This window comes from Hemiscyllium ocellatum, chromosome 16 (genome assembly GCF_020745735.1).
Source record: "Hemiscyllium ocellatum isolate sHemOce1 chromosome 16, sHemOce1.pat.X.cur, whole genome shotgun sequence".
NCBI classification, from domain to species: Eukaryota; Metazoa; Chordata; class Chondrichthyes; order Orectolobiformes; family Hemiscylliidae; genus Hemiscyllium; species Hemiscyllium ocellatum.
The window spans coordinates 71,826,362-71,970,540 of record NC_083416.1 but is presented as its reverse complement, the minus strand read 5'-3'; the positions used below and the strand labels follow the sequence as shown (position 1 = coordinate 71,970,540).

Below are 144,179 nucleotides of genomic sequence, written 5' to 3'. Positions count from 1 at the left end.
GAGGTGTACAGGGACTGGATGTCCATAGTGAAAATAAGGCGTTGGGGACCGGGGAAGCGAAAATCCTGGAGGAGGTGGAGGGCGTGGGTGGTGTCCCGAACGTAGGTGGGGAGTTCTTGGACTAAAGGGGACAGGACCGTGTCGAGGTATTGGGAGATGAGTTCGGTGGGGCAGGAGCAGGCTGAGACAATGGGTCGGCCGGGGCAGGCAGGTTTGTGGATTTTGGGCAGGAGGTAGAAACGGGCGGTGCGTTTTCCAGTTCAGTCAGTCGAAGGAGGGTGTCAGTGGAAGGGTCGAAGGAGGGTGTCAGTGGAAGGGTCGAAGGAGGGTGTCAGTGGAAGGGTCGAAGGAGGGTGTCAGTGGAAGGGTCGAAGGAGGGTGTCAGTATTCCATGTTACAACAGTGTTCCCTTTCAAAAGAAACACCGCATTGCTCTGAACCATTTTTGTACATTTGGATATCACGAATTATACAAATGCATGTCTTTAAATGCAGTCACTAATTTGAGACAGATTTGAGGTACTCTGTTTTTCACATGTGCTATCATTCTTGATGCTGTGGACCAGTGGTGCTGGAGAGCTGCAGTAGTGTTGCTGCAGACAAGTGAGTTGTTTAAATGTTGTGGTGGGTGATGAAGTAATGATGACAACTGCTGCCCTCGGAAAAGCTGCTTAAAAAAACTCTCAATCTATCTGTGACTCAGTTTAATTCGGGTCTTCCATTGTGTGCATTTCCAGCTACGTTGTAACATTGAGGGCAACAAACAGGATAAATATCCATTCATACTGAGGCGTGCTCACAGAAAACAGAGTGGGAGGTTAAATTCACGTTTTTATTTTCATGAATTTGTTGCTGTTTTTCTCTCTTTACAGCTTCATTGGTACACAGACACTTATTCTTTAGTAAAAGCTCCACAAATTTGATGACATGTCAGGATGTCTCAGTAAAAGACAGAGGCAGTGCTGATAGAGAAAATAGTTTAGATTAATTCCCCATCAGTAGGAGGTTTGCAAGGTAAAAAAAAGTTGAAAAGTAAATATTGCAGGATTTACATTTCAAAAACTCATACAGAATGGAACAGGAGGAGAGGTAATTCTGATAATAAAGATATAAAGATATAATTAAGGAGGACATTCCTGGCAAAGAATTTTTTTTTCTGAAAATCAGGAAGTCAAGTCAGCTTGAATGGAGATTAGGAATTGCAAGGACCATTTAGTGCTGTTGAGAGTATTTCTCAGCCCAGAACATTAGTATTACTGTCCTTTGCTGCTCATTGAATGAGAGCTGGTAGACAGTAACTGTTTCTTCAGTGAATACGTGATTAGTAAGTTTAGTTGTGCCATAATGGAGGGCATATTCAGGTCCATATTAGTGACAGCATTTAGTCTGTGCATCACCAATCTGGACAACTGGTAAATATAGTGATGGTATCCAGCATTTGATCAAGATGACTTTCTGAGTCTCTTCTCCATACCAATACTTCCCATGGGATTTAGGCTTTATGGAGGTTCACCTGAATAGGGACACAGTTTGGTCAGTTCTCCAGGGATCATGTGGTTGACAGCTGATGTTGTCTCAGTTGCCATCTCCTGCTAAGTCATCCCTGCTTCATCCTCACACTGGATGCAGTCCCCTGGTTTCATATCACATGGTCACCCCAGGATTCCTCATTACTGTCTGATGCTTTTTCACTGTGAGCCGTCATCCAAACACACTTCAGAATCTGCAGTACCATCAAATGAGCTGTCTGCCCCACATTAATCACCAGAAGTTTGGCAATAAGTAACTCCTGTTGTCATGCAACTATTGACAGACCAGCATAAGTTTGGCCACCTGGGTCCAGCTATTTGATGACACCATGAACTTCAGGATCAGAGGCTGAATGGGTTTGAGAAACATATCAGCAATCTTGATGTGCTGAATGGCTTAATTCTGCTCCTATGTCTGCCAGTCTTATGGTCTATCTTCTACCTAAGAGAGTGTGAAACATTTAACTTAATGCTCTTTAGATTCAAGACTATGTTTTGCTTAGGAGATTGTTTTCTCAAGTTGTACCTTTGAAACGTAAGTATATCCGAAACTGGAAACATTTTCCTGATACATTCTCTTTCAACTTCTCTTACCTGGATCAATCATCTCCTGAGCTTTGTTGCTGCAATGGATCAAGAACATCAGAGTTGAACATTACAGCTGTGATTCAATTATCCAAACCTTCCAATGATCCAGTCCCTGGGATTTAGGATCGTGTCAGCATTAGTTGGACAAAGGGAGGAGGAGTTCAGCTCTGCCATTACCTTGCAGAGGAACTGGAGCTCCCAAAAATTGACCCACGTACTTCTTAGTTCAACAATTCTGATAGTATCAGAGTGTCAGTGGTGGAAAGAATGGATAATTGTGCATATTGTGCTAATCATGCTGTGGTTAGATTGTCTCCTGACATTTGTGCTGTGTGAATGTCACTTGCTACTTGTCAGACTTGTCTGATTATTGTCTAGATCCTGTTGTATTTGAACAATGACTCCTTCTCTATCTGAGGATTTGCGAATAGTGCTGAGCTTTGTGAAATCATCGGCGGATATGCCCACTTCTGACCTTCTGATGGAGGGAGGGCCAATGGTGAAGCAGCTAAAGATGTTTGGCCCTAGCATACTACCCTGAAGATCTCCTACAGAAGATGTCCTGGAGCTGGATGACTGACCTTCAGCAACCACCATCACCTTTTTTGTTCCAGGTATGACTCCAACCAGCAGAGAGTTTGCACATGATTCCCATTGATTCCAGCTTTGCTAGGGCACCTTGATACCATACTCGGTGAAATGCAGCCTTGATGTCAAGGGTTGTCGCTCTCACCTCATCTCTGGAATTCAATTCATTTGTATATGTTTGAAACAAGGCTGTAATGAGATCATGAGCTTAGTGGCCCTGGCAGAACCTAAGCTGGGTGTCACTGAGCAGGTTATTGCTGAGCAGGTGCTACTTGATAGCACTGTTAATGACATCCTCCATCATTTTTCTGATGATCAAGAACAGATTGATGTGGTAGAAATTGGCTGAATTTCATTTGTTCTGCTTTTTGTGTCCATGATATATCTGGGCAATTTTCCACCTTATCAGGATAATGCCAGTGTTGTCATTATAATAGAATAGCTTGGCTAAGGTTCTGCAAGTTCTGGAGCATAAGTCTTTAGTTCAATTACTGGAATGTTTTCAGGGCATAGCCATTGTATTATCCATTGCCTCCAACCATGTCTTGATGTCAGTTCATGGAATGAATTGCATTGGCTGAAGACTGGAATCTCTGATGCTGAAGACCACTGGGGGAAGCGGAAATGGAACATCCTTTGGTGAAGATTGCTACAAATGCTTCAACTCTATGTTTTGCACTGATGTGTTGAGCTCTTCCATCATTGAGGATGGGTATTTGTGAAGTCTCCTGGTCCAGTGAGTTGCTTAATTGTCCCCCACCATTTACAACTGAATGTGACAGGACTGCAAAACTCAGATCATAGAGTAATAGAGTCATAGAGACATATAGAATGGAGACAGACCCTTCAGTCCACTCGTCCACGCTGACTAGATATCCCAATCTAATCTAGTCCCATTTGCCAGTACTTGGCCCATATCCCTCTAAACCTTCCTGTTCATATAACCATCCAGATGCCTTTTAAATGCTTCCAATTAAACCTGTTGGACTATAACCTGGTGTTGTGTGATTTGTAACTTTTAAATGCTGCAATTGTACCAGCCTCCACCACTTCCTCTGGCAGCTTATTCCATACATGCACCACACTCTGCCTGAAAATGTTGCCCCTTAGATCCCTTTAATGTCTTTCCCTCTCACCCTAAACCTATGCCCTCTAGTTCAGGATTCTCCAACACAAGGAAAAAGGCTTTGTCTATTTATCCTATCCTTGCCCCTCATGATTTTATAAACCTCTATGAGGTCACCCCTCAGCCTTCGACACTCCAGGGAAAACAGTACCAGCCTATTCAGCCTCTCCCTATAGCTCAAATTCTCCAACCCTGGCAACACCCTTGTAAATCTTTTCTGAACCCTTTCAAGATTCACAGCATCCTTCCGATAGGAAGGAGACCAGAATAGCATGCAATATTCTAAAAGTGGCCTAACCAATGTCCTGTTCAGCTACAACATGACCTCCCAACTCCTATGCTCAATGCTCTGACCTATAAAGGAAAGCATATCAAATGTCTTCTTCACTATCCTATCTACCTGCAACTCTATTTTCAAGGAGCTATGAACCTGCACTCCAAGGTCTCTTTGTTCAGCAACACTCCCTTGAACCTTACCATTAAGTGGAAAGTCCTGCTAAGATTTGCTTTCCCAAAATGCAGCACCTCGCATATATCTAAATTAAACTCCATCTGCTACTCCTCAGCCCATTGGCCCATCTGACCAAGATCCCATTGTAATCTAAGGTAACCTTTTTTGCTGTCCATACACCTCCAATTTTGGTGCCATCTGCAAACTTACTAACTCTACCTCTTATGCTCACCTCAAAATCATTTATATAAATGATGAAAAGTAGTGGACCCAGCACCGATCCTCGTGGCACTCCACTGGTCACGGGCCTCCAGTCTGAAAAACAACCCTCCACCACCACTCTCTGTCTTCTACCTTCGAGCCAGTTCTGAATCCAAGTGGCTAGTTTTCCCTGTATTCCATGCGATATAACCTTGCTAACCCATCTCCTATGGGGAACCTTATTAAATGCCTTACTAAAGTCCATATAGATCAAGTCCACCTCTCTGCCCTCATCAATCCTGTTTGTTACTTCTTCAAAAAACTCAATCAAGTTTGTGAAACATGATTTCCCACGCACAAAGCCATGTTGACTATTCCTAATCAGTTCTTGCCTTTCCAATTATGTGTAAATCCTGTCCTTCAGGATTCTCTCCAACAACTTAGCCACCACTGATGTCAGGCTCACTCATCTATAGTTCCCTGGCTTGTCCTTACCACCTTTCTTAAATAATGGTACCAGGTTAGCTAACCTCCAGTCTTCCGGCACCTCACCTGTGACTATTGATGATACAAGTATCAGAGCAAGGGGCCCAGCACTCACTTCCCTACCTTCCCACGGAGTTCTAAGGTACACCTGATCAGGACCTGAGGATTTATCCATTTTTATGTGTTCCAAGACATCCATGTAATATGGACATTTTGCAAGATGTCACCATCTATTTTCCCACATTCTATATCTCCATGTACTTCTCCACAGCAAACACTAATGCAAAATGCTCATTTAGTATCTCCCCCATCTCCTGCAGGCTCCACACAAAGGCCACCTTACTGATCTTTGAGGTGCCCTATTCTCTCCCTAGTTACCCTTTTGTCCTTAATGTATTGGTTAAAAACCCTTTGGATTCTCCTTAACTCTATTTGCCAAAGCTATCTCATATTCCCTTTTTGCCTTCCTGATTTCCCACTGAGGTATACTCCTAATGTCTTTATACTCTTCTAAGAATTCTCTCAATCCCTGTCTGTACCTGAAATAGGATTGTGCTTTTTCTTAACCAAAACATCCATTTCTCTTGTCATCCAGCAATCCCTTTGCCTACCAGCCTTTCCTTTCATCCTAACAAAAATGTAATGTCTCTGGACTCTTGTTATCTCATTTCTGAAGGCTTCCTATTTTCCAGCCATCCCTTTACCTGCGAACATCTGCCCCCCAATCAGCTTTTGAAAATTCTTGCCTAATACGATCAAAATTAGCCTTCCTCTAATTTAGAATCTCAACTGTCAGATCTGGTCTATCCTTTTCCATCACTATTGTAAAAATAATAGAATTATGATCGCACCCCCACTAACACCTTGGTCACCTGCCCTCCCTTACTTCCAAGAATAATCTCTAGTAGGTGCATCCATATACTGACACAGTAAGTTTTCTTGTACACTCTTAAAAAATTCCTCTCCATCTAAACCCTTAACACTATAACCATCCAGTATTCTTACAGATAACTGAGATCTCCTTACAAATTTGTTTTCTCAATTTCCCGCTGACTATTGGGGGGTCTATAATGCAATCCCAATAAGGTGATCATCACTTTCTTATTTCTCAGTTCCACTCAAATAAGTTCCCTGGAAATATTTCTGGGAATCTCCTCCCTCAGTACAGATATTATGCTATCCCTTATAAAAAATGCCACTCCCCATCCTCTCTTGCTTCCCTTTCCATCCTTCCAATAGCATTTGAATCCTGGAACATTCAGCTGCCAGTTCTGTCTATCCCTGAGCCATGTTTCTGTAATTGCTATGTTGGCTTAGATATGGAATCGCATAGCTCTGTCTATTACTAGCTGCTAATGTGATTTGACATTACCTATTTTGCAGCTTCATTGAGTTGACACCTAATTTTTAGCTATGCCTGTTGCTGCTTCCGGCATGCTCTCCTGCACTGTCCATTGAACCAGGGTTGACCCCCGGCTTGAAGGTAAAGGCCGAGTGGGGAGTGTGCTGGGACAATAGGTTGTAGGTTAAGCTCAAGTACAATTCTGTTGCTGTTCATGGCCCACAGTGCCTCATGGATGTCCACTATTAAGCTACTAGTTCTGTTCAAAGTCTGTCCCATTGAGTGCGATAGGGAGTATTCCTCATGCCAGTGTGACGACGGTGTTCCTTTAAGAAGGTTATGTTGTCCTTGGTTTTTGTTTCAGAGCGGTCACAAAGACACAGGCTCTGGGTGTCTAGTTCGGATGGGTTTGAGGGCCAATTTGATTATAAGTAACAGATACTGCCTCAGGCAAAAGGCTTTTAATTTTAAAAGAATTTGTAAAATGAAAGGGGAGTGGCCCATTCTCCCAGCTCAGCTTGCCTCTGGGTTGGTTTGTTTTGGTTTTAGCAGCCTGGTTATTCAGAACAAGTAGTCAGTTTTTTTGAGGCTGCTGGTCAAAGAGACAGCTTCATGGAAGAAGGTGTTCCCTGCTGAATCTCTCTGCCATTTCTCCTGTAAGACCCTGAGTTTGATTTTACCTTTTTTTCCAAGGGGATGTTGGAAGTATTTGGAACAGCATCATTAACTTAGGGTAATCTATTGGGTTTTTGGATAGGTTACGTTATTCTGTATTCTGTTCTCTTTTTATTGTGTTTCATTGGGTACCCTGTAAATAGGGAGAAAGTGAGGACTGCAGATGCTGGAGATCAGAGCTGAAAATGTATTGCTGGAAAAGCACAGCAGGTCAGGCAGCATATAAGGAGCAGGAGAATCAATGTTTCGAGCATGAGCCCTTCTTCAGGACATGAGCCCTTTCGGGCATGAGCCCTTTCCTGAGGAAGGGCTCATGCCCAAAACATTGATTCTCCTGCTCCTTGGATGCTGCCTGACCCACTGCGTGTTTCTACCCTGTAAATAAATTCTGTTTTGTTTAAAACCGAGGGGTTTTGAGCAGCTGCATCATTCCTGGAATATCTACTCTACACCTGCACAAACCAACTGGAAAAGTTGGGCTACCTTCTTGAAATGTTTTGAGGGGGGGTCTGGCCTGGGCCATAACATTGGAACAACAGTTTTACTCTCCATTACTGCTCATGGAATGAGAGCTGGTGGACAGTAACTGTTCCCTCAGCATGTGATCAGCAGGTTTAGTTGTATCATGATGGATGGCATGTTTAGGTCATTTTGTTTGTGCATCACCAACCTGAGTTACTGGGAAATGTTGTGATTGTATCCATACTGATACTTCTCATATGGGATCCAGGCTTTGTGGCTGAATACCTGAATAAGAAAACAGTTTGGACAGGGCTCCAGGGATCATGTGATAGGGAGCAATGTGCTCACTTGATGGGCTACAATATTATACATCAACTGGAATGTGCAGATACCAGAATTCATTGCTGATTAGAGAAAGTGCAGTTTTTATTTTTTTTTAACAACAGCAGCAGTAACACACTGGCTGTGTAGCCAGCCAGCACAGAGTCAGTCCCCTAAACTGAAGAGATTCTAAATCTCCTGGTTATATTTTTTCTTCACAAAAACAATAAAGAAAACCAAAAATCCAAAGGTCTACTTTAAACAAGAGCAAAGAAAAAGCAAACTCTCTTCCTGAGTAGGAAACCAAAGGACAAATTTTAAAATGAAAATCAGGGATCAGCTGGTGCTGCATAAGCCACAACCTCGAGGTAAATCATCTCTGGACCATCCCCACACTCTGGTTTCCTGATATATGATCACTCCAGGATTCCTCATTGCTGCCTGACACCACTTCAGGATCTGCAGTACCATCAAGTGAGTTGTCTGCCCCACATTAGTCACTAGAATTTTGCTCTTAAGTAACTCCTGTCTGTGAACTGTTTTCCATGGGTTGCCATCCAGCTATTGGCAGAACAACATAGGCTTGGCCACCTGAGCCCAGCTACTTGGTGGATCCATAACCTTCAGGACCCTAACAAAATGGGGTTGAGAAACATATCAGCCATGATTGAATGGCAGAGCAGTCTAGTAAAGCTAAATGACCTAATCCTGTTCCTATATCTTATGGTCTTATGGTCTGTCTTCCAGCTAAGAGCCTGTGAACATTTAAATTAAATGCTCTTGGGATTCAAGACAACTTTTTACTGAGGTGATTGTTTTCTCAAATCATGCCTTTGAAAGTTACATTCTTCAGAACCTGACTACATTGTTCCTGATTTGTTCTTTCTCAACATGTCTTCACTGGACCAATCATTTCCTGAGCCTTGTTCCTGCAGTGGATCAGGAACATCAGAGTTGAACATTACAACGGTGATTCAAATATTCAAAGCTTCCAATTATCTAGTCCCTAGGATTTGGGATCATGTCAGCATTAGTGGGACAGAGAGAGGGAGAGTACAGTTTTTCCCTTATGCTTCAGAGGAACTGGAACTCCTGAAAATCAATCCAGGCAAATCATAGGTTAACAAGCTTTTCATTTTCTCTATTGCTTTTGTGAAAAAAAAAACAGGAAATTTAGAATCTCTTCAGTTTAGGGGACTGATTCAGTGCTGGCTGGCCACACAGCCAGTGTGTTACTGCTGCTGTTCAAAACAAAACTGCAATTTCTCTGATCAACTGTGAACTCTGCTATCTGCACGTTCCAGTTGATGTATAATATTGTAGCCCATCAAGTGAGCACTTTGCTCCCCATCACAAAATATGAAGTTCCCATTTACAAGCTGCCATGTTTTTTTTACTTTGAGCCAATTTTCTGTCTCAGCTCATGTATGTGATGCCAGAACCTGAGCTGCAAAGGAACAGGAAACCAGCCTGCTCTGCATTTTGACAAGAGGAACGTCAATGACTTTGTCAGGTTTGACAGCCTCAGTTTCTGCGTTCAGAGCTTTGAGTTGCTCTCCAAACATCTCTTCCCCCACCCTCGTCCCCAGCCACAAAATGTTATTGCTATCCTAATTATTTTTAAACATATACTTCTAATGTGGTTTGAAAAACTGATTGAATTGGTCCAAACATTTACTCTTATAAGTCAGTGTCGCTATTCATCTTGCTCCTCTTTTGACACCACCAAGACCCTATCTCTCTGGTTTCACAAAACTCAAAGCAGGTGATTTCTTACAAATGAATGAATGCTGTCTCCTTGGTTAAGCATCTTAATTTTTCCTGCTTGTTGCCAGGTTAATATAATTTTCTTGTCTTTATCAGGATTTGGTTTCCCTGGTTTACCAAATGATCTTCTGGTTCTGTTTGAGGTCTTCATTGTCATTCAGTTTTCTGTAAGTCAATCAGTTCTTTGTCTAATCTATGATAATAAACTTAACTGAAAATATTTTAAGGCAAAATAAGCAATAAAAGTTACAAAATGCATTGCATGAGAACAGGAGAATCACTATGGAGAAATTTAATTGACAGTCCTTAGTGTGAGATTGACAAGGGGCATAGACAGGGTAGACAAGAACAAACGTTTACCCTCGATGGAGGGATCAATGAACTAAGGCCTTAGATCTAAAGTCAGGGCAAGAGGATGAGAGGAGATGTAAGGAAAAATGTTTTCCCTCAGAGGGAGGTGAGAATGTGGAATTCATTAACTGTAAGGGTGGTGGAGGTAGAAACCTTCATATCATTGAAGAAATATTAAGATGTAAACTTGTGATGACAAGACAAATAAGGCTGCAGGCCATGTACTGACTCCACAACAAAAATGCAGTGGTCAGTCTGGCCAATGTTCTTATGGACAGATGCATTTGCAGCCAACAGATTGGAAATGATGAGATCAAAAATGTTTGTTTTCCCTTCTGTTTGTTCCCTCACCACCTGCCACAGGCCCAGTCTAGCAGCTATGTTCTTTAGCCCAATCAATATTCCTGCTGCCATCTAATTTTGGTCCCACTCCAGAGAACATGTTGATCCCTTGCTACCCTTAATGTTTGCTCCAGGTGTTGTTTAACGTGGAGGAGTACTGATTACTCAACTAAGGAGGGCAGTCCATGGTAACCAGAGGGACGTCTCCATACCTCTGGGACAAGAGATACTCAGAAATGGTGATGGTGTTGTCTGGGACATTGTCATACTCACAGAATTGTATCTTACAGACAATGTCAGGCTGCTGCTTGACTAGTCTGTGAGACTGTCTCCTGATTTTGTCACTAGCCCCCAAATGTTAGTAAGTGAGTCTTTTCAGGGTCAACAGGGCTGTTTCTGTCATTTCCTTTTCTGGGACCTAGCTTGATGCCAGGTGGTCCAGCTTCATTTCTTTATTGAGATTTGGCAGCTTTTGATACTAATGAGTGGCTTGTTGGACCTTTTCAGGGGCAGTTGAGAGTCAATCACATTGCTGAGGGTGTGGAGTCAAATGTTGGTCAGACCAGGTAAGGCTGACAGATTTCCTTCGCAGAAGGACATAAGTAAGCTAGATATCTTTTTTCCTGACAATGATCAATGCTTGCTTTGTTCAACAGTTCATTCTTAACTTCAGATAATTTTCCTTGAATTCAACTTCAAATTCCTTCATCTGCCTTGGCAGGATTCAAGCCCAGGTCCCCAGAGCATTAGCTAAGTTTCTGGATTAATAGTCTAGTGGTAACATCATAAGCCATTGCATCCCACTGTGCAGTTTTATATTGCCACATTGAGATATCAAAATCTCTTATCCCAGCACAATGTGTGAGAAATTTCCCAATATTTCTGCACTTATAAATCAGCAACAAAAACAGGAATCGCTGGAAAAGCTTAGCAGGCCTGGCAGCATCCATGCAGAGAAATCAGAGTTAAAGTTTTAGGTCAAGTGACCCTTCCTCAGAAAGGAACAGCCTTATAAACCTGCCTTTGCCCATGGTGATCAGCAACAAGCCCCAAACACTGCCTTTCAAAAATAAAAGTTATGGCTGTGGTTTATTAAACATGGTAAAACTGAGCTAGTTATCTGCTACATAGGAAGCAGGACTTTGCAGGGTGCTGAAATGGAGCTGGACCACCTGGCATCAAGCTAGGCCCCAGAAAAGAGAATGGTAGGAACTGCTGTGTTGACCATGCCTAACAGGGGTGGGTCTGGGCGTGATGCCCTTTGGAGGTTCAGTGTTGACTCAATGGGCTGAATGGCCTGCTTCCTTACTTTAGGGATTCTATAGTGTTATTCACATGGTCATAGCAAGTTCACTTATGTAAAACCATTGCAATTGTGTCCAACATTTTAAAAATCTCCAAAAAGATAACGGCTTGTGTTCTAGCATTGGATCGATATGGTATAGTTTTAATTCCACATTGAAAAAATCACTGGTTATACATAGTCTCGTTGACATTAGTCAAAATGTTCAACTTTAGGCATTGGCACAGTTGTAGCCATCTCACAATAGCATCAGAAGATTGTGAAACCCTTTTCAGAGACTTGATCTAGAACTTAGGTGGCTATATCAGTGCCTTTGAGAGTGTTTTCTTCAAAGGGGATGTTGATTTGCATGCTCAGCAAAAGGTCCAGTTTCATCTAAAACAAAGTAACTGAATACTCCCACAGCAAAAAAGTAAAAGGATGCTGCATTCTGGCTGGAACAGGTTTATTTTTATGTCTTCTTTCTGTAGCTGGAATGAGGTCAGCCAGGTGGATCTCACAGAATATTTACCTGCAGTCTTTAGCAGGTAGAATAAAGGAGAACCCTAAAGCTTTCTATACGTATGTGAGGAATAAAAGGATGACTAGGATCAGAATAGGGCAGGTCGAAGACAGAAGTGTGAAGTTTTGTGTATACCCTGCAGAGCTCAGAGAGGTGCTAAACGAATATTTCTCATCAGTTTTCACTCAGGAAGAGGAGAATATTGCAGAGGAGAAGAATGAGAAAGGTTCAAGGTTAGTAAGGAAGAGGTGTTATGAATTCTAGAAGGAGTGAAAATAGACAAGTCCCTGGTCTGGATGGGATTTATCTGAGGATTCTCTGGGAAGTTAGGGAGGAGGTGTTGGAGCCTTTGGATTGGTCTTTGAGTCGTCATTGTCTACAGCTTTAGTACCACAAGACTGGAGGATTGAAATGTTGTACCTTGTTCAAGAAGGGCAGTAGAGATGACCCAAGTAGTTATAGACCAGCGAGCCTTACACCTGTTGGAGGAAAAGTTTTGCAAAGGATTATAAGAGGTAGGATTTATAATCATCTACCAAACATTAGTTTGACTGCAGATAGTCAACATGGTTTCATCAAGGGCAGGTCATGTCTCACAAACCACATTGAGTTTTTTGAGAAGGTGACCAAGCTTCAGACTGTGGAAACAAAATGTTCCCAACCTAGCATAACTAAAACAGTTGGTGATGAACTGAAACCTCTCTGGATCCAGTGATACAAGATCACCGTAGAGGACACCGTATTATTATGAAGAGCAGGATTGATTATCCTGAACAAAGGCCATCACCAGATACTGACTGAACTCCACCAGGGTCATTCAGAGGTTTTCAAAATGTAGATGTTGGTGATAAGTTATGTCTGGGGCCAGGATTGGATGCTTACATAGAGTGTTGGTGGGGTTAGCTCAGAGCACTGAAAAGGACAAAAGGACAAGCAACTCTCCCATATTCATGGGAGTGGCTGGGTAAACCCACTTTTGATTACATGTCGACTTTGCAAATACTTTCATGAACTCAATATTCTTAATCATTGTGGATGCCTACTCAAAGTGGTTGGATGTGCCTGGAGTTCATCTGTGACACACGGGGATAACGAATGAAAAACTTCAAGCATCTTTTGCAAAACACCGACTCTGTGACGTGTTGGTCACAGATGATGGGCCATCACTTACCAACAAAGACTTTGAGTATTTCCTAAAGCCAAATGGCATTCGGCATGTCAGGGTAGCTCCATGTCATCTACCACTCAATGGTCTGATAGAAAGTGAAATCCAAACTTTGAAGGCAGGCTTAAAGGAACACTCCACAACTTCACTTGAGTCAAACTGTCCAAGTTCCTGTTTGATATTGGACCAAATCCTCATGCAACTGCAAGGGGCAGCGAAGATTGGTGTTGAAACTATGGGAATGAGTAAGAGGCATGGCTGACGTGAGGTCAAGTCCCCTGACGCACAAAATTCTTATTGAGGAGGCGGTCCTGAACAAGCACTTGGACCACATGAAAACTGCAACCTCGCAAACAAGTAAAGAGCAAAACAGACTCAGCCCATCAGATCATTTGGCAAGGCTGTCAGAACATCTGGATAATCCTTGCTACCCAGGAGCCAATTCTAGAGCTGATGTTGGGGAAAACGAGCAGAGAGAATGGGCATAGCAGGCATCAGAATCGGCATTAGAAAGGGTGATGAACACTGTGGAATTTGGGAGCTCTATAGAATGTAGGATAAAGCTAACGTTGCCATCGTCCCAGAGGACTGCTCTCTTATAAGAGAGCAAAAGCTGGTGGTGAGTTTGACCTAAAGGTCACCATGCGTCAGGCAAGGGGTGAGCTTGAGAAGGCAGGACCTTCATGGTAATCTCGGCTGATACTTCAATTGAACCCATGCTGTTAGCTTTTCTCTGCATAGTAAACCAGCTGTCAACCAAGTGAGCGAACCAAGTGTTGCAACAGTTCAATGAATTGTGGTCTCACACCTGTGTGAATTGTAGTCTGCGGTCATGGAGAAGCTTGACATTAAAGGGATGAAATCCTGTCCTGCTTGGTGGGCAATGCCATGGAGGTCTGAGTGTCACACGTGTGTAGCCAATGGCCCCTCAGACCCTAGAGAACTTCTTGTTGGCTGCAAATTAAATGCATCTTCCAACAGGCTGTGTTGGGTCCATGGTGGCTGTGACCTCAGAAATATACTTACTGTCTGGTGATTGTGAAGTGCCAGATTTGTCCCCAGTTGGGGTTTGAAAGGAGCCAGTGTGAGGAAATCTAGTGGAACTATGAACTATTTGCATTTCGTCCTCAATTTGACTGACTTCAGATCTCCCTTCAGGAAGTGGGCAATAGCTCTCCCTGAGTGAAAGTGGGGACTGCAGAAGCTGGAGATTAGTCAAGAGTGTGGTGCTGGAAAAGCACAGCAGGTCAGGCAATATCTGAGGAACAGGAGAATCGACATTTCAGTCAAAAGCCCTTCATCAGGAATCAGGATGGCTCTCCCTAGTCAAACAGAATCTGTAGCTGGAACACAGTTTGTGAACTCCTGCCTCAGAGATAGATCAGATAGCCACCAACCTCCGTATACAGCGTATCATCCGCCGTCATTTCCGCCACCTCCAAACGGACCCCACCACAAGGGATATATTTCCCTCCCCTCCCCTATCAACGTTCCGCAAAGACCACTCCCTTCGTGACTCCCTCGTCAGGTCCACACACCCCACCAACCCAACCTCCACTCCCGGCACCTTGCCCTGCAACCGCAGGAAATGCAAAACTTGCGCCCACACCTCCTCCCTTACTTCTCTCCAAGGCCCCAAGGGATCCTTCCATATCCGCCACAAATTCACCTGCACCTCCACACACATCATCTATTGTATCTGCTGCACCCGATGTGGCCTCCTGTATATTGGGGAGACGGGCCACCTACTTGCAGAATGCTTCAGGGAACACCTCTGGGATGCCTGGACCAACCAACCCAACCACCCCGTGGCTCAACACTTTAACTCTCCCTCCCACTCCACCAAGGACATGCAGATCCTTGGACTCCTCCAGCGCCAGAACATAACAACACGACGGTTAGAGGAAGAGCGCCTCATCTTCCGCCTGGGAACCCTCCAACCACAAGGGATGAACTCAGATTTCTCCAGTTTCCTCATTTCCCCTCCCCCCACCTTGTCTCAGTCGATTCCCTCGAACTCAGCACCGCCCTCCTAACCTGCAATTTTCTTCCTGACCTCTCCGCCCCCACCCCACTCCGGCCTATCACCCTCACCTTGACCTCCTTCCACCTATCGCATCTCCATCGCCCCTCCCCCAAGCCCCTCCTCCCTACCTTTTATCTTAGCCTGCTGGACACACTTTCCTCATTCCTGAAGAAGGGCTTTAGCCCAAAACGTCGAATTTCCTGTTCCTTGGATGCTGCCTGACCTGCTGTGCTTTAACCAGCAACACATTTTCAGCTCAGAGATCAGATAGCCTGCCCAGTATTTTGACCCTGCAATTCCTGGTTCTAAACCCTTGTTAACAGGGAAAACATTATCTCTCTGTCTAATCTGCTCAGCGTTTTCAGAGCTTAATATGTTTCAATGGGATTCTGTCTCATTACCCTCTAGTGAATACAAGCTCGGTTGTACCAATTTCTCTTCAAATGGCAAACCTGCTGTACAAGAAAACAGTCTGTGAACCTTTACTGCAATCCTCTATGACAGTATGTCCTTTATACGATAAGGAGATTCAGCCTGCATTTAAAGAGGTGGGAACAGTTGCAATGGGATATTCCTGCTCCTGTACTCAAATTCTCTTGCACCAAAGGCCAACATACCATCCGTCTTCTCAAAAGCTTGTTGCAAGATTTAAGGGGGCCATGTAATGGATCAATGCTTTACTCAATTAAATTCTCCCACTTTGGCCTTCAAAAAGCTCCAGGCAGGCCTGGAAAATTCCACCCATGGTCATCATTATTGAGGCTCGATTTAGTTTCACCACTTCGTTATCTGAATGGAAACTCCATGAACTGCTGGTGTGGGATTTGAACTCGCGTGAACACAAAACATTAGCCTGCAGGTCAGAATTACTAACTCAGTGACACCACCATAATGTCACCATCGACTCTCAGCTCTGAGAAGCTAATGGCAACATCCAAAAGGCTGGATTCATTATGAACATCACTTCACATTGTCTATCAAATTGAGTTTGTCAGTTGTTACATTGGTTCCAATTTACTGGAAATTGGTCAGAAAAATCAATATTCTTTTGAATATCATTTATGGAGACTCCTGGAAACCAATTTATCAGCTTCTCCAAAAGTCCTTGTGAGGAATAATACATTCTCATGGAATTCAAGCCAATGAAAGTTGATAAGGGGCATCACAATTTAACATTAAAACCAAACTTTTGCTCAGAGGATTGTTTTATAAATGTGTGCCTTTCAGATTTATGTACTTCAAAATCTGGTTATATTATCCCTGATTTCCTCTTTCCCACCTTCTATTCTCAGGATCTATCAGCTCCTAAGCCTTGCTCCTGAAGTGGATCAGGGACATCACAGTTTAACATTGCAGCGGTGGTTGAAGCGTCCAAACCTGCTAATGATGCTATCCCTGGGATTTGGGATAATGCCAACATTAGTGGGACCGAGGCGAACAGGAGTCCAACTGTATCCTTATTTTACAGAGAAGCGGGAATGTCCAAATATTCATTTTGTGTTTTAACAACCATTCTATCAAAAACTGACATTTCTGTGTATTGTGTCTGAGAAATGTCCCACTGAATAGAAAATAATAGATCTCAAAAGTAAATCCTGCTTTATTCTATATGAAATACTTTGAACTTTGTTAACTCCCCATTTTGAACTACCATATGTTCTCTATTTTGAGCCATTTTTTGTATTTCAGCTAGAATTAACCCAGCTCAATAATGACAGAACCATGAGCTGCAAAAGAAGAGGAAACTAGCCTTTGCTGTAGTTTCACAAGAGAAATGTCAACAATTGTGTCAGTACAGAGAGCCTCTGTTCATTGGTGTTTCTGCGCTGGGAGCTTTACTGCTTAGTCTTGATGTTTTTCAATAGAATTGTTGTCCCCATAAGATAAGCAAACCTTACTGGAATCATAATTCTTTATAAAGTAGTAATTTACATGTGGTTTGAGTGACTGATTAAATTGGCCAAAGATCTTGTGCTTTCTAAACTTTTACTCTTCCGAGTTTCTGGTTAGACTGAACAAGGGCATCTCGTGCCCTCATAATTTTCGAACGACACAAGGTAGGGCATCTCTGACAAACAAATGTTTGCCTTCTGTGGTTTTACAGACTTTACTCATTTCTGCTTATTGCTGGTTTGATGTAATTTTTTTTGTTGTTTTTATTGATTTTGGCATCTTTGTGTTGCCAAGTAGCATTCTGGCTCTATAGCAGATTTCAGTTCACCCTCAAACATGTAACTCTTGTCCAGTCAGTTGTGTGACAAACCCATGATGTCTGTTTTTTTTCCATAAACATGTTAGAATAAGTTGAGAGATAAAAACTCACGTAATACTTTGAAGGAGAAGACAGATTTGTGATGGAAAACAGTCCAATGTGTGAGCTTGGTGAACTTTCCTTACTTCTCCTCAACTCCTCCAATGTACATGAAACAGTGGAAAGTAAAGATTGTAGTTGTCATAAGTATTTGTGTGAAATTTGTTTCCTTCTGTGTTGGCTTGGAAATAACAGCAATGACACTTAGCAGCTTGATATTGTCACACTGAGTTATCAAAGATCCTCTATTCAAGCACAATGTGTGAGATAGTCCGATATTTCTGCACTTTGAAAATCTCTTCAGAGTTGGAGCAACATATCAGAAACACTTCTAAAGTTTGATTTTGAACATATACGATCAGAAGGACTGTATAGTCATTTGGATTTTTAAAAGTTTGGGAAACAATAAATTTACCCATATGTCTAACTGCTGCTTGGTTTGGTCACCCAATTAACATGGAGCAATAGATGAATATTTACTGTTGCAGTTTTAGATGAAACACTATTTTTGGCGTGTGAAGACTACTAAAGGATGTAACTGCTTTTAACCAAAACTGTGATATTGTGATGACCATCTCCTGCATCATGTTAGTCCCATAATTGAAGCCAGGGATCACAGATCTTTTACACTGGGCAATGTTAAAAAGATGTTGAAAAATAAATATTATAGCTTGTGCTCCCTATTTTGTGTGATATGTAATATGTGTAATTTCACGCCAAAAGTCAATAGTTAACATATAACATTCTGACAAGATGGTCAAAATAGAAGCTATGTCCAAAGCATTAACCTGAGCCTTTTGCTTTTGAGCCCAGCGATATTACCACAACACCCTGCCTTCCACTTGGATGATAGAGACTGTTTGATCACAGGGAAACCGCTATCGTGCAATAACGAAGCCAGTGGGAAGGCTGTCACTTTATCAGATGCAGCTCTGGATGCAGGAGTTGTAAAGTCAGTGAGGAATCATCTTGCCAGGAATTGTCAGAAAGCTCATCCAAATGTACAGTGAGAGCTGGCAGCAGGCTGTCAGGTGCAGGGAGTCTGGGTAGAATCAGGAAAAAGTTCAATGACCTGACACAAGTGCTTCTCACGCTGAATGTCTCCCCCACATGAGCTTCACCCAAATCACACATCAATCCCATAGTAGCAGCAGCTGTTCATCTCTGACAGGTAGATGGTCAATGGGTGAATCAAATATTTTGTGGAGTGATCTTTTCCAACTTCACTTTTTTTGGCGATTCTTTTCATGGCCAGTTATGATACTTACCTCATTTCTTGCCGAATCAATTTGTTTATTTTCAGTTGGAAAGTTTGTGAGGCTGGGGGTAAGAGACAGATTACACACATTCCTTCAGGAAAAGTCAGAGTCGATGGTTACTGAAGTTTATTGTACAATTTATATTTCTAAATTAAAATGATGAGCTGAGAAAAGGATGCTAATTTGAAGAGTGCAGGCATGAGGGACCGAATGGCCTGCATCTGCACTGTGATAGTTCTATGATCATTCAGCAAGCTCTTTTCCCACAGTTTGTTGCCTTCACTCTCTGAAGGATTAAACAAATTGAAGAAATATATGTGAGTTTCATATCAGAGGTTTCCTGATCTGTGTCAAACTCAGTGTATACCTGTATATTTCTTACAGGGGAAGGAAATGGATCTGAAATGAGTCTAAATTTCTTCCACCCCACGATGCTGACTGGTTTGATACTCAAGCTCTTTATTCTTTTACTTTCACCTGTTTTCACAGAAGTAAGTGGCATATTTCCACTGGGAACATTCATATTCTTTTACTCTATTATTGTATTTCATTAATTTACATGTCTACTAATCTGAAGGAAAGTAAAAACTCAATCCTTCAATCCAGGTTTGGAAGATCACTTCACAAGTCCTGATAATTTGTGACAGATAAGAGAGAGAGCTGGATTAAATGATTATTTCTGTCCCCTCTCCTGTCCATAACACAATTGTTGTTTATGTTGGCTTTACTATTTCCCTTCCATTTTGTAAGATGGAAACAGGTGTCTCTCAAAACCTAATTTTGGAAACTAAATTAAAAATAGCTTACAGCAGATTGTTGAGTGTTTAAACAAAGTGGGATTTATTGATGCATTCAAATTCCAGGGGAATGTTTTGTGACACACAACACACACTCTTTATCCAAGAAAGGGTGGAATGTGGAAGGAATGAAGTTACCGATCATAAAATACTGAAAATAAAATCCAATATAGCAAAATTGCTTTGTAAATGTTAGCAAGGGTCTTTCAGTAGGCTTTGTCCAGGTAGGAACTCAGAGACAATCAAATTGCTGATGATGTTGTGGTAAGCTGAGAATTAAAACAGGGAAACACAAGTTTATTTTCTGACATCAGACTGCTGTGTGATATTGAGATCAGGAGCAGGCAGCTGTCAGAGCCTGGAGATACTCATGCTGAAGAACAGGAGTTGAATCTGTTTGGCTAAAGTTGATTTGAACAATATAGTAGCTCCAGTTTCAGAATTCTTTGTTTTATCCATTCAGCTGATAAGCTGTATTGTATCCTGGTCAAAACCTGTTATATTCTGGGATGGATAACTGTCAAGTCATTTGGAACAATTCAGTCAAGAATGATTGATGTTAATTGTCCCACTCTGTGTGGTCAAACTGCAGACCTTAGATACTAACTGATGTTTGTATTCAGCTTAGTTCTCTCTGTCACATGCTAGTTCTACTATTTAGCATCGAAGGCAACCTGTGATTATCTTTACCAGATTAGTACCTCACTTTGCAATATTTATGTTACTGCTCGTGGGCCAGGACATTTAGAGATTGTGACTGAATACAAACCTAGTTCATTTCTGCAAAATCCTAAAAGAATTCATGCATGTGCAGACTTGAGTTGCTCGATGTGTTCAAATCAATCCCATCCAGCACAGCAGTCTTGCACAATAATAAATATCCTTTTGTGAGGGCTCGTTGCAGTCTACCTGTATCTGGGCTAAACCATCCAAATTCAAATCCCAACTCCTCCAGAGATGAGTCATTAAATGTGCATTTATCAAAATATCAAAAACTTTCTTCATTTTGAAGGCAACCACATTGTTACAAAAGACAGATTATCATGTGAATGGCAAGAAATTAGGAAAGAATGGTATGCAATGAAACTTTGGTGTCCTTCTATAACAGTCACTGAATTTAAGCATTGGGGAGCAGCAAACGAGGAAGAAGTCAAGAGCTATGCTGACTTTAATAGTGAAAGGATTCACATACAGGAGCAGGGATGTCTTGCTGAGACCACACCTGGAGTATTGTGTGCAGTTTTTGTCTCCTCATCTAAGGAAGGATGTTCTGGCTATGAAAAGATTGCAACAAAGGTTTAGCAGGCTGATTCCTGGTGCTGATGTATGATTTTAAGGTCAGACGTGGGAAATTTAAAATAGACCGATGAGGAATTTTTTTTTATACAGTGGGTGTTTGATGTGAAATGAACTTCCTGAGGAAGTAGTGGATATAGGTACAGTTACAACAATTAAAAGACATTTGGATAGATACATGAATAGGAAAGATTTCAAGGGATATGGGCCAGGTGCAGGCAGGTAGGACTAGCTTAGTTTGGATTATGTTCAGCATGGACTGGTTGGACCGAAGGATCTGTTTCAGTGCTGTATGACTTGATGAATCTACAAGAGAGACTGGGTCAGTTAAGACTTTGTTCACTGGAGTTCAGAAGAGTAATGGGGGATCTCATAGAAACATATAAAATTCCAAGAGGACAAAACAGGGTAAACAAGGGAAGGATACTTCCAAAGACCAGGGAGCCCAGAACAGTCACAGTTGAAGGATACAGGAAAGGCATTTATGACTGAGATGAGGAGAAACTTCTTCACGAGTGAGTGGTGAGTCTGTGGAATTCTCTTACACTGGAAGCAGTTGAGCCATAGCATCAGGTGTTTACAAAATGGAATTAGACATAGTCCTTAAGCTTACAGGATCCAAGGTTATGGGAAGAAGGTGGGAACAAGGAGTTGGATTGTCAGCTGAGATTTTATGGAATGGCAAGGCAGAATAAAAAGGCTGAATGGCCAACTCCTGCTCCTCTTTCCTATGTTTCTATCTGTCTTTAATAAGAAGGTGTGATTTTATCTTTGTAAGGGCTGTTTGCATATTCCTCCTGGCCATTTTGTAATCGACAACTGTAACTGTTGCAGGGAGATTGGTGAGGACAATGTGAAATATGTTTTTCCCTTTGTCACTTCCCTCATCACTGCCCCGGGCACAGTTTAGTAGCGTTCCCTTTTCAGATTTGGCCAGCTCAGTCAGGAATAATACAGCTGAGACATTAGTTGTGGTGGAGAGTGAATTTCCCCACCCTGAGTATGTTCGATGAGAAAGGGAGGATTGCAGATGATGGAGAGTCAGTGTTGAAAAGTGTGACACTGGGAAAGCATAGCAGGTCAGGCATCTTCCGAGGAGCAGGAGAATCAACGTTTTGGGTGTAATCCTTTCATCAGGAATGCTGGGATTTGGGGGAAGTAGGGGCGGGGAAGAGGCTGAGAAATATATAGGAGGTGGTGGTGGGGCTGGAGGGAAGGTAGCTGGGAGGAAAGGTGATTGTGATAGGCCGGAGTAGAGGGTGGAGCAGATAGGTGGGATGGAAGATCAACAGGTAGGACAGTTCAAGATTTGAAGGGTTGGATCTGAAATAAGGTGGGGGAAGGGAATGAGTAAAATGGTGAAATCGACATTGATTTGAGGGTCCCACGGCGGAAGATGAGGTGTTCTTCCTCCAGGCGTCGGGTCGCTAGGATTTGCCAGTGGAGGAGGCCCAGGACTTGCATGTTCTTGGTGGAGTTGGAGAGGAAGTTGAAGTGGTTGGCCACAGAGCTGTGGAATTGTTTGGTGCACGTGTCTCAGAGATGTTCTCTGAAACGTTCCGCAAGTTGGCGTCGTGTCTCCCTAGTGTAGGGGAAAGCACATCGAGAGAAATGGACACAGTAGATGACATGTGTGGAAGTACAGATAAGTCTCTGTCAGATGTGGAGAATCTTTTGAGGCCTTGAATGGAGGTGAGGAGGGAGGCGTGGGTGCAGGTTTTGCACCTCTTGCGGTGGCAAGAGAAGGTGCCGGGAGTGGAAGGTGGGTTGGTGGTGGGGGGCATGGACCTAAAGAGAGGGTCGCAGAGGTAATGGTCTCTATGGAATGCTGATAAGGATGGGTAGGGGAATATATCTCTGGTGGTGTGGTCTTTCCATAGGTGGTGGAAATGGTGGAGGATGATGTGCTGTACCCGGAGGTTGGTGGAGCAGATGGTGAGAGCCTTCTGGATTCTGTTGCAATTGGAGGGGTGAGGTTCAAGGGTGGAAGTGGGGGAAGTGGAGGAAATTTGCTGGAGATCATTGTTGATCATGTAGGAGGGAGAAGTGTAGTCTGGGAGATGTTTTGGAGTTGAATTGCTCCTCCTGGGAATAGGTACAGTGGAAGCAGAGGAATTGGGAATAAGGAGTAATGTTCTTACAGGATTAGGGGTGGGAAAAGGTGTAGTCCAAGTAACTGTGGGAGTTAATGGATTTGAAATGGATGGCCGCTTTGATTCGGTCGCTGGAAATGGAGACAGAGAGCTCCAGGAAGGGGAGGGAAGTGTCTGAGATGGTCTAGGTGAATTTGACATCAAGGTGGAAGCTGGTAGTGAAGTTGATGAGCTGTTCAACCTTCTGTAACATTGCCTGAGGTAGCAACGTTACAGTAATCAATGTACCGGAGGAAAAGTTGGAGAATAGTGCCAGTGTATTGTTCCACGTACCTGACAAAGCAGCACACACAGCCGGGGCCCATGGCTTTCTCTTTGGTCTGAAGGAACTGAGCGGATTTGAAGGAGAAGTTGTTGAAGGTGAGGACCAGTTCAGCCAATTGCATGAGTATGTCGGTGGAGGGGTACAGTTTGGGTAAGCGGGAGAGGAAGAAATGGAGGGTTTGGAGGCCTTTGACATGGTGATGGATGTGTACAGGGACTGGATATCCATGGTGAAGATGGGGCATTGGCAGGCAGGGAAACAAAAGCCATAGAGGAGCAGGAGGGTGTGGGTGGTATCCTGAATATATGTGGGGAGTTCCTGCACCAAAGGGGACAGGACACTGTCAAGATATGAGGAGATAAATTCGGTGGGTCAAGAGCAGGTGGAGACAATGTGTCAATCGGGTTTGTGTCGATTTTGTGAATTTTGGGTAAGGGGTAGGAATGGGGCAGTCAGCTTTGTCTGCTGTCTTGTCATCATTATTGAGTCCTCCCCGAGCTGAGCAGGGTTGTGGGATGAGAGGTGGTAGTCAGTCGGAGTTTCATTACCCATGCTGACCTGATGCCATGTGAGTTCATGAGGGCAAGAGTCACTGTTCTAGGCTTCCAGGACAACTCCCTCTTGATAGTGTATTACTGTAGCACCATCTCTCATGAGACTATCAAAATGGCAGGATTGTGGTGGTGTCTGGAATATTGTCTGTAAGATATGTTTCAGTGAGAATGACAATGTCAGACTCAACATATTGCAACTGAAATGGGAGGAGTACAGGGTCTTTCTTTCATCTCACTCTCCACAGGTCACTGTGTAAGTTTAAAATATTTTATCCAAGTCTCAATAAGTGACACCTTTTCCATAACAGATGTCAAGCTACATAGTCTTGGGTTTCCTGCTTTCTGTCTCCATTGCTTCTTGAGAAGTGAGGATATATTTCTTTCATTCCAGTCTCATGGAAACTTTCCTGAATTGAGGGAACTTTGGGAAATTAACACCAGTGCACTAATGACCTCATTAGTAACCTCTTTTAAAAGCTGCGAATGAAGTCCATCTGGATCCAAAACCTGTCAACCTACACATCCACCAGTTTGTTCAATACCCCTTCAGTTGTCATTGTAATAGTTCACAACTCCTCTTTCCTTTCTACTTCCTGATTGACAGCTATTATTAGAATGTTTTTTGTATCTCTAAATTTAGAAAAGAAGTAAAATAATTGATCATTTAACCTGCCATTTCCTTATTATCAACTATTAACTCTCCATTCTGACTCTCTCAAAGACCAACAGTCACTTTACTTTAACTTTCCTTTAAATATTGCTAGAATCTCTTGATATCCATTATTCAATACCGAGCTAACTTCCTCTCGTACTCTAATGTTTTCCTCCTCGTTAACCTCTTTGTCATTTTCTGTTGTTGTTTATATTCTAACCTGCCACTCACCTTTGCTTTTTCCTTCAGTTAAATACTTTCCCATACATATTTAATGAAGCACAGATGATGGGTCCCTTACTGAGAACTTTTCTTTATCACGACATTATCATTATTCTGAGTGTTCTGAAATACCCTGATATAATCAAAAAAGTTAAAATTCTAAATTGGAGCAAAGCCAATTTTGATGTTACTCAACAGGAACTTTCAAATATTATTTGCGTTAGGCTATTTGCAAGTAAAAGGATGGTTGGGAAGTTGGAGGCTTTTAAAAATGATATAACAAGAGTTCAGAGATGTTCCTGTTAGTGTGAAGGGCAAGGCTGTTCGGTTTAGGAAATGTTGGATGACTAGAGAAATTGAGGTTTTGATCAATAGAAAGAAGGAGGCTAATATCAGGTATAGACAGCTGGGATCGAGTGAAAGCATAGAGGAGTATAAGCAAAGCAGGAGTACAAGTAAGAGGAAAATCAGGAGGGAAAAAAAAAGACATGACATTACTTTGGGAAATAGAATAAAGGAGAATTCAAAGATATTCTATCACTATATTAAGGGCAAAAAATGAACTGGGGAGAGAATAGGGCCCTATAAAGATTAACATTGCCATGTACGTGTGGAATCACAGAAGATCAGGGATGTACTAAACAAACTCTTTGCCTTAATATTTACTTTTGAGAAAGACATGGAAGCTAGGGAACTTGGAGATATAAATAGTGAAAAGAGTTCAGATTAGAGAAGAGGAAGTGCTGGAGATTTTAACATGCATAAAGATAGGGAAATTCATGGAATCTGATCAAGTATTTCCCAGAACTTTGTGGGAAATGAGGAAAGAGATTGCTATGTCACTTGCTGAGTTATGTGTATCATTGACAGCCATGCGTGAGATGCCAGAAGACTGGAGATTGGCTAACGTGGTGCCATTATTTAAGAAATGTAGTAATGGAAAGCCAAGGAACTACAGAATGGTAAACCTTATGTCATGGTGTGTATTTTGTTGGAGGGGATTCTGAGGGATTAGATGTACATATAGTTGGAAATGTCTGGACTGATTAGAAATAGTCATTATGGCTTTGCCCGTAGGAAATTGTATCTCACTAACGTGACTGAGGTTTTTGGAGAGGTGACAAAGAAAATTGATGAAGACAGAACAGGAGACATTGTCCATCTGGACTTCAGACACACACTCTCGTCACACTCTGAGATCCACACTCAGTGCCAAGTGCTGCGATATGCACACTCCTGAACTCTCTCTCCAACAGTACTGCCTCATGCTATTTCAGAGCTGCCCTGCCTCTGAGTTCCACATCATTCTCCAGTGTTTGAACAAGAAATATTTCCTGTTCTTTTCAGGCATTAGGGAATGTAAACTGGAACAACTCAGAGATACTCACAACCTTATGGAAACTTCTTCCCCTCCCTTTCTTTCTGAATCCATCCTTTCTTTTAACCCTACCTCGTGTTTCTGAAGAGTCATCAGATTCAAAACATGAACCCTACTTTCTCCTCACTGACTTTCCCAGATCTGCTCATTTTTCCCAGTTATTTCTCATTTTTAAATCAAATATTACTGTACTACTTTTTCCACCAATGTTGAACTTTGTTTAGCCATTGCTCATGTCTTTACATGTAAAGGAAACATTCCTGGGGCTTTCCCATGTAACTGCTGTATTCTTGTCACGCTTGACCTTTCTGTGACTATTGGAGAAGCTACAACTTTTACTCCTGCCTAATCATTCCCTTGGAGTAAGTCAACTCTGTCCACGAATAAACTATGGTCAACCCCACCAGTTACTCTTCCAGACATTAGGTCATATTCAAGCTGCACTTTTTACAAAGGATTACATATACACTCCCTGCTGATAGCAATCATTAAAACTTTGGCACATTTTATTGACCTTCTGAAAATACAATCCAGAACACATCATCATCCTTCAAAGTCAAGTCCACAAAGAAACTAAGTGTGAAGTGCCCTAATAACACATGATATTTGATATTTAACCATTACACATAATGCTTTGCAAATTAGGATTTAAAAATGTACAACATGTCAATGTTAAAAGTTTAGTAAACTTATAAAGAATGGAAATGATTTATGTTGTTAAAATCTCAGCAAATGGTTTCTTTGGACAAGTCAAATTCTTGAATGAATTCTGGCTTGATAGATTGTACATTTGTTTAGTTAATGTGATGTTTCATCATTGAAACACATTCATACCTGTCTGCAAATTTTCATCAGCAACAGACCAGTATTAAAAATAAATTAAAATGTGAGATATCAAACTGTGGAGGGCAGTTAAATAGATTCTCAAACACAAAGCAAAAATACTTCCAATCTGTTTTTGAAGACAATTTGTTGCAGAATGAAATTCATCAGATCAACTCTTTCAGTTTTGACTGATCTGACTCTTTTAGTGTCTTTGCTAAGACTGTGGAGACAATTTACTGAGCCAGTTCCAAATCTGCTGACATGAGCTTCTCACAAATCTGAGAGCCTAATATTTTTCAGTTTGACTACCTTGCAGTGCTGCTCCTTCATCATGTAGCTGTGGAGCAAGATCCAAAGACACAGAATTTATAGCAGAAGATTACAGTGTCATGCAACTCAAATGATACACTGAGCAAACCTAGATTGCTGTTAACTCTTTCATCTTTTAGATTGGGTATCAGGATTCGCATCATTAATGCATAAATCCCAGAAGTTTTTTAAGTCACATTCTCGAGAAAACTTAAGGTTTTATAAAAAAGGTGACATCTTAGCTCAGACAATGCATTAAAGGTGTCAGTTAGAATCTGTCTGTATCCCAGTCTTGAATCAGATTGTTTCTGTTTCCAAAGGCAGTACATCCATGTAAGATTTTATAAATTCCACTTTGGAAATCAAACCAGTCTGACTCAAGGTTGGGATACAGACAGACTCTAACCTTACATTTTTAATGCACTGCCTAAGCTGAGGTGTCACCCTTTTTTATAAAACCTTACGTTATCCTGAGAATGTGACTTTAAAAAACTTTAGGGATTTACATATCAATGAACCAAAACCTACAATCAATTCTAAAAGAGTTAACAGCAATCTAGGTTTGTTCAGTATATCATTTCAGTTGCATGACACTGAAATTTTTTGCTATAAATTCTGTGTTTTAGGGTCCTGCTCCACAGCTATCTGATAAAGGTGCAGTGCTCCAACAGCTAATTCTTCCAAATAAACCCTTTGGACCTGGTGTGTGATTTTTTAACTAAATAATTGAAGTGAACGGTTTCCTGAATTGGTTTGATATTCTTCTGAGTTGTTTTTGAACTCAATCCTGTTCTTTCCTGAACTTAGTTTTTGTCAAATAAGTCTTGTTCAATCTAATTTGTTCCAGTTCGATGGCATTCAATGTAGAATACTGTCTATCATAAACCCAACAGTATTATCCATTTACTCCACAGAGTCACCTCTTTCTGAAAAAAAAATAGATTTAGGTCATTAATCCTTCAGGATTCTCTGATCTTGATTATTATTTTAGGGGAAAAAAAATCATCTGACCCCTTCAAAAAACATTCTGAATGAGTAGGGGACTAAATAATGGAGAAGATCTGAGATCATTATAATCGATTTGTTCAGACATGTTGTAACACACCTCAGAGCAGGTGGGACTTGAACCCAGACCTTGCCCCTTGCCTCAACCTCTCATCAACAGAGCCTTTGGTCCCAGGCTCCCACTATTGATGAGCTTGAGGTATCAGAGGCAGGCCTATATTTTTCCTGAGTTTGTCAAAGTCCCATCTCCAATGCAATCATTCTTCCCTTGAAAGTGACTCCCCATTCCATCCAGCACTTTATTTTGCAGTTGTTCTTCAAATATTTGTAAATGATGATTTGAATGTGTCCAGTAAATGATCATAGTGAACCTCTGACTTAAGATGTGACTGAGGTCACCAGTGGCAAACAGAAATATCTGAATGCATTGACACTGATTGTCAACAATCACAAAAAAAGACTTGGTTCTGAAGATTATTCATTGGGAGTGAGTTTCAGATTGGGTTTGTCTTTGTTGCATTCTCGAACTGGGGAGAGTGCACTCAGGAAATGCTTATTCTCCTCCCAACTCAGTAATGCTATTACAGGGAAAACAAACCTGGGACAATAGACAATAGACAATAAGTGCAGGAGAAGGCCATTCTGTCCTTCAAGCCTGCACCACCATTCAATATGATCATGGCTGATCATCCTCAATCATTATCCTGTTCCTGCCTTATCTCCATAACCTTTGAATCCACTATCCTTGAGAGCTCTATCCAACTCTTTCTTAAATGAACACAGAGACTGGACCTCCACTGGCCTCTAGGGCAGAGCATTCCACACAGCCACCATTCTCTGGGTGAAGAAGTTTCTCCTCATCTCTGTCCTAAATGGGCTACCCCGTATTTTTAAGCTGTGTCCTTTGGTTTGGCACTCACCCATCAGCGGAAACATGTTTCCTGCCTCCAGAGGGTCCAATCCTTTAATAATCTTCTATGTCTCAATCAGATCCCCTCTCAGTCTTCTAAACTCAAGTGTATACAAGCCCAGTCGCTCCAGTCTTTCAGTGTAATGTAGTCCCGCCATTCCAGAATTGACCTCGTGAACCTACCCTGCACTCCTTCAATAGCAGAATGTCTTTCCTCAAATTTGGAGACCAGAACTGCACACAATACTCCAGGGTGTGGTATCACCAGAGCCCTGTACAGCTGCAGAAGAACCTCTTTGCTTCTGTACTCCATCCTTCTTGTTATGAAGGCCAGCATGCTATTAGCCTTCTTCACTACCTGCTGTATCTGCATGCTTACCTTCATTGACTGGTGTACAAGAACACCCAGATTTCTTTATATTAACCCTTTACCTAAATTGATTTCATTTAGGTAGTAATCTGCCTTCCTGTTCTTGCCACTGAAGTGGATAACCATATAGTTATCCACATTAAACTGCATCTGCCATGCATCTGACCACTCACCCAACCTGTCCAGGTCACCCTGGAATCTCCTAACATCCTCCTCACATTTTACCCTGCCACCCAGCTTAGTATCATCAGCAAATTTGCTAATGTTAGTAATAATACCATCTTTTATATCATTAATATATATTGTAAAAAGCTGCGGTCCCAGCACTGATCCCTATAGTACCCCACTGGTCACTGCCTGCCATTCCGAAATGGAGCCGTTTATCACTACTCTTTGTTTCCTGTCAGTCAACCAACTTTCAATCCAAATTAGTACTTTGCCCCCAATACCATGCGCCCTAAATTTGCTCACTAACCTCCTATTTGGGACTTTATCAAAAGCTTTTGTAAGTAGGTTGTAGGTGTTGTAGGTGCATCTGGTACAAGTTTCTCTCCCACTCAAATAAATTAATGATATTAATAGTGACATAATTAGATGAAAGCATTGTGATTTGATATTAAAATGCTACCATTCTTCCTCTTTCTAACAGGAAACTCGATTTATCAGTATTTCGAGGATGGGCAAGGTAACATTTCATTAAAAGGACCAGACAATCCTGGAGAGGGTCTTGTTGTCTGGGAATGGGAACCATACTCCGGGAATGAGAAACAGGAGCTGATTATTTTTCAGAAAACAAGGACGAGATCATGGAATGCAGAATGGAGTGAATACTCTCAAAACAATAACTTGCACTGGTCGCTGGACTATGATCATCATTCCCTTGATCTGAGGCTTAGAAAGCCTGTTGACCTTGCAGGATTGTACACCCTGTTTCAGACACAGCCGAATAAAGTCATCCTGAAAACATACAACGTTTTTGGGATCAAAGGTGAGTGAAATATTATTTGGAAAGATTCAGTAAACTGATTTTCTGTAAATACTTGAACATGATAATGAGATTGCATGTGCTTTTGTAGAGTACATGCAGAGAATACAGCCCTCTCTGAAACACCAAGGGGATACATTCTGTTCATTATTCCTTTTGAAGTTGTCAAAATGAGCAAAGCTATATTGACAATTTCACCAGAAACAGCTACTGGAGCAATCTATATAACAGTGAGTCTGTACATGAGTCACACTCTCTGTAGTAAGTACTGAATTTAAAAAAAAAGCTGATTACTTCTGTTAATTTTCACTGTGGCATTGTTGTATAGGTTTCTGTTCTGTGATCTGCACATCCACATGATGATGTGGCATTCCTTTATTGCCATTTCCCCTATCAGTGTTAGAATTATTGCAAAATGAGGAACTCTTTCATTGCTCCCATTCCACCCTATTCCCCTCCTTGCTCCAGCTGTCTTCGTTGCTTTCAGTCCTGCCATAATCCTGAAACCTATCTTCTCCAGCTCCTGTTCCCACCAATGACTAAATGTTAAATTAATTTAGGAGATGGGTGAACATTTCTTGCCCCATCCTGGTTGCCCTTGGGAAGGCGGTAGTGAACTGCCTTCTTAAGCCATTGTAGTCAATGTGATACAGGTGATATGATTCAGCACTGATCGACTTTTATCTTGGCTGGTGGATTACCTTACTGACCACCTTCCCTTCCGTCATATGATTGAATGAAGTTTCTTCATTTGAAGATTCAATTATAAAGAAGGCAGCTACAATTTCAGTGTCACAAGCTGATGGGAAGAGTGCGCTAGCAGTCAAGTTAGAAGTCAACATCATGATCATCATAATTGTGAAAGATGACCAAGTTAATCATGAGGATAGTTCCCATTGGTCCGTGACCATTTCCCTACTTTTATTCATACATGAAATGTGTGTGTCACTGGCAGTTATTGTTCAACCCTTATTACCTAGAGGGCTGTTAGAAGTCAACCATATTGCTTTGGGTCTGGAGTCACACATAGGTCAGACCAGATAAGAATGTCAGGATTCCGTCCACAAAGGGCATGAATGAACAAGATGGGTTTCCCTGATAATCAATAGCAGTTTCACAATCATCATTAGAGCTTTAATTCAAGATGTTTTTGAATTCAAATGTTACTATCTGCCATGGCAGGATTCAAACCTGGATCCCCAGAACATTATTTGGGTCTCTGGATTAATCATCCAGCAATAACCCCACAAGGCCATCTCCTTCAATCTTATCTAAAAAACAGAGGAATTCACACCAGGTTTCCTTAATGAAAAAGGAAACAAAATCATATTTACTTTAACAAACATACAATGGCAAGAAGACATCGATAATTACGAAGATGCAAATGAAAAATCTGCTCAATTTAAATCCAAACAAGTTAGGTTCAGAGAATAAACAAGACAAAGATTGTAAAAGAATATCACGGATGATATTCACCAGTAAAAAGACACAAGCTTTGTGGATCAATGCTTAAACCACAAAGTGAAGATGAGGTGACTTTCTCACATTCTAATTTGGATTTTTCAGGATGGTATCCTGCTGTTGTGAACTTTGGTAATGTTTAATTCAGCAACCATTCAGTTGGATTCAAGTCTAGGCTTGCATTCCCAGCTCTTTCTTGGAGATAGTTAGGATTACAGATCCTGGATAGTCACAGTCGATAAAGTGTGGAGCTGAAAAAAGGTCCTGATGAAGGGTCCTGAATTGAATCATCGACTCTCCTGCTCCTCAGATTCTGCTATACCTGCTGTGCTTTTTCTAGCTTCACACCTGAACAGCTTTCTCTGCCTCTCTGAGTACTTGAATGATGTTTGTGTTTCACTCTCAGAGGGAGAGCAAAAGAATGGACTCGCTCACTTACATTTTTTTGGAAGGTCTAAGAATCAACAAATGTCTGTTCTGTCAGTTCAGTGAGAAACTGTCATATGAAACAAATCTAAAAGAGGTTGCTGTGCAGTTTCCTTACAGTACCCAAAAGGGCCTGGGACAGAATCTTATTTTTGTTTGGCTCAGTGGCAATTTTATCGATTTGTGTGGAGGTTTTCTCACTTTCAGACTGAGTGTGATCTTTCGCTGTATCTTACTCAACTCATCAAAATCAGTACCTCATCCACACCACAAGGCACCCCACCCCCACCGATTCTAATCCACACCAATCACCTGCCCTTACTGAATGAACTCACCACACATCAGATATCTGCCCAATGCCTGCATACATCACCTCTATGCCGCATTTGAAATGCCACTGTGCAGCCAGATGGGTTTTGGCATTCTGAATCTGCCCTGCCCGTCAAAGGACAGTTATTGCCACATCGCTAGTGAAGGGGAAAATGGTGCCACGGTTCTCTGACGGGAGTATAGAGTTCCAGAAGATGGGAATGTCCAGAGGAGGCATGTCCTTTTCCTGGCGAACCTGCTGAGGAGATTGTGGTATCAGAGCCTGGCAGCATGGTCAAGGTTGTTACCCAGAACTGTGCTGTATCCACAGACAAGAATGGCCAGCAGTGCCACAAGAAGGTCAATGACCCTCTCTGTTCAGCCAATGTAAGTGCCACCATCTTCTCTCTGCTCCTCATCCTTAAACTCTGCTCCTGCCCCCACTTCCGACCACGGCCCATACTCTGTCACTCTCATTATTGCATGCAACCTCCCTAATCCCATTACACAGTCGATGGCATCCCCTTTACAAGTGTTATTCACTCCCTCTCACCCTTATTCCTTTACACTCACTGGTCAAGGCTGGATGTCTGACTGTCCCAAAGGAGGCAGGTTGACTGGGTCAGTACTTTATTAGCGTGATCCATTCCGAGATTGTCCGTGATCCCTGGCCTTTCAGGGAATGAGAGACTCTCCAAGCCCAGTTTAACAGTGGTGCACTGATCCTGCACAAGGAAGGGAGGAACCTCAAGTATGCAACCACCCTCTCTCAAAATTTGCAAACTCCTCACTTACGTAATGAGCTGATATTTACATAACTGTGTGAGGAAAACCCCTGATCTACCCCAAGCTGAAATAATATTCACTTCTGTGCATGGCTCCAAACTTGGTCTCCAGATGAGAATATTACATTCAGTATGTCCTTACGTTAACTGTTGTTACATTGAAGTGAATTGGACCTTCTCTCCCAGATCAATGATCTAACACTGCCTCATTCAGGTCAGACTTCACACACCAGGACCAGTGATCAGAGACCTATCCCAGAGTTTCACATGGCTCACAGGATTGAGGCAGAGAGTGTTTGGAAATTGGGAGCTAATGGATGGTACTGTATACAAGGGCCCTTTTGAAGATCTGATTGTTAGTGATCATTTGTCAAGTGGGACTGCATGTGAGGGAGAGCAGTATTAGAACAAGCATTTCCTGAAGAGCCACTCGTCATGGAGGCAAATACTAGGAACTATGCTCAGGAACGCTTTGGGAGGCCACTGATTGAAGTTGCCTCTGGGGCTGTGATGACCCTGATGTGGACCATCATGCAGGTACGCAGCACCTGTGTATACTTGTGTATTTAGCACAGAATAGAATGGGAGCCTTCTCAATGTCTGATGATGTGATGCTACCTTTCAATCACAACCTCATCCTTCACTATCAATGTAGTCTCGATAACCCCAACTACCATCCAAAGGAAACATACCCTGACCTGACATCCTCTAACAAATTCATGGCTAAAGTTTATTACCTCTGCTTTCTCTCTCACTGCTGGAGCAGGCCTCAGGTTGTTTATCTCATTTTCCTGATAAGATTCTCTGTGTGTAATTTACTCTTACTTGTTTGTGCAGAAAGGATCAAGTGCTCAGGAAGGGCACATTAACAAGTCAGTTAGATCCTCGTCATTGGATTGTATCTGGCACTGATTACATTAATCATTCCTGATGTGTTTTCCATAGTTGAATCAAATGCCCAGGACCCTTCCCCCAGGGTGGGCAGCGATGTTACCCTCAGCTGTACCATCTCCAAACTCTCAGATACAGTCTGTCTCCAATGGAAACGGAGAGATTTATCTCAGCAGAGAGACAGAAAAACCGATCAGATACGAGAGAATAACATAGTCTATCTGATGGTTAAACACGTTACTGTGGAGGATAAGAAGCTGTATGTGTGTGAAGTACAGGAAAATGGTTGCATGGTTCTCAAAGTGAATCAAGACTTTTATGTTTCCGAAAGTAAGTGCTGTTTCCTCATTGTGAATATTAAAGGATTACTGTTATAAAACCGTTACATGTAATGTGAACACGTGAAGCTGTACCTTCAACTGAGAACTCCAAGAACCCAAACTTGCAGCAAACACCCAACTACATGTCTCACTGATTCATCATATTGTATTTCTGTCTTTCTTCAAAACACATTTTCTGTTTATACTTTATATTATAGACTTAATTAATGAAAATCAAATGTTTTGGTTTCTGAACTAGCTCACTTTTTTTCACAATTTCAGTGTGGATAAGGTGATAGGGAATAGGAAACATAAACATGTTCCTTGCTCCTGTCACTATCTGTGTAAAGCTGGTCAAATGCCGGCATATTCAGTCATCTCTATTTCTTCTCCATTTCACAAAAATTTAGATCAAGGTGAAGTTGCACAATCCTACTCACTCATTGGAAAGAGATGGCTGGCAACTGTTTAACCTGAGGGTCACTATACTTTAAATATAGGGTTGAATTCAGAAGATGGAGACTTTGTGATAACTTCAGCCAATGCAGGAATTGTACCTGTTTTGTTTGCATCCTTGTGCAAGGTATATCAACTGGTTAGCCAGCTGAGCTAACCAGCCTCCATTATAAATGCTTACTGTCTATTCCAAAATACTACATGGAGCATTTATCCTCTTTTTCACCCAAAACCCCACCCTCAGCTTCTGCCATATCCCTCTGTCCACCTTCCCTACTCTATATACACATCATTGGTCTCATGGTCATCACTGCACTTGTAATTCATGATTTTATTTGAATTCAAATTTCACCATTTACCATAGTGGGAATTTAAACTGGTTCATTATTTAAGTGTCAGGACTGATAGTCTAGTGATATTACCACTCAGTCATCATCTGCCCACATTTGCCCTCTTAACCCTCGTCTCTTGTCACTCCTTCTCCTTCAGTTATCCAGCCAGAATGCCAAAATGTGCACTCGTTGTGATAATTGTCTTACAAGAATGGAGTAATTAATTGATATATTTGCCTCCATTACTGCATTGAGTCCTCTTTATCTGTGACAGCATGAGCTTGCAATCAGGACACACTGTGAAGGCATGAGTCCATACGATCTTGTTGGAATGTGATAGTTGAATCCTGTTGTTGAGCTGGCAATGTAACAGCTGAGGATAGATGAACATGGCTGTACATGCACTGGGCTCCTGACTGATCGCGTCCTATTCCATTGGAAGAAAAATGCGCACAGTAATTCTGTCCCTCCAAAACAAAATGCCCTCCTACTTTGGATGTAGCTGTTTTGAACTTGATAGAGAATTGAGAAGTTCATTTGAAGAACACATGGGGAGATTGAGATAGTTCTATGGGTTAATTGAGTACCTCCTGTTTCCACTCACCCGAATTCCTCAATTCGCTTCCCTCCTCACTATGTGTCCCTGTAATCCTTCATTCCTCTCCGCTTTATTTTGGAACCCATCATTGTCACAGCAGATATCCACAAACTGGCTAGAACCCCTCTCTGTCAATGTGTTACGAACCCCCTGCTGTGACTTGACCTTCTCCTGATCAAGTCAAACTGCTCCCTGATCTCAAAGGCCCACATGGTTTCAAATTACAACTTGCAAATCCCAGCCTATAGTACTCTCCCAGTGACCATTTCCTCCATGTCATCCTACACCCCCAGACATGAGCTGTCTTCAGTCTAGACAATGCTCTGGACATAACCTTCCCAAACCTAGACTGACTGCAAACCATGAAACTATGGATGGGCTGGTGGACAGCCCCTTGTCAAAGTCAAAATACACAGGGGTTTCAAATTGCCCAAGAGTGATTATCTTAAGGGATTTTTCACCAATCAGAGGAATGGAGGGAAATGGCAAAGTGCTATTTATCCAATCACACATGAGTTTTCTCCCTTCTTTAGTGAGGAAGATGCCAATGGAGCCTTTTCTGCTGAGCCAAGAGCTGACAGCTGAGATCCTGGGGTTGCAGGTTGAGGGGGTGAGAGATGGAATGTGTGGACAGTGGGGATTTCCATGATATGACTTGAGGCAGAATAGGGGTTGAGCCTTTCATTGAGGCTGGAAGGGGCTTTTTCCAGATCCTGGAATTCTATCTGCTCAATCTGGGATGAGGGAAAATGTCAGAGGATGACGAAAGTCAAGCACGTCAATCAGACGACAGGATTGGGTGTGTAGGCTGAGGAGAGCAGGTTTGTGGTAATAGGCAGAGGTGAGTAGGGTTGTGAGAGTCCAGCAGTGAGAGGGCATGGTTAGGAGCATCAAGCAGTTGAGGGGAGGGGTGGAGTGTAGCCAAAGGAGGGTAAGTGTGTAGAAGGGGCTTGGGGTTGCAACGTGCGGTTGTGCTTTGGATGAAATGCCAATAAATATCCGCAGGTGAGAAGGTCAACCCACCGCCCGTGGAGCGAGAACTTCATCACTGAAATCTAACTCAATGGCGAGAATCTGGTCATTTTACCTGCTGCTCAACTAATTCCACCCTATCTGATATTCCTCTCACCATTTCTGAGACTAGAATATCCCATTGCCCTTTTCAATAATCTCAAATTGCAGTTAAATTGCAGCGATCACTAGCAGCAGGATTACATGTTGTTGCTCAGTGTCAGGATATTGGGAATTAGATGTCTCAGAACAAAGAACAAAGAACTATACAGCACAGGGACAGGCTCTTTGATGTACCAAGACTACACTGAAAACTGTCTTTTTAAGTTAAAAGCCTTTTGTCTTCACTGACTCCGAATAATTCTGTTCTTTTCCTGTTAATTTATCCATCAGGATGCCTTTATGTCATCAAAAGGAATCATATTAAAATGAATAAAAGAGTTCATGATTTTCAACAAGTCTATCTTTTCTTCATATTGATCTCAACTAAATGTTTAAATGGTTCATTGTTTTGAAAAACAGTGATGACACAATGTTTTGATTATCAACATGCAAATAATTTAATGCAACAATAATCTATTGGTATTTTGCTTTTTCCCTTTCCATGTTGAAGCATAAAGTTCCAGCATGTGATTCTCTGTCTCTCTCATAGATTTATTTAAACAGAGATACACTCTTTATCGCTCAGGCACAGATCGCAGTGAACTCAACCTGATTTGTTATTCTTATTATTATTATTATGATACTGCTGTTTGGAGCTGGAGGTCAAATGCTCAACGTGAGGAGAAAATCATAACATTTGCTTCAAGATCTCAATCCCTCAATATAACCAGAATTCACTTTGGGAATCGACTAGTCCCCACAACGACAAGGTTTGATGGCAAAAATTTCAATGTGAGCATTGTCCCAGTCCTGTTTGAAGATGCAGGAGTTTACACATGTTCAATGCAATCAAATACGATGGTGACCATTACATTAATCACAGTTAAAGGTAGGGGACAGAATGTTGATGATGTTTTCAATGATCAAGCAATTGTTTAAACTATTTTCTTGTTTACACAGTCACAGTGGAACCTTTTGATGTAGAGACTCTGGGAAGACTCCGTTACCCTGATCTGCTCTGTCTCTGATGTCACTGAATCAATGAGACTTGTTTGGATCAATAGCAATGGTAATATTGTTGAAGAAAAGGCATTTACTGTGAGGAATAAAGAAGATAAATCATTGAGACTGATTGTTGGGAAAGGTGACAGAGGCAGTGGGAAGTGGACACGTATTTTGTTTCATCAAAACATGCCTCAGGTTTCAGTCCCGTACTATATGAAACTCCATGGTAAGTGACTCAGGGCTTGTTCTTAATAATTAGAATCCAAAGGAAATATTGTTCCCATTTATTGCTTTTAACGGCAGTAGTAACCCATCCTTTATATCTTGTGTATAAGCCTCTACAATGGTGCAGTTTGTCAGAAACATTTCCTGAGGTAACACCTCACTGTCTGGAAGACAAATTGTTTAATTAGTCATTTATTACATCAATGTGCATTTGGAAAGTGGATGAATATTTGTTGGAGAGTGTAAAATATTTGCAGCTTATGTTCCATCAAGTTTGGAGTGAAAGCTAATAATCTGCATGAGAAGGTAAATTTGTTAATGAAGATAATGTTTGAGCCAACTTACCTTTGTAAACCTTGAGAGCTTAACCTTCTCTTCAATTCACTGTGTCACAAAACCATGTGTAACAAAGCAGAGATATTTTAAAATAGACAGAGATGGCTCTGATTTTGGACAAAATAATCCAGGAATATTTTTAGTAGTTATTAAGCATCATAACAAAGGCTGTGGAAAGGATATCTGAAGACTAAGCCAATGTTTGAGCAGGAGAAGTTGCAGTGACTCAGCCTGACCTTAGAGTGGTCAGGATTGTTTGTTCTTTGGCAATGTGATGACACTTTCTTAAATATTTCCCTAAACATCTGGAGTGCGAGAAAGATCAATTTGATCTTTTCTCTAACCTGCTCACACAAATAGAATGAGACCTCTCAGAATAGATACCAACTTTTTAGTAGAAAACTGTTTAACAGAAGAAGATTAAAAAAAACATTGCTTTCAACCATCATGTTTTCTCCTTTTTCCAAAACATTTCAAAATCTTTACCTCTTTTCGATAACTCTCTCCTATTGCCTTGCCTTATTTCATTTCTCATGTTTTACTTGCTGTATTTTCCCAAATCGCCATCTCAACCCTTCACTGCTCTTTGATCCTTCTGCTTTCCTACCATTACCCTGACTTTATCATCTGGTTGGTGAGGTTTAGGGTTAGAGTTCCTTCTGTGTGTCCCTTGACAATATCTGGCAGTTTAATTGATACATTCGCATTGTCTCATTATGAAGAAAAACATAAAATGTCCCATCCTGCTCTCCCTTTGAACATCCTGCCTAATACATCACGTGCTCTATATCTCACTGATCTACTTCCTGTTCCGCTCACTGGTTCACTGTTGATCATATATGAGGTTTCTAAATTCTTGGAAAAGCAGAGTCTAATTAGAACAAGTCAACATGGATTTAGTAAAGAGAGGTCGTGTCTGACAAACCTGTTGGAATTCTTTGAAGAGGTGACAAGTAGGTTAGACCAGGGAGACCCAGTGGATGTGGTCTATCTAGACTTCCAAAAAGTCTTTGATAAGGTGCCACCCGGGAGGCTGCTGAGCAAGGTGAGGGCCCATGGTGTTCGAGGTGAGCTACTGGTATGGATTGAGGATTGGCTGTCTGACAGAAGGCAGAGAGTTGGGATAAAAGGTTCTTTTTCAGAATGGCAGCCGGTGACAAGCAGTGTTCCACAGGGTTCAGTATTGGGGCCACAGCTGTTCACATTATATATTAATGATCTGGATGAACCGACTGGGGGCATTCTAGCGAAGTTTGCCGATGATACGAAGTTAGGTGGACAGGCAGGTAGTACTGAGGAAGTGGGGAGGCTGCAGAAAGATCTAGACAGTTTGGGAGAGTGGTCCAAGAAATGGCTGATCGAATTCAACGTGAGCAAATGTGAGGTCTTGCACTTTGGAAAAAAGAATACAAGCATAGAATACTTTCTAAACGGTGAGGGAATTCATAAAGACAAAGTACAAAGGGATCTGGGAGTGCTAGTCGAGGATTCTCTAAAGGTAATCATGCAGGTTGAATCCGTGACTAAGAAAGCGAATGCAATATTGTCACTTATCTCAAGAGGGTTGGAATATAAAAGCACCGTTGTGCTACTGGGACTTTATAAAGCTCTGGTTAGGCCCCATTTGGAGTACTGTGTCAAGTTTTGGTCCCCACACCTCAGGAAGGACATACTGCCACTGGAACGTGTCCAGCGGAGATTCACACGGATGATCCCTGGAATAGTTGGTCTAACATACGAGGAATGGCTGAGGATCCTGGGATTGTATTCATTGGAGTTTAGGAGATTAAGGGAAGACTTAGTAGAAACTTACAAGATAATACATAGCTTGGAAAAGGTGGACGCGAGGACATTTTTTTCGTTAGGCAAGGAGACTAGGACCCGTGGACACAGCCTTAAAATTAGAGGGGGTTGATTTAGAACAGAAATGCGGAGACATTTCTTCAGCCAGAGAGTGGTGGGCCTGTGGAGTTCATTGCCGCAGAGTGCAGTGGAGGCCGGGACGCTAAATGTCTTCAAGGCAGAGATTGATAGATTCTTGATGTCTCGAGGAATTCAGGGCTACAGGGAGAATGCGGGTAAGTGGAGTTGAAATGCCAATCAGCCATGATTGAATGGCGGAGTGGACGCGATAGGCAGAATGGCCTTACTTCCACTCCTATGTCTTATGGGCTTATGGTCTTATATATAATCTCCAAGTGTCTCAGCTCCCACCACCATGAAACAGATCTCCCTCAACAGTGTCCATGCACTTGTGGAAATAAGTCTTGTCATCGCTGTGCTTATTGTAGATAATTGGATCATAACATGGTCTTCACAGAAGCCCGGCTAAGAGTAGAAAATGTATTTTATTTCCATTTGGCTACAGGGTCCTTTCCAAAACCATTCTTATTTTTATGTTATGGAAACATTTCAAAATTGTCACAACATTCAAGGCTATGGACCAAGTGTGGACAGTGGAACTAGTGTAGTTTTAGAGTTAGTTTCTGTTGGTGCAGACCCAATGGACCAAAGGTCCTCTTCTGCACGTTATTTATTCCCTGATTCTGAATCCTTTTTGACCCCAAATAAGGCCATTTCGTCCATTGAGTTGCAGATTCTATCACCACATCGTGGCTTGTTCTGTCTCCTATCTCCTCTGGTGCATTTTCTCAGTTGCATATCCCACTTTGTTCCGTCCCCTTCCCACTCCCCCATCATCCTCATTCTCTACTGCACACCAATCAAATTGTTCTCACTGCAATGTATTTACTGCTTTCCTCCCTCAAATTTGCACCAAATGATTCCTTATCCTTGGAGGATTTCAACTTCTGTCAGAACTCAGCAGGTTCTGGGATCACTTCATCCATTTTGCACTTTATCTGCCCCCTCCCATTTAAATTCTCCAGTTCGTAGTTCCCAACTACGTCTTGATATCATTTCATAAAACATCACTATTCCCATGAAACCGATCAGGAAAGGCCATCTCTGATCACCTGCCTCTATCAATCTCTAACTACATCATTTTTGTTTTCGATATTAAAAGTATATTTGTCTGAGTGCTGCTTGAGTAGGAAAACTATGAGCTGGGAATTTGATGAGTGGAATAATTATGGGAAAGGAGGAACTACAATTTAGTTAAGAAAGATATATTAACTGAGAAAAAAAATACTTCAGGACATGTGTCACAGCTGCAGCATGTGGGAGCTTCTGGATCCCATTCAATCCATTTGAAACCAGAACTATACAGTTTGTAGCTTGTGGAGTGTGGCCTGGTGTCAATGAGCTGGAATGTGCCTGCATTTAATGCCAATCTCTCATTGCCCTTGTTGTGAAATTGGGTGGAGTATTTGTGGATTAGGAGGTAAGAAGTTAGGATTTCGTGTTTGCAAAGTACTAGGGGTTAAAGCTTTGCATGCTCCTTTTAAAAGATCATGTGCTTTATCTGTGCTTAGAGACTTAAAATGGACACTTGTGAGCGGCAACTTGAAAGTTTGCAAGTACATAAAGAGCACCTGAATTGAAACATTTGTATCAAAAGACAGTTAGCAGGCCAAGCAGCAGTTTTTACCAAGCAACAGGCTTTTGAATTTGTCAGTCAGTTTGAACCAGATACTTAGATACCAAAAGCCTGTTAAATGTAAAGGTTTTGAGAACATTCTGCTTAATTTAAAACAGCAACATAGGAAAGATTTATCCCACAGAGCAATCTGTGAAAATTTGAGAGTCCAAGAACCATTTAAAGTACAAATAAAGAACAACTGTGTTTATAGCAGAAAATAATTAACTAACAGGTATTTACAACTCCTTCCTCTAACCTATATTTACCTTCCCCTTCTGCAATACTAGTCTGATAAAACTGCCCATTTAGGATTTAATAAACATTCAAGTTTTTAAAAACAGTTAGATGTTGAATCTTCTCTTCCTTGGTCTTCTGTTCCTCTTCTGAGGGTTTTCTGTTTCACAGGTCACTGATTGATAAAGGTACCTTTAAAAGAGTTATTCTCCAACAGTCTACAGATGTCATTGGCTTGGCAGTTCTCCTCTCAATTATTCTATTTTCCCAGGTCTTATACCCCCAAATCATTGTATTGTGTCATTTACGATAGTCAATATACATAATGCAAACTTAATTGGAGTTTGGTATTTTAGGGTGGTATAATTTAAACTGATTTGAATCTGTTTTGTTGTTTCGAGGCAACCAGCTACCCTAGCTTTCAAGCAAGTGTTACATTTTTATCTTATTCAGAACACTTGGTGCTGTTAGCTTTTAACTCTCTTAAAGGTACAGTACACCCACAGTTTCACAACAATACTACCAATCTTATTGCAAGAAATATTGATATGTCATCAAAGAATAAAAAGCAGAGGGCAGGGGCAAAGACCCCCACCACACCCACCCACCCCCCCACCCCCAGAGCTAGCTGCCATTCACCAAAGCTAATGGCTCTCAGCTCTTGAGAGAGATAACCGTCGGCACTCAAAGGTTCCTCTGTGACTTAGCCAAATAACAATGGTATCAAGCAAACAACTGGTTAATATTCCTGACAGAAAAATCGACAGAGAAGGCACTGAACATCCTGGAAGATTTATAACCTGGCTGTAATTTTGAGAGACGACATTTTGTTTTTTTCTATATATATAGGTGGGAGTTTTATTTATTGGAACCGCATACCATTAGAATCTTGCTTTGTTCAGGAATAGTTATTCGTTAGAAGGGATTTATTTGATTTGTTCATTGTTTAGTTAATCTGTTCAGTGTTAGAGTTAGATAAATAAAATGTTACTTGTTTATCTTAAAATGAGTGTCAGCAATTTATTTTATTTAATCACTAGAAGCTACTGAAAAGCAGGTAACACCATTTTTCACAGACCTTTTACAGATTATAGGGCAACTGTGCTCCTCTTTGGGTGTTTCAGTCTCAGTTTTACCTCTGCTTTATAACACCATTGAGAAGGTGGTGGGGAACTGCCCCATGATCCTCTGCTGTTCATTTGGTGTAGGAAATCCAAGTAATTACCTGCTCATAGTTGCTCCTAGTAAATGTCACCAAATACTGTCTAATGATGTTGAAATTGGCCTTCCCCCAATTTAGATGCTTAACTTCTGCATGATCCTTCTCCTTTTCCCTCATGAAATAATTGCACAGAGGCTGGTATCCTGTCATCAAGTCACCCTTTAGTTACTACAACGTAGTAAGTTCGGAGTCAGTCCTCAACTGAAGAGATTCTAATCACCTGGTTTTCTTAGTCAGCCAAAGCTTTCCTGACTGGGGTTGGTCCAATCAAGAACCTTATAGAGAATAAGGTTGCACTTCTCCCCCCACCCAAGTCCAGGGATGTCGGCCTGGTCTTTGACTTGGAGCTTGTCTTGCAATACTTTCACCCCAGGTCCAGTCCCTCTGCCTCAAATCCAGACACAGGTAGCATATATCAGACCAAAGCCCATCTTTTGTATCCAGAACTTCTTGGGAGTGTCTCTTCCTCTTGTTCCAACTGAAATGGTATTGAGGCTGCATCCATTTCAGTCTCTGAGGTTTCCTCAGCACTAGGCAGAGGGGGATAACCTGCTGTTTCTCACAGGCCTTCGAGCTGGTCTGAGGGGCCAGGTATGTTTTGCTCCTGCCCTGTTTGTGAGGTAACAGCTTTGAGGTGATCCACGTCTTTGTTGAGGTCTGTATTAACCTACCCAAACTTTGTAAGGCTTGGGAACTGATCTTGTGTTAACCTCGTCTCATGCCCATACAGGGCCATTTCCATCATTCCAGCACCAAACTTCCTTCCCTGAATTAAATTGTCTCTCTTGGGTAGAGGAGGCATTTGGCTGGCATTAGCATTCCTATTGCTGCTTCATCCTCTTGCTGCTACCCAGGTCTGGAAATATCACATTTAACTTGTTGCATAATCTCCTCCCCATCAGCAACTCTGCTGGAGCTATCCTTGTTGTTGCATGAGGGTAGTCCTATAATTGAACAGGAACCAGGACAGTTTGGTACCTATTGACACTGTAGGCTGCTTCTTCAATACTGGCTTCAATGTTTGGATTGCTGTTTCTGCTGGGCCATTGAATGATGGATGGTGTGGAGCTCTCCTTATGCGCCAAATCCCATCAGACTATAGGAAATATTGGAATTACCTGTTGCTGAATGATGTCGCCTTGCTCCAGAATTCCGAGTATCACGAAAGATGCCACAGTTCTTCAGTCATCCCTGAGTTTGTTGAACGAACATTATGCACATCCAACTGCTTTGAAGGGTATCCACAATGACAAGGAACATTGAGCCCATGAAAGGACCATCGTCGTCAACATGAAACTGAGTCCAGGGTTTACCTGGCCGTTCTCACAATTGTGAAGGTGCTGCTACTTGCAATTTTTGTTCATGTTTGCATTTTGGCACTGCCCCACCACAGCAACTAAGTCAGCATCCAAATCTGGCCACCAGACATAGTTTCTTGCTAGCAACTTCATTTTGGAAATCCATGGATCACCCTCGTAGAGTTTGGACAGTATGTGGCAGCGAACTTTATTTAGGACAATCACTCTTGCATCCCACAGTAATATGCCATCCTCTACCGTCCAGAAACATTTCAAACCTGGTTGAGATGGTATTTCTCTTCCCCCATTACCACCAGCTGTTTCAGTTTTGCTCAGACAGAGTCTTTTTATGTCCTCAGTCAGATAGTGTCCACAGTGACTGGAAGGATGTCCAGAAAGTTTAAAACCAAAATGGATTCTTTCAGAGGATGCGCAACAGGTGGAGTATCTGTCAGTGTGAGGCAGCCTCAAACCATCCGCAGCAGCTAATTGGCTTCCTGGACAGTGTTCTAACATGTATTTATACATGCTGAGAATAAAGGCCCAATGCTGAACTCTACCGGAAGTTATTGGGAGCATGTCCTTCAGTAGCTCTAGCACAAGTTTGTGATCTCTTACAATGACAATTTCCTGTTCATAAAGGTACTGGTGAACCTTTCTCACAGCAAAGGCTTTAGCAAAAGATTCGTCCTCTCTCTGGGCATACTTGCATTCAGCATGAGCCAAACTCCAGGAAGCACGTGCTATTGGGCATTCCTCTCTGTTTGGCTACTGGTGAGCCAGCATTATCCTGATATCCCTCAGGAAGGCATCGCATGTCAGCACCACCAGTTGCTTCAGTTCATGGTTTGCCAACACCCAAGGTGATGATAGCTGCTTTTTCACTTCCCTAAAGGCTGCTTCATGGCCTCACAACCATTTCTAAGGCTGACCCTTTTTCAATAGTAGCTGTAAAGGTGCCAAGATGGAGGTCAGGTTTCGTATGAATTTTCCATAATAATTCTTTAACCCAAGGAAAGACCTAAGCTCCAGTACAGACAAGGGAGCCAGGCCTCCTTTGATCATCCTCACTTTCTCTTCCAACGGCTAAAACTTGCTTTTATCGACTCTGTACATCAGGTAGGACACTTGGGGTGCCTGGAACATATGTTTTTCCCATCCAAGGTATACACCACCTGGGAGAAATGTTTAACGAATATGTCCAAGTTCTCCAAGTGCTCTTTGTTGGTTCTTCCCTGTTATTAATACATCATTCAGATAAATAGCAACCTAGGGCAACCCTTGTAAAATGTTCTCCATGGTGCATTGGAAAAGGGCATGGGCTGATGACACCTCAAATGGCAGGCTTGCATATTGATATAAACCCTTGTGGGTATTAATTTTAGCATACCTCACTCCTGGGACTTCTCATCCAGTGGCAATTTCAGATTGGGGTGGCTCAAGTCCAGCTTCGTAAACGATAGCCCCCATCCCCATCAAATTTGCAAGCAAGTCCTCTATGTGAGGGACCACATATTTACCCAGCTGCAAAAAGCTGTTTACTATTTGCAAAAAATCCCCCACAACAGAAAACAAAGTCATCAGGCTTCACAATCAGTGTGACTGACGCTGCCTATTCTGCAAACTGCACTGGTTTGGTGATTCTTTCACTCTCCAGCCTCCTGATTTCTACCTCTACTTTTGACCGCAAGGCACAAGGCACTGGGCAGGCCCTGCAAAATCTTGGACTTGCATCCTGCTCAACAGGTAAAGTAGCTTGGTCTCTGATAATTCTAATCACTTCTTGAAAAATTCCTGGGTATTTACTTGGACTTCACTTGAGGTAGCCATTTTCCGATTGAAAAGTAATGAGCCAATCAAAGTGAATCTTTCTCAAACAATTCCAACCCAATAAGCTCAGCCCCAACCCTTTAACTACCATCAGGGGTAACTGCACCACTTGCTTCTCACAGGAGAGTGGAACTGACATCGTACACTGGGAAACTGTTGCATATTCAGGGTATGTTCTCAGTCTGGGTGAAGCTTAAAAGTTGGAGTCCCGAACGAATGTTATGAAATACAGATTCTGCAATCACAGATACAGCTGCACCAGAATCAACCTCTATGGGATATGGGTGACCATTTAACAAAACATTAATTTTAATTGCAAAATAAAAAAAACAAAAGAAGTGCAGATGCACGAAAGAGATTCTAATCTCCATTTTTTTTCTTTTTTCTTAATACAATGCATTTCTGCCATACAGCAGTAGTGCTAATTTCCCCAGCATCCATCTTGTTTGTGTGTAGCTGCAAGACACAGTGAAAATCTCCAGGTCATTTTTTTCCCCCTGAACTGAGGAGATTCTAATCTCCTGACGTTTTTTTGTACATTGACTATGGCCAACCAGCTCTTCGTTACATATATTTTTAAAACTCCTACACAACTCTTGGGAAATAGGGCAGGACAGGTGACAGAGGTGACAGTGGGGAGTACACTTTGGGTCCAGTGCCCATAGTCTGCACCTTTCGGCCACCTCCAGGATAGCCGCCCGGTACCTGCCTGGGGTTCCCCGGTTCTAGTTTTTAAAATTATTTTATTAAACGTTGCAAAACAGTTTAGAAAAAAACAGTTTACATTCACAGCTGTATACAGCAGCAATTTTACAAGGGAGAGGAGCAGCAAAGTTTGGCCTCAAACCCGACCGTTCAACAAGTTGACAGGGAGATGAGGATAAACCTCAAATCCGAGTTTTAAGCATGACAAGACAGCAACAATGACATTTGTACATAAAAAGACAATCAAATTACACAAAAAAAACAAGCTAGCCAGCTTGCCAGCTGGCCCCCGCCCCTCCCACCTTACAGCCACTCGAAGGCAGCCCACTCCTACGCATCTTCTGGCTCTCAGTCCACCTAATGGCCCTTCCAGTTCTCGGTCCGCACTGACACAGCTTTCGACCACCTCTAGGACAGCCAGCCCCGGTACCCGCCCAGGGTGACAGCGGTCATGACGGCCTACCCACCTTCCGGCTTCACTAACCGCCCTCTGCACCTTTTGGCCACCTCTAGGACAACCTGCCCCTGTACCTGCCTGGGGTTCCCCTGGTTCCATGTTTTTTAAAATTTTATTAAACAATTAGAAAAGAGTTGACAGAAAAACAGTTAACATTTACAGCTGTTTACAACAGCAATTTTACAAGGGAGAGGAACAGCAAAGCTAGGCCTCAAACCCGACCGTTCAACAAGTTTACAGAGAGATGAGGACAACCTCAAATCCCAGTTTCACATATGAAAAGACAACAACAATGACATTTATGCATAAGACAATCCTGTTACATAAAAAAGTGCAGACAATACAGACCCAGCAAGCCCCCACTCCTCCCACCTTCCGACCACTCTAAGGCAGCCCGCCCCTACGCACCTTCTGGCTCTAGGTCCACTCCATGCCCCTTCCAGTTCTTGGTCCACCCTGACACAGCTTTCGACAACCTCTAGGACAGCCAGCCCCGATACTTGACCGGGGTGACAGCGGTCAGGATGGCCTACCCACCTTCCGGCTTCACTAACCACCCTCAGCACCTTTCAGCCACCTCGAGGGCAGCCTGCCCTGGTACCTGCCTGGGGTACCCCTGGTTCCATTGGTCAGCCAAACCTTTCCTGATTGGCCCAGGTTAACAACCCCATTCAAGTACCTCGTAGTCAAAGACGTCCACTTGGTTCCAATTGCTACGCAACATGACCTTAAAACTTACAGAGTTACGGTCAACATTCACAAAATGCTTGCTCACTGATGCTTCAATCACTTGACTGTCTTTATTCCCCAAGATTAGATCTCCAACCATTCCATCTCTTATGGGATATCTATGAGATGACAGAAAAACCTGTTTGGCTCAAGGGCAATTAGAGATAAACAACAAGTGCTGTCCTTTCCAGTGACATCCATATCACACAAAACAAAATTAAATACAGCTTGAACACAAAGACTTTGCTCTGTGAACTACAAAGTCTCTTACTCTGGTGTGTTAGTGCTGTGTCATATCTGAATCATAAATGAGAACTTACTGAAAAAAAATTTCTGTAGGCTTCATAATTACACAAGTAGACATAGAAATGTATTAGCTCATTTTCTCAATTTTCATCTTTCCTTACAGGAAACCTCAATGAAGCATTTTTTCTCCATCAGGAAGGGTACTTTTTATTGAAAGGACCAGATCATCCTGGAAATAGCTCCATTATCTGGGAATGGAGACCACATTCAGGACACCAAATTATAAAACAATTGGGAACTTTTCACAGAGAAGGTCAGCATTGGGCTGTAAAATGGAGTGATGATTACAATGATACACCAGACATTTCTCAGAGAATGCATGAGCACTGCGGTAGCCTCAATCTGTTAATCAGAAATCTTAGCTTTGAACTTGGTGGATTGTTTACCTGAACTCAAAAAGAGCCCATTAAGAAGATCCTGAAACAGATTGAGCTATTTATGATCAAAGGTAAGTAAGAAGGAATGGAAAGAGTTGAATAAAATGATTTTCTGTCAATCCACGGAGTCATAGTACAAATAGGAATTGGAAACTCAATCTTCCTACTGTAGTGGTGGGAATCTTAGATGAGACTGGGTCAATTATCTTATTAAAGTGAAGTTGCTGGAGTTTAAGGTCTTTGAACGGGAAGAATGTATTTATGTGCTATACAGTATATAAACTTAGACTTAGCACTCTTGCATCTCATTTTTGTGATCTTTACTCCACAGTCATAAAATGATCTCTTAAACTAATAATGCTCAACTGTATAGACTTTGCATCCACTGTTATAAAAGAAGAGCTTGTTGGAATCCAAATCCATTTAAGATAACAGATTATTTACATTCTCTCAGCTGCATAGAGTTAGGGTAAGATATAAATTGTTGCATCTCTCTCCAGAGTCTGCTCATCAACATGTGATTTTTTTTAAATCACTCATGATGTAGTTTATTGTTCCCATATTCAATCTTAGATTTTCCTCTATAATCACAGGGCAATCACACTCTAAATTTGCAAACTGTCCAAGTTAATCTCAAAGATTCCAAGGAGAGTGAGATGGTGTCAGCAGTTAGGGAATGGAGTTTGGTACAGTGATCAAAAATGAAATGGTTTCATACCGGGTGGCACAGTGGCTCGGTGTTTAGCACTGCTGCCTCACAGTGCCAGGGACCTGAGTTTGATTCCAGCCTCAGGTAACTGTCTAAATGGAGTTTGTACATTTTTCCCATGTCTGCCTGGGTTTCCTTCTGCAATCCAAAGACGTGGTGATCATGCTAAATTGCCCATAATGTTAGGTGCCTTAGTTAGGGGTCACTATAGGGTAGAGGAATGGGTCTGGGTGGGTAAATGTTCAGAGAGTTGGTGTGGACATGTTGGGAGAAATGGTCTATTTCCATACATTAAGGAATCTAATCTATGCTTCTCAATATTTAACCACCTAAACTAGAATAACTAACTCAATTAAAAAAAGAGATGATAGAAACACGATCTGGTCATTAAATTAAGTGGATGGATTGAGGATAATTAATTCTGATTCTTATCATAAGCTTTTGTTCTCAATCTTTTCTCCATTTTCATTTAATTGAAGATAAAGTTGCCACGGAGAGAGGTAGAGCTGCAGGTATCAGTACGGTGTTCAATGTGAACGCCGATGATGATGATGACTTTGGCCTTTTGATTATGTAACTGGAACAAATTGCATCTTATCGAAGAGTAGAGGTAATATCAACATTATGACAACACAGAAGCAAATGTGAGCAAAGGTGGACATACTGATCTGAGTGTCATGAATAGACATGTGGAATTCTGGACTTACTCTGATGTGAATCAGAGTAAGTCCAGAATTACCATAAGTAGATGGTCAATAGTCACTGATATAAAACCATTCCCCACAAAATAGAGTGAGCACTTTAACACTGTCAGATTCTCATGCAGAATATGATCTTTGTCTCTGTTCTGATTATTGATATCATAAAATGGTGAATTTAAGAACTCATGCCACCTGTCAGGAGAATTTGCTAGAATCATTTCAATTTATATCAGGTCATAAAACAAAAATAAAAACCATCAATCAAATAAAATTAAGGGCAATGCAATTGAAATTGATTGAAAGAGTAGGACTTCCATCTCCAATGTCTTGATTTCAGGTGAGGACAGGACAATGGCCTCACTAATGCCTGTTTGGCAAATGGTTCAATAACCTTCCCCAGAAAAGCCATCTTGAGTTTCTAACAAGCACCATAGAGAACATGCAAAACTTTCAGAATCTCAACTAATTTCAAGCCATGTCTTTGGGTAATATTGCCAAGAAACTGCAGGTAGAAAAGGAATAGGGGGATGCGAAGGGAAATCAACTGTGAACAACAATTGGGAAATGTGAATGATCAGCATGAAACATGATTATCAGCATCTGACTCTATGTGTAGAAAAATACAAATTTGAATGCAGCTTTCTGAGATGTATAAACTTCATGTCTCTGTTTTACAGTTGAGATTGATTCACAGTGGCCTGTAATGGGAAGTGACATCACCCTCAGCTGCACCACCTCCAGACTCTCAGACACTGTCAATCTTCAGTGGAAACAGAGAAACTCTTCTCAGGAAAACAGGAGGATCAACACAGATGAGATCCAACTGAATAACACAGTCTATCTCATCATTAGACATGCTGGAACCGAAAATCAGAATTTATATACATGGGAAGTACAGGAAAATAACTCCATTATTCTCAATGGAAGCACAAACATTGACGTGAAACAGAGTAAGTCCAGAATTACCATAAGTAGATGGTCAATAGTCACTGAGATAAAACCATTCCCCACAAAATAAAATGAGTACTGTCAGATTCTCATGCAGAATATGATCTTTGTCTCTGTTCTGATTATTGATATCATAAAATGGTGAATTTATGAACTCATGTCACCTGTCAGGAGAATTTGCTAGAATCATTTCAATTTATATCAGTTCATAAAACAAAAATAAAAACCATCAATCAAATAAAATTAAAGCCAATGGAATTGAAAGTACAAACTGATTGAAAGCGCTGACACTGAACAAGATTTGGGTCTTTTCTGGGATATTCTTTCAATGGAACCAATGACTTTGAAAAGTTCTCAGTGTGTCTTACACTCAGAGATGTTCATTTACTGTACCTGAGTGAAGGAAGGCATAGCCAAGGGATATAAGGAGAAGACCCTTTGTGATTTAAATTGGTTATTTGTTTCTCTTGACTCTTATTCCCCTGTCACCTTGCTGCTAATGCTGATAATAAATGGTAAAAGTGAGGGAGTGTATTTCTGGCAGTCACTGAGCATCCTGCTGCACTTGACTCTCCTGAAGATCCAATGATGCCCCATCAGAAGACCTGACTATCAGTTGGCCCACACTCCCAACTCAATCTGACAGGTATCACCCGGATCCACATCAACACCTCTCTGTTTTATCTTGCTTATCCATAGCACCCACAACTGTCCATGGAGACAGCCAGACGCATGTATGTTGGAGCCAGTGTAGTACTGGTTATATTGAAGCACTCCACCTGCTCTGAACGACCCCTCCAGATTTAACCAAGCATTCAAAACTGGGAACGCCTATTGTCTGCGGTGCAATGACTCTGGTGGAAGGGTGTGTTACCTTATATGTACACTTGGCCCCGGGAATATGTCATCATTATCTCTGAGCAGCCATCCTTGAAAAGCATTTATCCCCGACAGTGAGGCAGGAATGTGAGAGCTATGAAGAGTGTAGACATAATGGATATAGGTTTTCAGGACACCTCTGCAGCTTTGTTAGTAGTCGTAACAATGATCCCAGATGAATTGGACCCTGACCAAGTGTAAACCTTTCCTGAGAATGAATTCAGCTGCATTATGAAATGGTGTTCTCACTAGCCTAGTAATGTTCTCCCAGATGACAAAAGGGAAGAAGATGGTACTTGGCCTCATTGAATTTCCACCCCTGTGTTTCTCAGTGACTGTAACAATCTAACACGTTGTCTTCTGTTTCTCTCTGTTGCAGATTTACGTGATAAAAAATACACACTTTATCGGTCAGTCACTGATCGCAGTGAACTCGAGCTGATTTGTGAAGTCGATTCTACGATAATAAAAACTAAATGGACCTGGTCTTCATCTTTAAAAGATGAAGATCAAGAAATTGCTTTCACTTACAAATCAAAGCCTGTCAACATGAACAGGACCTACTTTGGGAGTCGATTGGTCCCTCCAGTGAGCAGTTTCACTGACAGGTTTTTCAGTGTGCGGATTGTGCCTGTTCTGTTTGAAGATGCAGGAGTTTACAGATGTTTTCAGGGATCAAATAATCATTTGACCATTAATCTGATCACAGTTAAAGGTAGGGGATAAAATGTTGATGATGCTTTCATTGATCGAGTCATTGTTTAAAATCTAAGCGATTTTCTTGCTTACACAGTCACAGCGGAACCCTCTGATGCAGAGACTGAGGGAGGCTCTGTTACCCTGACCTACTCTGTCTCTGATGTCACTGAATCCATGAGACTTGCTTGGATTGATAGCGGTGGTAAAATTGTTGCAGCAAAAACATTCAAGGAACAGAAGCAGGAAGAGGATAATTTACAGCTGATTACTCAGGAATTTGATAGAGACAGCAGCTACTGGGCATGTATTTTGTTTCATGAAAACGTACCCAAGGTTTTAATTCCTTACGATCTGAAGCTTTACAGTAAGTGTCTCAGATTTTATTTGAAATACATTTTTAGTTACTTCTTTTAAAATGAAAATGATTTCCTTTTCATCCTTTTTTATGTTTCACATTACTGAGGGTTCATAATTTAGTTTGCAAGCAGAAGTAATAGAGTGAAACTGAAAACGTTTATTTGTGCCCATTACATTTATATGATAACTGCTAAATATTGAATCCCCACTGTCAACTTTAATACATCTTGCTTTTAGTGGACTGGAACTCTGCAGACTTCATTGCATTCCATTAGGTTCTATGTATAATGATTGAAAAATATGACGTTATTCTGTCTCCACCCCTCAATCATATCAATTCCATACCTCTCCAACACTTCTGACATTGTTTACCTGCAGCAGAGTGGTATGTAATGGTTGTTCTCAAACTGTGAGATTGACAGCACATAATTCCACACGAGTACACCAGCCCACTAATACACACAGTCCAGGGGTTGCACTTGGTTTCTCGATGTGGCTTTCTGTACATTCCTGGAAGGGTGAAACATAGACCTGTCTACAGAATGGTGTGCCATCCACAAGGGATAACATTCTTCTGTGAGTGGTAATCAGCCACTTCTTATCTCTGGAGCAGAAGGGGTCACAGAGCAGTGTTTTGAACAGCTTTGGAAGGGAAAAAAAATCACTCTAACGTTTGAATTGATCAGTGATGTAAATTTGACATTACCAGACTGATGATATTGAGAACGGTTCAGAGTCAACCACTCACTTCCCGATCAGCAGGATTACAGATTATTATAAATATTGACCAAAAAGAAATTGTAAACTAGGCATCAGAGAAGAAATCTACTTTGACATGGACAGTAATATGATGGTGATTGATCTCCAGATTTCATGACAGATCTTTTGAATGTTTCATTTCATCGATTAAAATCTTGACCATGTCCAGGCGATGGGACCTGACTCAATTGAGCAGAAGTGTATCAGGACTCTGTCTGTCTGAGTAAATTGTGCAATTACTTCATTTATTACCTGATCGCGTGTTACAGTCGTGGATTGAGATATTGCACTACAATTTTAAATGTAACATGCCTGAGAAAAATGTTATTCCTGTCATGAAACATTCTCAACCATCAGAATGCAAGGCTGGATATGAATAATATCAACAACATTGCATTTCTCAGAATGCTTCTGGTTTGAAAATAGTTTCCAATTTCAGAGTTGTGGCTGTTTGACGCCTTGATGGCACAGTACAGCTGAGATCGAGAGCTCACCACCTGGGCAATCTCAGTGGTGAGTTTGGTTTCATCCACTGTGGCAAACATAACACTTTTACATCGAGTCAGTAAAAGTAAACAAATGATTCAATTACTTTCCACACTCCTTTTTTCATTCACACAAAGCTGATTAATTTCATTGAATTAATTTAATTTTATTTTCAACTTTGAATGAGATGGAGACTTTAACTGTTATCAACCACTTTCTTGTTCACAGTGAGCATGAGGCCAGTTCCAGTCATTTGGACCATCGCAGTTTCTGTTTACTTGATTACTAAACTGGTCTTTGTGGTTGGCCTTATCTTCCACATGAAGAAGATAAACAGAGTAAGAATTTTTTTAAAAATCCTGATTTAACTGTAAATTGTCGCTGAGAAAACTGGTGCCTTTGGACAGATATTAGTGGTCCAAACTGAATTGTAGTTTGTGATTAATAAATTGTTCATTAAACCCATTTAAAAGAATCATAATGAGTAGAGTGCAACAGATCAATTTATCAAAATTGGATGAAATTATAAGCCTTGATTTTTTTTCCGGACTTTCCTGTCAGAAACCCTTTTTATTCCCATTATCCCCAAGGAAGAAATCAGGAAAAGCAAATAGTTCCTTCCTTGTTTATCAATGAGTGGACATGCACAAACAAGGATGCTGTTCTTTGAACAGTTTTCATTGATTCTTACAAATACTCCTCTTGTAAATTATGTTGTTGAAAAATGTCAAAAAACAATATTTGAATAATTAAACCAAGAGCTGTAAAATTATAATGAACTGAAGATACCTCCTGAATATTTACTGTTTGCTCTGATTCTTGTTGCTGTAATTCTTGATGTTAGCGATCTGATGTCTCGAGAAGGCTTCAGTAAAGTTGGGATTCGGAAATCCACTTGTCGCAAAGTAAACCACAACCTCTGGGGCAGGTTTGGTTTCGCTGCTTCACTGATGTTCAAATCTCAGTCAGCTCCAAGAAAAAGACTGTTTGAGAGAAACCTATTTGATTTGTATTTGAGGAAGGGGTTTTTCAAGGCCATGAACACTTGGGTGAAATTAAGATTGTGCAAGTATCTTCCAACAATGCCAAGAACTGCAGTTTATAATTTCTGCCAGGTTAGTTCCTTCTATTTGCTGAAGCCTATCGGCTGGGTTTCACTGCTCACTGGCTGATCCTGTTCTGACAAGACCCAACCAAGGTTCACCAAGTTAGTACCTTGCGAGATGGGCTAGCCCAAATTGATGAGCTCCTGGGTGAACAGGAAGAACTGGCTCCACTTTGTTATTCACCCACTCCCTCAATTAATCACCACAATCTAATCTTACAAAGAATTCCCTCCATTGTGGAAACTTCTCTCCTTGATTGGATGAATTTATATTTTGACAATGAGCAGTTGATTTTGAGATTCTTGGCTTTGAAGGTTGATTGAAATTCCTTTGCCTTGGTTCTTTTTGGCAGTGGCTACCTGTCAGACCTCAGAGTGAGAGAGATCCTATTCACTGTCTTTCTCCTGTACAGTGTAGGGGGTCGGGCTTAATAGCCTGCCTCAGAATTGTCACCTTCAAAGCACTTGGTGCACACGTGAGGATGTCAGGTCACTAACACAAACAGAGTAGAGTTGAATCTCACTTCTAAACCCTGTTCCTGTGTATTAGTGAAATGGGGAAAATATGTTTCTCCTAGACTGCTGTCATTTTGTTTTAGTATCTCGCCTTCAGACTGAGACACTCTCAGGGAATTATGGTTTGGTTTGTAAATCTTTTATCAGAAACCAAAGTTGCTGGGGTTTTGGAGAATTAGAAGCTGTCTTTACTCTCTTTCGGTTACAGCTACGAGCTGGAGTTTCTCTCTGCTGTGAGACTAATCAAATTTTCTGAATTAGACATTTTGTCAAGGGGTGGATTTGTTGGATATTACTATATTGGAAGCATTAATTACAAATGTTTACAGTATCTATTATTCTGTTAAGTTTTCCAGTATAGTTAAGTTATTCCAAGTTCTTCTTTCATCTGTGTATTTTAACAATAGTGTTTCGACAAATTCTGTTTTGCGTAACATCGAGTAGTTTGACCAATCAAATTGCATCTGGAACAGCATCTGGAACACAGTAAGTTACATTGGATGTTAAAATTAGACAAAGTCAGGGTCTAGGTTACCTTCCAAATATTTTGAGGGGTGGGGTCTGATTTGATCCGGAACAACAGTCACGGAGTTTACATTTGCAGTCATTTTGTTGGCTGTATGTCCTTGCTTTCGATTTTAGAAAAGGCACGTCTTGTAACTTAACATTGTTATTTGTGAGCAAACCCAGTGAGAAGGTTCAAAGTTTTTTCTCTAATCCTTACAAAGCTAACTCCCCAGAAATAGGAAAAAAAATCAGTTTCAACTGTTGAAATGATCTTATCCACCATGAGTCAGCGGTACATGAGTCAAACTCTGTTTCCTTGTCCATTCGTAAAATTTCCTTTGTCCATCACTTCCTTATGAATGTTTACCCTTGAAGGATTAAATTTGAAGTAATTCTTTGCCTCTTGTTAGAAATCAAGCAGCAGGATTCTGGAGAAGGCAACAAGAAATACAGAAGCTGTTGGATTACAGATCCTGAACTCTAGCCCTGATTTGTGATCGCAGAATGAATGATGAGGCACAGACGTACCTGTGCTCAATGAGATCTTCACTCCAATAAAACAAAATTAATCGAACCTTCAAATCTTTCATGTTAGTTTTATTCGGGTTCTATCTTTGATGCTACTTTCATGTCGCTGGATTCATTTATGTTGTGACTTGTGTACATCTATTGTTCCAATCTCCGTATAACGTTACTTTCCAAGTGCTAACTTTCAAGGTGCCTGTGTCATATTGCATTGAATGGTAATTATGGTGGATGTTGGTCTGAATTCCTGATCTCTGCTCTTGGCTGTTTGGGTCACATCCTGCAGTGGCCGTTTTATACCTCGAGGGATGGATGGGTGTGGTGTAGGATTTGTGATTTATATCTGTTTCAATATCATTGATTGCTGTGTGTTGATTGGTTCATTCTGTTCCATCTTCATTTCTTTTGTGCATTAACTTGTTTCCTGGTTAACCAGAAATCTGCCTGATTCCGTACTTATGTTTCAGCCTTGTTAAAATAAATACGATTCCAGGCAAGGAACTGAATTCTCCAGTAATAACATCAGCTGGGATCATAATGCGGTGATTTAACACTACTGCCATGTGTAAAGTTAAAAAGCTGGCAGTATGGATTTGTAGCTGAGAGGGATGTCGGCCAGATTCTCTCTGCAGCTGAGTTGAATAGAATTGATCCGTTTTAACATCCACTTTGAGAATTTACAACAGAATTTTAATGCCCAATGATCAACTCAAATGAAGACACCATGTCTCCTGTGCATCTCCTGGAAACAATAATATAAAGCAACTGTGGAATCACAAGGGAACATTGTCTCCATGCTCCCCCTGTTGGAATTGTTTGGGATATGACCAATTGTGACTAAAAAAATCAATAAAATAATCATTAAAAAATCACCATAATGAAAAGACGGAAAATAATTTTGCAAATTAAAGTTATAATGACAACAGTTTTGGGGCGGATTTACTGAGATATCCTTCACAATCATTGACACTCTCAGAATGGATTGTTTGCAGATTGTACTGAGTGATGGTGATGAGAAGGTGAGGACAAGCACGTTAGGGGAATACCAGATGACTGCTGGACCCTCCGAAGCTCAAGGATGGGACAAAACTTAGGTGTGCCTGTAAAACAGATCCTTAAGTTATGAGGACAGATAGATAAACTTATGAAGAAGTCTCATGGCATTCTTTGTTGTATTTGCTGAGTTTAAGGGCTGGAAGCTCTGTTAGAACTGTCTAAACGATTGGTTATGCTGCAGGTAGAGTATTGTATATAGTTCTGGAAACCACATTGTGAAAGGTATGTGATGGGACTGAACAGGGTGCAAAGGAAATTTCCCAGGATGGAAAGAGAGATTAGACAGAATTGGAACCAAAAGAGCCACAGATGCTGTAAATCTGAAACATTAACAGAGATTGCTGGAAAATCTCAGCAGGTCTGTCAACATCTGTAGAAACAAATTAAAGTTAATGCTTTGGTTGAGTGATCCTTCCTCAGAACAGAATGGTGTTGTTTTCCTGAGAGCAGAGGACACTGAGAGGGGACATGATAGAGATGTTTAAAATTATGAGAGTCATAGACAGGAAGAAATGTTTCTCCTTGATGGAAGGGCCGATACCCGGGGTGCATAGGTTGTAAGCAAGGGGCTGGAGGTTTAGAGGAGATGTGAGGAAAAATGTTTTCATGTAGAGGAAGGTGGGGATCTGGAACTGCCTGTAAGGCTGGTAGAGGCAAAAAAATCCTCAGTACATTTAAGAAGCATTTATATGTGCACCTGCAATGCCAAGACATACAAGGCTATGGGCCAAGTGCTGGAAAATGGGATTAGAGTAGTCAGGTGGTTGTTTTTAATTGGTGCAGACTCGAAGGACTGAAGAGCCTTTTTCTGTGCTGTTGATCTCTCTGACTCCATTGTTTCAGAATGGAAGGCGTGAGTATTTCCTGTTGTCATTGGATCACAGAGCCCTCTGTCCTTGACCTTCCTCTTTGTTCCCACGCTGTTAGTACATGTCTAACCTGCTTGTAAGGAGCATTCTCAACAAGGACAATAAGTAAATTACTTCGATCCAGTTTATAATTTTTAATAGAGAATATTTTTTAAGACTTTGATACTTAAATTTCATGCTTATTTGTTTGGTCTGTGTACTGATATGTATGAAATTATCACTGATATGCTATATCGTGTCAAGGGTTTTTAAATCCCCCATCCTCGGGAAAGGCAGGTACCATTAATGATATCCATACCCCTCATGATTTTATAAATTGCTATAAGGTCCTTTCTCAATCTTCTATGCTTCAATCATGTCTGTGCTGATACATTGTGTATGTGTATATGTATTTATCATATGTGTTGAGATTCTGTTCCTGTGTACATGCGTTTGTGCATTTATCTGCAGTCTATCTATATTGTATCAGTGATTGATTCCTACTCTGAGATGGAGACTGTAATGCAGTCTGATGGAACAACAATTAGCATAATGCGTGGTCTGATTTGTGATTGTTCACCAATGCAGTGTCTTATTTTATAAGAGCAAAGATTTAATCATGAATGAGAATTCCAAAGTAGATACAAAAAGAGTTATCAGGTATACATTTATTGTTTGAAATATAAAATTTATGGACTGGGGTGTACAAAGTTAAAAATCACAAAACACCAGGTTTAATTGGAAGCACTAGCTTTCGCAGCACTGCTCAGCAGCGCTCCAAAAGCTAGTGTTTCCAAATAAACCTGTTGGACTATAACCTAAGGCTATATGTTGACAGTTTGAAATTGAATTTTTGAATTCAATGTTGAAGGAAAGCCTGAAGAATATAACAAACTTGTTATCACAGGAATGTAGGAACAGGAGTAGGCCATTCATCCCCTCGAGCCTGTTCTACCTTACAATGAGATCATGGTAAATCTGTGGCCTAACTCCATCTACTACCTCTGGCCCAGATTCCAACGTACCTTTTTGCATAATAAAAATTTAGCTATCTCAAATTTGAAATTAACAATTGATCTTCAGTTGCCGTTTATCAAGAGAGTTAGAAGCATCTCCACTTTTTGCACACAGAAGAGCTTCCTAAACTTTTTCTGAAACATTCTGGCTCTAATTTTCAGACAATGCCTGTTATTTCTCATATCCCCAACAAAATTGAAATTGTTTATATTTATCCACCCTGTCTTTTCCTGATAATATCAGTAAAGCATTTGATGAGATCACACCGTAACCTCCTAAATTCCAGAGATTACAGGCCTAATTTATATAATCCTACTCAGAATAACACCCCTGAAGTCCAGGTAGCATTCTTGTGAACAAATGCTGTGCACCTTCCAACATCAATGAACACTTCCTAATATCCGAAATATATTAACTTCTAGAGCGTTAATCTTTTTATCTAATAACCAGCGATGGAATGAGTCAATAGAACAAAGAAACGATTACAACATTGTAGGTGTGTTTAATCCTGAATAAATACAACGTAAAATAAGAGTACACCTCTCTATTAGTCATCATTTGTGGGGTTACATCATGGTTCAGAGGCTTGATCACAACATCATCGGTTGACAGTAGTTCTGAAGAAGAGTCACAATGGACATGAAACATAGATTGCTTCTCTCTCCACAGCTGCCACCAGACCAACTGAGGTTCTCCAGCATTTTCTTTGTGTCGGAACTTCACCTTCCGCAGTATTTTACTTTTAATTGACAGTTGATAGTTCTGTGCAATACTGGAGGAGTACTGCACAGGCAATGATATTGTCTTTTGTTTACAAATTAACATCTAGCCTCTCATCTTTCTACTTTTGCTATTTCAAAGAGGATTGTGGGAGCTCTTTCAATGTGCTGTTGAGAATTTATCCTTCAACCAATTTTAATAAAAATTATTGGACTAATTTTTTAGACATTGTTATTGGTGGGACATTGCTTGATGTGAATAGCCTGGTTTGTGTTCCATATTCCAACAGTGACAACTCTCAAAAGAAAAACAATGTTGCTCCAATCATTTTGGTGCATTTGGATATCATGAATCATGCAAATGCAAGTCTCTAAATGCTGTCACTAATTTGAGATGGATTTGAGATGCTCTGTTTTCCACATGTGCTGTCATTCTTGATGCTGTAGACTGGTGGCAGTGGGGAGCTGCAGTAGTGTTGGCGCTAATAGATGAATTGGTTGGATGTTGTGGTTGGTGAGGAAACAATGACGCTCGCTGTTTCCTTTGAAGAAGGACATTGAGAGGTCTTTAAAAAGTTTTTGTATAGATTTGTAGCTCGGGTTGTGGATGAAGTCGGTGACTCGTTCACCAAGCTGATGTGGTTTTCTGCACAGATTTTGTTGCCTTGCTCTGTGACAATATCCGTGCACCTTCGACACGGTGTTGCTGGCCTGTCACATCTTGCATTTTTATGTCCCTGGTTTTTGGTCCTTGCAATTATGTATCTGAGTGGTTTGTATATGAGTTCCAGTTCAATATGTTAATTGGTTGAGTTCTGGATAGAGTGTCAAAAATTCTCTCACGTGTCCCTGCTTAGCTTGTACTGGGATGGTTACATTGTCCCAGTTGAAATTGTGTCCGTAGTTGTCTGTATGGTTGGAAATGAGAGAGTGCAGGTAATGTCTGACAATGGTGAGCGGATGTTCATGCACTCATATGGACAGTTTGCTTCCTGTTTGTCCGATGTTGTGTTTCTCACAGTCCTTGCAGGGTATCTTAGAGTCATAGAGATGTACAGCAATGAAATAGACCCTTCAGTCCAACCTGTCCACGCCAACCAGATATCCCAACCCAATCTAGTCCCACCTGCCAGCACCCGAGCGTATCCCTCCATTATTCATCAACCCATCTAAATGCCTCTTAAATGTTGCAATTGTACCAGCCTCCGTCACATCCTCTGGCAGCTCATTCCGTACATGTGCCACCTTCTGCGTGATAAAGTTGCCACTTTGGTCTCTTTTATATCTTTCCCATCTCACCCTAAACCTCTGCCCTCTAGTACTGGGCTCCCGATCCCAGGGAAAAGACTTTGTCTCTTTATCCTATCCATGCCCCTCATAATCTTGTAAACCTCTATATGGTCAACCCTTAGCCTCCAACACTCCAGGGAAAACAATCCCAGCCTGTTCAGCCTCTCCCTATAGCTCAAATTCTCCAACCGTGGCAACAACCTTGTAAATCTTTTCTGAACCCTTTCAAGTTTCACAACATCTTTCCCATAGGAAGGAGATCAGAATAGCACGCAATATTCCAACAGTGGCCTAACCGATGTCCTGTACAGCTGAAACATGACCTCCCAACTCCTGCACTCAATACTCTGACCAATAAAGGAAAGCATACCAAATGCCTTCTTCAGTATCCTATCTACCTGTGACTCCACTTTCAAGGAACTATGAACCTGCACGCCAAGGTCTCTTTGTTCAACAACACTCCCTAGGACCTGACCATGAAGTGTATAAGATCTGCTAAGATTTGCTTTCTCAAAATGCAGTATCTCGCATTTATCTGAATTAAACTCCATCTACCACTTCTTAGCCCATTGGCCCATCTGGTCCAGATCCTGTTGTAATCTGAGGTAACCTTCTTCGCTGCCCACTACACCTCCAATTTTGGTGTCATCTGCAAACTTACTAATTGTACCTCTTATACTCACATCCAAATTATTTATGTAAGTGACAAATAGTAGAGGACCCAGCACCGATCCTTGTGGCACTCCACTGGTCACAGGCCTCCAGTCTGAAAAACAACCCTCCACCACCACCCTCTGTCTTCTACCTTTTGAAGATAAAGATCACCCTGTTGGATATGGGTGTTGAGTCTTTATGAGGGGCTGGTGAGTGGTGATTACTGGTTTGAAGGCCACCAAGATTCCTAGGGATGTATGGTCAGTATCGTGTCTGGTCATTTTCTTCTTTAGGTTTGTTGCATAAGTATCGCGGAATAGTGCGCTTGGGCTAGCCATTTCATTTAAATCCATTGAATAAGTTTCCTGTTGTTCCTTCTGGAGTTCTGGGTTTGCTGCAGTGTGTCCTCACTTGTTTACATAGTATTCTTATGCAGCGGTTGAATATCCACAAGGATTTGTGTCTCAGATGCTGCTGCTCCTTTAACAAGGTTATGTTGTCCTTGGGATTTTTTTTCAGAGTGGTCGTAAAGACACAGGCTCTGGGGTATCTAGTTGGGATGGGTTTGAGGGCCAATTTGATTATAGCTAACAGATACTGCCTCAGGATAAGGCGTTTCAGTTTTTTTAATCAATATTTTTATTGAAAAACGTGTTAAAATATTTTACAAAACATTTATATATCAAGAAAATAACCCATCAAAACAGAAAAAAACAGTATGAAGAACAATGCCATAACACAGTACCATTGTTAATAAACAACCCACTATTCTACCGAAACAAACTGATCTGCTTAACTAAAACCAAACTACAAATACACTGAATAAATACTAGCTTAAACTACATTCAAGTTACTTAAATTAAATAATATCTTACTACTTTATTCTATCTTACTCATCCCTGGGAGTAACCCCTACTGTATCCGTATTCTTTTCCTTCCAGTCTCCTCCTCCCAGGGCTCCACAAGCGCCCATAAAGATTCCCATGGCTATACCACAGCCCTGACCAATATTGCTGACAAATCAGTTTCAATATAATTTAAAAAGGACCACCACGTCCTATAAAACTGTTCCGTTTTGTGGTACACCATATTTGTGAGGTAATCTTGGGGGAAATGCTCCATCACCAGCTCACACTACTCCAGAAGACCTGGTGGGTTTTCTGACATCCTATTTAGTAGAATGTTCTTCCTTGCGCAATGGGCAAGGATATTACACAGTCTCTGAGGAGAAAGTGTGGTCTGCAGATGCTGGAGATCAGAGCTGAAGATGTGTTGCTGGAAAAGCGCAGCAGGTCAGGCAGCATCCATGTAACAGGAAATTCGACGTTTCGAAGGGATGAAGGGCTTATGCCCGAAACGTCGAATTTCCTGTTCCTTGGATGCTGCCTGACCGGCTGCGCTTTTCTAGCAACACATTTTCAGCTATTACACAGTCTCTTCTAATGTTCCCCCATCGAGGGTAAATTTGGTAGCCCCCAAAGAAGAATTACTGAATCCATGTTAATTTCAATCCCCAGAATGCCCTTTAACTTCCTTAAAATAGCACTCCAATATCTTTCGATCTTACAGTATGATCAAAAACAATGTAATTTTACACTTGGGACATTCTGGTGACACTCTACTCTAAAACATAGTTAGCCTCTGTGGTGCCATATGAGCCCTGAGTACGATCTTCAATTGCATAGCCTGTGCTCTGTTACATGCTGAAAATTTCCTGATATTCCCCCAGATACCTTCCCATATCTCTGGTGAAATGTCCTCTCCTAACTCTCAGTTCCACACCTTACAGAGTTCTTCCATATCCCCTAGAGCATGACCGTTCTGGAAATGATAGAAAGTACTGAGTGAAAGAGTACCCAGACACCGGAGTACACTTTTCTCCACATCTGATTTATAACATTGGGCCAGGAGTGTGGTCTTCCTCTGTATGTAGCCCCTCATGTGGAGTATCAGAAAAGGTCCTGATTAGATAATCAATATTTCTGACTTAACTGACTAAATGACATCAGGACCTCTCCCTTGAATAAATCTCCCAAACATTGAATTCAAATGTTCTCCCATGTCTTATAGCTGGAGTCCATTTCCCCAGGTTTAAATCCTTGGGCACCTACCAACGGGGTAAATGGCGAAGTCTTAAACCAATTGCCCTCCTCTTGCGTCATTATCCTTTCACTGAATTCTAGATAATTGGATTATTGAGTTGCTGGGTCACGGATTTCATCTTGTCCATAAATAATAAATTAATTAGAGGACATTTTGACTGTGAGGCTTCAATATCAAGCCATATCGATTCCGAATTCCCCCGGACCCAGTCACCAGCATATCTTAACAGAGCACTTATTTGTAATTTCTTAATGTCCAGAAGATCCATCCCTCCCTCAGCCTGCGAGAACTGTAATCTGGTGAATTTAATTAGGCCTCGCCTATGGCACCAAATGAAGGACTCTAGCCAACCATTAATCCTCCGTAATACTTGTCGAGATAACAGCAATGGGAGCATTCTCATGGGACATAGCAGTTGGGGAAGGACATTCACCTTAATCAGGGCTATATGGCCCAGCCATAAAAGTGGAAATCCCTCCCACCACTGCAAATCTTGTTTTACTCTCTTTAATAATTGGACAAGGTTCACTTATACAGCTGGTGGAAGGGAGGGGTAGTAAAATTTCCCAAATATAGGAAAACCTTTGGTGACCATCTAATGGGAATTGCTTTTTATCCTTCATGTTAGGTATCTCAACTAAGTCCCCCACCAGCATAGCTTCCAATTTGTGAAATTGATCCTATAACCTGAGAAACTACGATAGGAATTAATTCTTTGGATCATTCAGGGAACAGACTTCTCTGTTCCCTGAATGATCAGCCAACAATAAAAACAACTTCATTAGCATAATCTTATGTTCCCCACATTCCCACCTTTCATGCTATTATTTCAGAGTTCCTTCTGAAAGTTTTGGCTAACAGTTCAATCACCAAGGTAAATAGCAGCGGTGACAAAGGACATCCCTGTCGACTATCTCTTCTAATATTAAAATCATTTGACTTAACACCATTTGTAATAATTGCCCACCTTTGTTTCCTTATACAGTACTGCTATCCATCTGGCAAAGGGTCCCCCCCAAACTAAAACGTGTGATACGGTCATTCTATCCAATCAAAGGCTTTTTCTGCATCTGAGGATACCATCAACCCTGGAATCAAACTCTACTGACATACCTGTATTGTATTCAGTACTCTCCTAATATTGTTAAAGGAACTGCAGCCCTTAACAACACCTGCTTGGCTTTCTTTTATAATATGGGGCAAAACCTTCTCCAACCTCCCAGCCAAAACCTTCGATAAAATTTTGAAATCTACATTCAGTAGTGAGAGTGGTCTATATGAAGTATGTCTTTCAGGGTCCTTCCCTTTCTTTAAAATAAGGGCGATATTAGCTTTCCTCAGAGTGGACGGCAGGCAACCCTGTGTATAAGAATATTTGTACATCCCCAGAAGTGGTTCCACTAATATGTTTATGAGTTCCTTATAGAATTCAGTTGGGAATCCATCTGGCCCTGGTGCTTTGCCATTTTGGAGATGTCTTATCGCTTTTTGCACTTCCTGAACTGTTAGACCCACATTCAAAAGGGAAGGCTGCTCCTTACTCACATTGGGGTGGTCCATATTTTCAAAGAAGGACTGCATTCCCATTGTACAATGTTCGCTCCCCTCCAACCGATATAGCTTTTCGAAATATTCCCTAAACCTAGCATTGATCTTTTTCAATTCATGCGCAGTATTACCAGCCTTCTCCCTTACAGATAATAGATTGGGACACGTTTTTTTCCACCTAGTTAAATAACCAGGCTTATCTCCGAATCCAAACAGTCTTTGCTTGGCAAAGGAGACCTCTTTTTTAGCCACTTGTGTGTGTATTGAGTCGAGGGCAGCCCGGAGAGCTGTGACTTGCTGAAGGTTAACCAATGATGGCTGATTATAATATGTTTTCTCAGCTACCTTCAGCCAGGCCTCCAGCATCTCCTGCTGCTCCTCCCTCTGCCTTTCTTTAGTCGTCAATAATAAAATAATCAGACCTCGTAAATATGCCTTAGTGGTCTCCCAAAGTATTGAATCTGAATCAATATCCCAAAAGGTCCTAAATTCTCTTGTAATATATTCAATGGCTTTACTATCTGGTTACAAGAATGAATCCATGTGCCAGTGATGTGCATTTGCTCCACTACCCTTAGCTTTAAGATCTAAATATATTGGCGCATGATCCAAAACAGCTATCTTTCCTATTTTACATGCAAGTATTCTGTCCAGACCATCAGCTGGATAAAAAGTATATCAATTTGCACATGACATTTATGTGGGTTGGAACAGAACATGAGGGTGGAGGTATCCCCACACACCCACTCATCCCAACTCATCACATATGTCCACCAACTGTTTAGACTGTGTGGGCGTACCTGCCAGGCCCTTTTGAACCCTGTCAATCTCTGGATCTATAAAGCAATTAAAATCATCTCCAATAATCATACCGCAAACCCTCAGGTTCGGTATTTTAGTCATTGCATCAATTAGAAATTTAAGAGGGTATGCCGGGGGACAATATGCATTCAAAATACCGTATTCTTCTCCATATATTAGAGCTTTCAAAATAATAAACCTTCCCTGAAGACCCTTAATCTGCTCCATTTCCTGGAAGACTTTCAAAATAATAAACCTTCCCTGAAGACCCTTAATCTGCTCCATTTCCTGGAAGGGGAGATTCCTTTTTATCTGTACAGCTACCCCTCTACTTTTAGGACTGAAGGATGAAAACAACATCCTATCATAAACCCTCTGCTGCAGTTTCAGATGTTCCTTGTCAGTTAGGTGCGTCTCTTGCAGCCGGGAAAAATCCACCCATTCCTTCCTGAGGCTCGACAAGGCCTTCTTACTTTTAACAGGAGAATGACCATGTCCACTAACTATGACTCCCTTTTATATTCCAGGTGTGCCACCTGAACAAAATCACTAGCCATGGTCATCCAGGACAGCCTGTGATTTCCCAGGAGGAAGGAACTCATCTGAGGCATGATGAGTACAAAGATACTAACTCTATGAAATCTAGAAACTATTCCTCTGAAAGCAACTACAGCTAAGAAAAAACTACATTTAACTGAAACAAGTACCCTTGTCCTTGGGGTGGTTGAAAAGGTAGGATGGTGGGTGGGGGGGGTAAAGTCCACCCTGTCCAGGGGTCTGGCAGTGAGCCCAGCCCAGCAAACCACTCAGACTGCCACCATCTTGGATCTCCGGCTTTTATGTTTAAAAAAAAACACTTTTCCAATGAAAGGCAAGTGGCCCGTTCTCCCAGTTCCGCTTTTTGAAAGTTTTGGCTAACAGTTCAATCACCAAGGTAAATAGCAGCGGTGACAAAGGACATCCCTGTCGACTATCTCTTCTAATATTAAAATCATTTGACTTAACACCATTTGTAATAATTGCCCACCTTTGTTTCCTTATACAGTACTGCTATCCATCTGGCAAAGGGTCCCCCCAAACTAAAACGTGTGATACGGTCATTCTATCCAATCAAAGGCTTTTTCTGCATCTGAGGATACCATCAACCCTGGAATCAAACTCTACTGACATACCTGTATTGTATTCAGTACTCTCCTAATATTGTTAAAGGAACTGCAGCCCTTAACAACACCTGCTTGGCTTTCTTTTATAATATGGGGCAAAACCTTCTCCAACCTCCCAGCCAAAACCTTCGATAAAATTTTGAAATCTACATTCAGTAGTGAGAGTGGTCTATATGAAGTATGTCTTTCAGGGTCCTTCCCTTTCTTTAAAATAAGGGCGATATTAGCTTTCCTCAGAGTGGACGGCAGGCAACCCTGTGTATAAGAATATTTGTACATCCCCAGAAGTGGTTCCACTAATATGTTTATGAGTTCCTTATAGAATTCAGTTGGGAATCCATCTGGCCCTGGTGCTTTGCCATTTTGGAGATGTCTTATCGCTTTTTGCACTTCCTGAACTGTTAGACCCACATTCAAAAGGGAAGGCTGCTCCTTACTCACATTGGGGTGGTCCATATTTTCAAAGAAGGACTGCATTCCCATTGTACAATGTTCGCTCCCCTCCAACCGATATAGCTTTTCGAAATATTCCCTAAACCTAGCATTGATCTTTTTCAATTCATGCGCAGTATTACCAGCCTTCTCCCTTACAGATAATAGATTGGGACACGTTTTTTTCCACCTAGTTAAATAACCAGGCTTATCTCCGAATCCAAACAGTCTTTGCTTGGCAAAGGAGACCTCTTTTTTAGCCACTTGTGTGTGTATTGAGTCGAGGGCAGCCCGGAGAGCTGTGACTTGCTGAAGGTTAACCAATGATGGCTGATTATAATATGTTTTCTCAGCTACCTTCAGCCAGGCCTCCAGCATCTCCTGCTGCTCCTCCTCTGCCTTTCTTTAGTCGTCAATAATAAAATAATCAGACCTCGTAAATATGCCTTAGTGGTCTCCCAAAGTATTGAATCTGAATCAATATCCCAAAAGGTCCTAAATTCTCTTGTAATATATTCAATGGCTTTACTATCTGGTTACAAGAATGAATCCATGTGCCAGTGATGTGCATTTGCTCCACTACCCTTAGCTTTAAGATCTAAATATATTGGCGCATGATCCAAAACAGCTATCTTTCCTATTTTACATGCAAGTATTCTGTCCAGACCATCAGCTGGATAAAAAGTATATCAATTTGCACATGACATTTATGTGGGTTGGAACAGAACATGAGGGTGGAGGTATCCCCACACACCCACTCATCCCAACTCATCACATATGTCCACCAACTGTTTAGACTGTGTGGGCGTACCTGCCAGGCCCTTTTGAACCCTGTCAATCTCTGGATCTATAAAGCAATTAAAATCATCTCCAATAATCATACCGCAAACCCTCAGGTTCGGTATTTTAGTCATTGCATCAATTAGAAATTTAAGAGGGTATGCCGGGGGACAATATGCATTCAAAATACCGTATTCTTCTCCATATATTAGAGCTTTCAAAATAATAAACCTTCCCTGAAGACCCTTAATCTGCTCCATTTCCTGGAAGACTTTCAAAATAATAAACCTTCCCTGAAGACCCTTAATCTGCTCCATTTCCTGGAAGGGGAGATTCCTTTTTATCTGTACAGCTACCCCTCTACTTTTAGGACTGAAGGATGAAAACAACATCCTATCATAAACCCTCTGCTGCAGTTTCAGATGTTCCTTGTCAGTTAGGTGCGTCTCTTGCAGCCGGGAAAAATCCACCCATTCCTTCCTGAGGCTCGACAAGGCCTTCTTACTTTTAACAGGAGAATGACCATGTCCACTAACTATGACTCCCTTTTATATTCCAGGTGTGCCACCTGAACAAAATCACTAGCCATGGTCATCCAGGACAGCCTGTGATTTCCCAGGAGGAAGGAACTCATCTGAGGCATGATGAGTACAAAGATACTAACTCTATGAAATCTAGAAACTATTCCTCTGAAAGCAACTACAGCTAAGAAAAAACTACATTTAACTGAAACAAGTACCCTTGTCCTTGGGGTGGTTGAAAAGGTAGGATGGTGGGTGGGGGGGGTAAAGTCCACCCTGTCCAGGGGTCTGGCAGTGAGCCCAGCCCAGCAAACCACTCAGACTGCCACCATCTTGGATCTCCGGCTTTTATGTTTAAAAAAAAACACTTTTCCAATGAAAGGCAAGTGGCCCGTTCTCCCAGTTCCGCTTTCCTCTGGGTTGGTTTGTTTTGGCTTTAGCAGCCTGCCTGTTCAGAACAAGCAGTCAGTTTTTGGAAGCTGCTGGTCAAAGAAACAGCTCCATGGGAGAAGGTGTTCCCTGCTGAATCTCTCTGCCATCTCTCCTGTAAGACCCTGTGTTTGATTCTATCCTTTTTATGAAGCTGGTGGTTATTGGATAGTTGCAAGTATTTGGAACAACATTATTAAGTTGCGATAATCTGTTGGGATTTTGGGTAGGTTAAGTCATTCTGTATTCTGTTGTTTTGTGTTTCATTTGGTAATCTAAATAAATTCCGCTTTGTTTAAAACCCAAGGATTTTGACCAACTGCATCATTCCTGGAATATCCACTCTACACCTGCTCAAAACAACTAGAAAAGTTGGGCTACCTTCTTGAAATGTTTTGAGGGGGTCTGACCTGGACCATAACGTCGGAACAACAGCTTTACTCTCCATTACTGCTCATGGAATGAGAGCTGGTGGACAGTAACTGTTCCCTCAGCATGTGATCAGCAGGTTTAGTTATACCATGTTCAACATCTATGCATTGATTGTATTCAGTTTGTGTATCACCTATCTGGGTAATTGGTCAATATTGTGATAGTATCCAGCATTTCTTCAAGATGACTTTCTGAGACTCTTCTCCATACTGATACTTCCCATAGGATCAAAGCTTTGTGGCTGAATACCTGAATAAAGATATAGTCTGGAGAGGTCTCCAGGGATCATGTGGTTGGCAGCGAGTGCGGCCTCTGCCACAACCTCTACGTACGTTATCCCTCGGCTATCCCCACACCGGATGTATCCTCTGTTTCATGACACGTGGTCACTCCAGGATTCCTCATTGCTGTCTGACACCAGTTCACTGTGAGCCACTGTCCAAACACACTTCAGGATCTGCAGTACTACCAAGTGAGCTGTCTGTCCAACATTAGTCAACAGACTTTTAGCCTTAAGTAACTCCTGACTATAAACTGTTTCTATGGTTGTCATCCAGCCATTGGCAGAACATCATCGGCTTGACCACCTGAGCTGAGCTACATGGTGGATCCATAAGCTTCAGGATCTCAACAAAGTTGGATTGAAAAACATGACTGAATGGCAGAGCAGTCTTGATGAGCTAAGTGACCTAATTCTGCTCCTACATCTTATGGTCTTATGGTCTATCTGTGAACATTTAAAGTAAACACTCTTGGGATTCAAGAAAAACTTTTGCTGAGGAGATTATTTTCTCAAATCGTGCATTTGAAGGTTAAGTCCTTCAGAATCTGGCGACACTGTTCTTGATTTGTTCTCTCTCAACCTTCCTTATCTGGACCGATTATCTCCTGAGCCTTGTTCCTGCAGTGGATCAGGAGCAAAGGAGTTGAACATTACAGTGGGTGATTCAAATATTCAAAGCTTCCAAAAATCTAGTCCTTGAGACTTGGGATTACTTCAGCACCAGTGGGACAGGGACCAGGAAAAATGTTTTTTTCTCTTAAGGTGCAGAGGATCTGGAATTCTAAAACATCAACCCAGTCAATTCATAGGTTAACATGCTTTTCATTGTAAATATCTGCATTTCTCTGATCAACCATGAACTCTGCTATCGGTCACTTTGCGTTGATGTATAATATTGCAACCCATCAAGTGAGCACTATGGTCCCCATCACAAAATATGAAATCCCACTACAAACTGCGATGTGTTTTCTACTTTGAGCCAATTCTCTGTCCCAGCCCAAGTATATTTTACTCAGTGATGCCAGAACCTGGTCTGCAAAGGAACAGGAAACCCACCTAGCCTGTACTTTCACAAGACAAATGTCAATGACTTTGTCAAGATTGACAGTCTCAGTTTCTGGATTAGAGTGGTGCTGGAAAAGCACAGCAGGTCAGGCAGCATCCGAGGAGCAGGAAAATTGACATTTCGGGCAATAGAGTCAGGATGCTTACAGAGTGGAGAGGTAAATGAGAGGGGGGTGAGAATCGGGAGGAAGTGGCATAGAGTACAGTAGGTGAAGGGGGTGGGGATAAAGGTGATAGGTCAGAGAGGAGGATGGGGGAAAGTGGCAAAGAGTACAATGGGTGAATGGAGGTGGGATGATGGTGATAGATCAGAGAGAAGGGTGGAGAGGATAGATGGAAGGAAGATAAGCAGGTAGTACAGGTCAGGTAAAAACAATGACTGCAGATGCTGGAAACCAGATTCTGGATTAGTGGTGCTGGAAAAGCGCAGCGATTCAGGCAGCATCCAAGGAGCAGTAAAATCGACGCTTCGGGGAAATGTGGAAACAATTGAAGTCCACAGTGATGCCCTGGGGTTGAAGTGTTCTGAGGTGGAAGATGAGGCGTTCTTCCTCCAGGTGTTGGGTGGTGAGGGTGTGGTGGTGGAGGAGGCCCAGGACCTGCATATCCTCGGCTAAGTGGGAGGGGGAGTTGAAATGTTGGGCCACAGGGCGGTGTGGTTGATTAGTGCGGGTGTCCTGGAGATGTTCCCTGAAGCACTCTGCTTGGAGGCGTCCAGTCTCCCCAATGTAGAGGAGACTGCATCGGGAGCAATGGATGCAGTAAATTATATTGGTGGATGTGCAGATAAATCTTTGATGTATGTGGAAGGCTTCTTTGGGGCCTTGGATAGAAGTGAGTGAGGAGGTGTGAGCACAGGTTTTGCAATTTCTGCAGTGGTAGGGGAGGGTGCCAGGAAGGGAGGGTGGGTTGTTGGGGGTATGTGCGCTTTAGGGAACAACTCCGGGACACCCGCTCCAATCAACCCCACCACCCTGTGGCCCAACATTTCAACTCTCCCTCCCACTCTGCAGAGGACATGCAGGTCCTGGGTCTCCTTCACTGCCGCTCCCTCACTTCCCAACGCCTGGAGGAAGAACGCCTCATCTTCCGTCTCGGAACACTTCAACCCCGTGGCATCAATGTGGATTTCACCAGTTTCCTCATTTCCCCTTTCCCCACCTCACCCCAGCTCCAGCCTTCCAGCTCAGCACCGACCACATGACTTGTCCTACCTGCCTATCTTCTTTGAACAAAATAAAATCTAATTCTTTAAATACAAACTCAACCGATAAACTCATATGTGTGCACATGCAGGAGAGACAGAGTGAGTATATGCATGTGAGTGTGCATGTGTGTGGGTGTGAAAGAGTGTGTATATGCGTGTTTGTAATCTTGGTCAAGAATGTGTGTGAGTGTAATGTGATATAAGCTGGTGAGAGGGTGAGTGCGTGAGTGAGTGCTGCGGATGAATGTATGTACGTATGGTAGAGACCTTGTGTACGACAGTGGGTCTGTGTGAGTGTGTGAGGATGTAGGAGTGTGTGTGTATGTGTGTGAGTGTGTGTGTATGTATGTGAGCATCTGTGTGACTATGTGTGTGTTTGTGTGAGGATGTAGGAGTGTGTGTGAATATCTGTGAGTGTGAGTGTGTGTGTGTGTGTGAGTGTCTGTGTGTGTGTGTATGTGTGTGAATGTGTGAGAGTGTGTGTGTCGTGCAGTGGGGGTCACCTGTAGTGTTGAAAAATGTGTTGCTGGAAAAGCACAGCATGTCAGGCAGCATCCACGGAGCAGGAGAATCGACATTTCGGGCATAAGCCCTTCTTCAGGAATGCGCAAGGTGTGCCAAGCTAGTTAAGATAAAAGATACGGAGGAGGGACTTGGGAGAGGGGCGTTGGGAATGCGATAGGTGGAAGGAGGTTAAGGTGAGGGTGATAGGCTGGAAAGGAGGTGGGGACGGAGTGGTCGGGAAGAAGATTGTCGGTCAAAAAGGCGGTACTGAGACCGAGGGTTGGGACTGAGAAGTGGAAGGGGGTGTTGGGCGGTGGGGGGGAAGGAGGAGGGGAAGGGAAATGAGGAAGCTGGAGAAATCAGCATTCATGTTCCTCTGGGACACCCGCATCAACCAACCAAACCAACCACCCAGTGGCGGAACACTTTAACTCCCCCTCCCACTCCGCCAAGGACATGCAGGTCCTTGGCCTCCTCCGTCGCCAGACCATGGCAACACAACGCCTGGAGGAAGAGTGCCTCATCTTCCACCTCGGAACCCTCCAACCACAAGGGATGAATGCAGATTTCTCTAGCTTCCTCATTTCCCCTCCCCCCATCTTATCTCAGTCCCAACCCTCGGACTCAGCACCGCCTTCTTGTCCTAAAGTCAATTGGCATTTGGCATGTTAGAACAACTCTATATCATCCACCATCCAATGGTCAGATAGAAAGTGGAGCCCAAACTTTGAAGACAGGCTTAAAGAATCATTCTACAACTTCACTCAAGATCAAACTATCCAGGTTCCTGTTTGATATTCAACCACTCCTCATGCAGCTAGAAGGGTTGACAAAGTTTTGTGTTGAAAGCACGGGAAAGGACCTGCATGTGTAAGAGGCATGGCTGACACAAGGTCAGGTCCTTTGACGCACAAAGTCCTTGCAGAAAAGGTGACCCTGAATAAGTACTTGGACCACATGAAAACTGCAACGCCACAACGGGGAAGAAGCAAAATAGCCCTCAAATCATCCAGCAAGGTTGTCAGAACACATGGGTACATCTTGCTACCCTGGAGCCAATTCTCGAGATGACGTTGGGGAAGGGGAGCAGGGAGGATGGGCATAGCAGGCAAAGGGTAATGAACATTGTGGAATTTGGAAAAGTAATGTAAAGCTAATATTGCCGTAATCCCAGAGGACTGCTCTCTTATTAGAGGGAGACATCTGGTGGTGTGATTGACCTGAGGGTCACCATACCATTAGGCAAGAGGTGAGCTTGAGAAGGCAGGTAACCTTCATGGTAACCTTGGCTGGTACCTCAATTGAACCCATGCTGTTGGCTTCTCCCTGCATAGTAAACCAGCTGTCCAGCCAACTGAGCGAACCAAGTGTTGTAACGGCTTGATGGATCGTGGTCTCACACCTGTGGGAATTGTAGACTGTGGTCACAGAAAGACTTGACATTGAAGGCATGGGCTGGGCAATGCCATGGACATCTGCGTGTCACACATGTGCAGCCAATGACGTTTCAGATCCAAAACAGCCTCCTGATGGTTGCAAATTAAATGCTTCATCGTGCTGGCTGTGTTGGGTCCATGGTGGACTGGACACACTGAACTGCTTTGCTGGCAGTGACCTCAGAAATACACCGTCCGTCTGCTGATTGTGAGGTGCCATATGTGACCCCATTTGGGATTTGAAAGGAGCCAGTGTGAGGAAATTTAGTGGAACTATGAACTATGTGCATTTCATCCTCAATCTGACTGGCTTCAGATCTCCCTGCAGGAAGTGGCAGAGAGAGGCAATGGCTCTCCCTAGGCAAACGAGAGGACTGCAGATGCTGGAGATTGGAGTCGAGAGTGTGGTGCTGGAAAAGCACAGCCAGTCAGGCAGCATCCGAGGAGCCGGAGAATTGACATTTTGGCAAAAGTCCTTCATCAGGAATCAAGATGACTCTCCCTAGTCAAGCAGAATCTGTAGTTGGAACACAGTTTGTGAACTCCTGCCCAGCAGATTATTTGATAAGGCTGGGAAGCCTGGTTTTCCTCTTTATAAACAACATTAGAAATTATATCAATCATGCAATGTATATCAAAGCAATTTTCAGTGACTTGGCTTCCATTGCCTTACGTGATAATGTTTGCTGTGGTTTCATTGTGAAGGGATATCTCCTCATCTGAATCAGAATTGGCCTGCCCAGGATTTTGAGCCTGTGATTCCTCATTCTAAATCCTTGATAACAGGGAAAACATTATCCCAGCGCCCAATCTGCTCAGCCTTTTCAGAGGTTAATATGTTTCAATGGGATTCTTTCTTATTCCACTCCAGTGAATACAAGCTCAGTTGTAACAACCTCTCTTCAAATGACAAACCTGCTGTCCTAGAAAAAGTCTGGTGAACCTTTACTGCAATCCTCGATGGCAGTATATCCTTTATTAGATAAGGAGATCCAACCTGCACTTAAAGAAGTGGGAACAGCTGCAATTAGATATCCCTGCTCCTGTACTCAAATCCTCTTGCACCAAAGGCCAACATACCATCTGTCTTCCCAAAAGCTTGCTGCAAGATTTTAAGGAGACATGTAATGGATCAATGCTTTATCCTAGGCAGCTGGAATGAAGCAGTATACCCTGCCAGGTGGAGCCCTTGCTTATTTGTGAGCACATTTTTGACAATTTTAAGAGAACAAAATGACACCCACAAATATAATTCCAATGACCGAAGGAGTTAATGAATATTCACAACATATTAATGAATAAAAATCTGGTTCCTGCTGATTATTGATGGGAAACCTGACATCTTTGAAAAATTCTAAGCACTTAGATTGTCAAAGCTTTTTTGTAAACTGAAATGTTGCATTCCATCCAATTAGGTTCCCCCACCCTGGTCTTTGAAAAGCTCCAGGCCTGGAAAATTCCACCCATAGTCATCATTATTGAGACTTGATTTAGTTTTACCACTTCATTATCTTAATGGTAATTCCATGAACAGCTGGTGTGGGATTTGAACTCATGTGAACACAAACCATTAGCCTGCATGTCAGGAATACTAACTCAGTGACACCAGCATAGTGTCATCATTGACTCTCAGCTCTAAGATGACAATGGCAACATCCAAAAGGCTGGATTCATTGTGAACATCACTTCACATTGTCTATCAAATTGAGTTGGTCAGTTGTTACATTGTTTCCAATTACTGGAAATTGCTCAGAAAAATCGATATTCTTTTGAATATCATTTATGGAGACGCCTGGAAACCAACCAATCAGCTTCTCCAGAAGTCCTTGTGAGGAATAATACATTCTCATGGAATTCAAACCAATAAAAATTGATAAGGAGCATCACAGTTTAACATTAAAACCAAACTTTTGCTCAGAGGATTGTTTTGTAAATGTATGCCTTTCAGATTTATGTACTTCAAAATCTGGTTATATTATCCCTGATTTCCTCTCTCCCAACTTCTATTCTCAGGATCTATCAGCTCCTAAGCCTTGCTCCTGAAGTGGATCAGGGACATCACAGTTTAACATTGCAGCAGTGGTTGAAGCGTCCAAACCTGCTAATGATGCTATCCCTGGGATTTGGGATAATGCCAACATTAGTGGGACCGAGGCGAACAGGAGTCCAACTGTATCCTTATTTTACAGAGAAGCGGGAATGTCCAAATATTCATTTGTGCTTTGTCAATCATCCTGTCAAAAGACTGAAGTTTCTGTGAATTGTGCCTTAGAAATGTTCCACTTTATAGAAAATAACAGATCTCAAAAGTAAATCCTGCTTTATTCTATATGAAATGCTTTGGACTTTGTTAACTTCCCATTTTGAACTACCGTATGTTCTCTATTTTGAGCCTTTTTTTGTATTTCAGCTAGAATTAGCCAGCTCAGTAATGACAGAACACTGAGCTGCAAAGGAAGAGGAAACTAGCCTTTGCTGTGGTTTCACAAGAGAAACGTCAACAATTGTGTCAGTACGAAGAGCCTCTGTTCGTTGGTGTTTCTGTGCTGGGAGCTTTACTGCTTGGTCTCCAGATGTTTTTCAATAGAATTGTTGACCCCATAAGGTAAGGAAATCTGACTGAAATCATAATTCTTTACAAAGAAATAACTTAAATGTGATTTGAGTAACTGATAAAATTGGTCAAAGATCTTGTACTTCCTGAACATTTACTCTTCCAAGTCAATTTTTACAATACAGTTTCTGGTTAGACTGAACAAGGGCATCTCGTGCTTATCATTCCACCATCTTCAAATGACACAAGGTAGGACATCTCTGACAAACAAATGTTTGCCTTCTGCAGTTTTACAGACTTTACTCATTTATGCTTATTGCTGGGTTGATGTAAATTTTTTTTGGTTTTTAATTGGTTTTGGCATCTTTGTGTTGCCAAGTGGCATTCTGGCTCTATCGCTGACTTTAGTTCACCTTCATACATCTACCTCTTGTCCAGTCAGTTGTGTGACTAACCCATGATGTCTGGTTCTTTTCAATGAGCATCTTGGAATGAATTAAGAGATTAAAATCACAAAATACTATGTATGAGAAGACAGAATTAAAATGGACAACAGATAATCTTTTCTGTGAGCTTGGCAAACTTTCATTATTTTCCTCAACTCCTCCAACGTACATGAAACAGTGAAAAGTTCAGATTGTAGTTGTCTTTAGTATTTGTGTGAAATTTGTTTCCTTCTCTGTTGGCTTGGAAATAACAGCAATCGCACTTAGCAGCTTGATGTTGTCACACTGAGTTATCAAAGATCATTGATTCCAGCACAGTGTGTGAGATAGTCTGGTATTTCTACACTTTCAAAATCTCTTCTGAGCTGGAGCAACATATCAGAACCACCACTGTTCAAGTTTTATTTTTGAACACATATAATCAGAAGGACTGTATAGTCATTTGGATCCTCAGAAGTTTGGGAAACAGTAAATTGATCAGCATGTTTTACTACTGCTCGGTTTGGTCACCCAATTAACATGGAGCAATAGATGAATATTTGCTGTTGCAGTTTTAGATGAAACACTATTTTTGGCGTGTGAAGACTACGAAAGGATGTAACTGCTTTTAACCAAGACTGTGATATTGTGATAACCATCTCCTGCATCATGTTAGTCCCATAATTGAAGCCAGGGACCATTGAGAAACTGATGGTGATTTGGGGCAATGTTAAAAAGATGTCGCAAATTAAATAGTTTAGCTTGTGCTCTATATTTTGTGTGATATGTAATATGTGTAATTTCACGACAAAAGTCAATAGTTACACATAACATTCAGACAAGATGTTCAAAATAGAAGCTTCCCCCCAAAGCATTAATCTGGGTCTTTTGTTTAGGAGCCCAGCGATATTACCACAACACCCTGTCTTCCACTTGGATGATAGAGACTGTTTGATCACAGGGAAACCACTGTCGTGCAACAACAAAGCCAGTGGGAAGACTGTCACTTTATTGGATGCAGCTCTGGATGCAGGAGTTGTAAAAGCAGTGAGGAATCATCTTGCCAGGAATTGTCAGAAAGCTCATCCAAATGTACAGTGAGAGCTGGCAGCAGGCTGTCAGGTGCAGGGAGTCTGGGTAGAATCAGGAAAAAGTTCAATGACCTGACACAAGTGCTTCTCACGCTGAATGTCTGCCCCACATGAGCTTCACCCAAGTCACACATCAATCCCATAGTAGCAGCAGCTGTTCATCTCTGACAAGTAAATGAATCAATGGGTGAATCAAATATTTTGTGGAGTGATCTTTTCCAACTTCACTTTTTGGTGATTCTTTTCATGGTCAGTTGTGATATTTCTCTATTCTTGCCAATTCAATTTGTTTACTTTGAGTTGGAAAGTTTGTGAGGCTGGTGATAAGAGACAGATTACACACATCACTAGGATGAACAAATTTTTAATTTTTCAGGAAAAGGCAGAGTCCATGGGTAATGAAGTTGATTGCACAATTTATATTTCTAAATTAAAATGATGAGCTGAGAAAAGGATGCTTGTTTGAGGAGCCAGTGCAGACACGAGGGACCGAATGGCCTGCATCTGCACGCTGATAATTCTGTGATCATTCAGCAAGCTGTTTCTCCACAGTTTGGTGCCCTTCACTCTCTGAAGGATTAAACAAGTTGAAGGAATATATGTCAGTTTCATATCAGAGGTGTTCTGATCTGTGTTGAACTCAGTACCTACATGTGTATTTCTTCCAGGGGAAGGAAATGGATCTGAAGTGAGTCTAAATTTCTTCCACAGCACGATGCTGACTGGTTTGAGACTCAGTGTCTTTGTTCTTCTCCTGTCACCTGTGTTCACAGAAAGTAAGTGGTATGTTTTCATTAATTTACACGTTTACTGATCTGGAGGAAAGTAAAAACCCAATCCTTCAATCCAGGTTTGGAAGATCACTTGGCAGGTCCCTGTAATTTGTGACAGACAAGAAAGAGAACTAGATTAAATTATTATTTCTGTCCCGCTCTCCCGTCCATAACACGATTGTTTTTGATGTTGACTTTCCTTATTTCCTTTCCATTTTGCAAGAAGGAAACAGGTGTCTCAAAACCTAATTTTGAAAGCTTAATTAAAATAGCTTTCAGCAGATTGTTGAGTGTTTAAACAAAGTGTGGTTTATTGGTGTATTCAAAATCCAGGGGAATGTTTTGTGACACACACAACACACACCCTTTAACCAAGCAAGGTTGGAATGTGGAAGAAATGAATTACTGATTATAAAATACTGAAAATAAAATCCAATATAGCAAAACTGTTTTGTAAATGTTTGCATCCAGCAAGTCAATATCATATTGTGGGTCCTTCAGTCGGCTTTGCCAAGTTTAGAACTCAGAGACAACCAAATTGCTGATGATGTTGTGGTAAGCTGGGAATTGATTCACTTCACAGGGGGACACTGGCTTGTTTTCTGACATCAGACTGCTGTGTATATTGATGATTTGGAGATGCTGGTGTTGGACTGGGGTATACAAAGTTAAAAATCACACAACACCAGGTTATAGTCCAACAGGTTTAATTGGAAGCACACTAGCTTTCAGAGCGACGCTCCTTCATCAGGTGATTGTGGAGGGCTCGATCGTAACACAGAATTTATAGCAAAAATTTGCAGTGTGATGTAACTGAAATTATACGTTGAAAACTGGATTGTTAGAATGCAGTGATAGTTTCACTTCTTTATGTGTAAATCACAAAACCATTTTTTAAAAAGTTGCATTCTCAGATTAGCTGTTTACAACGTTGATAGTTAGACAACATGTTGAAGGTCTTAGCTCCCTTTGTTCTCTGTCTATGTCCTGATGTTTAGATTGATTCTAACCTAAAAAGTGAGATAACAGAGTTTTATATAGATTCATGTACATTCCTTCAGTTAAATATTTTCCCTAACATATTTAATGAAGCACAAATGATGTGTCCTCCACTTATAATTTTTCTTTATCATAACATTACCATTATTCTGAATTTTCTGAAACATTCTGAACTGATCAAAAAGTTAAAATTCTAAATTGGAGAAAAGCCAATTTTGATGTTACCAGACAGGAACTTTTAAATATTGATGTGGGTTGGGCTATTTGCAGGTAAAAGGATGGTTGGGAAGTGGGAGGCTTTAAAAATGATCCAATAAGAGTTCAGTGATGTTCCTGTTAGTGTGAAGGGCAGGCTGTTCAGTTTAGGGAATGTTGGATGACGAGAGAAATTGAGGCTTTGGTCAAGAAAAAGGAGGAAAATACCAAGTATAAACAACTGGGATTGAGTGAGTGCACAGAGGAGTATAAACAGAGCGGGAATATACTTAAGAGGGAAATCAGGAGGGCAAAAAAAGACATGAGATTATTTTTGACAAATAGCGTTAAAGAGAAATCAAAGAGATTCTGTCACAACATTAAGGGCAAAAGAGAACTGGGGGAGATTAGGGTCCCACAATGATCAACATTACCGTTTACGTATGGAATCACAGGAGATCAGGAAGGTACTAAATAAATTCATTGCATCAGTATTTACTGTAGAGAAAGACATGGAAGCTAGGGAACTTGCAGAAATAAATTGTGATATCTTGAAAAGAGTTCATATTACAGAAGAGGAGGTGCTGGAGGTTTTAGTATGCATAACGATAAGTGGATCCCCAGGATCTGATCAGGTATTTCCTCAAACTTTGTGGGAAGTGAGGAAGGAGATCGCTGGGCCACTTGCTGAGTTATATGTATTATCGACAGCCATGGATGAGCTGCCAGAAAACTGGAGGTTGGCGAACGTGAGATTGGCCATTATTTTAAAAATGTGATAATGGAAACCAAGGAACTTCAGAACGGTAAGCCTTATGTCATGGTGCATATGTTGTTGGAGGGAATTCTGAGGGACTGGATTTACATATAGTCGGAATGTCTGGACTGATTAGGAATAGTCATCGTGGCTTTGTGCATGGGAAATCGTGTCTGACTAAAATGACTGAGGTTTTTGAAGATGTGACAAAGAAGATTGATGAAAACAAATTGGGACATATTGTCCATCTGGACTTCAGACATATGCTTTCATCACATCCTGAGATCCACACTCAGTGCCAAGTGCTACGATATGCACACTCCTGAACTCTCTCTCCAACAGTACTGCCTCATGCTGCTTCAGGGCTGACCTGCCTCCGAGTTCCACATCATTCTCCAGTTCGCACAGTGTTCTATCAAGAAATATTTCCTGTCCTTTTCAGGCATTAGGGAATGTAAACTGGAACAACTCAGAGATACTCACACCCCTCAAAAAGCTTCCTCACCTCCTGTCTTTCTGAATCCACTCTTTATTTTAACCCTACTTCTTGTTTCTGAAGAGTCATCAGATTCAAAACATGAACCCTACTTTCCCCTCACTGACTTTCCCAGATCTGCTCATTTTTCCCAGTTATTTCTCATTTTTGAATCAAATATCACTGTGTGCTATTTTTTCCACCAATGTTGGTCTTTGGTTAGCCATTGCTCATGTCTTTACACGTAAAGTAAGCATTCCTGGGGCCTTCCCGTGTAACTGCTCTTTCCTTGTCTCACTTGACCTTTCTGTGACTATTTGGAGAAGCTACAATTTACTCCTGCCAAATCATTCCCTTGGAGTTAATCTCTGTCCATGGATAAACTATGGTCAACCCTACCAGTTACTATTCTAGACATTAGCTCATACTCAAGCTGCTCTCTGTACAAAGGAATACATATGCACTCCCTGCCGATACGATTCATTAAAACTTTGACACGTTTTATTGACCTTCTGAAAATACAATCGAGAACACATCCTTCAAAGTCAAGTCCACAAAGAAATTAAATGTGAAGTGCCCTAATACCACATGATATTTGATATTTAACCATTGCACATAAAGGTTTGCAAGTTCAGATGTAAAAATGTACAACGTGTCAATGTTAATAAATTGAAGAAAACTCCAAGAAATGGGGAATAATTTATGTTGTTACAATGCCAATAAATGGTTTCTTTGGACAAATCAAATTCCTGAATGAATCCTGATTTGATAGATCATGCATTTGTTTAGTTAATATATTGCTTCATCATTCACACAGGTCTGCAAATTTTCATTAGCGACAGAACACAATTACAAATAAATTAAAATGTGAGATATTGAATTGTGGAGAGTGGGCGGCATGGTGGCACAGTGGTTAGCACTGCTGCCTCACAGCGCCTGAGACCCGGGTTCAATTCCCGACTCAGGCGACTAACTGTGTGGAGTTTGCACGTTCTCCCCATGTCTGCGTGGGTTTCCTCTGGGTGCTCCGGTTTTCTCCCATAGTCCAAAGATGTGTGGGTCAGGTGAATTGGCCATGCTAAATTGCTCGTAGTGTTAGGTAAGGGGTAAATGTAGGGGTATGGGTGGGTTGCGCTTCATCGGGCTGGTGTGGACTTGTTCGGCCAAATGGCCTGTTTCCACACTTTAAGTAATCTAATCTACTCTAAATTTAAATAGATTCTCAAACGCAAAGCAAAAATAGTTTCACTCTGTTTTCTAAGACAATTTGCTGGAGACTCAAGTTCATCAGATTAACTCTTTCAATTTTGACTTATCTTTGCTGTAGACTGTGGAGACAATTTATTGAGCTGGTTACAAATCTGCTGACATGAACTTTCTACAAATCTGAAAGCCTAATACTTTTCAGTTTGACTACCTTCAGGACCCGATCTCTCGGTTTTGGACGAGTAGGTGTTGGACTGGGGGTGGGCAGAGTTAAAAATCACACAACACCAGATTTTGGTCCAACAGGTTTACCTGCATTTGGAAGCATGAGCCTTTGGAACGCTGCTCCTTCATTCCGTCACTTTGGCGAAAGATCCTAAGACACAGAATTTATAGCAAAATATTACAGTGTCATGCAACTCAGATGATATACTGAACAAACCTAGATTGTTGTTTTAAGTCTTTCATCTTTTCGAATGGGTTGCAGGTTTTGATTCATTAATGTGCAAATCCCAGAAGATTTTTTTAGTCATGTTCTTGAGATAACTTGAGGTTTTATAAAAAACAGTGACATCTCAGCTCAGACAACGTAATAAAGGTGTCAGGTTAGTGTCTGTCTGTATCCCAATCTTGAATCAGATTGGTTCTATTTCCAAAGGCAATCAATCCATTTCCACTTTGGAAAAAAAACCAGACTGATTCAAGATTGGGATACAGACAGACTCTAACTTCAGACTTTAATGCATTGTCTGAGTTTAGATGTGACTTTTTTTAGAAAACATTCAGTTATCTCGAAAATGTGACTTAAAATAAATTCTGGGATTTACATGTTAATGAGCTGAAACCTGCAGCCCATTCCAAAAGATGAAAGAGTTAACAGCCATTTAGGTTTGTTCACTATATAATTTCAGTTACAAAACACTGAAATCTTTTGCTATAAATTCTGTGTCTTAAGGTCTTGCTCCACAGCTACATGATGAAGGAGCAGCGCGCCAAAAGCCAGTGCTTCCGAATAAACCTGTTGAACTACGATCTAGTGTGTAATTTTTTTCAACTAAATAATTGAAGTGAATGGTTTCCTAAATTGGTTTGATATCCTTCTGAGTTGTTTCTCAACTCAATCCTGTTTTTTCCTGAACTTAACTTTTGTCAGATAAGTCTTGTTCAATCTAAATTGTTCTCCCCTCTTGTCGAAAGGCCAATAAGAGGGGAGGCCACACTGGATCTGGTGTTTGGTAATTAACCAGGCCAGGTGTTTGATTTAGTTGTAAGTGAGCACTTTGGAGGGAATGACGATAATTCAATTATATTTTGTTTAGTGATGGAAAGGGATATGTACACGCCACAGGTCAAGGGTTATTGATGGGGCAAGGGCAATTGTGATGCGATTAGGCAAGAATTAGGATGCATAGAATGGGGTAGCAAAATGCAGGGGAAGCAGACAATTGAAATGTGGAGCTCGTTTAAGGAACAGATATTGCCTGTCTTTGATAGATATGTCCCTGTCAGGCAGGGAGGTAAGGGAACCATGGTTTACTACAGAAATTGCATCTCATGTTCAGAAGAAGAAAGAGGCTCATGTGTTGATGAGGCAAGCTGGTACAGATGAGGCGATGGAGAGTCACAGATCAGCTAGGAAGGATTTAAAGAGAGAGTTAAGAATAGGGCCAGTCAAAGACAGAAATGGGAAGTTGAGTGTGGACCCTGTAGAGATTGGAGATGTGCTAAATACACATTTCTCATCAGTGTTCACTGAGGAAAAGGAGGGTATTGTAGAGGAAAAGAATGAGGTATGAGATATTAGACGAGAAAGGATCGAGGTTAGTTATGCATAGGTCATAGATGGAGTCATAGAGATGTACAACCTGGAAACAGACCCTTCAGTCCAACCCGTCCATGCCAACCAGATATCCCAACCCAATCTAGTCCCACCTGCCTGCATCCGACCCATATCCCTCCAAACCCTTCCTTTTCATATACCCATCCAAATGCCTCTTAAATGTTACAATTGTACCAGCCTCCACTACATTCTCTGGCAGCTCATTCCATACACGTACTGCACTCTGCGAGAAAAATTTGCCTCTTAGGTCTCTTTTATATCTTTTCCTCTCACCCTAAACCTATGCCCTCCAGTTCTGGACTCCCCAGTCCCAGGGAAAAGACTTTGTCTATTTTTCCTATCCATGCGCCTCATAATTATGTAAACTTCTATAAGATCACCCCTCAGCCTCTGACGCTCCAGGGAAAACAGCCCCAGCCTGTTCAGCCTCTCCCTGTAGCTCAGATCCTCCAATCCTGGCAACATCCTTGTAAATCTTTTTTGAACCCTTTCACGTTTCACAACATCTTTCCGATAGGAAGGAGATCAGAATTGCACGCAATATTCCAACAGTGGCCTAACCAATGTCCTGTACAGCCGCAACATGACCTCCCAACTCCTGTACTCAATACTCTGACCAATAAAGGAAAGCATACCAAATGCCTTTTTCATTATCCTATCTACCTGCGACTCTACTTTCAAGGAACTATGAACCTGCACTCCAAGGTCTCTTTGTTTAGCAACACTTCCTCGGACCTTACCATTAAATGTATAAGTCCAGCTAACATTTGCTTTCCCAAAATGCAACTCCTCGCATTTATCTGAATTAAACTCCATCTGCCACTTCTCAGCCCATTGGCCCATCTGGTCCAGATTCTGTTGTAATCTGAGGTAGCCCTCTTCACTGTCCATTGCGCCTCCAATTTTGGTGTAATCTGCAAACTTACTAACTGTACCTCTAATGCTCACATTCAAATCATTTATTTAAATGACAAAAAGTAAAGGACCCAGCACCAATCCTTGTGGCACTCCACTGCTCACATTCCTGCAGTCTGAAAAACAACCCTCCACCACCTCCCTCTGTCTTCTACCTTTGAGCCAGTTCTGTATCCAAATAGCTGGTTCTCCCTGTTAGCCATGAGATCTAACCTTGCTAATTAGTCTCCCTGGGGAACCTTGTCAAACGCCTTACTGAAGTTCATATAGATCACATCTACTGCTCTGCCCTCATCAATCTTCTTTGTTACTTCTTCAAAAAAAGCTCAATCAAGTTGGTGAGACATGATTTCCCACACACAAAGCCATATTGACTATCCCGAATCATTACTTGCCTTTCTAAATACATGCACATCCTGTCGCTCAGGATTCCCTCCAACAACTTGCCCACCACTGACATCAGGCTCACTGGTCTATAGTTCCCTGGCTTATCTTTACCACCCTTCTTAAACAGTGGCACCACGTTTGCCAACCTCCTGTCTTCTGGCACCTCACCTGTGACTATTGATGATACAAATATCGCAGCAGGAGACCCAGCAATCACTTCTCTAGCTTCCCACATAGTTCTCGGGTACGCCTGATCAGGTCTTGAGGATTTATCCACTTTTATCCATGTCAAGACATCCAGCACTTCCTCCTCTGTAATCTGGACATTTTGCAAGATGTCACCATCTATTTCCCAACAGACTATATCTTCCATATCCTTTTCCACAGTAAATACTGATGCAAAATATTCATTTAGTATCTCCCCCATTTTCTGTGGCTCCACACAAAGGCCGCCTTGCTGATCTTTGAGGGGTCCCATTCTCTTCCTAGTTACCTTTTTGTCCTTAATATATTTGTAAAAACCCTTTGGATTCTCCTTAATTCTATTTGCCAAAACTATCTCATGTCCCCGTTTTGTTCTCCTGATTTCCCTCTTAAGTATACTCCTACTTTCTTTATACTCTTCTAAGCATTCACTCGATCTATACCTGTCTATACCTGACATATGCTTCCTTCTTTTTCTTAACCAAACCCTCAATTTCTTTAGTCATCCAGCATTCCCTATACCTACCAGCCTTCCCTTTCACCCTGACAGGAATATACTTTCTCTGGATTCTTGTTATCTCATTTCTGAAGGCTTCCCATTTTCCAGCCGTCCCTTTACCTGCAAACATCTGCCTCCAATCATCTTTCGAAAGTTCTTGCCTAATACCGTCAAAATTGGCCTTTCTCCAAGTTAGAACTTCAACTTTTAGATATTGTCTATCCTTTTCCACTATTTTAACACGAATAAAGGCCCCAAGTGCTCCCCCACTGACACCTCAGTCACTTGCCCTGCCTTATTTCCCAAGAGTAGGTCAAGCTTTGCACCTTCTCTAGTAGATACATCCACATACTGAATCAGAAAATTGTCTTGTACACACTTAAGAAATTCCTCTCCATCTAAACCTTTAACACGATGGCAGTCCCAGTCGGATTTGGAAAGTTTGGAAAGTTAAAATCCCCTACCATAACTACTCTATTATTTTTACAGATAGCTGAGTTCTCCTTACAAGTTTGTTTCTCAATTTCCCTCTGATTATTCGGTGGTCTATATTACAATCCCAATAAGGTGATCATCCCTTTCTTATTTCTCAGTTCCACCCAAATAACTTCCCTGGATGTCTTTCCAGGAATATCCTCTCTCAGCACAGCTGTAATGCTATCCCTCATCAAAAATGCCACTCCCCCTCCTCTCTTGCATTTGTATCCTGGAACATTAAGCTGCCAGTCTTGCCCATCCCTGAGCCTTGCTTCCGTAATTGCTATGATATCCCAGTCCCATGTTCCTAACCCTGCCCTGAGTTCACCTGCCTTCCCTGTTAGGCCCATTGCATTGAAATAAATGCAGTTTAATTTATTAGTCCTACCTTGTCCCTGCCTGCCCTGACTCTTTGACTCACTTCTGTTCTCAGCTGTACATCTCCCACTCCCCCCGCCCCCCTCACCTTATGAGTTTAAATCCTCCCAAGCAGTTCTAGCAAATTTCCATGCCAGTCTATTAGTCCACTTCCCATTGAGGTGCAATCTGTCCTTCTTGTACAGGTCACTTCTACCCCAAAAGAGATTCCAATGATCCAAAAACGTGAATCCTTTTCCTATATACCAGCTCCTCAGCCATGCATTCACCTGCTCTATCCTCCTATTCCTGCCTTCACAAGCTTGTAGCACAGGGAGTAATCCAGATATTACTACCCTTGAGTACCTCCTTTTTAAATTTCTGCCTAACTCTCTGTAATCTCCTTTCAGAATCTCAACCTTTTCCCTACCATTGTTGTTGTTTCCAATGTGGACAATGACCTCCTGCTAGCCCCTCTCCCCTGTGAGAACATTCTGCACCCTCTCTGAGACATCCTTGATCCGGGCACCAGGGAAACAACACACCATTCTGCTTTTTCTCTGCTGGCCACAGAAACGTCTGTCTGTACCTCTGACTACAGAATCCCCGAACACAATTGATCTCTTGGAAGATGATGTACCCCTCATTGCATTACAGCCAGTCTCAATACCAGAAACTTGGCTGTTCATGCTACGATCCCCTGAGAATCCATCACCCCCTTCATTTTCCAAAACAGCATACCTGTTTGAAATGGGTATATTCACAAAAGGCTCCTGCACTCGCAGCCTACCTCTCTTACCCTTCCTGGAGTTAACCCATCTATGTGACTGTATCTGAGACTTTCCCCCCCTGCCTATAACTGCCATCCATCACATACTGTTGCTGTTGCAAATTCCTCATCGCTTCTAACTGTCTCTCCAACCGATCCACTCGATCTGATAAGATTCGCATCCAACAGCTTTTATGGCAGATATAATCCACAATAACCCTTAAACTCTCTTTAAACTCCAACATCTGACAAGAAGTACATATCACTGCAAAGGCCATTTTTGCTCCTTCACAATCTATAGACCCAGAAAATAACACCATCTTATTCCTCTACAAACACTGCCCCAGGTTAAATTAATAGCTTTGGCTTATATTTTAAGTTTAATCAAGAGACTTATCTGCAAAAACATATAATCAAGAAAGAATCCACTGTACTCACTACTGCAGCCTTTCTCTTTGGCAGACTTAAAACAACAAAGAACTTATCTGATTCTGTGCTGTAAAGTTCGCCCAACAGTTCCTCCAAGATTAGTTGTGAATTTCACTGTTTGTTAATTTTCCCAGATGCACTCTGATGTCCAGTGAGACACAAATTCAAACAGCTAATGTGGTAACCGTACAGGTTCTCCCTCTCACTCTCTCTCTCTCCCTCCCCTGCACTGTCCTCACCATGTGCTTCCTTTGTCTGCTCTTCTCCCTTTTAAACTGCTGTTGTTTTGACATTTTTTCCAAAGATGTTACCAATTCTCGAAGGAGTGGAAGTAGACAAGTCCCCTGGGCTGGATGGGATTTATCCGAGGATCCTCTGGGAAGCTAGGGAGGAGATAGCAGAGAGTTTGGCTTTGATATTTATGTCGTCGTTGTGTCCAGGTTTAGTACCAGAGGACTGGAAGATTGCAAATGTGCCCTTTTTCAAGAAGGGCAGTAGAGATGACCCAGGTAATGACCCAGTGAGCCTTACTTCTGTTGTAGGAAAGGTTTTGGAAAGGATTATGAGAGATAAGGTTTATGATCATCTAGCAAGCTACAATTCGATTTCAGATAGTCAACATGGTTTCGCCAAGGACAGATCATGTCTCACAAACCTCACTGAATGTTTTGAGAAGGTGACTAAGCATGTGGATCAGAGTAGGGCAGTTGATGTGGTATAGTTAGACTTCAGTAAAACCTTTAATAAGGTTCCACATGGTAGGCTGATGGAGAAAATGCAGACGCATGGAATTGAGGGTGATTTAGCAATTTGGATAAGAAACTGTTGGACAGAATATATTCAGTCTGGAGTCCAGTTACTAGTGGTGGGCCACAAGGATCTGTTTTGGGACCACTGCTGTTTTGTCATCTTTATAAATGACTTAGACGCAGGCATAGGTGGATGGATTATTAAATTTGCAGACGACACGAAAGTTGGTGGAATAGTGGACAGTTTGGAAGAATGTTACAAGATACAGGTGGACTAGGATAAACTGCAGAATTGGGCTGAGAGGTGGCAAATGGAGTTCAATGTAGCTAAATGTGAGGTGATGCACTTTGGGAAGAATAACAGGATGGCAGAATACTTAGTCAATGGAAAGATTCTTGGTAGGTGGATGTGCAGAGGGATCTTAGAGTCCATGTGCATTGATCCCTGAAAGTTGCCACCCAGGTGGATAGTGCTGTTAAGAAGGCATACGTTGTGTGAGGTTTCATTGGTAGAGGGATTGCATTCTGGAGCTGCAATATCATGCTGCAACTATGCAAAACGCTGGTGCAGCCACACTTGGAATTTTGTGTATAGTTCTGGTCATGCCATTACAGAAAAGATGTGGAAACATTGGAAACGGTGCAGAGGATATTTACCAGGATGTTGCCTGGTCTGGAGGGAATGTCTTTATGAGGAAAGGCTGAGAGACTTGGGTCTGTTCTCATTGGAAAGAAGAAGGCTAAGAGGGGATTTGATAGAGACATACAAGATGATCAGAGGATTAGATAGGGTAGACGGTGAAAGACTTTTTCCTAGGAGGATGATGTCAGTTTGTACGAGAGGTCATAACTACAAATTGATGGGTGATAGATTTAAGATAGATGTCAGATGCAAGTTGCTTACGCAGAGAGTGGTAAGAGTTTGGAATGCCCTACCTGCTAAGGTAGTCATCTCAGCCACATTAGGGAGATTTAAACAATCCTTAGATAAGCACATGGATGATTTTGGGATAGTGCAGGGGGACGAGCTGAGAACAGTTCACAGGTCGGCGCAACATCGAGGGCCGAAGGACCTATTCTGCTTTGTATTGTTCTATGTCATATATTCTATGAACAGAAAACAAAGCTAATGGCCTTTAGTGTCTGATATATCTGTAATAAACCCAACAGTATTATCCCTTTACTCTGAAGAAAAATTGATTTAGGTCATTGATCCTTGAGGATTCTCTGACCTTGATTATTACTTTAGAAAAAAATAAATCACCTGACTGCTTCAGAAAACATTGTGAGTGTGTAGGGAACTAAATAATAGAGAATATCCGAGATCATTATCATCCACTTGTTCAGATGTGTTGTAACACACCTCTGAGCAGGTGGGGCTTCAACCCAGACCTTGCCCCATGCCTCAACCTCTCATCATCAGAGCCTTTGGTCCCAGACTCCCATTCTTGATGAGCTTGATGGAGAGGAGGCCATTTTTTTTCCTGTGTTTATCAAAGTCCCAGCTCCAATGCTGGGACTTTGATAAACACACTCCAACTCTTCCTCTGACAGTATCTCCCCATTCCAACCAGACCTTTATTTTGCAGTTCTCCTTCAAAAATTTGCAGATGATGATTTGAATGTGTCCAGTAAATGATCATAGTGAACTTCAGACTTAAGGTGTGCCTGGGGTCACCAACGGCAAACAGGAAGCTTCTGAATACATTGAAATGGATTGTCAACTTTCACAAAAAAGGACTTGCTTCTGAAGATGAGTCACTGGGAGTGTGTTTTCAGAGCGGATTTGTCTCTTTTGCATTCTAGACTGGGGGAGAGTGCACCCAGGAAATGCCTGTTCTCCTCCCAACTCAGAAACACTATTCCAGGGAAAACAGATTGGAAACCTGTTGTAGATCCAGCTCGTACAAAGTTGTCTTCAGTCAAACTAAATTAATGATAGTAATAGTGACATAAATTAGGTGAAAGCATTATGATTTGATATTAAAATACTACCATGGTTTAAAATGCTATTATGATTCCTCTTTCTAACAGGAAATTCAATTTATCAGTATTTTGAAGATGGACGTGGTGATATTTCATTACAAGGACCAGACAATCCTGGGGAGGGTACTTTTGTCTGGGAATGGGAACCACACTCAGGGCAAGAAAAACAACAGCTGGTTACTTTTCAGAAAACAAGGACGAGGTCATGGAATGCAGAATGGAGTGAATACTGTAGAAACAATAACTGCCACTGGTGGATGTCCCATGATAATCGTTCCCCAGATCTGAGACTTCAAGAGCTCAAATTCGACTTTGCGGGATTGTACACCCTGTTTCAGACGCCGCTGAATGAAGTCATCCTGAAAAGGTACAACATTTTTGGGATCAAAGGTGAGTGAAATATCATTTGGAAAGATTCAATAAACTGACTGTAAACAATTGGACATGTGGAGATGGGATTGCATGAGTTTTAGTCATGCAGTGCACAAAGTGCATTTCTCACAGAAACACAAGGGGATATATTCTGTTCATTATTCCTTTTGAAATTGTCAAAATGAGCAAAACTATCTTGACAATTTCAACATTAGAACAACTGGATCAATCTATATAACAGTGAGTTTGTATACGGGTCACAGTCTCTGTAGCATGTATTGATTTTTTTTTACAAACTAACCCGTTACTTCTAGTAATTTTCACTGTGGCACTGTTGTATAGGTTTCTGTTCTGTGATCTGCACATCCACAAAATGATGTGGCATTCCTTTATTGTCATTTCCCCGAACAGTGTTGAAATCATTGAAAAATGGGGAACTCTTTCATTGCTCCCGATCCACCCTGTTCCCTGTCTTGCTCCAGCTGTCATATTTGCTTTCAGTCCTGCTGTAATCCTGAAATCTATTTTGTCCTGCTCCTGTTCCCAACAACAACTAAATGTTTAATTCGTGTAGGAGATGGGTTAATATTTCTTGCCCAACCCGAGTTGCTCTTGGGAAGGTGGTAGTGAACTGCCTTCTTAAACAATTGCAGTCAATGTGATCTCTTATTTGCCACCTTCCATTTCATGATGTGATTGACCTAAGTCTCTTCTTTTAAAGATTCAATTTTTAAGAAGGCAGCTACAATTACAGTGCTGAAAATGTGTTGCTGGCTAAAGTACAGCAGGTTAGGCAGCATCCAAGGAACAGGAAATTCGACGTTTCGGGCCAGAGCCCTTCAACTTCATTCCTGATGATGGGCTCTGGCCCAAAACGTTGAATTTCCTGTTCCTTGGATGCTGCCTAACCTGCTGTGCTTTAACCAGCAGCACATTTTCAGCTCTGATCTTCAGCATCTGCAGACCTCACTTTTTACTCTACAATTACAGTCCCACAAGCTGATGGGAAGTGTGCACTGGAAGTCAAGTTGGAAGTCAATATTATGATCATCACAATTGTGAAAGATGACCAAATTAATCATAAAGATGTTTCCCATTGGTCTGTGACCATTTCCCTACTTTTGTTCATTCATGGAATGTGTGTCACTGGCATTTATTGTTCAACCCTAATTACCTAGAGGGCTGTTAGAAGTCAACCATATTGCTTTGGGTCTGGAGTCACACATAGGTCAGTCTGAAGATATGGACCTCTTGAAGGGGCCTCTTGGTTCAAGACTGGTCAAAGGAATCAACTGAATGCAGTCTGAATGAAGCAAGGTCATTAGTTTAATAAAGTAAGGTAGCCTGACGCAATGCTGTTCAGCACACGAAGGCTGAAGCTTCTGTGTTCAGTGGCAAAATTGCACAATTACTATTGAACAATAAACATTTTATTTTTTTGAGAGACAGTACAGTTTTAATTACAAGAAAAGACAATCAAGTATAATAAGGTGACATGATTGAGAGCAGGATAATCTAATGATATTCCCTGGGAAAGGGGTTTTAATTACAAGAAAAGTCCAATCAACCGTATTATGGTGACATGATTGGCAACAGACTAATCCAATGATATTTCCTGGAAAAAGGTTCTTGTTTCACATAAATCGTCATGTCATGGTAGCAGTTCAAGGTAAGTTCGAATGGTCAATTATTGTGTCAGTATTCATTTTATGAAAACTCCTTTGTTTGCTTTATCTTCTATTTCAACCAATTCAACAAAGCAGCAGTACAGGTTCACACTGTCAAATTATAACTTTAAGTCATATTGTTGTGTTATTTTAAACTGAAAAAACATTCTGTGGTTAATTAAAACCTCCATATATTTGTTGCTTCTGACAACAGCCTAAGTTCAAATTTTAAATACTCAAGACCAGATAAGAATGTCAGGATTGCTTCCAAAAAGGGCATGAGTGTACAAGATGGGTTTCCCTGGAATCAATAACATTTTCACAATCATCATGTGGGCCTATGGGTGGCATGGTGGCACAGTGGTTAGCACTGCTGCCTCACAGCGCCTGAGACCTGGATTCAATTCCTGACTCAGGCGACAGACTGTGTGGTGTTTGCACATTCTCCCCGTGTCTGCGTGGGTTTCCTCCGGGTACTCTGGTTTCCTCCCACAGTCCAAAGATGTGCAGGTCAGGTGAATTGGCCACACTAAATTGCCCGTGGGGTAAATGTAGGGGTATGGGTGGGTTGCACTTCGGCGGGTCGGTGTGGACTTGTAGGGCCGATGGGCCTGTTTTCACACTGTAAGTAATCTAATCTTAATTCCAGATGTTATCGAATTTAAATTTCACTATCTGCCATGGTAGGATTCAAACCTGGATCCCCTGGACATTACCTGGGTCACTGGATTAATAGTCTAGCAATAATCCCACAAGGCCATCTCCTTTAGTCTTATCTAAAATAAGAGAAATTCACACCAGGTTTCCTGAATGAACAAGGAAGCAACATCTGATTTACTTTAACAAACTTAGAATGGCAAGAAGAGATTGATAATTACAAAGATGCAAATGAAAAATCTGCCTAATTTAAATCCAGACAAATTGGGCTCACAGAATAGACAAGAGAAAGATTGTAAAAGAATATCATGGGTGATATTCATCAGTTAAAAAGACACAAACTTTGTGGATCTATGCCAAAACTACAAAGCAACTATGAGATGATCTACTCACATTCTAGTTTGGTTTTTTGGGATGGTATCTTGCTGTTGTGAACGTTGGTGATGTTTAATTCAGCAGCCATTCAATTGGAATCAAGTCTTGGCTTGCATTCCCAGCTCTTTCTTGGAGATAGTGAGGACTACAGATGCTGGATAGTCAGAGTCGCTAAAGTGTGGAGCTGGAAAAAACACAGCAAGTCAAGCAGCATTGGAGGAGCAGGAGAGACAATGTTTCAGGTCCTGATGTAGGGTTCTGAACTGAATCATTGACTCTCCTGCTCCTCAGATGCTGCTTTACCTGCTGTGCCTTATCCAGCTTCACACTTTAACAAGTCTTTCTGCCTCTCTGAGTACTTAAATGATGTTTGTTTTCACTCTCAGAGGGAGAGCAAACGAATGGACTCGCTCACTAACAGGTTTTTGGAAGGTCTGAAAATCAACAAAAGTCTGTTCTGACAGTTCAGTGAGAAACTGTCACATGAAACCAATCCAAAAGATGTCACTGTGCAGGTTCCTTTAAGTACCCAAAAGGGCCTGGGGCTGAATCTTATTTTTGTTTGGCTCAGTGGCAGATTTATCGATTTGTGTGGAGGTGTTTTCACTTTCAGGTTGAATGTGATTTTTTGCTGTATCTTACTCAACTCATCAAAGTAAGTACCTCACCCGCACCACGAGGCACCCCTCCCCCCGATTCTAATCCTCACCTATCACCTGCCCTTTCTGAAAGATATCACCACTCACCAGATATCTGCCAAATGCCTGCATACATTGCCACTATGCCACATTTGAAATGCCACTGTGCACCCAGACAGGTTTTGGCATTCCAAATCTGCCCTGCCCATTGATGGAAAGTCATTCCAAAGCTGCTAGTGAAGGGGGAAATGATGCCACGGTTCTCTGATGGGGATGTGGAGTTCCAGGAGATGGGAATGTCCAGAGGAGGCTTGTCCTTTTCCTGGGGAACCTACTGAGGAGGTCATGGTATCAGAGTCTGGCAGCATAGTTGCGGTTGCTACCCAGAACTGTGCTGTATCCACAGTCAAGAATGGCCAGCAGCCCCACAAGAAGGTCAATTACCCCTCTCTGCTCAGCCAAGGTAAGTGCCACCATCTTCACTCTGCTCCTCATACTTAAACTCTGCTCCTGACCTCACCTCCAACCATGGCCTATACTCTGTCACTCTCACTATTGCATACAACCTCCCCCACCCCATTACACATTCAGTGGCATCCCCTTCACAAGTGTCATTCACTCTCTCTTATCCTTACACTTTTGCACTCACTGGTCAAGGGTGGATGTCTGACTGTCCAGGGGGAGACAGGCTGATTGGGTCAGTACTTTATTAACGTGATCCACCCTGAGATATTCGGTGATCCCTGGCCTTTCAGGGAATGAGAGTCTCTCCAAGCCCAGTTTAACAGTGATGCACTGATTCTGTAGTGGGAGGGACATCAAGTGTGCAACCACCCTCTCACAAGATTTGCAAACTCCTCACATATGTAATAAGCTGACATCTACATAACTGTGTGAGAAAACCTGATCTACCCCAAGCTGAAATAATATTCACCTCTGTGCATGGCTGCATACGTGTTCTCCAGATGAGAATATTACATTGAGTATGTTCTTACTTTAGTTGTTGTTACATTGAAGTGAATTGGACCTTCTCTCTCAGATCAATGATCTAACACTGCCTCATCCAGGTCAGACTTCACACACCAGAGCCAGTGATCAGAGCCCTGTCCCAGAGTTTCACACAGCTCACAGGGTTGAGGTAGAGGGTGTTTGGAAGTTGGGAGCTAATGGATGCGCTGTTTACAAAGAACATTTTGAAGATCTGATCGTTACTGGCCATTTGTCAAGTGGAACTGCATGTGAGAGAGAGCAGTATTAGAACAAGCATTTGCCATTCATCCTGGAGGCAAATACTTGGAACCAAACTCAGGAACATCTTGGGAGGCCACTGATTGAAGTTGCCACTGGGGCTGTGATGACCATGATGTGGATCATTGTGCAGGTACCCAGCACCTGTGTATACTTGTGTGTTTAGCACAGAATAGAATAGGAGCCTTCTCAATGTCTGATGATGTGGTGCTACCTTTCAATCACAACCTCATCTTTCACTGTCAATGATGGTCTCGATATCCCCAACTGCCATCCAAAAGAAACATACCCTGACCCAATATCCTCCAACGAGTTCATGGCTAAAGTATATTACCTCTGCTCTCTCACTCACTGTTGGAGCAGGACTCAGGTTGTTTATCTTATTAACCTGATAAGACGGTCTGTGTTTAATTTGTTTTATTCTTGTTTGCATGTTAAGGATCAAGTGCTCAGGAAGGGCACATTAACAAATCAGTTAGATGCTCGTCATTGGATTGTATCTGGCACTGATTACACTAATCATTCCTGATGTGTTTTCCATAGTTGAATCAAATGCCCAGGACCCTTCCCCCAGGGTGGGCAGCGATGTTACCCTCAGCTGTACCATCTCCAAACTCTCAGATACAGTCTGTCTCCAATGGAAACGGAGAGATTCATCTCAGCAGAGAGATGGGAAAACCGATCAGATACGAGTGAATAACACAGTCTATCTGATGGTCAGACATGTTACTGTGGAAGATAAGAAGCTGTATGTGTGTGAGGTGCAGGAAAATGGATTCATGGTTCTCGAAGTGAATCAAGACTTTTCTGTTTATGAATGTAAGTGTTGTTTCCTCATTGTGAATATTAAAGGATCACTGTTATAAAACCGTTACATGTAATGTGAACACGTGAAGCTGTACCTTCAACTGAGAACTCCAAGAACCCAAACTTGCAGCGAACACCTAACTACATGTCTCACTGATTCATCATATTGTATTTCTGTCTTTCTTCAAAACACATTTTCTGTTTATACTTTATATTATAGACTTAATTAGTGAAACTCAAATGTTTTGGTTTCTGAACTAGTGCACTTTTTTTCACAATTTCAGTGTGGATAAGGTGATAGGGAATAGGAAACATAAACAAGTACCTTGTTCCCATCACTATTTGTCTGCAACTGGTCAAATGCCGGCATATTCAGTCATCTCTATTTCTTCTCCATTTCACCCAAATACAGGTCAAGGTGAAGTTGCACAATCCTACTCACTCATTAGAAAGGGATGACTGGCAACTGTTTAACCTGAGGGTCACCATGCTTAAAATGTGGGGTTGAGTTGAGAAGGTGGAGACTTTGTGGCAACCTCAGCCAATGCAGGAACTGCACCTTCTCTGTTTGCATCCCTGTGCAATGTATATCAGCTGGTCAGCCAGCTGAGCTAACCAGCCTCCATTATAAATGCTTACTGTCTACTCCAAAATACTACATTGAGCATTTATCCTCTTTTTCATCCAAAACCCCACCCTCAGCTTCTGCCACATCCCTCTGTCCACCTTCCCTACTCCAAGTACACATCATTGGTCTCATGGTCATCATTGCATTTGTAATTCCTGATTTTATTTGAATTCAAATTTCACCATTTGCCATGATGGGAATTGAATCTGTTTCATTATTTTAGTGTCAATACTGATAGTCTATTGATATTACCACTCAGCTATCACCTGCCCACATCTTTCCCTCTTAACCCTCGTCTCTTATCGCTCCTTCTCCTTCAGCTATCCAGCCAGAATGCACTCTTTGTGACAATTGTTTTATAAGAAGGGAGCAGTTACTTGATATATTTGCCTCCATTACTGCATTGAGTCCTCTGTATCTGTGACAGCATGAGCTTGCAATCAGGACACACTGTATTTTGAAGGCATGAGTCCATCTGATCTTGTGGGAGTATGATGGATTAAAGGCTGTTGTTGCACTGGCAATGTAACAACTGAGGATAGCTGCACATGGCTGTACAGGTATTGGCCTCCTGACTGTTGGGGACCCCTTCCATTGGCAGAAAAATGCACATTGTAATTCTGTCCCTCCAAAACAAAATACCCTCCTACTTTGGATGTAGCTCTTTTCAACTTGATAGAGAATTGTGAAGTTCATTAGAAGATCACATGGAGAGATTGAGGTAGTTCTTTGGGCTAATTGAGTACCTCCTGCTTCCAACCGCCCGATTTCCTCAATTCACTTCCTTCCTCACTGTGTTGCTGTAATCCTTCATTCTTCACCCCTTTATTCTGGAACCCATCTTTGTCACAGCTGATGTCCACAAACTGGCCAGACCCCTCTCTGTCAATGTGTCAAAAACCCCATGCTGAGCCTGAATCTTCCCCTGATCAAGGCAAACTGCTCCCTGATCTCAAAAGCCCACATGGTTCCAAACTACAACTTGCAAATCCCAGCCTACAACACTCTCCCAGTAACTATTTCCTCCATGTTATCCTACACCACCTGACATGAGTTGGTTTCAGACTAGACATTGCCCTGGACATAACCTTCCCAAACCTAGACTGTCTGCAAACCATGAACCAATGGACGGGCTGGAGGACAGTCCCTTGTCAAAGTCAAAGTACACAGAGGCTTCAAATTGCCCAAGAGGGAGTACCTTAAAGGATTTTTCAACAATCAGAGAAAGGTTCCCCACCCCCACCTCCTGTACATGGAATGGAGAGAAATGGTAAACTGCTGCTTCTACAATCACACCTGAGTTTTTTTTTTCCCCTTCTTTACTGATCAGTTCAGTAGTGAGTCTATCAGCAGCCAATGTAAGTGAGAAACAGTCTGTGATTTGAGGCATGGTGAGCAGTGAGGACATTCAGTACAGGCAGTGAGGAAAATGCCAAAGGAGCGTTTTCTGTGAGGCCAAGAGCTGACAGCTGAGATCCTGGGGTTGCAGGCTGAGGGGGTGAGAGATGGAATGTGTGGAGGGTTGAGTTTTCCAAGATCTAACTTGAGGCAGAATAGGGGTTTAGCCTTTCGTTGAGGCTGGAAGGGGATTTTGTCTGCTAGATCTAGGATGAGGGAAACTGTCAGAGGATGGGAAAAGTTGAACACAACAATCAGAGGAGCGGATTGGGTGTGTAGGCTGAGGAGAGCAGCTTTGTGGTAGCAGGCAGAGGAGAGTAGGGTTTAGAGTGTCCAGCAGCGGGAGGGCATGGTTAGAAGCATCAAGCAATTGAGGGGAAGGTTGGTGTGTATCCAATGGAGGGTAATGTTGTAGGAAGGGCTCCAGGCTGCAATGTGTGGTTGTGCTTTGAATCAAATGCGAATAAACACCTCGATACCTACAGATGAGATGGTCAAACCACCACCCGTGGAGCGAGAACTTCATCACTGAAGTTTATCTCAACGCCGAAAATCTGGTCATTTTACCTACTGCTCAATTAATTGCACCCTGTCTCATATTCCTCTCACCATTTCTGAGACTAGAATATCCCATTGCCCTTTTCAATAATCTCAAATTGCAGTTAAATTGAAGCGATCACTAGCAGCAGGATTACATGTTGTTGCTCAGTGTCAGAATATTGGGAATTGGATGTCTCAGAACAAAGAACAAAGAACCATACAGCACAGGGACAGGCCCTTTAATGTACCAAGACTACACTGACAACAATCTTTTTAAGTTAAAAACCGTTTGCCTCCACTCAGTCTGAATCCTTCTGTTCTTTTCCTATTAACTTATCCATCAGGATGCTTCTTAAATCTTTATATCATCAAAAGGAAACATATTAAAATGAAAAAAAAGTTCATGATTTTCGACAAAGTCTACCTTTTCTACAAATTGATCTCAAGTAAAGTTTAAATAGTTAATTGTTTTGAAAAACTGATAACGCAATGTTTTAATGATCAACATGAAAGTAATTTAATGCAACAATAATCTATTGCTATTTTGCCTTTTCCCTGTCCTGGCTCAAGCATACAGTTCCAGCATGTGATTCTCTGTCTCTCTCATAGATTTACATCAACAGAGCTACACTCTTTATCGCTCAGGCACAGATCGCAGTGAACTCAACCTGATTTGTTATTCTTCTTATTATTATTATTATGATACTGCTGTTTGGAGCTGGAGGTCAGATGCTCAACATGAGGAGGAAATCATAACATTTGCTTCAAGATCTCAATCCCTCAATATAAACAGAATTCACTTTGGGAATCGACTAGTCCCCACAACGACAAAGTTTGATGGCAAGAATTTCAATGTGAGGATTGTCCCAGTCCTGTTTGAAGATGCAGGAGTTTACACATGTTCAATGCAATCAAATACGATGGTGACCATTACATTAATCACAGTTAAAGGTAGGGAACAGAATGTTGATGATGTTTTCAATGATCAAGCAATTGTTTAAACGCTAAACTATTTTCTTGTTTACACAGTCACAGTAGAGCCTTCTGATGTCGAAACTGTGGGAGACTCCGTTACCCTGATCTGCTCTGTCTCTGATGTCACTGAATCAATGAGACTTGTTTGGGTCAATAGCAATGGTAATATTGTTGAAGAAAAGGCATTTACTGTGAGGAATAAAGAAGATAAATCATTGAGACTGATTGTTGGGAAAGGTGACAGAGGCAGTGGGAAGTGGACATGTGTTTTGTTTCATCAAAACATGCCTCAGGTTTCAGTCCCGTACTATATGGAACTCCATGGTAAGTGACTCAGGGCTTGTTCTTAACAAATAGAATCCAAAGGAAATATTGTTCCCATTTATTGCTCTTAATGGCAGTAGTAACCCATCCTTTATATCTTGTGTATAAGCCTCTACAATGGTGCAGTTTGTCAGAAACTTTCCCTGAGATAACACCTCACTGTCTGGAAGACAAATTGGTTAATTAGTCATTTATTACAACAATGTGCATTTGGGAAGTGGATGAACATTTGACAGAGAGTGTTAAATGTTTGTAGTTTCTGTTCCATCAAAATTTGGAGTGAAAGCTGATAATCTACATGAGATGGTAAATTTGATCATGAAGCTAACGTTTGAAACAGCTTACCGTTGTAAACCTTGAGAGCTTAACCTACTCTTCAATTCACTGTGTCACAAAACCATGTGTAACAAAGCAGAGATATTGTAAAACAGACAGAGATGGCTCTGATTTTGGACAAAATAATCCAGGAATTTTTTCAATAGTTATTAAGCATCATAACAAAGGCTGTGGAAAGGATATCTGAAGACTAGGCCAGTGTTTGAGCAGAAGAAGTTGCAGTGACTCAGTCTGACCATAGAATGATCATTATCATTTGTTTTGTTGTCAATGTGTTGAAATTTTCTTAAATATTTCATGAACCATATGGAGTGCGAGAAAGACCAATTTGACCTTTTCTCTGTCCTGCTCACACAAACAGAATGAGACCTCACAGAATAGATACCATCTTTTCTGTAAAAAACTGTTTAACAGATGAAGCTAAAAAAAATGCATTCTTTTCAAGCATCATGTTTTCTCTTTTTCCAAAAAATTTCAAAGTCTTTACCTCTTTTAGACAACTCTCTCCTATTGCCTTGCCTTATTTCAATTCTCAAACTTTATGTGCTGTATTTTCCCAATTCGCCCCCCAACCCTTCATACCCTTTGACCCTTTTGCTTTCCTACCATTACCCTGAGTTTATGATCTGGTAGGTTAGGGTTAGGGTTAGGGTTAGATTTCCTTCTCTGCATCCTTGGCATTATCTGGCGGTTTCCTTGATACATTCACATTGCCTCATTATGAAGAAAAACACAAGAAGTCCCATCCTGCTCTCCCTTTGAATATCCTGCCTAATACATCTCGTGCTCTATATGTTCCACTCACTGGTCCACTGTTGATCATATATAATCTCCAAGTGTCTCAGCTCCCACCACCATGAAACAGATCTCCCTCAACAGTGTCCGTGCACTTGTGGAAATAAGCCTTTCATCGCTGTGCTTATTGTAGATAATTGGATCAACAACATGGTCTTCACGGGAACCCGGCTAAGAGTAGACAATATATTTTATTTCCATTTGGCTAGAGAGTCCTTTCCAAAACCTTTCTGATTTTTATGTTATGGAGACATTTCAAAAATGTCACAACATTCAAGGCTCTGGACCAAGTGTGGACAGTGGAACTAGTGTAGTTTAGAGTTAGTTTCTGTTGGTGCAGACCCAATGGACCAAAGGTCCTCTTCTACACTTTATGATTCCCTGATTCTGAATCATTTATGGCCCCAAATATGGCCATTTAGTCCATTGAGTTGCAGATTCCAACACGATTTTGTGACTTGATCTGTCTCCTTTCTCCTCATATACATTTTCTCAGTTGCATATCCCACTTTGTTCCATCCCCCTCCCCTCTCCCCCGTCATCCTCATTCTCTACTGCACACTAATCAAATTGTTCTCACTGCAATGTATTTACTGCTTTCCTCACTCAACTTTGCACCAAATGATTTCTTATCCTTGGGGAACTTCAACATCTGTCAGAACTCAGCATGTTCTGGGATCATTTCATCCATTTTGCACTTTATCTTCACCCCTCTCATTTAAATTCTCCAGTTCATATTTCCCAACTATGTCTTAATGTCATTTCATAAAACATCCCTATTCCCATGAAATCAATCAGGAAAGGCCATCTCTGATCACCTGCCTCTATCAATCTCTAACTACATCATTTTTGTTTTTGATATTAAAAATATATTTGTCTGAGTGCTGCTTGAGTAGGAAAACTTTGAGCTGGAAGTTTGATGAGTGCAGCAGTTATGGGAAGGGAGGAACTACAATTTAGTTAAGAAAGATATATTAACTGAGAAAAAAAATACTTCAGGACATGTGTCACAGCTGCAGCATGTGGGAGCTTCTGGATCCCATTCAATCCATTTGAAACCAGAACTGTCCAGTTTGTAGCTTGTGGAGCGTGGCCTGGTGTCAATGAGCTGGAATGTGCCCGCATTTAATGCCAATCTCTCATTGCCCTTGTTGTGAAATTGGGTGGAGTATTTGTGGATTAGGAGGTCAGAAGTTAGGAATTTGTGTTTGCAAAGTACTAGGGGTTAAGGCTTTGCGTGCTCCTTTTAAAAGATCATGTGCTTTATCTGTGCTTCGAGATTTAAAATGGATGCCTGTGAGCAGCAACTTGAGAGTTTGCAAGTACATAAAGAGCACCTGAATTGAAACATTTGTATCAAAAGGCCGTACAGTGAGCAGGTCAAGCAGCAGTTTTTATCAAGCAACAGGCTTTTGAATTTGTCAGTCAGTATGAACCAGATACTTAGATACTAAAAGCCTGTTAATTTTAAGTCTGATGGTTTTGAGAATATACTGCTTAATTTAAAACAGCAACACAGAAAATATTTATCTCCCACAGCAATCTGTGAAAATTTGAGAGTCCAAGAAACATTTAAAGCACAAATAAAGAACAACTGTATTTATAGCAGAAAATAATTAACTAACAGGTATTTAAACTCCTTCCTCTAACCTATATTTGACCTTCCCCTTTTATAATATTAGTCCGATAAAACCGCCCAATTAAGATTTACCAAACATTCAAGTTTTTAAAAACAGTCAGATGTTGAATCTTCTCTTCCTTGGTTTTCTGTTCATCTTCTGAGAGTTTTCTGTTTCACAGGTCACTGATTGATGAAGGTACCTTTAAGAGAGCTATTCTCCAGGCAGTCTGCAGATGTCATTGGCTTGGCAGATCTCCTCTCAACTATTTAATTTTCCCCGGACTGATACCCCCCACAAAGCATTGTATTGTGTCATTGTCATTTACGATAGTCAATATTCATAATTCAAACTTAATTGGAATTTGGTAATTTGGGGAGCACAATTTAAACTGATTGGCCTAATTTGAATCTGTTTTGTCATTTCCAGGCAACCAGCTACCCTAACTTTCAACCAAGTGTTACATTTTTACCTTATTCAGAACACTTGGTGCTGTTAGCTTTTAACTCTCTTAAAGGTACAGTACACCCAGATTTTCACAACAATATTAGCAATCCTATTGCAAGGAATATTGATATGTCATCAAGGAATAAAAAGCATAGGGCAGGGGCAAAGACCACCACTCCAAACCTCCACCCACCGCTCCCACCCAGCCCCCCCACACCCCCTGCCCCCACCCCACCCCCAGAGTTAGCTGCCATTCACCAACGTTCGAGAGAGAGAGAGAGAGAGAGAGAGAACCGTCAGCTGTCAAAGGTTCCTCAGTGACTTTAGCCAAATAACAACGGTATCAAGCACACAACTGGTTAATATTCCTGACAGAAGAATCGACAGAGAAGGCACTGAACTTCCTGGAAGATTTATAACATGGCTGTAATTTTGAGAGACTAAATCTAGTGTTTTTCTATATATAGGTGGGAGTTTTATTTATTAGAACAGCATACCATTAGAATCTTGCTTTGTTCAGAAATAGTTATTCGTTAGAAGGGATTTATTTGATTTGTTCATAGTATAGATAATCTGTTCACTGTTAGAGTTAGATAAATAAAGTTTACTTGTTTATTTTAAAGTGAGTATCAGCAATTTATTTTATTTAACCTCTAGAAGTTACTGTAGAGCAGGTTACACCATTTTTCACACACCTTTTACAGATTATAGGGCAAAGGTGCTCCTCTTTGGGTGTTTCAGTCTCAGTTTTACTTCTGAAAATGTGTTGCTGGTTAAAGCGCAGCAGGTCAGGCAGCATCCAAGGAACAGGAAATTCGACGTTTCAGGCAAAAGCCCTCCATCAGGCTTTTGCCCGAAATGTCGAATTTCCTGTTCCTTGGATGCTGCCTGACCTGCTGCGCTTTAACCAGCAACACATTTTCAGCTCCGATCTCCAGCATCTGCAGACCTCACTTTTTACTCAGTTTTACCTCTGCTTTATAACACCCTTGAGAAGGTGGTGGGGAACTGCCTCATGATCCTCTGCTGTTCATTTGGTGTAGGAAATCCAAGTAATTACCTGCTCATAGTTGCTCCTAGTAAATGTCACCAAATACTGTCTAATGATGTTGAAATTGACCTTTCCCCAATTTAGATGCTTAATTTCTGAATGATCCTTTTCCCTTTCCATAATGAAATAACTGCACAGAGGCTAGTATCCTGTCATCAAGTCATAGTACACTGGCCATGCTCGGAGTCAGTCCTCAACTGAAGAGATTCTAATCTCCTGGTTATATTGGTCAGCCAAGGCTTTCCTGACTGAGGTTGGGCCAATCAAGAACCTTATAGAGAATAAGGTTGCGCTTCTCCCCCCAACCCAAGTCCAGAGATGTTGGCCTGGTCTTTGACTTGTAGATTTTCTTGCGATGCTTTCACCCCAGGTCCAGTCCCTCTGCCTCAAACCTAGACACAGGTAGCGTGTATCAGGCCATAGACCATCTTTTGCATCCGGAACATCCCAGGAGTGTCTCTTCCTCTTGTTCCAACTGAAATGGTATTAAGGCTGCATCCATTGCAGTCTCTGAGATTTCATCAGCACTAGACAGAGGGGGATAACCTGCTTTTGGGCTGATTTGAGGGGGCAGATATGTTTTGCTCCTGCCCTGTTTGTGAGCTAACAGCTTTGAGGTGATCCACATCTTCGTTCAAGACTGTATCAACCTACCCAAACTTTGTCAGGCATGGGACCTGAGCTTGTGTCAACCTCGTCTCATGCCCATACAGGGCCATTTCCATCATTCCAGCACCAAACTTCCTTCCCTGAGTTAAATTGTCTCTCTTGGGTAGAGGAGGCATTTGGCTGGCATTAGCATTCCTATTGCTGTTTCATCCTCTTGCTGCTGCCCAGGTCTGGAAATATCACATTTAACTTGTTGCATAATCTCCTCCCCATCAGCAACTCTGCTGGAGCTATCCTTGTTGTTGCATGAGGATAGTCCTATAATTGAACAGGAATCAGGACGGTTTGGTACCAATTGACACTGTAGGCTGCTTCTTCAATACTGGCTTCAATGTTTGGACTGCTGTTTCTGCTGGGCCATTGAATGATGGATGGTGTGGAGCTCTCCTTATGTGCCAAATCCCATCAGACTATAGGAAATATTGGATCTACCTGTTGCTGAATGATGTCGCCTTGCTCCGGAATTCCGAGTATCACGAAAAATGCCACAGCTCCTCAGTCATCCCTGAGTTTGTTGAATGAACATTATGCACATCCAACTGCTTTGAAGGGTATCCACAATGTCAAGGAACATTGAGCCCATGAAAGGACCATCGTCGTCAACATGAAACTGAGTCCAGGGTTTACCTGGCCGTTCTCACGATTGTGAAGGTGCTGCTACTTGCAATTGTTGTTCATGTTTGCATTTTGGCACTGCCCCACCTCAGCAACTAAGTCAGCATCCAAACCTGGCCACCAGACATATTTTCTTGCCAGCAACTTCGTCTTGGAAATCCGTGGATCACCCTAGTGGAGTTTGGACAGTATGTGGCAGCGAACTTTATTTAGGACACTCTCACTCTTGCTCCCCACAGTAATGTGCCATCCTCGACAGTGATCTGGTCTCACTAGGTCCTGAAACATTTCAAACCTGGTTGAGATGGCATTTCTCTTCCCCCATTACCACCAGCTGTTTCAGTTTTGCTAAGACAGGGTCTTTTTATGTCCTCAGTCAGATAGTGTCCACAGTGACTGGAAACATGTCCAGAAAATTTAAAACCAAAATGGACTCTTTCAGAGGAGGCACAACAGGTGGAGTATCTGTCAGTGTGAGGCAGCCTCAAGCCATCCTCTGTAGCTAACTGGCTTCCTGGACAGTGTTCTAACGTGTATTTATACATGCTGAGAATAAGGTCGAAAGTGAAGTCGTAGAGCAAAGTTGGTCGGGAAGGTAAGTGATTGTTGTTTGAGTGGGTGTGTTCTAGACTCCAGGTCCTACAATGTAGGGCCTCCTCTAACCTAAATTAAAAGTCCACAGACTTGCCCCAAAAAGAGAGTCCAAGGAAGTTCCTGTGGATTGAAGAGTGAGGCTTTAGCTCAGGAGTCTTTGACAAGGAGGTTGAGTGAAGTGATTACGCCACAGTTGAAGAGGTTGAAGACATGACTGCCAAGCTGGTTCAGTGCGCTACGTACTTGATGTGGGAGGTCAACGACTCTGGTGTGTCTGGCTCAAATAAGTGTGGAAAGTGTGTTCAGCTACTGACAGGGCATATTGCAGCACTGATGAAAGAACTCGAGGACCTTAGGCTCATCCGAGAGAACGAGATCTTTCTGGACAAGACCTTCAGCGAGGTTATTACACCAGTCATGCCAGAAGAGAGCAGAAGAGAGTAGATGATGAGGAAGACAGAGAAGAGACAGGTGCAAGACACCCCAGGGGAAGTACCTGTCAGGAACAAGTTGAATCTTTTGGAAACAGGAGAGACAGATGACACTGCCAGTCCGAGAGGTGGCCAGGTCTGTCAATCAAAAGTTAGCGCAGAGGCAGAGCGGAAGAGTCAGACATCGCACAGAGCCGTGGTAATAGGGGACTCCATAGTGAGAGGAACTGACTGGGGGTTTTGTGGCAGCAGATGGGAGTTAAGGATGGTGCGTTGCCCTCCTGGTGCCACGGTTAAAGACATCACAGACAGGGTGCAGGAAATCCTCAAGGACGAAGGTGAAGAGCCAGAGATGTGGCACATGTCGACACAAATGATGTTGGGAAGAAGAGGAGGAACATACTACAGCGGGACTTCAGAGAACTAGGAAGAAGGCTGAAAAGCAGGATGTCCAGGGTGGTTATCTCCAGTTTGCTTCCAGTTCCTCGGGCTGGTGAAGCCAGAAACAGGGAGATAATGGACTTGAACGTGTGGCTGGGGAACTGGTGCAGGAAGCAAGGATTTAAAGTCTTGCATCACTGGGGTATGTTTTGTGGTAAGCATAAATTCTACAAGAGGGACGGTTTGCACCTTAATAGGTTAGGGACCAGCGTTCTGGCAGGCAGGCTTGCTACTGCAACACAGCTACGTTTAAACTAAGTTGCCGGGGGAGGGGACAAACTGGATGTTTAAGAAGGAAATTGAAGGGAAAGTTAGAACAAGGGAAGTCAAGAAAGACAACTGCATCAATGAGGCAGAAAATTCAAAGGGATCATGCTGTAAGGTTGAGTGGAATAGGAGTTGATGAGAAGGGTGAGGGTAGTAACAAATCAAAAATACAATACATGAATGCACAAAGCATTAGAAATAAGATGCATGAGCTTGAGGCTCTTTTGGAAATTGGCAGATTTGATATTGTGGGGATAACTGAGACGTGGCTTCAAGTGGACAGGCCCTGGGAAATGAATACTCAAGGCTACACGTGCTATTGTAAGGACAGACTGACGGGCAGAGGGGGTGAGGTGGCCATGTTGGTTAGGATGATATTCAGTCCCTTGCGCAGGGAAACCTAGAATCAGAGGATGCAGAGTCAGTGTGGATAGAGCTGAGAAATACTAAGGGTAAAAAGACCCTCTTGGGAGTTATCGACAGGCCCCTGAACAGTAGTCTGGATGTCGGATGTAAGCTAAACCAGGAGCTGCAATTGGCCTGTCGCAAAGATGTTACTACAGTTGTTATGGGGGATTTCAACATGCAGGTAGACTGGGAGAATCAGGATGGTATTGGACCTCAAGAAGGAGACTTTGTGGAGTACCTCAGAGATGGAATCTTAGAACAGCCGGTGCTGCAGCCGACCAGGGAGAAGGCAAATCTGGAACTGGTATTGTGCAACGAACCAGAATTGGTCAGGGACCTCAAGTGAAGGAGTCATTGGGAAGTAGTGACCATAAGTAAGCTTCAAACTGCAATTTGAGAGGGAGAGGGTACAATTGGAAGTGACAATATTTCTGTTAAATAAAGGGAACTATGGAGCTATGAGGGCGGAGCTGGCCAAAGTTCAATGGTGCAATACCTTAGCAGGGATGACAGTGGAGGAACAATGGCAGATATTTCTGTTTATAATGCAGAAGTTGCAGGATCAGTTCATTCCAAAAAGGAAGAAAGATCCTATAAGGAGGTATGGGTGGCCGTGGCTGATGAGGGATGTTAAGAAACATATAAAGTTGAAAGAGAAAAAGTATAACATAGGAAAGATAAGTGGGAAAAAGCAGGATGAGGAAGCTTTTAACAACAGCGAATTACTAAGAAGGAAATAAGTGGAGAAAAAATGAGGTACGAAGGTAAACTGGCCAATAATATAAAGGAGGATTGTAAAAACTTTTTTAGGTATGTGAAAGACAAAAAAATGGTTAAGACTAAAATTGGGCCCTTGAAGACAGAAACAGGGGAATATATTACGGGGAACAAAGAAATGGCAGAAGAATTGAATTGGTACTTCAGATCTGTGTTCACTGGGGAAGACACAAGCAATCTCCCTGAGATAACAGTGGCTGAAGGACCTAAACTTAAGGGAATTTATATTTGTCAGGAATTGGTGTTGGAGAGACTGTTAGGTCTGACGTTTGATAAGTCCCCGGGGCTTGATGGTCTACATCCCAGAGTACTGAAGAAGATAGCTCGAGGAATTATGGATGCGTTGGTGATTATTTTCCAGAGTTCGATAGATTCGGGATCAGTTCCTGCAGATTGGATGGTGGCTCGTGTTATACCACTTTTTAAGAAAGGTGGGAGAGAGAAAACAAGAAATTATAGACCAGTTAGTCTGACCTCAGTGGTGGGAATGATGCTGGAGTCTATTGTAAAGGATGAAATTACGACACATCTGGATAGTAGTAACAGGATAGGTCAGAGTCAGCATGGATTTATGAAGGGGAAAACATGCTTGACTAATCTTCTGGAATTTTTTGAGGATGTAACTCTGAAGTTGGACAAGGGAGTTCCAGTAGATGTAGTGTACCTGGACTTTCAGAAAGCTTTTGATAAAGTCCCACGTAAGAGGTTAGTGAGCAAAATCAGGCGCATGGTATTGGGGGCAAAGTACTAACTTGGACTGAAAGTTGATTGGCTGATAGGAAACAAAGAATAGTGATAAACTGCTCTATTTCGGAATGGCAGGCAGTGACCAGTGGGTTACTGCAGGGATCAGTACTGGGACCGCAGCTTTTTACAATATGTGTTAATGATATAGAAGATGGTATTAGCAATAACGTTAGCAAATTTGCTGATGATACTAAGCTGGGTGGCAGGGTGAAATGTGATGGGGATGTTAGGAGATTATAGGGTGACCTGGACAAGTTAGGTGAGTGGTCAGATGCATGACAGATGCTGTTTAATGTGGATAAATGTATGGTTATCCACTTTGGTGGCAAGATCAGGAAGGCAGATTAGTACCTAAATGGAATCAATTTACGTAAAGGGGCAGTACAGAGAGATCTGGGTGTTCTTGTACATCAGTCAATGAAGGTAAGCATGCAGGTAGAGCAGGTAGTGAAGAAGGCTAATAGCATGCTGGCCTTCAAAGCAAGAGGGATTGAGTATAGAAGCAAAGAGGTTCTTCTGCAGCTGTACAGGGCCCTGGTGAGACCACACCTGGAGTACTGTGTGCAGTTCTGGTCTCCAAATCTGAGGAAGGACATCCTGGCTATTGAAGGAGTGCAGCGTAGGTTCACGAGGTCAATTCCTGGAATGGCGGGATTACCTTACACTGAAAGAGTGGAGCGACTGGGTTTGTATACTCTTGAGTTTAGAAGAGTGAAAGGGGATCTGATTGAGACATATAAGATGATTGAAGGATTGGACACTCTGGAGGCAGGAAACATGTTTCCGCTGATGGGTGAGTGCTGAAACAGAGGACACAGCTTAGAAATACGGGGTAGACCATTTAGGACAGAGATGAGGAGAAACTTCTTCACACAGAGAGTGGTGGCTGTGTGGAATGCTCTGCCCCAGAAGGCAGTGGAGGCCCAGTCTCTGGATTCGTTAACGAAAGAGTTGGATAGAGCTCTCAAAGATAGTGGAATCAAGGATTATGGAGATAAGGCAGGAACGGGATACTGATTGAGGACGATCAGCCATGATCATAATGAATGGTGGTGCAGGCTCGAAGGGCAGAATGGCCTACTCCTGCACCTATTGTTTATTGTCTGTTATCTATAAAGGCCCAATGCTGAACTCTACCGGAAGCTATTGGCAGCATGTCCTTCAGTAGTTCTAGCACAAGTTTGTGATCTCTTACTATGACAATTTCCTGTCCATAAAGGTACTGGTGAACCCTCTTCACAGCGAAGGCTTTAGCAAAAGTTTCCTCCTCTCTCTGGGCATACTTGTATTCATTATGAGCCAAACTCGAGGAAGCACATGCTATTGGGCATTCCTCACTGTTTGGCCACTGGTGAGCCAACGCTATCCTGATATCCCTCAGGAAGGCATCACACGTCAGCACCACCAGTCGCGTCAGTTCATGGTTTGCCAACACCCGAGGTGATGATAACTGCTTTTTCACTTCCCTTGCTTTTATCGACTCTGTACATCAGGCAGGACACTTGGGGTGCCTGGAACATACATTTTTTCTCATCCAAGGTATACGCCACCTGGGAGAAATGTTTAAGGAATATGTCCACGTTCTCCAAGTGCTCTTTGTTGGTTCTTCCCTGTTATTAATACATCATTCAGATAAATAGCAACCTAGGGCAACCCTTGTAAAATGTTCTCCATGGTGCATTGGAAAAGGGCATGGGCTGATGACACCTCAAATGGCAGGCTTGCATATTGATATAAACCCTTGTGGGTATTAATTTTAGCATACCTCACTCCTGGGACTTCTCATCCAGTGGCAATTTCAGATTGATGTGGCTCAAGTCCAGTTTCGTAAACGATAGCCCCCATCCCCATCAAATTTGCACGTAAGTCCTCTATGTGAGGGACCACATATTTACCCAGCTGCAAAAAGCTGTTTACTATTTGCATAAAATCCCCCACAACAGAAAACCGAGTCATTAGGCTTCACAGTCAGTGTGACTGACAATGCTTATTCTGCAAACTGCACTGGTTTGGTGATTCTTTCACTCTCCAGCCTCCTGATTTCTACCTCTACTTTTGCCCGCAAGGCACAAGGCACTGAGCAGGCCTTGCAAAATCTTGGAATTGCATCCTAGTCAACAGGTAAAGTAGCTTGGCCTCTGATAATTCTAACCACTTCTTGAAAAATTCCTGGGTATTTTACTTGGACTTCACTTGAGGTAGCCATTTTCCGATTGAAAAGTATTGAGCCAATCAAAGTGAATCTTTCTCAAACAATCCCACCCCAATAAGCTCAGCCCCAACCTTTTTACTACCATCAGGGGTAACTGCACCACTTGCTTCTCACAGGAGACTGGAACTGACATCATACCCTGGGAAACTGTTGCATATTCAGGGTATGTTCTCAGTCTGGGTGAGGCTTCCCGCAAGCTTAAAAGTTGGAGTCCCGAACAAATGTTATTAAATACAGATTCTGCAAACACAGATACAGCTGCACCAGAATCAACCTCTATGGGAAATGGGTGACCATTTAACAAAACATTAATTTTAATTGCAAAATAAAAAAAACGAAAGAAGTGCAGATGCATAAAAGAGATTCTAATCTCCATTTTTTTCTTTAATCTTAATACAATACATTTCTGCCATACAGCGGTAGTGCTTATTTCCCCAGCATCCATCTTGTTTGTGTGTAGTTGCAAGACACAGTGAAAATTTCCTGGTTATTTTTCCCCCCTGAACTGAGGAGATTCTAATCGCCTGGCTTTTTTTTGTACATTGACTATGGCCAACCAGGTCCTCATTACATATATTTTTAAAACCCCTGCACAACTCTTGGGAAATAGGGCAGGACAGGTGACAGAGGTGACAGTGGGGAGTACACTTTGGGTCCAGTGCCCATAGTTTGCACCTTTTGGCCGCCCCCAGGACAGCCGCCCGGTACCTGCCTGGGGTTCCCCGGTTCTATTTTTTTTATTACTTTATTAAACGTTGCAAAACAGTTTAGAAAAAAAACAGTTAACATTTACAGCTCTATACAGCAGCAATTTTACAAGGGAGAGGAGCAGCAAAGCTAGGCCCCAAACTCGACCGTTCAACTAGTTTAGAGGGAGATGAGGACAAGCCCCATATCCCAGTTTCAAGCATGACAAGACAGCAACAATGACATTTGTACATAAAAAGACAATCGAATTACACAAAAAAAATGCATACAAAACAGACCCAGCTAGCTCCGCCCCTCCCACCTTCCGGCCACTCGAAGGCAGCCCACTCCTACGCATCTTCTGGCTCTCGATCCACCTAATGTCCCTCCCAGTTCTCGGTCCACACTGACACAGCTTTCGACCACCTCTCGGACAGCCCGCCCCGGTACCTGCCTGGGGATACCCGGTTCTATTTTTTAAAATTTTATTAAACAATTAGAAAAGAGTTGACAGAAAAACAGTTAACATTTACAGCTGTATGCAACAGCAATTTTACAAGGGAGAGGAACAGCAAAGCCAGGCCCCAAACCCTACTGTTCAACAAGTTTACAGAGAGATGAGGACAACTTCAAATCCCAGTTTCACATATGAAAAGACAGCAACAATGACATTTATGCATAAGACAATCCTGTTACATAAAAAGTGTAGACAATACAGACCCAGCAAGCCCCCACCCCACCCACCTTCCGACCACTCTAAGGCAGCCCACCACTACGCACCTTCCGGCTCTCGGTCTACCCCATGCCCCTTCCAGTTCTCGGTCCACCCTGACACAGCTTTCGACTACCTCTAGGACAGCCCGCCCCGGTACTTGCCCGGGGTGACAGCGGTCAGGATGGCCTACCCACCTTCCGGCTTCACTAACCGCCCTCAGCACCTTTCAGCTACCTCGAGGGCAGCCTGCCCTGGTACCTGCCTGGGGTTCCTCTGGTTCTATTGGTCAGCCAAACCTTTCCTGATTGGGTAAAAAGTGAGGTCTGCAGATGCTGGAGATCAGAGCTGAAAATGTGTTGCTGGTTAAAGCACAGCAGGTTAGGCAGCATCCAAGGAACAGGAAATTCGACGTTTCGGGCCAGAAACCTTCATCAGGAAATGATGATTGGCCCAGTTTAACTACACCATTCAAGTACCTCGTAGTCAAATAAGTCCACTTGGTTCCACTTGCTACACAACATGACCTTAAAACTTACAGAGTTACGGTCACCATCCACAAAATGCTTGCTCACTGATGCTTCAATCACTTGACCGTCTTTATTCCCCAAGATTAGATCTCCAACCATTCCATCTCTCATGGGATATCTATGAGATGACAGAAAAAAACCTGTTTGGCTCAAGGGCAATTAGAGATAAACAACAAGTGCTGTTCTTTCCTGTGACATCCATATCACACAAAACAAAATTAAATACAGCTTGAACACAAAGACCTTTGTTCTGTGAACTACAAAGTCTCTTACTCTGGTGTGTTCGTGCTGTGTCATATCTGAATCATAATTAAGAACTTACTGAAAAAAAATTTCTGTAGGCTTCATAATTACACAAATAGACATTGAAATGTATTAGCTCATTTTATCAATTTTCATCTTTCCTTACAGGAAACCTCAATGAAGCATTTTTTCTCCATCAGGAAGGGTACTTTTTATTGAAAGGACCAGACCATCCTGGAAATAGCTCCATTATCTGGGAATGGAGACCACATTCAGGACAACAAACTATAAAACAATTGGGAACTTTTCACAGAGAAGGTCAGCATTGGGCTGTAAAATGGAGTGATGATTACAATGATACACCAGACATTTCTCGAAGAATGTATGAGCACTATGGTACCCTCAATCTGTTAATCAGAAATCCTAGCTTTGAACTTGGTGGATTGTTTAGCTGGACTCAAACAGAGCCCATTAAGAAGATCCTGAAACAGATTGAGCTATTTGTGATCAAAGGTAAGTAAGAAGGAGTGGAAAGGGTTGAATAAAATGATTTTCTGTCAATCCATGGAAATTCATAGATTGTTGGAATCCATTCCTATTGAGTCATAGTACAAATAGGAATTGGAAACTCAATCTCACGATTGTAGTGGTGGGAACCTTAGATGAGACTGGGTCAATTATCTTATTAAAGTGAAGTTGCTGGAGTTTAAGGTCTTTGAACGGGAAGAATGTATTCATGTGCTATATAGCTTATAGACTTAGACTTAGCACTCTTCCATCTCTTTTTGTGCTCTTTACTCCACAGTCATAAAATGATCTCTTAAACTAATATTGCTCAACTGCATAGACTTTGCATCCACTGTTTTCAAAAAAGTGTTTGTTGGAATCCAACCCATTTAAGATAACAGGTTATTTACATTCTCTTCGCTGCATAGAGTTAGGGCAAGATCTCAATTGTTGCATTGCTCTCCAGAGTCAGCTCATCAACATGTGATTTTTTAAATCACTCATGATATAGTTTATTGTTCCCATATTCAATCTTAGCCTTTTCCTCTATAATCACAGGGCAAGCACACTCTAAATTTACAAGCTGTCCAAGTTAATCTCAAAGATTCCAAGGAGAGTGAGATGGTGTCAGCAGTTAGGGAATGGAGTTTGGTACAGCGATCAAAAATGAAACTGTTTCATACCGGGTGGCACAGTGGCTCGGTGTTTAGCACTACAGCCTCACAGTGCCAGGGACCTGAGTTTGATTCCCGCCTGAGGTCACTGTCTCGATGGAGTTTGTACATTTTTCCCATGTCTGCCTGGATTTCCTTCCACAATCCAAAGACGTGGTGATCATGCTAAATTGGCCATAATGTTAGGTGCCTTAGTCAGGGGTCACTATAGGGTAGAGGAATGGGTCTGGGTGGGTAACTGTTCAGAGAGTTGGTGTGGACCTGTTGGGAAAAATGGTCTGTTTCCATACATTAGGGAATCTAATCTATACTTCTCAATATTTAACCACCTAAACTAGAATAACTAACTCAATTAAAAAAAAGAAGATAGTAAAAACAGTCTGGTCATTAAATTAAGTGGATGGATTGAGGATAATTAATTCTGATTCTTATCATTAGCTTTTGTTCTCAATCTTTTCTCCATTTTCATATAATTGAAGAGAAAGTTGCCACGGAGAGAGACAGAGCTGCAGGTATCAGTACGGTGTTCAATGTGAACGCCGATGATGATGATGACTTTGGCCTTTTGATTATGTAACTGGAACAAATTGCATCTGATCGAAGAGTAGAGGTAATATCAACATTGTGACAACACAGAAGCAAATGTGAGCGAAGGTAGACATACTGATCAGAGTGTCATGAATAGACATGTAGAAGCTGACCCAATGGATAGAATGTTCCACACTTGGAAGGACTGAGCGTTGGGACAGAAAGGCACTGAATAGGGTGCAATGTGACTCACTCAAACATTGCTGCATTCTCACGTTCACCATAATCACATTCTGGCCAGTTGGACCCATGGTTGATCCTTTTGTCAAGCTGCCTCAAAATACTCCACAGAGGCTGGTCTTCTATCAGAATGTCACCTTTTATTTCCATGTGAAGAGTCCTTGACTCTGATCCATCTCCCCTAGAGCCAGGTGTCAAAGTGAAGAAATTGTCTGTAGTGTTCAGGGATGTATAGGTTAGGTGCATTAGTAAGGGGAAATGTAGAGTAATAGGTTAGGGGAAGGGGCCTGGGTGAGTTACTCTTCGGACGGTCAATGTGGACTTGTTGGGCTGAATGGCCTGTTTCCACATTGTCGGGATTCTATGATTCTATGATGTCTGATACTCCTTTGTCATCTATCAGTGAGGGCTCCCTGATTGGACCAGATTAATGGTGACAATTAGCTGTCTCATATTCGTGTCATACACCAGGCTGATCTCATTACAATCGATACAGCCTTTAAGTGAATACTTCAAGATAATTCAAGGGTCTCATTCCACACTGCTGGGCTTAACTCAGAAACAGAAGGGCCTGTCACCAAGCAGTGTTCATGGAGGTTGTCAATCATTGGGCAGGAAGTCACCTTGGGGCTGGAGTTTCACTACATTGATCAATGGCAGCCAGTACCAATGATCAAGGGAATAGACATCAGACAAGAGGGTGTTTGCTGGAAGAAACCCCTTACACCCTTGCCTCTGACCACTCTGAACCATTAGCACTGCTACCCTAATCCGAGAAAAGCACACACTCTTGCTGAGCAGGACTTCCATCTCCAATGTCTTGATTTCAGGTGAAGTTGGGACAATGGCCTCATTAATGCCTGTTTGGCAAATGGTTCAATAACCTTCCCCAGAAAGTCATCTTGAGTTTCCAACAAGCACTATAGAGAACATGCAAATCTTTCAGAATCTCAACTAATTTCAAGCCATGTTTTTGGGTAATATTGCCAAGAAACTGCAGGTAGAAAAGGAAAAGGGAGATGCGAAGGGAAATCATCTGTGAACAAAACTGGGAAATGTGAATGATAAGCATGAAAGAGCTTTCTGAGATGTATAAGCTTCATGTCTCTGTTTTACAGTTGAGATTGATTCACAGTGGCCTGTAATGGGCAGTGACATCACCCTCAGCTGCACCATCTCCAGACTCTCAGACACTGTCAATCTTCAGTGGAAACAGAGAAACTCTTCTCAGGAAAACAGGAGGATCAACACTGAAGAGATCCAACTGAATAACACAGTCTATCTCATCATTAGACATGCTGGAACCGAAAATCAGAATTTATATACATGGGAAGTACAGGAAAATAACTCCATTATTCTCACTGGAAGCACAAACATTGATGTGAATCACAGTAAGTCCAGAACTACCATAAGTAGATGATCAATAGTCACTGATATAAAACCATTCCCCACAAAATAGAGTGAGCACTTTAACACTGTCAGATTCTAATGCAGAACATGATCTTTGTCTCTGTTCTGGTTATTGATATCATAAAATGGTGAATTTATGAATTCATGCCACCTATCAGGAGAATTTGCTAGAATCATTTCAATTTATATCAGTTCATAAAACAAAAGCAAAAACCAAAAATCAAATGAAATTAAGGCCAATGCAATTGAAAGTACAAACTGATTGAAGGTGCTGACACTGAACAAGATTTGGGTCTTTTCTGGGACATTCTTTCAATGGAACCAGTGACTTCGAAAAGTTCTCAGTGTTCTTACACTCAGAGACGATCATTTACTGTACCTGAGTGAAGGAAGGCATAGCCAAGGGATGTAAGAAGAAGATCCCTTGTGATTTAAATTGGTTATTTGTGAACCTTGTCTCTTATTCCTCTGTCACCTTGCTGCTAATGCTGGTCATTAATGGTAAAAGTGAGGGAGTGTATTTCAGGCAGTCACTGAGCATCCTGCTGCACTTGACTCTCCTGAAGATCCAATGATGCCCCATGAGAAGACCTGACTATCAGTTGGCCCACACTCCCAACTCAATCCGACAGGCATCACTCTGATCGACATGAACACCTTTCTGATTTATCCTGCTTATCCATAGCACCCACAACTGTACATGGAGACAGCCAAATGCATTTATGTTGGAGCCAGTGTAGTACTAGTTATATTGAAGGACTCCACCTGTTCTGACAGACCCCTCCAGATTTAACAAAGCATTCAAAACTGGGAACGCCTATTGTCTGCGGTGCAATGTCTCTGGTGGAAGGGCATGTTACCTTATATGTACATTTGGCCCCAGGAATATATCATCATTATCTCCGAGCAACCATCCTTGAAAAGCATTTATCCCTGACAGTGAGGCAGGAATGTGAGAGCTATGAAGACTGTAAACAGAATGGATATAGATTTTCAGGACGCCTCTGCAGCTTTATTAGTAGTCGTAACAACGATCCCAGATGAATTGGACCCTGACCAAGTGTAAACCTTTCCTGAGAATGAATTCAGCTGCATTATGAAATGGTATTCTTCGTGTGGCGTGTGGAATACCAAGCAACTTGTCACATTGGACAGTGTTTAATGGTTCATTTCTTCATGTGACATTGCAGCTGGTGGTGTTCCCACATATCTGCTATCCTTGCCCTTCTTGAAGGAAGTCTTAAAAGATTTGGAAGGTGCTCTTTAAGGTCTTTGGTTGCAGGGGGTGATTTGAGTTTCCCAGCCTCAAACCAAATGTTAAACTGTCTAATATTTCCTGCATCAGTGTCAATGCCTATCATTTGGTATCTATGTGTGATTAGGACCAGCTGATCAACTGCTTGCCTTAAACAAATTAACTTCTCTTTGCTCTTCTACTGTCTAAAGGTCTGAGGCTCATCCAAGTTTGCCCTCACTCTTTGATGTAGCAAACTTTGATGGACCTGTCTGTGTTTCTATTTCCATTGGACCATGAAATAACATCCCATTGAGATAATAAGCATCCAAGAGAATGATTATGAGACATTTCTTGATGTTTCATTGCTGAAGTAGTTCAACTAATTCAGATCCAAAGAAAAGACATATTGGACTTGGGTTTGTAAATGCCATTTTTTTCTTCAAAGATGTTGCCAGAGTTACTCCAGCCCTTTCTATTTTTATTTCAAATCTCCAGCATCTGCAACATTTTGATTTTATTTAACCAATTAAATATTGCCTCCAGGCCTTGTGGAAATGATATCACTTGGACAAGGAGATTATCTTGAGGGAAGATTGACTTTGTACCACAACCCCTTACTTAATTCAAAAATAGCCTGGGTGAATAGCCAGTGTACTCAGATCCTAATCAATCTCACTAGCCCAGTAATGTTCTCCCAGATGACAAAAGGGAAGAAGATGATACTTGGCCTCATTGAATTTCCACCCCTGTGTTTATCAGTGACTGTAACAATCTTCGGTTTCTCTTTGTTGCAGATTTACGTGATAAAAAATACACACTTTATCGGTCAGTCACAGATCGCAGTGAAGTCGAGCTGATTTGTGAAGTCGATTCTACGATAATAAAAACTAAATGGACCTGGTCTTCACCTTTAAAGGATGAAGATCAAGAAATTGCTTTCACTTACAAATCAAAGCCTGTCAACATAAACAGGACCTACTTTGGGAGTCGATTGGTCCCTCCAGTGAGCAGTTTCACTGACAGGTTTTTCAGTGTGCGGATTGTGCCTGTCCTGTTTGAAGATGCAGGAGTTTACAGATGTTTTCAGGGATCAAATAATCATTTGACCATTAACCTGATCACAGTTAAAGGTAGGGGATAAAATGTTGATGATGCTTTCATTGATCGAGTCATTGTTTAAAATCTAAATGATTTTCTTGTTTACACAGTCACAGCGGAACTCTCTGATGCAGAGACTGAGGGAGGCTCTGTTACCCTGACCTGTTCTGTCTCTGATGTCACTGAATCCATGAGACTTGCTTGGATTGATAGCGGTGGTAAAATTGTTGCAGCAAAAACATTCAAGGAACAGAAGCAGGAAGGGGATAATTTACAGCTGATTACTCAGGAATTTGATAGAGACAGCAGCTACTGGGCATGTATTTTGTTTCATGAAAACGTACCCAAGGTTTTAATTCCTTATGATCTGAAGCTTTACAGTAAGTGTCTCAGATTTTATTTGAAATGCATTTTTAGTTATTTCTTTTAAAATGAAAATGACTTCCTTTTCATCCTCTTTTATGTTTCACATTACTGAGGGTTCACAATTTAGCTCTGCAAGCAACTGAAAATGTGTATTTGTGCCAATTACGTTTATATAAGGTTGAATCCCCACTATCAACTTTAATACACCTTGCTTGTAGTGGACTGGAATTATGCAGACTTCATTGCATTCCATTAGATTCTATGTATAATGATTGAAAAATATGATGTTATTCTGTCTCCACCCCTCAATCATATCAATTCCATAACTCTCCAACACTTCTGACATTGTTTACCTGCAGCAGAGTGGTATATAATGGTTGTTCTCAAACTGTGAGATTAACAGCACATAATTCCACACGAGCACACCAGCCCACTAATACACACAGACCAGGGGTTGCATTTGGTTTCTCGATGTGGCTTTCTGTACATTCCTGGAAGGGTGAAACATAGACCTGTCTACAGTGTGGTATGCCATCCACAAGGGATAACATTCTTCTGTGAGTGGTAATCAGCCACTTTTTATCTCGGGAGCAGAAGAGGTCACAGAGCAGTTTGTTTTGAACAGCTTCTCATCTTTGGAAGGGAAAAAAAATTCACATTAACGTTTGAATTGATCAGTGATGTAAATTTGACTGATGATGTTGGGGATGGTTCAGAGTCAACCACTCACTTCCCGATCAGCAGGATTACAGATTATTATAAACAATGACCAAAAAGAAATTGTAAACTAGGCATCAGAGAAGAAATCTACTTTGACGTGGACAGTAATATGATGGTGATTGATCTCCAGATTTCATGACAGATCATATCGAATGTTTCATTTCATCGATTAAAATCTTGACCATGTCCAGGCGATGGGACCTGACTCAATTCAGCAGAAGTGTATCAGGACTCTGTCTGTCTGAGTAAATTGTGCAATTACTTTATTCATTACCTGATCGCGTGTTACAGGAGTGGATTGAGATATTGCACTACAATTTTAAATGTAACGTGCCTGAGAAAAATGTTATTCTTGTCATGAAACATTCTGAACCATCCATAGTTGCAAGGCTGGATATGAATAATATCACCAACATTGCATTTCTGAGTATACTTCTGGTTTGAAAATAGTTTCCAATTTCAGAGCTGTGGCTGTTTCACGCCTTGATGGCACAATACAGCTGAGATCGAGAGCTCACCACCTGGGCAATCTCAGTGGTGAGTTTGGTTTCATCCACTGTGGCAAACATAACACTTTTACATCGAGTCAGTAAAAGTAAACAAATGATTCAATTACTTTCCACACTCCTTTTTTCATTCACACAAAGCTGATTAATTTCATTGAATTAATTTAATTTAATTTTCAACTTTGAATGAGATGGAGACTTTAACTGTTATCAACCACTTTCTTGTTCACAGTGAGCATGAGGCCAGTTCCAGTCATTTGGACCATCGCAGTTTCTGTTCACTTGATTACTAAACTGGTCTTTGTGGTTGGCCTTATCTTCCACATGAAGAAGATAAACAGAGTAAGAATTTTTTTAAAAATCCTGATTTAACTGTCAATTGTCGCTGAGGAAACTGGTGCCTTTGGACAGATATTAGTGGTCCAAACTGAATTGTTGTTTGTGATTAATAAATTGTTCATTAAACCCATTTAAAAGAATCATAATGAGTAGAGTGCAACAGATCAATTTATCAAAATTGGATGAAATTATAAGCCTTGATTTTTTTTCCGGACTTTCCTGTCAGAAACCCTTTTTATTCCCATTATCCCCAAGGAAGAAATCAGGAAAAGCAAATAGTTCCTTCCCTGTTTATCAATGAGTGGACATGCACAAACAAGGATGCTGTTCTTTGAACAGTTTTCATTGATTCTTACAAATACTCCTCTTGTAAATTATGTTATTGAAAAATGTCAAAAAACAATATTTGAATAATTAAACCAAGAGCTGTAAAATTATAATGAACTGAAGATACCTCCTGAATATTTACTGTTTGCTCTGATTCTTGTTGCTGTAATTCTTGATGTTAGCGATCTGATGTCTCGAGAAGGCTTCAGTTGAGTTGGGATTCGGAAATCCACTTGTCACAAAGTAAACCACAACCTCTGGGGCAGGTTTGGTTTCGCTGCTTCACTGATGTTCAAATCTCAGTCAGCTCCAAGAAAAAGACTGTTTGAGAGAAACCTATTTGACTTGTATTTGAGGAAGGGGTTTTTCAAGGCCATGAACACTTGGGTGAAATTAAAATTGTGCAAGTATCTTCCAATGATGTCAAGAACTGCAGTTTATAATTTCTGCCAGGTTAGTTCCTTCTATTTGCTGAAGCCTATCAGCTGGGTTTCACTGCTCGCTGGCCGATCCGATTCTGACAAGACCCAACCAAGGTTCACCAAGTTAGTACCTTGCGAGATGGGCTAGCCCAAATTGATGAGCTCCTGGGTGAACAGGAAGAACTGGCTCCACTTCGTTATTCACCCACTCCCTCAATTAATCACCACAATCTCATCTTACAAAGAATTCCCTCCCATGTGGAAACTTCTCTCCTTAATTGGATGAATTTATATTTTAACAATGAACAGTTGATTTTGAGATTCTTGGCTTTGAAGGTTGATTGAAAGTCCTTTGTCCTGGTTCTTTTTGTCAGTGGCTACCTGTCAGACCTCAGAGAGAGATTCTTTACTCTCTCTTTCTCCAGTACAGTGTAGGGGGTCGGGCTTAATCGCCTGCCTCAGAATTGTCACCTTCAAAGCACATTGGTGTACAGGTGAGGATGTCAGGTCACTAACACAAACAGAGTAGAGTTGAATCTCACTTCTAAACCCTGTTCCTGTGTATTAGTGAAATGGGGAAAATAGGTTTCTCCTAAACCGCTGTCATTTTGTTTTAGCATCTCGCCTTCAGACTGAGACAATCTCAGGGAATTATGGTTTGGTTTGTAAATCTTTTCTCAGAAACCAAAGTTGCTGGGGTTTTGGAGAATTAGAAGCTGTCTTTACTCTCTTTCGGTTACAGCTAGGAGCTGGGGTTTCTCTCTGCTGTGAGACAAATCAGATTTTCTGAATTAGACGTTTTGCCAAGGGGTGGATTTGTTGGACATTACTATACTGGAAGCATTAATTACTAATGTTTACAGCATCTATTATTCTGTTAAGTTTTCCAGTATAGTTAAGTTATTCCAAGTTCTTCTTTCATCTGTGTATTTTAACAATAGTGTTTCGATAAATTCTGTTTTGCGTAACATCGAGTAGTTTGACCAATCAAATTGCATCTGGAACAGCATCTGGCACACAGTAAGTTACATTAGATGTTAAAATTAGACAAAATCAGGGTCTAGGTTACCTTCCAAATATTTTGAGGGGGTGGGGTCTGATTTGATCCGGAACAACAGTCACGGAGTTTACATTTGCAGTCATTTTGTTGGCTCTATGTCCTTGCTTTCGATTTTAGAAAAGGCACGTCTTGTAACTTAACATTGCTATTTGTGAGCAAACCCAGTGAGAAGGTTCAAAGTTTTCTCTCTAATCCTTACAAAGCTAACTCCCCAGAAATAGGAAAAAAAATCAGTTTCAACTGTTGAAATGATCTTATCCACCATGAGTCAGCGGTACATGAGTCAAACTCTGTTTCCTTGTCCATTCGTAAAATTTCCTTTGTCCATCACTTCCTTCTGAATGTTTACCCTTGAAGGATTAAATTTGAAGTAATTCTTTGCCTCTTGTTAGAAATCAAGCAGCAGGATTCTGGAGAAGGCAACAAGAAATACAGAAGCTGTTGGATTACAGATCCTGAACTCTAGCCCTGATTTGTGATCGCAGAATGAATGATGAGACACAGATGTACCTGTGCTCAATGAGATCTTCACTCCTATAAAACAAAATTAATCGAACTTTGCAATCTTTCATGTTAGTTTTTTTCGGGTTATATCTTTGATGCTACTTTCATGTCGGTGGATTCATTTATATTGTGACTTGTGTACATCTATTGTTCCAATCTCCGTATAATGTTACTTTCCAAGTGCTAACTTTCAAGGTGGCTGTGTCATATTGCATTGAATGGTAATTATGGTGGATGTTGGTCTGAATTCCTGATCTCTGCTCTTGGCTGGTTGGGTCACATCCTGCAGTGACCGTTTTATACCTCGAGGGATGGATGGGTGTGATGTAGGATTTGTGATTTATATCTGTTTCAATATCATTGATTGCTGTGTGTTGATTGGTTCATTCTGTTCCATCTTCATTTCTTTTGTTCATTAACTTGTTTCCTGGTTAACCAGAAATCTGCCTGATTCCGTACTTATGTTTCAACCTTGTTAAAATAAATACGATTCCAGGCAGGGAACTGAATTCTCCAGTAATAACATCAGCTGGGATCATAACGCGGTGATTTAACACTACTGCCATGTGTAAAGTTAAAAAGCTGGCAGTATGGATTTGTAACTGAGAGGGATGTCAGCCAGATTCTCTCTGCAGCTGAGTTGAATAGAATTGATCCGTTTTAACATCCACTTTGAGAATTTACAACAGAATTTTAATGCCCAATGATCAACTCAAATGAAGACACCATGTCTCCTGTGCATCTCCTGGAAACAATAATATAAAGCAACTGTGGAATCACAGGGGAACATTGTCTCCATGCTCCCCCTGTTGGAATTGTTTGGGATATGACCAATTGTGACTAAAAAAATCAATAAAATAATCATTAAAAAATCACCATAATGAAAAGACGGAAAATAATTTTGCAAATTAAAGTTATAATGGCAACAGGTTTGGGGCGGATTTACTGAGATATCCTTCACAATCATTGACACTCTCAGAATGGATTGTTTGCAGATTGTTCTGCGTGATGGTGATGAAAAGGTGAGGACAAGCACCTTAGGGGAATACCAGATGACTGCTGGACCCTCCAAAGCTCCAAGGATGGGACAGAACTTAGGTGTGCCTGTAAAACAGATCCTTAAGTTATGAGGACAGATAGATAAACTTATGAAGAAATCTCATTGCATTCTTTGTTGTATTTGCTGAGTTTAAGGGCTGAAAGTTCTGTTAGAACTGTCTAAACGATTGGTTATGCTGCAGCTAGAGTATTGTATATGGTTCTGGAAACCACATTGTCAAAGGTATGTAATGGGACTGAACAGGGTGCAAAGGAAATTTCCCAGGATGGAAAGAGAGATTAGACAGAATTGGAACCAAAAGGGCCACAGATGCTGTAAATCTGAAACAAAAACAGAGATTGCTGGAAAATCTCAGCAGGTCTGGCAACATCTGTAGAGACAAATTAAAGTTAATGCTTTGGGTTGAGTGATCTTCCTCAGAACACAATGGTGTTGTTTTCCTGAGAGCAGAGGACACTGAGAGGGGACATGATAGAGATGTTTAAAATTATGAGAGTCATAGACAGGAAGAAATGTTTCTCCTTGATGGAAGGGCCAATACCCAGGGTGCATAGATTATAAGCAAGGGGCTGGAGGTTTAAAGGAGATGTGAGGAAAAATGTTTTCATGTAGAGGAAGGTGAGGATCTGGAACTGCCTGTAAGGCTGGTAGAGGCAAAAAAAATCCTCAGTGCATTTAAGAAGCATTTATATGTGCACCTGCAATGCCAAGACATACAAGGCTATGGGCCAAGTGCTGGAAAATGGGATTAGAGTAGTCAGGTGGTTGTTTTTAATTGGTGCAGACTCGAAGGACTGAAGGGCCTTTTGATCTCTCTGACTCCATTGTTTCAGAATGGAAGGTGTGAGTATTTCCTGTTGTCATTGGATCACAGAGCCCTCTGTCCTTGACCTTCCTCTTTGTTCCCACGCTGTTAGAACATGTCTAACCTGCTTGTAAGGAGCATTCTCAACAAGGACAATAAGTAAATTACTTCGATCTAGTTTATAATTTTTAATAGAGAATATTTTTTAAAACTTTGATACTTAAATTTCATGCTTATTTGTTTGGTCTGTGTACAGATATGTATGCAATTATCACTGGTGTGCTATATCGTGTCACGAGTCTTTAAATCCCCCATCCTCGGGAAAGGCAGGTACCATTAATGATATCCATACCCCTCATGATTTTATAAACTGCTATAAGGTCCTTTCTCAACCTTCTACGCTTCAATCATGTCTGTGCTGATACATTGTGTATGTATTTATCATATGTGTTTATATTCTGATCCTGTGTACATGCGTTTGTGCATTTATCTGCAGTCTATCTATATTGTATCAGTGATTGATTCCTACTCTGAGATGGAGACTGTAATGCAGTCCAATGGAACAACCATTAGCATAATGCGTGATCTGATTTGTGATTGCTCACCAATGCAGTGTCTTATTTTATAAGAGCAAAGATTTAGTCATGAATGAGAATTCCAAAGTAGATACAAAAAGAGTTATCAGGTGTACATTTATTGTTTGAAATTTAAAATTTATGGACTGGGGTGTACAAAGTTAAAAATCACAAAACACCAGGTTTAATTGGAAGCACCTAGCTTTCGGAGCACTGCTCAGCAGCGCTCCAAAAGCTAGTGTTTCCAAATAAACCTGTTGGACTATAACCTAAGGCTATATATGGACAGTGTGAAATTGAATTTTTGAATTCAATATTGGAGGAAAACCTGAAGAATTTAACAAACTTGTTAACACAGGAATGTAGGAACAGGAGTAGGCCATTCATCCCCTCCAGCTTGTTCTACCTTACAATGAGATCATGGTAAATCTGTGGCCTAACTCCATCTACTACCTCTGGCCCAGATTCCAACGTACCTTTTTGCATAATAAAAATTTAGCTATCTCAAATTTGAAATTAACAATTGATCTTCAGTTGTCGTTTATCAAGAGAACTAGAAGCATCTCCACATTTTGCACACAGAAGAGCTTTCTAAACCTTTTCTGAAACATTCTGGCCCTAATTTTCAGACAATGCCTGTTATTTCTCATATCCCCAACAAAATTGAAATAGTTTATATTTATCCACCCTGTCTTTTCCTGATAATATCAGTAAAGACTTTGATGAGTACACACCGTAACTTCCAAAATTCCAGAGATTACAGTCCTAATTTACATCATCCTACTCAGAATAACACCCCTGACGTCCAGGTAACATTCTTGTGAACAAATGCTGTGTACCTTCCAACATCAATGAACACTTCCTAATATCCGATATATGTAAACTTCTAGAGCGTTAACATTTATATCTAATAACCAGCGATGGAATGAGTCAATAGAACAAAGAAACGATTACAACATTGTAAGTGTGTTTAATCCTGAATAAATACAACGTAAAATAAGAGTACACCTCTCTATTAGTCGTCATTTGTGGGGTTGCGTCATGGTTCAGAGGCTTGATCACAACATCATCGGTTGACAGTAGTTCTGAAGAAGAGTCACAATGGACATGAAACATAGATTGCTTCTCTCTCCACAAATGCCACCAGACCAACTGAGGTTCTCCAGCATTTTCTTTGTGTCGGAACTTCACCTTCCGCAGTATTTTGCTTTTAAGTGACAGTTGATAGTTCTGTGCCATACTGGAGGAGTACTGCACAGGCAATGATATTGTCTTTCGCTTACAAATTCAAACATGGCCCGCTACATCTAGCCTCTCAGCTTTCTATTTTTGCTGTTTCAAAGAGGATTGTGGGAGCTCTTTCAATGTGCTGCTGAGAATTTATCCTTCAACCAATTTTAATAAAAATTATTGGACTAATTTTTTAGACATTGTTATTGGTGGGACATTGCTTGATGTGAATAGCCTGGTTTGTGTTCCATATTCCAACAGTGACAACTCTCAAAAGAAAACAATGTTTCTCCAATCATTTTGGTGCATTTGGATATCATGAATCATGCAAATACAATTCTCTAAATGCAGTCACTAATTTGAGATGGATTTGAGGCGCTCTGTTTTCCACATGTGCTGTCATTCTTGATGCTGCAGACTGGTGGCAGTGGGGAGCTGCAGTAGTGTTGGTGCTCATAAATGAATTAGTTGGATGTTGTGGTTGGTGGGGAAAACAATGACGCTGGCTGTTTCCTTTGAAGAAGGACATTGAGAGATCTTTAAAAAGTTTTTGTATAGATTTGTAGCTCAGGTTGTGGATGAAGTCGGCGACTCGTTCGCCAAGCTGATGTGGTTTTCTGCAGAGATTTTGTTGCCTTGCTCGGTGACAATATCCGTGCACCTTCGACACGGTGTTGCTGGCCTGTCACATCCTGCATTTTTATGTCCCTGGTTTTTGGTCCTTGCAATTCTGTATCTGAGTGGTTTGTATATGAGTTCCAGTTCAATATGTTAATTGGTTGAGTTCAGGACAGAGTGTCAAAAATTCTCTCACGTGTTCCTGCTTAGCTTGTACTGGGATGGTTACATTGTCCCAGTTGAAATTGTGTCCGTAGTTGTCTGTATGGTTGGAAATGAGAGAGTGCAGGTAATGTCTGACAATGGTGAGCGGATGTTCATGCACTCATATGGACAGTTTGCTTCCTGTTTGTCCGATGTCGTGTTTCTCACAGTCCTTGCAGGGTATCTTAGAGTCAGAGAGTCAAAGAGATGTACAGCATGGAAACAGACCCTTCAGTCCAACCTGTCCACGCCAACCAGATATCCAAACCCAATCTAGTCCCACCAGCCAGCACCCGACCCGTATCCCTACATTATTCATAAATGCCTCTTAAATGTTGCAATTGTACCAGCCTCCACCACATCCTCTGGCAGCTCATTCCGTACATGTACCACCCTCTGCATGAAAAAGTTGCCCCTTTGGTCGTTTTTATATCTTTCCCGTCTCACCCTAAACCTATGCCCTCTAGTTCTGGGCTCCCGATCCCAGGGAAAAGGCTTTGTCTATTTATCCTATCCATGCCTCTCATAACCTTGTAAACCTCTATAAGGTCACCCCTCAGCCTCCAACACTCCAGGGAAAACAGTCCTAGCCTGTTCAGCCTCTCCCTTTAGCTCAAATTCTCCAACCGTGGCAACATCCTTGCAAATCTTTTCTGAACCCTTTCAAGTTTCACAACATCTTTCCCATAGGAAGGAGAACAGAATTGCATACAATATTCCAACAGTGGCCTAACTGATGTCCTGTACAGTTGCAACATGACCTCCCAAATCCTGCACTCAATATTCTGACCAATAAAGGAAAGCATACCAAATGCCTTCTTCACTATCCTATCTACCTGTGACTCCACTTTCAAGGAGCTATGAACCTGCACTCCAAGGTCTCTTTGTTCAACAACTCTCCCTAGGACCTGACCATGAAGTGTATAAGTCCTGCTAAGATTTGCTTTCTCAAAATGCAGCACCTCGCATTTATCTGAATTAAACTCCATCTACCACTTCTCAGCCCATTGGCCCATCTGGTCCAGATCCTGTTGTAATCTGAGGTAACCTTCTTCGCTGTCCACTACACCTCCACTTTTGGTGTCATCTGCAAACTTACTAATTGTACCTCTTATACTCACATCCAAATTATTTATGTAAGTGACAAATAATAGAGGACCCAGCATCGATCCTTGTGGCACTCCACTGGTCACAGGCCTCCAGTCTGAAAAACAACCCTCCACCACAACCCTCTGTCTTCTACCTTTTGTAGATAAAGATCACCCTGTTGGATATGGGTGTTGAGTCTTTATGAGGGGCTGGTGGATGGTGATCACTGGTTTGAAGGCCACCAAGATTCCTAGGGATGTATGGTCAGTATCATGTCTGGTCATTTTCTTCTTTAGGTTTGTTGCATAAGTATCGTGGAATAGTGCGATTGGGCTAGCCATTTCATTTAAATCCATTGAATAGGTTTCCTGTTGTTCCTTCTGGAGTTCTGGGTTTGCTGCAGTGTGTCCTCACTTGTTTACATAGTATTCTTATGCAGCGGTTGAATATCCACAAGGATTTGTGTCTCAGATGCTGCTGCTCCTTTAACAAGGTTATGTTGTCCTTGGGGTTTTTTTCAGAGTGGTCGTAAAGACACAGGCTCTGGGGTATCTAGTTGGGATGGGTTTGAGGGCCAATTTGATTATACCTAACAGATACTGCCTCAGGCAATATGCGTTTCAGTTTTTTTAATCAATATTTTTATTGAAAAACATGTTAAAATATTTTACAAAACATTTATATATAAAGAAAAAAACCCATCAAAACAGAAAAAAACAGTATAAAGAACAATGCCATAACACAGTACCATTGTTAATAAACAACCCACTATTCTACCGAAACAAATTGATCTGCTTAACTAAAACCAAACTACAAATATACTGAATAAATACTAGCTTAAACTACATTCAAGTTACTTAAATTAAATAATATCTTACTGCTTTATCCTATCTTACTCATCATACATCCGCTGAGGTTCCCATTCCTGGGAGTACCCCCTACTGTATCAGTATTCTTTTCCTTCCAGTCTCCTCTTCCCAGGGCCCCACAAGCGCCCATAAAGATTCCCATGGCTATACCACAGCCCTGACCAATATTGCTGACAAATCAGTTTCAATATAATTTAAAAAGGACCACCACGTCTTATAAAACTGTTCCGTTTTGTGGTACACCATATTTAGATTAGATTACTTACAGTGTGGAAACAGGCCCTTCGGCCCAACAAGTCCACACCGACCCGCCGAAGCGCAACCCACCCATACCCCTACATATACCCCTTACCTAACACTACGGGCAATTTAGCATGGCCAATTCACCTGACCCGCACATCTTTGGACTGTGGGAGGAAACCGGAGCACCCGGAGGAAACCCACGCAGACACGGGGAGAATGTGCAAACTCCACACAGTCAGTCGCCTGAGGCGGGAATTGAACCCAGGTCCCTGGCGCTGTGAGGCAACAGTGCTAACCACTGTGCCACCGTGCCGCCTAAGAGGTAATTTGTGAGGTAATCTTGGGGGAAATGCTCCATCACCAGCTCACACTACTCCAGAAGACCTGGTGGGTTTTCTGACATCCTATTTAGTAGAATGTTCTTCCTTGCGCAACGGGCAAGGATATTACACAGTCTCTGAGGAGAAAGTGTGGTCTGCAGATGCTGGAGATCAGAGCTGAAAATGTGTTGCTGGAAAAGCGCAGCAGGTCGGGCAGCATCCAAGGAACAGAAAATTCGACGTTTCGAAGGGATGAAGGGCTTATACCCGAAACGTCAAATTTCCTGTTCCTTGGATGCTGCCTGACCTGCTGCGCTTTTCTAGTAATACATTTTCAGCTATTACACAGTCTCTTCCAATGTTCCCCCATCGAGGGTAAATTTGGTAGCCCCCAAAGAAGAATTACTGAAACCATGTTAATTTCAATCCCCAGAATGCCCTTTAACTTCCTTAAAATAGCTCTCCAATATCTTTCGATCTTGCAGTATGATCATAAACAATGTAATTTTACACTTGGGACATTCTGGTGACACTCTACGCTAAAACTTAGTTAGCCTCTGTGGTGCCATATGAGCCCTGAGTAAGAACTTCAATTGCATAGCTTGTGCTCTGTTACATGCTGAAATTTTCCTGATATTCTCCCAGATACCTTCCCATATCTCTGGTGAAATGTCCTCTCCTAACTCTTAGTTCCACATCTTACAGAGTTCTTCCATATCCCCCAGAGCATGCCCTTTCTGGAAATGATAGAAAGTACTGAGTGAAAGAGTACCTATACACCGGAGTACTCTTTTCTCCACATCTGATTTATAACATTGGGTCAGGAGTGTGGTCTTCCTCTGTATGTAGCCCCTCATGTGGAGTATCAGAAAAGGTCCTGATTGGATAATCAATATTTCTGACTTAACTGACTAAATGACATCAGGACCTCTCCCTCGAATAAATCTCCCAAACATTGAATTCAAATGTTCTCCCATGTCTTATAGATGGTGTCCATTTCCCCAGGTTTAAATCCTTGGGCACCTACCAATGGGGTAAATGGCGAAGTCTTAAATCAATTGCCCTCGTCTTGCATCATTATCCTTTCACTGTATTCTAGATAATTGGACTATTGAGTTGCTGGGTCACGGATTTCATCTTGTCCATAAATAATAAATTAATTAGAGGACATTTTGACTGTGAGGCTTCAATATCAAGCCATATCGATTCCGAATTCCCCTGTACCCAGTCACCAACACATCTTAACAGAGCACTTATTTGGTAGTTCTTAATGCCCAGAAGATCCATCCCTCCCACAGCCTGCAAGAACTGTAATCTGGTGAATTTAATTAGGCCTCGCCTATGGCACCAAATAAAGGACTCTAGCCAACCATTAATCCTCCGTCATACTTGTCTAGATGACAACAATGGGAGCATTCTCATGGGACATAGCAGTTGGGGAAGGACATTCACCTTAATCAGGGCTATTTGGCCCAGCCATAAAAGTGGTAATCCCTCCCACCACTGCAAATCTTGTTTTATTCTCTTTAATAATTGTCCAAGGTTTGTTTATACAGCTGGTGGAAGGGAGGGGTAATAAAATTTCCCAAATATAGGAAAACCTTTGGTGACCATCTAATGGGAATTGCTTTTTATCCTTCACGTTAGGTGTCTCAACTAAGCCCCCCACCAGCATAGCTTCCAATTTTGTGAAATTGATCCTATAACCTGAGAAATTACAATAGGAATTAATTCTTTGGATCATTCAGGGAACAGACTTCTCTAGATCAGCCAACAATAAAACAACTTCATTAGCATAATCTTATGTTCCCCACATTCCCACCTTTCATGCTATTATTTCAGAGTTCCTTCTGAAAGTTTTGGCTAACGGTTCAATCGCCAAGGTAAATAGCAGCGGTGACAAAGGACATCCCTGTCGACTATCTCTTCTAATATTAAAATCATTTGACTTAACACCATTTGTAATAATTGCCCACCTTTGTTTCCTTATACAGTACTGCTATCCATCTGGCAAAGGGTCCCCCCAAACTAAAACGTGTGATACGGTCATTCTATCCAATCAAAGGCTTTTTCTGCATCTGAGGATACCATCAACCCTGGAATCAAACTTTACTGACATACCTGTATTGTATTCAGTACTCTCCTAATATTGTTAAAGGAACTGCAGCCCTTAACAACACCTGCTTGGCTTTCTTTTATAATATGGGGCAAAACCTTCTCCAACCTCCCAGCCAAAACCTTCGATAAAATTTCGAAATCTACATTCAGTAGTGAGAGTGGTCTATATGAAGTATGTCTTTCAGGGTCCTTCCCTTTCTTTAAAATAAGGGCGATATTAGCTTTCCTCAGAGTGGACGGCAGGCAACCCTGTGCATAAGAATATTTGTACATCCCCAGAAGTGGTTCCACTAATATGTTTATGAGTTCCTTATAGAATTCAGTTGGGAATCCATCTGGCCCTGGTGCTTTGCCATTTTGGAGATGTCTTATCGCTTTTTGCACTTCCTGAACTGTTAGACCCACATTCAAAAGGGAAGCCTGCTCCTTACTCACATTGGGGTGGTCCATATTTTCAAAGAAGGACTGCATTCCCATTGTACAATGTTCGCTCCCCTCCAACCGATATAGCTCTTCCAAATATTCCCTAAACCTAGCATTGATCTTTTTCAATTCATGGGCAGTATTACCAGCCTTCTCCCTTACAGATAATAGATTGGGACACTTTTTTCCACCTAATTAAATTACCAGGCTTATCTCCGAATCCAAACAGTCTTTGCTTGGCAAAGGAGACCTCTTTTTTAGCCACTTGTGTGTGTATTGAGTCGAGGGCAGCCCGGAGAGCTGTGACTTGCTGAAGTTTAACCAATGATGGCTGATTATAATATGTTTTCTCAGCTACCTTCAGCCAGGCCTCCAGCATCTCCTGCTGCTCCTTCCTCTGCCTTTCTTTAGTCGTCAATAATAAAATAATCAGACCTCGTAAATATGCCTTAGTGGTCTCCCAAAGTATTGAATCTGAATCAATATCCCAAAAGGTCCTAAATTCTCTTGTAATATATTCAATGGATTTACTATCTGGTTACAAGAATGAATCCATGTGCCAGTGATGTGCATTTGCTCCACTACCCTTAGCTTTAAGATCTAAATATATTGGCGCATGATCCAAAACAGCTATCTTTCCTATTTTACATGCAAGTATTCTGTCCAGACCATCAGCTGGATAAAAAGTATATCAATTTGCACATGACATTTATGTGGGTTGGAACAGAACATGAGGGTGGAGGTATCCCCACACACCCACTCATCCCAACTCATCACATATGTCCACCAACTGTTTAGACTGTGTGGGCGTACCTGCCAGGCCCTTTTGAACCCTGTCAATCTCTGGATCTATAAAGCAATTAAAATCATCTCCAATAATCATACCGCAAACCCTCAGGTTCGGTATTTTAGTCATTGCATCAATTAGAAATTTAAGAGGGTATGCCGGGGGACAATATGCATTCAAAATACCGTATTCTTCTCCATATATTAGAGCTTTCAAAATAATAAACCTTCCCTGAAGACCCTTAATCTGCTCCATTTCCTGGAAGACTTTCAAAATAATAAACCTTCCCTGAAGACCCTTAATCTGCTCCATTTCCTGGAAGGGGAGATTCCTTTTTATCAGTACAGCTACCCCTCTACTTTTAGGACTGAAGGATGAAAACAACATCCTATCATAAACCCTCTGCTGCAGTTTCAGATGTTCCTTGTCAGTTAGGTGCGTCTCTTGCAGCCGGGAAAAATCCACCCATTCCTTCCTGAGGCTCGACAAGGCCTTCTTACTTTTAACAGGAGAATGACCATGTCCACTAACTATGACTCCCTTTTATATTCCAGGTGCACCACCTGAACAAAATCACTAGCCATGGTCATCCAGGACAGCCTGTGATTTCCCAGGAGGAAGGAACTCATCTGAGGTATGATGAGTACAAAGATACTAACTCTATGAAATCTAGAAACTATTCCTCTGAAAGCAACTACAGCTAAGAAAAAACTACATTTAACTGAAACAAGTACCCTTGTCCTTGGGGTGGTTGAAAAGGTAGGATGGTGGTGGGGGGGGGGGGGTAAAGTCCATCCTGTCCAGGGGTCTGGCAGCGAGCCCAGCCCAGCAAACCACTCAGACTGCCACCATCTTGGATCTCCGGCTTTTATGTTTAAAAAAAAACACTTTTCCAATGAAAGGCAAGTGGCCCGTTCTCCCAGTTCCACTTTCCTCTGGGTTGGTTTGTTTTGGTTTTAGCAGCCTGCCTGTTCAGAACAAGCAGTCAGTTTTTGGAAGCTGCTGGTCAAAGAAACAGCTCCATGGGAGAAGGTGTTCCCTGCTGAATCTCTCTGCCATCTCTCCTGTAAGACCCTGTGTTTGATCCTATCCTTTTTATGAAGCTGGTGGTTATTGGATAGTTGCAAGTATTTGGAACAACATTATTAAGTTGCGATAATCTGTTGGGATTTTGGGTAGGTTAAGTCATTCTGTATTCTGTTGTTTTGTGTTTCATTTGGTAATCTAAATAAATTCCGCTTTGTTTAAAACCCAAGGATTTTGACCAACTGCATCATTCCTGGAATATCCACTCTACACCTGCTCAAAACAACTAGAAAAGTTGGGCTACCTTCTTGAAATGTTTTGAGGGGGTCTGACCTGGACCATAACGTCGGAACAACAGCTTTACTCTCCATTACTGCTCATGGAATGAGAGCTGGTGGACAGTAACTGTTCCCTCAGCATGTGATCAGCAGGTTTAGTTATACCATGTTCAACATCTATGCATTGATTGTATTCAGTTTGTGTATCACCTATCTGGGTAATTGGTCAATATTGTGATAGTATCCAGCATTTCTTCAAGATGACTTTCTGAGACTCTTCTCCATACTGATACTTCCCATAGGATCAAAGCTTTGTGGCTGAATACCTGAATAAAGATATAGTCTGGAGAGGTCTCCAGGGATCATGTGGTTGGCAGCGAGTGCGGCCTCTGCCACAACCTCTACGTACGTTATCCCTCGGCTATCCCCACACCGGATGTATCCTCTGTTTCATGACACGTGGTCACTCCAGGATTCCTCATTGCTGTCTGACACCAGTTCACTGTGAGCCACTGTCCAAACACACTTCAGGATCTGCAGTACTACCAAGTGAGCTGTCTGTCCAACATTAGTCAACAGACTTTTAGCCTTAAGTAACTCCTGACTATAAACTGTTTCTATGGTTGTCATCCAGCCATTGGCAGAACATCATCGGCTTGACCACCTGAGCTGAGCTACATGGTGGATCCATAAGCTTCAGGATCTCAACAAAGTTGGATTGAAAAACATGACTGAATGGCAGAGCAGTCTTGATGAGCTAAGTGACCTAATTCTGCTCCTACATCTTATGGTTTTATGGTCTATCTGTGAACATTTAAAGTAAACACTCTTGGGATTCAAGAAAAACTTTTGCTGAGGAGATTATTTTCTCAAATCGTGCATTTGAAGGTTAAGTCCTTCAGAATCTGGCGACACTGTTCTTGATTTGTTCTCTCTCAACCTTCCTTATCTGGACCGATTATCTCCTGAGCCTTGTTCCTGCAGTGGATCAGGAGCAAAGGAGTTGAACATTACAGTGGGTGATTCAAATATTCAAAGCTTCCAAAAATCTAGTCCTTGAGACTTGGGATTACTTCAGCACCAGTGGGACAGGGACCAGGAAAAATGTTTTTTTCTCTTAAGGTGCAGAGGATCTGGAATTCTAAAACATCAACCCAGTCAATTCATAGGTTAACATGCTTTTCATTGTAAATATCTGCATTTCTCTGATCAACCATGAACTCTGCTATCGGTCACTTTGCGTTGATGTATAATATTGCAACCCATCAAGTGAGCACTATGGTCCCCATCACAAAATATGAAATCCCACTACAAACTGCGATGTGTTTTCTACTTTGAGCCAATTCTCTGTCCCAGCCCAAGTATATTTTACTCAGTGATGCCAGAACCTGGTCTGCAAAGGAACAGGAAACCCACCTAGCCTGTACTTTCACAAGACAAATGTCAATGACTTTGTCAAGATTGACAGTCTCAGTTTCTGGATTAGAGTGGTGCTGGAAAAGCACAGCAGGTCAGGCAGCATCCGAGGAGCAGGAAAATTGACATTTCGGGCAATAGAGTCAGGATGCTTACAGAGTGGAGAGGTAAATGAGAGGGGGGTGAGAATCGGGAGGAAGTGGCATAGAGTACAGTAGGTGAAGGGGGTGGGGATAAAGGTGATAGGTCAGAGAGGAGGATGGGGGAAAGTGGCAAAGAGTACAATGGGTGAATGGGGGTGGGATGATGGTGATAGATCAGAGAGAAGGGTGGAGAGGATAGATGGAAGGAAGATAAGCAGGTAGTACAGGTCAGGTAAAAACAATGACTGCAGATGCTGGAAACCAGATTCTGGATTAGTGGTGCTGGAAAAGCGCAGCGATTCAGGCAGCATCCAAGGAGCAGTAAAATCGACGCTTCGGGGAAATGTGGAAACGATTGAAGTCCACAGTGATGCCCTGGGGTTGAAGTGTTCTGAGGTGGAAGATGAGGCGTTCTTCCTCCAGGTGTTGGGTGGTGAGGGTGTGGTGGTGGAGGAGGCCCAGGACCTGCATATCCTCGGCTAAGTGGGAGGGGGAGTTGAAATGTTGGGCCACAGGGCGGTGTGGTTGATTAGTGCGGGTGTCCTGGAGATGTTCCCTGAAGCACTCTGCTTGGAGGCGTCCAGTCTCCCCAATGTAGAGGAGACTGCATCGGGAGCAATGGATGCAGTAAATTATATTGGTGGATGTGCAGGTAAATCTTTGATGTATGTGGAAGGCTTCTTTGGGGCCTTGGATAGAAGTGAGTGAGGAGGTGTGAGCACAGGTTTTGCAATTTCTGCAGTGGTAGGGGAGGGTGCCAGGAAGGGAGGGTGGGTTGTTGGGGGTATGTGCGCTTTAGGGAACATCTCCGGGACACCCGCTCCAATCAACCCCACCACCCTGTGGCCCAACATTTCAACTCTCCCTCCCACTCTGCAGAGGACATGCAGGTCCTGGGTCTCCTTCACCGCCGCTCCCTCACTTCCCAACGCCTGGAGGAAGAACGCCTCATCTTCCGTCTCGGAACACTTCAACCCCGTGGCATCAATGTGGATTTCACCAGTTTCCTCATTTCCCCTTTCCCCACCTCACCCCAGCTCCAGCCTTCCAGCTCAGCACCGAACACATGACTTGTCCTACCTGCCTATCTTCTTTGAACAAAATAAAATCTAATTCTGTAAATACAAACTCAACCGATAAACTCATATGTGTGCACATGCAGGAGAGACAGAGTGAGTATATGCATGTGAGTGTGCATGTGTGTGGGTGTGAAAGAGTGTGTATATGCGTGTTTGTAATCTTGGTCAAGAATGTGTGTGAGTGTAATGTGATATAAGCTGATGAGAGGGTGAGTGCGTGAGTGAGTGCTGCGGATGAATGTATGTACGTATGGTAGAGACCTTGTGTACGACAGTGGGTCTGTGTGAGTGTGTGAGGATGTAGGAGTGTGTGTGTATGTGTGTGAGTGTGTGTGTATGTATGTGAGCATCTGTGTGACTATGTGTGTGTTTGTGTGAGGATGTAGGAGTGTGTGTGAATATCTGTGAGTGTGAGTGTGTGTGTGTGTGTGAGTGTCTGTGTGTGTGTGTATGTGTGTGAATGTGTGAGAGTGTGTGTGTCGTGCAGTGGGGGTCACCTGTAGTGTTGAAAAATGTGTTGCTGGAAAAGCACAGCATGTCAGGCAGCATCCACGGAGCAGGAGAATCGACATTTCGGGCATAAGCCCTTCTTCAGGAATGCGCAAGGTGTGCCAAGCTAGTTAAGATAAAAGATACGGAGGAGGGACTTGGGAGAGGGGCGTTGGGAATGCGATAGGTGGAAGGAGGTTAAGGTGAGGGTGATAGGCTGGAAAGGAGGTGGGGACGGAGTGGTCGGGAAGAAGATTGTCGGTCAAAAAGGAGGTACTGAGACCGAGGGTTGGGACTGAGAAGTGGAAGGGGGTGTTGGGCGGTGGGGGGGAAGGAGGAGGGGAAGGGAAATGAGGAAGCTGGAGAAATCAGCATTCATGTTCCTCTGGGACACCCGCATCAACCAACCAAACCAACCACCCAGTGGCGGAACACTTTAACTCCCCCTCCCACTCCGCCAAGGACATGCAGGTCCTTGGCCTCCTCCGTCGCCAGACCATGGCAACACAACGCCTGGAGGAAGAGTGCCTCATCTTCCACCTCGGAACCCTCCAACCACAAGGGATGAATGCAGATTTCTCTAGCTTCCTCATTTCCCCTCCCCCCATCTTATCTCAGTCCCAACCCTCGGACTCAGCACCGCCTTCTTGTCCTAAAGTCAATTGGCATTTGGCATGTTAGAACAACTCTATATCATCCACCATCCAATGGTCAGATAGAAAGTGGAGCCCAAACTTTGAAGACAGGCTTAAAGAATCATTCTACAACTTCACTCAAGATCAAACTATCCAGGTTCCTGTTTGATATTCAACCACTCCTCATGCAGCTAGAAGGGTTGACAAAGTTTTGTGTTGAAAGCACGGGAAAGGACCTGCATGTGTAAGAGGCATGGCTGACACAAGGTCAGGTCCTTTGACGCACAAAGTCCTTGCAGAAAAGGTGACCCTGAATAAGTACTTGGACCACATGAAAACTGCAACGCCACAACGGGGAAGAAGCAAAATAGCCCTCAAATCATCCAGCAAGGTTGTCAGAACACATGGGTACATCTTGCTACCCTGGAGCCAATTCTCGAGATGACGTTGGGGAAGGGGAGCAGGGAGGATGGGCATAGCAGGCAAAGGGTAATGAACATTGTGGAATTTGGAAAAGTAATGTAAAGCTAATATTGCCGTAATCCCAGAGGACTGCTCTCTTATTAGAGGGAGACATCTGGTGGTGTGATTGACCTGAGGGTCACCATACCATTAGGCAAGAGGTGAGCTTGAGAAGGCAGGTAACCTTCATGGTAACCTTGGCTGGTACCTCAATTGAACCCATGCTGTTGGCTTCTCCCTGCATAGTAAACCAGCTGTCCAGCCAACTGAGCGAACCAAGTGTTGTAACGGCTTGATGGATCGTGGTCTCACACCTGTGGGAATTGTAGACTGTGGTCACAGAAAGACTTGACATTGAAGGCATGGGCTGGGCAATGCCATGGACATCTGCGTGTCACACATGTGCAGCCAATGACGTTTCAGATCCAAAACAGCCTCCTGATGGTTGCAAATTAAATGCTTCATCGTGCTGGCTGTGTTGGGTCCATGGTGGACTGGACACACTGAACTGCTTTGCTGGCAGTGACCTCAGAAATACACCGTCCGTCTGCTGATTGTGAGGTGCCATATGTGACCCCATTTGGGATTTGAAAGGAGCCAGTGTGAGGAAATTTAGTGGAACTATGAACTATGTGCATTTCATCCTCAATCTGACTGGCTTCAGATCTCCCTGCAGGAAGTGGCAGAGAGAGGCAATGGCTCTCCCTAGGCAAACGAGAGGACTGCAGATGCTGGAGATTGGAGTCGAGAGTGTGGTGCTGGAAAAGCACAGCCAGTCAGGCAGCATCCGAGGAGCCGGAGAATTGACATTTTGGCAAAAGTCCTTCATCAGGAATCAAGATGACTCTCCCTAGTCAAGCAGAATCTGTAGTTGGAACACAGTTTGTGAACTCCTGCCCAGCAGATTATTTGATAAGGCTGGGAAGCCTGGTTTTCCTCTTTATAAACAACATTAGAAATTATATCAATCATGCAATGTATATCAAAGCAATTTTCAGTGACTTGGCTTCCATTGCCTTACGTGATAATGTTTGCTGTGGTTTCATTGTGAAGGGATATCTCCTCATCTGAATCAGAATTGGCCTGCCCAGGATTTTGAGCCTGTGATTCCTCATTCTAAATCCTTGATAACAGGGAAAACATTATCCCAGCGCCCAATCTGCTCAGCCTTTTCAGAGGTTAATATGTTTCAATGGGATTCTTTCTTATTCCACTCCAGTGAATACAAGCTCAGTTGTAACAACCTCTCTTCAAATGACAAACCTGCTGTCCTAGAAAAAGTCTGGTGAACCTTTACTGCAATCCTCGATGGCAGTATATCCTTTATTAGATAAGGAGATCCAACCTGCACTTAAAGAAGTGGGAACAGCTGCAATTAGATATCCCTGCTCCTGTACTCAAATCCTCTTGCACCAAAGGCCAACATACCATCTGTCTTCCCAAAAGCTTGCTGCAAGATTTTAAGGAGACATGTAATGGATCAATGCTTTATCCTAGGCAGCTGGAATGAAGCAGTATACCCTGCCAGGTGGAGCCCTTGCTTATTTGTGAGCACATTTTTGACAATTTTAAGAGAACAAAATGACACCCACAAATATAATTCCAATGACCGAAGGAGTTAATGAATATTCACAACATATTAATGAATAAAAATCTGGTTCCTGCTGATTATTGATGGGAAACCTGACATCTTTGAAAAATTCTAAGCACTTAGATTGTCAAAGCTTTTTTGTAAACTGAAATGTTGCATTCCATCCAATTAGGTTCCCCCACCCTGGTCTTTGAAAAGCTCCAGGCCTGGAAAATTCCACCCATAGTCATCATTATTGAGACTTGATTTAGTTTTACCACTTCATTATCTTAATGGTAATTCCATGAACAGCTGGTGTGGGATTTGAACTCATGTGAACACAAACCATTAGCCTGCATGTCAGGAATACTAACTCAGTGACACCAGCATAGTGTCATCATTGACTCTCAGCTCTAAGATGACAATGGCAACATCCAAAAGGCTGGATTCATTGTGAACATCACTTCACATTGTCTATCAAATTGAGTTGGTCAGTTGTTACATTGTTTCCAATTACTGGAAATTGCTCAGAAAAATCGATATTCTTTTGAATA

At 41.9% G+C, this 144,179-nt stretch overlaps 1 protein-coding gene across 1 annotated transcript; it reads left to right on the top strand.

Moving 5' to 3' along the window:
- Nucleotides 1-78,454: 78,454 nt before the first annotated feature.
- LOC132823470 (uncharacterized) lies at nucleotides 78,455-129,682 on the top strand. Its single transcript, XM_060837373.1, has 13 exons — nucleotides 78,455-78,556; nucleotides 78,691-78,754; nucleotides 80,690-80,797; nucleotides 93,087-93,428; nucleotides 98,539-98,814; nucleotides 101,978-102,319; nucleotides 102,398-102,667; nucleotides 116,417-116,761; nucleotides 119,316-119,588; nucleotides 121,639-121,974; nucleotides 122,053-122,322; nucleotides 123,767-123,876; nucleotides 126,075-129,682. Exons 2-13 carry the CDS (start codon nucleotides 78,745-78,747, stop codon nucleotides 126,159-126,161), a joined length of 2,769 nt encoding a protein of 922 aa, XP_060693356.1. The 5' UTR covers nucleotides 78,455-78,556; nucleotides 78,691-78,744; the 3' UTR covers nucleotides 126,162-129,682.
- Nucleotides 129,683-144,179: the final 14,497 nt, after the last annotated feature.

What these genes read in the sequence shown, in the direction of transcription:
- LOC132823470 (XM_060837373.1), top strand. An exon ending in CAACATTTTTGGGATCAAAG is followed by an intron (nt 93,429 to 98,538) that starts GTGAGTGAAATA and finishes TGTTTTCCATAG; the next exon opens with TTGAATCAAATGCCCAGGAC. An exon ending in TTATGATCTGAAGCTTTACA is followed by an intron (nt 122,323 to 123,766) that starts GTAAGTGTCTCA and finishes TCTTGTTCACAG; the next exon opens with TGAGCATGAGGCCAGTTCCA.